Consider the following 125,924-nt stretch of genomic DNA (forward strand, 5'->3'; position numbering starts at 1 on the left):
CCAGAGCCTAGCAGCCATTTCTGCACAAGGATCTCGCATGCAAACTATACTTCAGGGAGAAGCCTGCACTGGACTGCCTATCTGCACTGTGTTCCTGCCATTTGAGCCAATCCTGTAAATGAGTTCTTGGAATCCTATTTCAACCAATCCTATTTCAATCCTATAGGACTGAGACTTTCTCCATCCAGTCAGAGCTGTGCAGCTATATTCCATCAGTTTCTTCACAGATCAATCAGAGCAGCTCCATTTGGACCAATCAGGACAGTGCCTTTTGGACCAATCAAATTGTGAGGATTTGGGATCCTCATTTGCATGAGGACAGGCCAATCAGGGACCAGGGCTGGGACTTCCGTCTATCTAAGGCAGCTCCCCTCTGGTTTCCGGAGTGCACTTTCCCATTCCACTGAAAATTGAAGACTTTGTCTTCCCAGCTGGAGCTGAAATACCAAACATATCTCTCAGAAGCAGAGCAGACCAGTGCAGGCCAGGGTAGAGCAGAGAGGAGCTGGGGAGACTGGCGCAGAGCTATCTAGCTGGACAGGGGCGTGACCACTGGGCCACCCAACTCCAGGGCCACCTCATAGCTGCACTGTTTTCACAGCTGTGCTGTGTCTCAGTTGAGCCTGTTTACACTCAATAGTTCCCTCCTTCACCTCGTCCCAAATTGGGGATTCCTGTTGGCATTGTGTTGACACCAATGACCATCAGTTGACAGAAGTTCTCACTTATTTATTCTCCCCCATCCCCTACAATGACTCTGTGAAGTAGATTTAAAGAAAAGAAATCTATATGGTGCAGATAAAGAAACATTCAGAGAGACTCACTAACTTGTCTAAGGTCTCCCACAGTAAAGATTTGCACCTAGATATACTTAACTCTAAAGCCCTGGCAGCACATTAAAATCAGCTGGGCCCTTTAAAAAAGATTTAAAAAGACCTTGCCTGGGTTGTACCCCAGACCAAACAAAATTCCAGTCTCCAAGGGTGGAGATGGGCAGCAGCATATTTTCAGTGTCCCAAGTGATTGTAATGTGCAGCCAGGGTTGAGAGCTGTGTTTCTGCTCTGAGAGACAGCGTCTTTCCCACTTTTCCCCTAAAAGAAGGGAAGAGGCATTTTCTGAACCAATGTGCCTTTTAAGTTCTCTCAGAGCACTTTTAGATCCACCCCACCGCTATTTCCTGCCCCTTACACAGGTTCTTATCATCTCTGGATAACTGTAAGCAAGCAGATAAAGTGGGGCCGGAGGTTATTATTGATGGTAGAGAAGTATGAATTGAATTGAGTTACATTGTCAAAGCACTATGTCAAATAGTGTCGAGAAAATTTGCCATTAGTTTCAAAATGTGCTGCCAGTTTTGTTTTTTGCGTATCCACACACCAACACCAAATAGTACTGACTTGGTATCTTGGTTTATGGTGGGGGTAGGGTGGGGAGAGGTGGGGAGGGGTGGTAGTTAAGAAGATGGGGGTTGGACCTTGGCTGGTGTGGCTCAGTGGGCTGAGCACTGCCCTGCGAACTAAACTGCAGGTTCAATTCCCAGTCAGGGCACATGCCTGGGTTTCAGGCCAGGTCCCTGGTAGGGGGCACACAAGAGGCAACCATACATTGATGTTTCTCTCCCTCTCTTTCTCCATCCCTCCCCCTCTATCTAAAAATAAAATAAATAAAATCTTTTAAAAAATGAAGAAGATAGGGGTTGGGTCTATTGCTGGTGGGAAAAAAAATCTATGAATTCCTAAGGTTAGATATTTTAATTGCCATATAATATATAACATTTTACTCCATGATTCTTGAAGTACTGTTATTTAAATGTCTATGGCATCCTTATCAATTATAAAATCCATACTTTACAGTCTTCTTTTAACCCTGAAAGAGACCATGAACATGAACAAGGACTTTTAAAAAATATCAAAAGGTCAAACATTTTGAACACTGTGTCAAAGATTTTAAAGAACATTTTAGTTCAAATATATTCAAATATAATAAAACTTGAATGGATAAATAAATGAATTCTTGGAATTGACAAAACATGTCATTTTTGTGTAATAGTTTCCCTGGGCATTTATTTTAAGATACATAGAACCAGAGTACCTCCTTTCATTAGTTTTATCAATAGACTTCTGTTTTAATGGAGAAATGATGTAGAGACCATAATGCTCGTCACGCCAGCTACCCAGCCCTGACCTCGTGAGGTAGAAACTACCATCACTATTCTGTCCAATTGTGTAATGCCTGCTTGGGTGCTGTTGGGTGTATAGAGAGTGCCTCATGTCATCAAACCACGCCATGGAAATTGCACACTGGACAGAAAACCACACTTTGGATACAGTCCTTTTGTTACTGAACTCAAGGGTTTCACTACTGAGGGTGTTCGCTTTAAGAATGACACATGGTTGTCCTTAGGTAGTTTTATTTACTTGCAGCAAGTAAAGGACATAGGGGGTTCACGTCCAAAACTTAGAGCAATGAATCTGCATCACATTTGGTGTTAAGCTTGAACATTCCTTCACAGAAACTATTTGGATGATTCAAAGGCTTCCGGGGATGATGCAGTGAGTGCAGTGCAAATAAAAGTGCAGCACGAATGCTTCAAAGATGGTCAAGAATCTGTTGAAACTGATCCATGTTCTGGAAGGCCTGCAATTAGCAGAACACCTGAGAATGTTGAACATGTACAGGCTGCAATCAACAAAGATCAGCAACTGACAGTGCGAGAACTAGAAGCTGATCTGGGGATTTTGATGCAGGATCTTGGCATTAAACGTGTCATGGCAAAATTTGTTCCGTGGCTTCTGCTACCAGGAGGAACAATGCTCCCAGAGCAGAAGAAACACTGTGCTGCAGTTGCCAAAGACTTGATTCAAACTGTTACCAATGGACCAGATTTCCTCAAGAGTGTTCCGAACAGTGGAAAAGATGCTGGGAGAACTGTGTGAGGTCCAAAGGGGCCTACTCTGAAGGGAATTGAGGTGTCACTGTCCTATATACAATGTTTCTTGTATCTTCTTCAATAAATGTCTCTATTTTTCACATTTACATAGCTGGATACTTTGTGGACAAACTTTGTATATGCGCAAAAGTAGGTTTACGGTATGTAAAACACAGTTTGTTTGTTTTTTAAGTCCTCACCCAAGGACGTTTTCTCCCCATTGTTTTTTAGAGAGAGGAAAGGAGAGAAACACTGATGAAAGAGAAGCATCAATTGGTTGCCTCCCATACACACCTGGACCAGGGATTGCAGGCACCCCAACTGGGGTTGTACATGGCAAGACAGGGGATCAAACCTGAAACCCAGGCCTATGCCCTGACAGGGGACGGAACCCGCAACCTTCCAGCTATGGGATGATGCTCCAATCAACTGAGCCACACTGGCCAGGGCCAGAGTTAACTCTTGTATTATTGTTTATTAATTACTGTATTATTTTCTGTACGAACAACTGTAAACCTACTTTTGCCAACACACACACATGCACAATAAATTACATGTTGATTTCTCTTTTGCACTTGGCTACACCTATGGGGGTTGGGGTTGGGTTCCTGTCAAGCTTATCCTGTTTACAGCTTTGTGTGCAACATACTGGATGTTTTACATTTTCACATTTAGTAAGAACCACCCAGACCTTGAGACTCTTGTCCTAGGTAACACTAGGACTCTTGTCCTAGTTAACTAGGTTAACCTAGTTAACCTAGTTCTGACTTTTTACATCTAATATTACATTCCATAAATAAATTTAAGAATGCCTTGCTCTGACTGGTGTGGCTCAGTGGGTTGAGTGTTGCCCTGAAGGCTGAAAGGTTGCCAGTTCAATTCCTGGTCAGGGCACAAGGCAGGGTTGCTGGCCAGTCCCTGGTTGGGGGCATGTGGGAGGTAACCGATCCATGTTTCTGTCACATGTCAATGTTTTCCTCCATCTCTCCCTCCCCTAAATAAATAAATAAATAAATCTTTAAAAAAAAGAAATTTAAGAACACCTTGATATTGCTGCCTGATTATTGTGCTATAGACAGCTTGCACAGTGAATATATTGTTCTGGTTTACATCAGTGTAACAGCTTTTTAGCTTTAACTAGTGTGTTGTTCAATTAACTTTATTTTCTTGTAAATGATCTCTAAATGAAATGGTCAGCCCATTTTGTGGTGGTCATCTTGCTGACTAGGGCAGTTTTTAAAGCTGAACCTTGCCATCCCCACTCCCAAGTATAATCCCTCACTGCCTTATATAATTGCTGCATACTGTCAGACAGTCTTCCACTTTTTATTAAAAAGATTTTATTTATTTATTTTTAGAGAGGGAAGGGAGAGAGAGAGAGAAAAACATCAATGTGTGGTTGCTGGGGGCCATGGGCTGCAACTCAGGCATATGCCCTGACTGGGAATCGAACCTGCGACACTTTGGTTTGCAGCTCGTGCTCAATCCACTGAGCTATGCCAGCCAGGGTAACCTTCCACTTTTTAACCTAAGATTCTTTTCAATTTTTTATTGCAGAAAATTGCAAGTGTACAAAGTGAATGGTAAATCAAATCCCCACATACCTGTTACCCAGTTTCGACAAAGATGACCTCGTCCCTAATCTTGTTTTAGCTGCACCTCATCTACGCCTTCTCTTTCTTAAACTAACCCCAGATGTCTTCTGTACATATTTCAGCATATGCTACCAAAAGAAAGGATTCTTGCACAGTAATAGACTCAATACTAATATCATGCCTTGAAAATGAATAGTTCTTAATATTATAAAAAATATCCCATCAACATTCAATTTTTTTCAATTGTCTCAGAGTTTCTTTCAAAATGGTTCGAATCAGAATTTAAGGTCCAGATTTTACATTGAGTTGGTATATCTTTTAAGTCCTCTTTAGTCACAGTTACCTCATGTTTTTCCTTCCTTGCAATTTATTTGCTTAAAAAACTGAGTTGTTTTATAGTGTTTCCTCTAGGCTCAATTTTACTGATTAAATTCCTATAGTGTCTTTTACCATAGTTTCCTGTGCCCTGCATCCTGTAAACGGGTGGTTGTGTCCAGAGGCCTGTTTTCTGGCAAGAAGACCTCCGTGGGGGGTGGCGTGCACTTCCATCAGAAGGCCTGCAATGAATAGCTGCACTTCCTTTCGTGACACACGCAGTCACTGGTTACTGTTTAGCGTCATTATTTGATTAGCGGCATGCACAATGGTGATACCCTAATGCTACCAATTTTATTCATTATCTGGAATATTTCAAGGAAATTTTCCCTCATCAACTATTTGGTTGCCTGTGGTATGTTTTGTGCAGCAAAGGCATGCTGAATGTTGCTGTTTCCCCCTTTTATTTACTTAAGAAAAATGAATTGGTTCTAAAGGTGAACAATGATTTATTTATAGCATCTTTAGGAACACCTGGGTGTTAACATCGCCGGAGTGTTTCAATCCATTTCAGTTATTATTTCTTATTGCTGCTCCAATTTTTACTGTTTGGGCTAGTTGGCTCCTGAGTCCTTTTGACACAACTCTGGCAGTTTTAGATAGTGTTCTTGCTTTCTGGTATGACAAAATATTCCAGTCTCATCTTTCATACTTCCTGCCTCCGTCTTGGAATCAGCCATTTTCCCAAAGAGCCTTGGTTTGTTTTAAGGGAAAACAGTATTTAGAGAGCACCGTCTTGTGCTGAGGTGGAAGGTAAATGAAGACCCACAGGGAACGGGAACATGAGCTGTGTGGGTATTTGGGAGAACAGCATTCCAGGCAGCAGGAACAGCAGCTGCAAAGACTCTGAGGCTGGGACAGAGGAAGCAAGGAAAGGAAAGTGGCAGGAAATAAAGTCAGAGAGGTGGAGGGGCCAGGCCAGTTGGAAGGGCTTTAGTTTGGCTTGGAATGAAATGGAAGCCACTGGAGGGTTCTGAACAGAGAAATTACATGATTTATTGTTTTGTTTTGTTTTGTTTTGTTTTAATTGAATCACTATGGGTTTGGGGTTAAGAACAGATTCAGCAGGGTTAAGAACAAAATCTGGAAGAAGGCTATCACAATAAACCAGGGAGCAGTGGAGGAAATGAGAAGAGGTCAGGTTCTGGAATATTCTGAAGATGGAAACCAAGGGGTTTACTAAAGAAGTAGACCTGGATTGTGACAAAAGAGAATTCAAATGTGACTCTATGGTTCGTGGTCTGAGCCATAAATGAAAATGTAACACATCATGGTAATATGACTGGCATCTCTCCGTGGTCAGTGCTATGTTTGTGGAGAAAGGGGGAAGGACGGAAGTGAGGTCAGGCGACTAGATAAACTGAACCATGAAGGATGTGTAGGAGGACCAGGTGAACAAGAGGGGAAAGGGCACTCTGAGCAGAAGGAGCAACTTGTATAAATGCAGAGTCATGAAAGCACTGTGGGTTGGAAATTATAATCCATTTTTAGGGAACAGGGACCTTTGACAGGTAATGAATCTCGACAGATAGAGAGAAAGACCTCATGTATCCCATGGTAGGAAACTGAATTTTATTTTATGAGTGATAAGGAGACTAGAATTTTAAAGCCCGAGAATGACATTATCAGGTATACACTGTAGAAAGACCATCTTGGCCCTGGCCAGATAACTCGGTTGGTGAGAGCGTCATCCTGACATGCCAAGGTTTCGGGTTTAATTTCCGGTCAGGGCACACACAAGAATCGGCAAATGAATGCATAAATACGTGGAACAACAAGTCAACCTCTCTCTCTCCCCCGCACTTCCTCTCTCTCTAAAATCAATAAAACAATAAATAAATAATAAGGAAGATCTGGGCAGCAGAGTGAGAAAGAATGAGGGTATGGAAAAAGTACAACTTGAATCATTCTAAGAATAATCAAAGACCATTTTATATTCAGAGATGAATATCGGCATCCCTTTTTAACAAGCCCTTTACCTCTGTGAGTGCAGCTTTTATTTTCTACTTCCTGTTACAAACAACAATAATAGAAAGAGCTATGACTTTTTTGTTGACATTTATTTTTCAAGATAAAATCTCAGGCCTTTAAAAAGATGCACAAAACCCCATCCCTTTTGTAATTATTCTTGAAGAAATGAGAAGTAATATTTACTTAACTATTGTGTTTTCGTGATGCCAAGGAGGGTGTGGACACCAGACAATATGATTAAATTGGAGCACAAAGCATATTACCATAAAAGCATTGAATGCCAAACAAAGGTTCATAGAATATGAGTTTGGGGCTAAAACTATTCTACTACTGTGTATTTAACTCTGATGAACTTTAAATTTGTATGAAGTGCTGATTATTATGATGACCTTTTACCTCTTCTGGCTGAACCAGAAGTTGGGTACTTTACTTGACAGCTTCTCTCTCTATGATGAAATGAAAAAAGATTGTGTCAATTGTTGAAGTGACCTTTAGTCAGTGATGTGATGATCAGGTAGATGATAGGAATCTTTGAATTTTAATTCTGTCTGAGACAGAGAACTGTTGCCTCGCAAAGTGGGGCTCTCCAGGACTGCTTGGGCGCCGGTCTGTCTGTTTTTTTCACCTACCTCGTCACTCGCTCTGGATCTTCCCCTCGATCATTGTTTTATTTTTAGCTTTGATGGTCTGTTTCCCATTCTGTCATTCACAGGATGCTCTATGGACACGCTCTTTTTCAAATTTTTCTCTAAAACAATGATGCAAGACAGTTATAAACCCATTATAAAAATTGTCGGTTTTCCCACATATCCCACTGTATTGGTTAAAAAACAATTTTATCACAATAGGACAAATATCAAACAATGTTCTTTATTAGAGATGGAGTCTAAACTGGCTCTGGAGGAGACATCCATTGTTTTTTTTTCCATTTACTATAATTAGTTGTTATTACAAATGAAAAACCCTGTGACTGTGAACCATGTAGTGAGATTAAGAGTCTTCTTGTACACACGCAGGTTAAAGCATCAAACATTTGTTGAGCATGTACTATGGGGCAGGCACTGTGCAAGGTCACAACAGAGATGCCCAAACGAAAAAGTCAGCCCTGCTCTTACTAAAAAATGAAAGCGACTGAAATACAGGCATGCACTAAATAATGACATTTTGGTCAACAGACTGCATGTACAAAGGTGGTCCCATAAGATTATAATGGAGCTAAAAAATTCCTACCCCTAGTGATAACATAACCACGGAAACAGCACAGTGCAACGCATTACTCAAGTGTCTGTGGCGATGCTGGTATAAACAAAGCGACTGCACTGCCAGCTGTGTCAAAGTGTAGCATGTACAATTACATACAGTGCGTAACACTTGATAATGATAATAAACAACTATGCTCCTGGTTTGTATATTTACCATACCGTGTTCTTATTGTTATGTTAGAGTGTACTCCCACTTACATAAAAAAAAGTTTGCTATAAAACGGTGTGCTGTGTCATGTGGGCAGCAGCCTCAAACATCTCGTGTTGAGGGTTTCTTGGTTGCATCATTTTGTCTTGCACTTGATGTAATCTGTTGTTTAGTATAGTAACGTGCTGCGCAGGCTTGTACCTAGAAAAAATGGTCTTTACCATAGAAGCCAGGTGTGTAGTAGGCTACCCCATCTAGATGTATGAAAAGGCACCCTGTCATGTTGGCACGAGGACAAAATTGCTTAACAGCACAATTCTCAGAACATAGCATGTGTCATTAAGTGGCACCTGACTATGTAGTTAAGAATATATTTTCTATATAGGAGTCAAATACAATCTTTGATGGTTAAAAATGCACTGGCTTACATGAAGAAAATGTCTTATGGTATATTTGGATTTAGAAAAAAATTCTCCTGCTGGAGAAGCAATGCAGAAAAAAAAAACATGAACTGGGAATTAGGAACAAGATCTAAATTCCTGCTTTGCTGCCATTCATTCAACCATTCATCAAATATTTACAACCATTCATCAAATGAGCCTGCGTGGTGGGAGAAACTGTATCAGGTTCTGGCGAGTGTGGTTGCAAATAGGAGAAACCAGCTGCCTGCTCTTTATCTTTGTGAACACGTGGCCTCACTGTTCCACGGCTCGAACCTTGGTTAGACTAGATGTCTGACGCTTCTCTCAAACATAAAAGGCTAAGGTTTCTGATGGCCTCTTCCAGGGAGAGGCTCCCCAGGCAGCCTTGGGACTTGAGGACTTACCTTTCTCTCAGAGCGATTAGCTTTTGTCCTGATTTCAAAATAACTTCACATACAGTTTTGAAAATCTTTTGGTCAGCGTCTTATCAGCTTTTGGGTCATCTTGGGAAAGCCTGGGGGAGGCAGTTCCTGCTCAGAAAACTTCAGAGGCAGGAGTCTTAGTTCGGAAGAAAAAAAAGTGTACAACTTGGGTCAGCACAGCGCTAGAGCTGTTCCCAGCAAGCAGACTCCTCGCAGTTTCACCAAGCCTTCCCTCCAATTACAGGACTTCTGCCTCAGCGTCCTGGTCCGTCGCTTGGGTGATCCATTGCTTCTCGGGTCTAATAAGCCTCGTAAAGGGCTTGCTCATCAGGAACCAGAAGTGCTCAGCTTGTTGGGGCGGGAAGAACTGTTCTTGCATCCCAATTTTCCCAGTGGGTATCAAGGTAACAAGTTTCTTGTTATCTGGCTTCAAAATTGCAATAAGTAAATAGCATTTTTGCTTGCAGCCAAGATACATTTTGCAAGGGGGTGGGGGAATGGGTTTCTGTAACAATGAGAGAGGAAGAGAGCGCGCGCGAGACATTTGAACACGAATACCAAAAGTTACAACCCTGGGAAGCGTTCTTGTAGCTTCACGGAAATGAGCAGCTGGGCTTTCCTCGCCACGGCCAATCTGTCGTTTCCAGTCAATGAAAATGACTGAGTTTGAGGTTCCTTCCTAAACGGGCCGATTTAGCCCCTCCCACGAGCCGGAGGGTCTGTTATATCTCTGTTCCTTGAGTACCTCTCTCACTGAGACCGACCACAGCAAGCAGAGACTGAAAAAAAAGAGCAAAGAGGAAGAAAACAAAAGCTGCCAATTATGGAAGATGTAAAGGGTAAGAGCAAAATTGATTTCATCCGAATCCTTAAGAACAAAAAAGAAAAAAAAAGAAAGAAAACAGAGGAAAAAATAAAAATCCAAAGCCCAGACCAAAAGCAAGTACTTGAAAAACCAAGAGGCAAAAAGCCCTAAATGAACTTTCCCACCCTCTCCTTCTGAGAGGAGGCAGAGAAAGAACTTTGGGAAACTTTAAGACTGCAAAGCCCCGCGGTTGTTGTCTAGAATGGCTCTTGAGGCTGCTGAAGGGGATCATGAATATTCATTACCACTTGTATTCAGATTTTTTTAAAGAGGTAAATGACTTCTTCCGTCCCCTTGCAGTTTAAGAGGCAGCTGCCTCATTAATAGTCCAGAGTCGTCTTGCTTCGGTCGGCGTACCTCAGCGTCTTTGCTTGAAGATGCTGGGCTCATTGTGCAGATTTGTTTTGTTCTCGAATTTCCTGTGTGCTTTCCTGTTGTGAAATTAGCAAAGGCTTCTCTGCAGGGAGTTAGAGAAGTTAATGTAGCAAGAGGCTGTCACAACAGGACCCCCGAGTATGTCTTGCAAAAGACTGAAGTTTCTTGGAAGGAGTCTGGGAGTGTGTACTTGTATGGAAGGGGAGGGGAGAGAAGGGATGCAGGGCAGGAGAACGGTTTTATCCTGAAAAAGCAAGGCATATTTGACTGCCTATATTTAGATTTTGTATAAAAACTACAACAGCAGCCTGCTTTGCACAAATGGGTGTGCAGTCTCTGTCTTTTACCTCTTTTGGTCATTTTCCGCGGGGACGGAAAGCTAGCTGCTTGCCGGTCTGTGGGAGCCAGGAGGAATCTCTGCAGCAGTGTGGGTGCGTGAGGTTGCAAAGCTTCTTCATCCTGTCTCATTTCTAGTATCCCCACACGTTTTATCACGTAGAATGTGGAGGAATGGGATGAGCAACCGGCAGACTTCTTAATAAGGATAATCATGATAGCTGTTAACATTTACTGAGTCTTTACTCTGTGCTGGGAGCTGTTCTAAGCGTGTTACACGTGTCATTTATTGCTTATGTTAACTTATGAAATGAGTGCTACATTACCATCCCCATTTTATAGATGATGGAGTTGAAGTAGTGGGAGAATAGCTGGCCTCCCTTGGGATCACACAGTAAGTGGCAAATTTGGATGCAGGTGGCGGGACACAGCATCTGCCCGCTGGCTTTTCTGTTCCCCCCACTCCCAAGGTTCTCACTACTACTGATCCCGTTGATTCCAGGTTTGCAAATCCTTGAAGCTACCGGTGTAATGTTACTGGTGAAATTGCATGTCTGTGAAGGAATTTGTGCTTTCCTATCAAGTTAACATACTTTTTTCTCATTTGGTATTCATGGTCCTTTTCTGTGGTAGAACCTAGGTATTGTCATAATTACCTTTGACAAAAGGGAGGCTGAAGCCAGGAAGGGTTAGATGACAAGAACCGCACAGCCAAGCTAGACCAGAAATCCCCGCCTCTGGCTTCCCCTCTGAGCAGCAAGCCCAGTCATCAGTGTATTTTTGTCCCCATCTGAGCCACTTTCAGTTCCCCAAAAGACCTTGCTCCTTTTCTCGCCCCCAGGCTGTTGCTAGAAACTTACCTCTTTCCTGAAGGCTTATCTGGCTCTCTCCTTCCCCTTTAGTCGGTAAAAATGAAGGGATAGAATATCTACCTCCTAGGGTTACTGTAAGGACTAAACGAGGGATTCATGCAGTGTTCTCTGAACAGGGTCTTCTGCCTGTAGTATATACTCAATACCTGTCAGCTGTTGCAGTCGCTCCTTCAAGCCTCATCTTGGTTGTTCCTTTCCTCTTTAAGCCTTCTCTAACCCTTCAAGCCTTGGATGAGGCTCTGCCTTGGGCATTTCTACAACACCTCTGAGTGCCTAAGGCGGCTGGTCACACTAGTCTACATTGCTGCCCTCTGCATGGCCTCCTCCCTCCCCCAACTATAATTCCTTTACTCACCTTTGGAGCTTCAGTATCTAGAGCAATGTTTAGCCTATAATGGGCACTCGATGAATATTTAGTAAACTAAGTATTATTTTAGTTGATGCTCATCCTAGAGTCAGGAGGCTTGTTAAAGAGGCGAACTTGAAGTTTGTTGTGGAGCTCCCGCTGGTACATACAGCTCCTGTGCAATTGATAAAGACAACCCTCTAAGTAAATGAATAACAAAATGTGTCCCTACTAGGCGGGTAACATTCAAAGCTGATGCGGCCCCATGCCAGGGCACCCAGTTTGGCCAGTCTTTCAGATTCCTCATAGAACAGCCTCACTCTCTGAATAGAACATCTGGTTCCAGAAATAATGCCTTTCCAGCCCCATTTTATAGCATAGTCTAAAACAATGGGCTCTGGTAATAGAAGAAAACAAACACTACCCAGGTTGGCCCTGGGTAAAATCATGAAGTACATTAAATTTGCTTCTAACGCCCTTTCTTTCCTCTTCTTGGCATACCTTCAAACCAATTTGACAAATATTATTGTGTCTACCATTTGTAAGTCGCTACGCCAGATGTGTGTGATATAAACAGTTTGCTCACAGTCTAGCGGGAAAGACAGACACATATACAACCAACTCTAATTAAAGCCAGACTTGGTAAAGTGCTAGTAATAATAGCTGACATTGATTCAATATTTATTATGTGCCAGGCACTGTAATTTTTAATGTATTGTCTCATGTAATCTTCAGAATATACCTATGGTACAGGGTTCTGCATCTGACAGCTGTGAAGGGAAGTTACATGGACAAGGTCACATAGCTAGTAACAGGCAGAGGAGGACTTTAGATCTATATAGTTAGGCTACAAAGCTGGGGGTGCTAATGCAGATGTTCTCCTACCTCCCTAATATCTGTAATACAAATCCAAAGAAAATGTCATGAGAAACAGAATAGGGAGTGATGATTTCTGGGAGAACTTCTTGAAGGATGACATTTCAGTTGGACCTAGAAAGATGAGTAGAATCTGGTGCCCAAAATAAGCCCCTTCTGAGTCTGAGCAAAATCACAGCCCAGATTTAAAAGTTAACAGCTCTTTTACCTTTTCCAAGTTCTGAGCAGGGAACCTATTTACATGTTCGTCCTGGAGATTTGGTGGCAGAAGTCCAAAGTTCAGCCCTGACTGTAAATTTGGGGATTACCAGGCCTTGACTAGTGTGGCTCACCGGACTGGGCACTGTCCTGAGAGCTGAAAGGGTGCTGGTTCCCTTCCTGATCAGGGCACGGGCCTGGGTTGCTGGCCAGGTCCCCATTTGGGGGTTGGGAGCATGTAAAAAGCTGCTGATTGATGTTTCTCTCACACAGCAATGTTTCTCTCCCTCTCTTTCTCCCACCCTTCCCCTCTCTCCAAAAATAAATAAAGTCTTAATAAATTTGGCATTACCAGTCATGTAATAAAATAAACCTTTACAAAGTAATCAGCTGCATATTAAATAATTTCCTTAATCATGATTATCTTGCATGGTCATCAGGCACGTGTGGCAAATAGCTTTTACAAATGCCAGTGATTAATTAGTCTTGCTTTTACTTGGCTAAACTGCATTTTAGGAGTATTTTCTCCCTTGCATTGTCTTTTGGGTTGCTTCTGCACTCTCTTTAACCAGTGAGTGATTGTGCCCAAGGGCATTAGCATGTAATCCCACTTTGAGGTGTGGTGCTGGACTCAGCCCCAAAGGGTGGTGAGACCTGGGACAAGCCACATAGGGTCTGTTCTGTTGTGAGGTCTGTTCCCTGCCACAGTTTGGAGCAAGGTCAACGTTGAAGGCAACCTGTGTGGGGAAGAATCATCAAACCTCTTGATGGTTTGATGGAAGTGTACGAGAACAGAAGTACTAGCTTTATCTTGGTGACCATGTGTGGGTTCTGAGGCAGTGTTTCTCAAACTTTAACCGGCATGTGTGTCCCTGGCGATCTTGTTAAAATGCAGATTCTGATCCGGTAGCTCTGGGGTGAGGCCTGAGGTTCTGCATTTCTAACAAACTTTCAAGTGGCGGTAATGCTGCCCCGCTATAGGCCACATTTTCACTAGCCATATTATAGGGTCCTTGCGTGCCTTAATCTCAGGGTTTATTTTGGTACCAAATGACCATCCAACCATCACTTTGAGTCGTTGATCAGCTATGTCATTGCAGGATAATGGGAAGCATCGTTCGTTCGTTCGTTTGTTCATTCATTCCTTTGTTCATTCATTAAGTTAATACACATTCAGAACAGGACATGGAGGCCCCCAAGTTGTTATGCAAGAAACAAGTCTGAATGTTCATCGCACAAAACTATTGTGTATCAAAAGTGTCTGCATTGGATTTTCTAAGTATCTCTCACTTTTTCTCCATAGCTCCAAGTTTTCCTAAACTAGTTTTATGACCTGCCTTGAACCTGAGAATCTCTGCAGCAGAACATTTTGCCTCCAGAACCCTTTGCTGGGTGATTGGAATGTCAGGGAACTGGGGTTAGCAGGGACTCGGGGCTCTGAGACTGGGAGCAGCGTCCCTGGGGCGTTATCTCCACCCTGCAGGAGTGAAGGCAGAAACATCCCAGGTGCAAAGGAGGGAAGAGAGAACTGACAGAATTTCCATAGGTTTGAAAAATTGAAGGAATCATCAGGAAAAAGAAACTGTCGGAGAAAAGAAGATGGGAGAATTTGTCTGACATGCCTTTATTCTGCAGTTTTTGTGCTAGAATATGAAAATGACTTTAGAGACCCAGGAACAATAGCAGTACATTCCCTACAGAGAGAGGTGTTTCCTTTCAATTTACAGGGATAATGTAGACAGTTCCAGGTCTGTAAGGGTGTAAGTAATATGGCACACGTCCATTAAAGGAAATGTGAAAACACACATTAGAGGAGAGAAGAAAATAATCACTTAGGACAATACGTTGGTGTATTTCCTTGCAAGTCCTTTTACTGAATACTATGCTTGGGTTGTTTCTCTCTTTCAGCAGTTACTTGACTAGGACCTTGGAAAATTAGGAGATGGCATTGCAATCATTAGGCTGCATGTATGTACAATTTGCAAGCTTGGCTTTTAGTGTAGCACAAAAGCACTTTCCATCTTATAGCATAGTCTTTGTTAGCATAATTTTCATAGTTAACATCATTTATGTAAATATTATGTGAATATTATGTAAATATTCTGCTGTTATCGAACATTTAGGTTGTGACCATTTCCTATAAACATCTTTGTGTGTGACATTGTTCAATATTTGGGTGGCACACTCAGGACAGAGTCCTAGAAGCAGAATTACTGGGTTAAAAGCTGTAGATGTGTTTTGAAGTTCTTGGTCACTTTTGCCAAGGTGCCATCCCTAAGAGTGGATCCTCCAGCCTCCCAAGGCAGTTCTTGTTTTGCTGCGTTTTTGACAGTTTTGGTGTTTTCATTCTTGTTTTTAAAATAGTCTTATCTACTTTTATGTTGTTTTAACCTGTAGCTCTTCAATTACTAGTAAATTTGATATATTTTTACATAAATTCTTTTTTTGGATTGTGTATGTTTAAGTCCTTTCTGTGTTTTTTTTTTTTGGATTTTATGTTTTTAAATTAATTTATGTGAGCTTTCTGTAAAATAAAGATATTCAAGTTTTTCTGCCGTATTTGAAATTGTTTCACTGAATCTTCTAGTGTTTTGTACAGAGACTTATAGCTAAGGATACATTCAATACATGTTTTATCTGTGGTGTAGTTTTCAAAGTAGCTTGATATTGTATTTTTAATGTCTCTTTAACCCATGATAATAAATTTTTAAGTTCCAAGTATATTGTTATTTTTGTTTAAACCATTGGTTTTAATTAATTTTTATTTTATTTCATAATAGAGAACTTGATTTTATAGTTTCTGAAGCTTCTTTGTACATAAGCATGTAGTGAATTTTTATAAATCTATGAACACTTGTGAATAAGATATAGTCTGTTTTTAAGATATAAAATTGGATATTTATAAATCTACACAGTCATTTCAATTACATGGCAGTCCTTTCCCAACCATGATTTTCTTCTATGAAAATTATAGTATATATGCATTTACTTTTGTATACTTTTATTGATACCTATGATAATTTCAGTTCTAGGAAAAAAATGAGATGTGAATCCTTTTTATAGCAGTTTATTAGAAAAGGAAGGGTAATGGAGAGTTGGGAATATAAAAGGAATGTAAAGTGATGCAGAAAGGAGTCTTACAAAATAAGGTTTTGGGAGAGATAAGAAAGGAAGATAAAGTTCTCAGATAGCATCTTAAGCAGGTGGGCCTTGAATAGTCACGTACCTTTAAAAGTATGGAATGTGTGTGTGTGGAAATTTCCAGTCCTTTTCCTCCCAGCTAACCATGGCAGACTCCAGGAGGTCAGAGTCAGGAGGTAGGTGTATTGGCAGGATTTGGGAGGTGGCGGTCAGAATTTCTGAACCATGAAATCGGAACAGTATTACTCAGTGGATACAGAATCAGACACTTGCACAAAAAGACATCTGAAGTAATGACGTGTCACCAGCAAAATAATTTTTTAGACATTGCACTGAAAAGACAGGGTAGGGAGGACCTGAAATGTTTCCAGGGAACAAGCGTTGGCAAATAGAAATTAATAGCGTGGTACTCATATTTTCTAATGTAAGCTATATAAAATGTTGATACTATATTTTGATTAATGCCCTTTTATTTCTTTGTTTTGCTAATCTTAGAAACAATCATAAAGACTTTTTTATATATTTCTCTTTCTTCTTTGTACATTTTTTAAAAATTGATTTTAGAGAGATAGAAAAAGGGGGCGAGAGAGTGAGAGCGAGAGAGAGAGAGAGAGAGGGAGAGATTTGTTGTTCCATGTATTTATGCATTCATTGGTTACTTGTATCTGCCCCGGCTGGGGACGGAACCTGCAATACTGGCGTATTGTGTTGATGCTCTAACCAACTGAGCGACTTAGCCAGTCCTTCATTTTCTTCTTTTTTGGGTTGATATAGTAACTGGTAGGCTGCAAAGATTATAGCTCCTAATCCCTAGATGTCTGAGTCTTACCCTTATATGGAAAAAGAAAAGGGTTTGGGATTTGATTCAATTAAGGACCTTGAATTGGGAGATTATCCTGGGTTATGCAGGTGGGCCCTAAATGCAGTCACAAATGTTCCTATAGTTGGGAGGAAGAGGGAGACTTTTTTAAAATTGAGTTTGTTGGGGTGACATTGGTAACAAAACCATACAGGTTTCAGGTGTACAACTCAACAAAACATCATCTACGCACTGCCAAAGGTGAAGTCTCTTACCACCCCCATTTATCCCTCCTTTGCCTATAAGTATGAGGGTTTATTTCTGGACTCTCAGTTCCCTTCCACAATCCACAGGTCTATCCTTGTGTCAGTTCTACACCGTCTTGATTACTATAACTTTGTTGTGCTTTGAAATCAAGAAATATGAGTCTTCCAATTATGTTTTCTTTTTTCAAGATTGTTTTGACTATTATGGATCCCTTGAATTTCCATATGAATTTTAGGATCAGCTTGTCGATTTCTACCAAAAGCTGTATCCTCTGTAAAATATTGGCTTTAAAATCCAATTTTATTCTCTGTTTTCATTGAAGAATTTAGCTCAGATTTACTTTGCTGGCCATTCTTGCTTTATTCTCCTTAGTGTTTAATGTTTTCTTGTATAGTGCTCTTTGCTATATAGACTCTGGACTTTTGTTTCTTTTTATATATATTTCTACAAAGCTGTGAATAACAGACATTTTATTTTTAGTCTTATCAATAGATATCTTAAATACTAAAAGAAAAACATTCCTGAACTCAAGTTTATCTTAATATCAAAATAATAAACAATAGTAGCTTTTGACTCTGTTATGAAAGATAAGAATTCAAGAACTTCTGTTTCCTGTGTTTTCCTTTCTTGTTTCATTTAAACTGATGTTATAAATTGCAATATTAAAAAATTTTTAATATATTCTATTGATCATGCTATTACAGTTGTTCCATTTTTCTCTCCCCTTTGTTCCCCTCAGCCCTGCACACCCCCGGCACCCCCTGCCCCCACCACCAGTATTCCTCCACCCTTACTTCATGTCCATGGGTCATACATATAAGTTCTTTGGCTTCTATGTTTCCTATACTATTCTCAACCTTCCCCTGTCTATTTTGTACCTACCATTTATGTTTCTTATTCCCTGTACCTTTTCCCCCATTCTTCCCTCTGCCACTCCCTGCTAACCCTCCACATGATCCCCATTTCTGTGATTCTGTTCCTGTTCCAGTCATTTACTTAGTTTGTTTTTGCTTTTGTTTTTAGGCTCAGCTGTTGATAGTTGTGAGTTTATTGTCATTTAAATGTTCATATTTTTGATCATGTTCTTTTTCTTAAGTACCTTTAACATTTCATATAATAAGGGCTTGTTGATGATGGACTCCTTTAACTTGACCTTATCTGGGAAGCACTTTATCTGCCCTTCTATTCTAAATGAAAGCTTTGCTGGATAGAGTAATCTTGGATGTAGGTCCTTGCTTTTCATGACTTTGAATACTTCTTTCCAGCCCCTTCTTACCTGTAAGGTTTCTTTGGAGAAGTCAGCTGATAGTCTTATGGGAACTCTTTTGTAGGTAACTGTCTCCTTTTCTCTTGCTACTTTTAAGATTCTCTCCTTATCTTTAATCTTGGGAAATGTAATTATGATGTGCCTTGGTGTGTGCATCCTTGGGTCTGACTTCTTTGGGACTCTCTGAGTTTCCTGGACTTCCAGGAAGTCTATTTCCTTTGCCAGATTCGGGAAGTCCTCCATTATTGTTGAAATAAGTTTTCAATTTGTTGCTCTTTCTCTTCTCCTTCTGGTACCCCTATGATTTGGATTTGGATGTTTGAATGTTTAAAGTTGTCCCAGAGGTTCCTAAACCTCTCCTCATTTTTTTCTGAATTCTTATTTCTTCATTCTGTTCTGGTTGAATGTTTATTTCTTCCTTTTGTTCCAAATTGTTGATTTGAGTCCCCGTTTCCTTTCCTTCTTCACTGTTGGTTCCCTGTGCATTTTCCTTTATTTCACTTTTCATAGCCTTCACTTTTCCCTCTATTTTGCAACCATACTCAACTAATTCTGTGAACATCCTGATTACCAGTGTTTTGAAATCTGCATCTGATAGTTTGGCTATTTCTTCATCACTTAGTTCTGTTTTTGGAGCTTTGATCTGTTCTTTCATTTGGGCCATATTTTTTTTGTCTCAGCATGCCTGTTATGTTGTAAGGGGCAGAGCCTTAGGTGTTCACCAGGGCAGAGCAACCCACATCACTGCATTGTGGTGCTATATGTGGGAGAAGGGTCTGGGAGGGAACAATGCTGCTTGTTCAGCTCTTGGCCAGCTTTCAGTCACTTTGCCCACTACCCACAAGCAAATTGGACCCTTCTGGTGCTAATTCCCAGGTGGGTGGGCTTGTGTTCTAGGACCCTGTGGATCTCTCCAACAAATTCTCCTGTGAATCTGGAAGTTTCTCCCACTGCTGAAAACCCCACAGCTTTTACAGCGAGGGGTTTTGAGGCTTTATTTCCCTGTGCTGGAACCCTGGGTCATGCAGTCTGTCTCTCTCCCCAGTTGTTTCTCTAAATTTATCTGCACTCAAATGTGGAACCACCTTGTCCACCAGCCACCCTCATGCTCGCCCTGGTCTGGCAGCTACTGCCTCACTCACCTGGTCCTCCAGCTGCAGCCTTGCCATGAGTCCTCTCCATCCAGGCTGCCCATCTCTGCCCCTCCTACCGGTCTGGATGAATGTTTCTTCTTCAGCTCCTTGGTTGTCAGACTTCCACACACTTTGATTTTCTGGCAGTACTGGTTATTTTTTGTTTTTAAATTTGTTGTTGTCCTTCTTTTGGTTGTGTGAGGAGGCAAAGTGTATCTACATGTGTCTCCATCTTGGCCAGAAGTCTGAAAATTCTATTAGTCATTTGTTTCACAGGGCTTTAACTTTTTATTTAGATATTAATAATCAAATTCACCACTCCATGCATTTAATTGATTTCAAAATAGTTCTTTTCTCACTATGCCTTTCCCCATTCTTGAGGTCTTAATTTTGGTTTCTTTCATAATGATCTGATAGGAATACCAAAGTAATTTTTAGAAAGGGTATCAATGTGATAAGAGAGTGACAACTCATCTAAATATAGAAATTTTATCTCCCTTAAGTAATTGGAGATAGTTCTCTATTGGCTTGAGAAATTTGATTCTTTGAGGACAGCTCTTTTTAACCTGAATATCTTTCTTCTTTCCACCCCTTCCTTTCCCTTCCTCCCTCCCTGCCTCCTTTCCTTCCTTCATTCCTCCCTCCCTCCCTCCTATCCTTCATTTATTTTTCTTTGTATCCTGAGAATATTTTCCCAAGATTGTACTCTACTTTACTAATTCAATTTTCCTTCATTATCTCCAGTATAAACTTTCATTCAATTACAATGTTTTTAGTTTCCATGAGATCTTTTATCTTAGTTTGCTCTGTTCTCACAGCAACATTCTCTTGCAGCTAACTAAAAAGTAAACAAAGAAAGATTTCCCATTCTTTCTTGCATCATATCTCTTTTGGAAGAAAGCTTTTCCTCTTTTATTCTTTCTACTTTGTTGCAAAATTTATCTAATCTCTGACCTCATCCTTGAAAGAAAAGAGATTATTTTTGTGTGTGCATATAAATGAATGTGTGTATTTTCATCTTATTCTAAAAGGATCTAAGGAAGCTCTATGGAGAGTCATTGACATCCAATGTTAGAGGGTTTGAATGCAGGGACTGCTCTTGGCTCCCTCAGATTCTGTTTGCATCCTAGAAGAATACAGTCACCAAGTGTGTTCATTCGCCTTCTGTTGAAAGACAATCTTCTAGTCAGAAAAGCTCATTCAGATGTAAGAAAGACAAAAGTCCTATCATCATATAGCCATGTTTCAGAGGATAGAGGGGCTAGTCAGAATTCTGTCAATATTGTTTTCCAGAGACAGAAATATGTTCAGAAAGGACCCTTCTCTGGTCCCATTTTCTTGCTTTTGCCCGTTCATCACTGAGAGCAAGCCTCTGTTGAGCTGGGGGGTGAGCTCCTGTTTCGTTTAGTACCTTGCGGTGGATACCAGCCAGCAGTATCCATCTCTGCTGTGGTGCTCATTGAAACACGAGAAAAACATACACAGAGACAACCAGGTCCTGTGGGGAAATAGGAATGGAATGGCCACTCTCTCTAGTGGGGAGCGCCTCGTCTCCGTTCCCAAGCAGATTTTTATTGAGAATACAGACTTAGTTTGTGGATTCACAGTCTGGCAGAAAAGATCAAAAGAAGTAGGTGACTTACAAAGGTGCAGACAGAACCCCCGCTGTGATTCTGGGCAGAGATTGGAGTTTTAATATTTGAAAGGAATAACAGGGCTCAAAGGGCCGTTTTGGTTCCCTGTCTGTGCCTTCAAATTCTAATCTAATAACATCCTCCAGCAAACAGATCTCACAGGACCTTGCATATTCTATGTCCCAGGCCTGATTACCCTGGGGGTCTGCCGTCTCTGGTCTGGGCTGCACCCTTCTTCTATTTCCACAGGCTTGAGTTGGGCAGAGGAGACAAAGGCAGCCAGGAGACTTGGATTTCTCACATCTAAGAACAAGGACTCAGGCTTTGACAAAGCTAAGTGGGCAGGGCTTGATGTCCATCACCCCTTCATTTCCACAGACCTGAGCCTCTTCCCTTAGGACATTCCCATGTGATCACGTCTGTCTTAGATTCATTCTTTTTCCCAGAGAATTGTTACCCGTTATTGACTGCCGATCATGCAAAGGGAGCCAGGCATTAGAACAGGCAGCGTTCATGCCAGGGGAATAAGTTTTGTCTCCTTAGTGGCTCCTGGTCCAGAGGTCTTTCACTCAGCCTAAGTCACGGGGGGTTACAGCTTCCTGAGACCAGGCAAAGCGGTTCCCAATAGTACCTTGCCCTAGTAATGCCTTTTGTTGGAGATCACTTGTAAAGTTTCTTTTTACTTATGGTAGACACATGGCTGCCAGTTTAGAGACAACAACCAATACCCAAACAAATAAAATAAAGACTAAACAACAAACCCAAGATTTCCCGAAGACTTCCCATTCCACTGTGCTGTTTTTTCCCATAATGGACTTTTGTTGTTCCCAAGTTAATGGGTATTGGAAGGGCCAACTAAGTCCTCTATTTACTTGGCCATCCTGTTCTGTCTCAGAAGAGGCGATACTGGCCATTAGTGCCATTTCTTAATTATAATGGGGAGAAAACCTATTTCTTTTAGGATACAGATGCATATTTTCACAACAATGTGGGAGAGTATGGCAAAGTATTTTCATTTATGCTATCATTATACATAAGATTTGGTCATAAGATTTGGCTTTGTGTGACTGGTGTTAATTTAGGGAATGAACCAAGAAGTTGGTGAGCAATGGGGAGAGACAAGTATTGGGCTCCTGCAATAGTCCAGTAGGTGAGAGATGATGGGGACCTGCACCTAAGGCATTAAATAGTGGATGGGTGGGAGGGGCGGGATTTAGACACTATTTCCAAAGTAGAGTCTGAGTTAGAGGGCTAGGTGGTTTGTTGGGAGGGGAAGAGAGGAAGATGTCAAGATGATCAAGTTTAGATTTGGATGGTTCGGTCAATAAATGTTTGTATGTAAGGCTGGGAATGGTGGAGGGGAGTAGACGTGAGCAGGGAGGAGGCAGAATAGTTCATCCTAGCACGTGCTAGATATGAGTGTTTATACATTAAGGAAGAGATCTTATGTTGATTGCTAGAAATTTGGGTCCAGAGCTTGGAGAGGTCTGGCAGAAGTTGAGAGATAATGGAAGTTGGGGTTGGAGCATGGAGTCAGTGGTTAAAAGTGTGGGTATTAGTAAGTCACCCTGGAAAGTGCAGAGAATGAAAACAAGGAGGATGAAGAATGGGACCTAAGGAAACACAATATTAATAAAGGGATGGGAAGAGAAATAATTTAAGAAAAGAGATTCAGAAGGAATGCATTAAAAGGTATTTTCTCGAGAAAGCCAAGGAGAGAGTCTGAATCTTGTAGTCAAGGGAGAGGGTGTTTTGAGAACCATACCAAGAAGTGCAAGAGTTGCAGAGTAGGCAAGAAAGAAAATGAGAATAGGTATTCATTTTCTCCTCTTCTAGCATACCTCCTGCTCTCTATCCCTGCCCCACAGTGTAATTAATGTGTTTGGGAATTGGAATGTATTTTATGTTTCCTACCCACAGTCTGTACTCTCCCCCGCAAATGAAAAAAACTTCTAATGGTACCTTTTACAGAGGAAGAAATACAGTGATTGGGTTTGAAAATTTGGTGCTTATAAGTGTCCTTGGTGAAAACAGATTTAGTCAAATATTTAGTAATATTAAGAGGTTTAAGAGCAGAAGTTAAGAGAACAGGAACAGTGAGTTGGTGGAGGGCAGGAGAGATCCGACTTGTGGGATGAGTTGGATCAAGGGAAAACTTAAAGCTGGAGTGAATTTGCATTTGTTTGATGGAGAAGAGCCAGCAGAATGGAGATAGACTCTTTCATTCAACAAATATTTGTTGAGCAAAGAGTATGTTGAGCACTTTTTGAGCCACTGAGGATACAGCAGGAGACAAAACAAAATCCTTAACCTCATGGAGCTTATGTACTGGGTGAAGGGGTGAGGGGAGACATACAATAAACCAAAAAAAAAGTAAAATGTGTGGTATATTATGTGATGATAAGTACTAAGGAGAAAATTAAAGCAGGGAAGGGGGAATAAGAAATGTTGGGAGATTACAATTTTAGATAGGATGGTAGGATAGAAGGTGCTTTTGAAGAAAGACCTTAAAGAGGGGATGAAGTGACTATCTCCAGGAAGAACATTCCAGGCAAGCAAGTACAAAGTCCCAAAGAGAAATTAGGTGTTTGAGGAACAGCAAAGAAGCCAGTGTGGCTGGGTGGGAGAGAGCAAGGAAGTACTAGCTGAGAGGTGGGTTTGGCCTAAACAGACCTTCCAGTGCCTTGCAGGCCATTGTTTAACCTTTGCTTTTACTTACAGTGAAATAGGAAATCACCCTGGGTTTTTGAGCAGAGGAGAAACTTGATCCAAGTCACATTTTGATAGGATTACTGGCTGCTGTATAAAGAACAAACTGAAAGGAGGCAAGGGCAGAATGGGAGAGACTAGTTGGGAGAGAACTTCTATAATAAAGGTGAGAGATGATTGTGTCCAGTTCTGGGTGGTAGCAGTAGGATTGGTGAGAAGTGATTGGATTTTGGATCTATTCTGAAGACAGAGCCAATAGTATTTTCTGATGAAATTTGGCTGGGAAACAAAGGGAAAAGGAAACCGACCCCAGAGTTTTGGGCCTCGCAGGAAACTAAAAGGGTGAAGTTGCCTTGAGCTGAGATCAAAGGCTGTAGGAGAAAGAGGTTTGCGTGGGAAGATCAGGATCTTGATTTGGATGTTTTAAGTTTGATAAGAAGTGTCTATTTGGTAAGAAATGCCTATTTGACATGGAGATTTTGAATTCAGCAGATGAATATGAATATACAAGTCTGGATGGAGTTCAGGGAAGAAGACTGGACTGGAGATACAAATTTTGGTCATCGGGTGGTGTTTAGACTCAGTGAGATTGGATTTCAATGTAATAAGACTGGATGAGAGCACCAAAGGAATGAGTGTACAGAGAGGAAAGAAGTTTCAAGGACTGAGCCTTGGTATGCTCACACTCTAAAGGCTGGGGACAAGAGGAGACACCATCCCGGAAGACTGAAAAAGTGTGTGTGTGTGTGTGTGTGTGTGTGTGTGTTGGAGTGAGGGGCAGGGAATAAACTAGGAGAGTATGGTGTTCTGGGAGCCAACCAAAGAGTATTTCACAAAGAGGAAGTGGTCATCTGAATCTATTGCTCAGATCATGGGTCAAATCAGTGAAACTGGCTATTGAATTTAGCACAGTGGAGGTCCATAGTGGTGCTGATTGGAGCATTTTTGGTGCAGTGCTGGGAGCAAAATTCTCACTGGAGTTAATCCTGTTGCTTCTGCTTCCCTCCATTTCCCACCTCTCTACCCCTTCCCTGAATTAAGGAGAAATAAGTGACATCTGAAGAACATGACTGAATGTGAGGTTCCTCAAAGGAAATTCAGAGTCATGGTACCAGAAAAAGGGGAAGTGGACTCTCGAACAGACAATGCAGCATATGTTCACTTCAGCTAGAAATAGCCTGTTTCTGTCCTGTGTATCCTTTTTACAGCCTCTACCATCAGCTATCTGTAAACTGTTTTAGGGATGGAAACTTTTATAGGAAGGTATGTAACCTGCTGCTGGAAGACCATCCAGATTGCAAACATTTTCTGTGAAAGAAAAGCCAGAGTCCCTAGGGCCAGGAAGTGTGGTTTTTACAAAAGTGTCTTTCCAGTGAGTCACTCCAGGATTCAGGTTGTGAAGACAGCTGCAAACTCCAGGCTCTACCTGCTGTTGCATTCCCCAGACTTGCCTTATAGTTTCAGAGGGTATATCCGTTTGCAAAACCCAATGATTTGGAAGACTTTGCACTTTAAGGGAGAACTTGAGTAAGCTAGGAGTAGGAAATGACAATTTAAATGTGGTCTAGGTATCCCTGCATTTGGCATTTCAAAAGGACTCAGTGCTGGAAGAAACTGGAGTCTTCTCAAATCCCTTCATTAAAATAAAATTAATTACATGTGCTACCTTAAAATTACATAAAGAATACAAGTTTATTGTGAAAATTTGGAGTATATAGAAAGCAAATAAGAAAAATAAAAAGCCTCTGTAAGTTCACTACTGACAATTCTTTGTTAGGTAACTTAATCCTTTGTTATGTAACCTCCCAACCTTTATCTTTTCTTCCTCCCTCTCCTCCTTTTTATTGTTTGTTGTTATTATTTAGATTCTTAAAATTTCGGGTCATGTTATGCATACCAGTTGCAATCATCTATTTTACTTTATCATTTGTCATGACAATCAAATGGCTTTTACCATATCATTTCTAATTGCTGCAGATAGTGCATCACTGGAACATATACAATATATTTAACTATTTCCTTTTGTGGGACATATAGGAAATTTCCAAATATTTTACTGTTATAAAGAACTGCCTATGGATTGATCTCCATGTACGTCTTTGAAGATTTCTTTAGGATAAATTCCTAAAAGTAGAATTCCCAAATTTCTCTCCAAATTACAGTAGTATATGAGTGACAGAAACACTGAAGTCTCGAGTTGGGAAGGAATGTGCCCCATTTGCCCAGCTGGTTGGTGGCTGCCTTTTAAAGGCCCCTTTTCTTTTTTTTTAATTTTATTTTAATCATTGTTCAAATACAGTTTTCTCCTTTTTACTTCCAATCCAGCCCCCCTCCCAACCCTCCCCACTTCCCTCCCATTGCCACCCTCCCTTTAGTTTATGACCATGTGTCCTTTAAGTTTGTTCCCGTGAACCCTTCCCACTGTCCCCTGAAATTCCCTCTACTCTCTTCTGTGGGCACTGTCAGCCTGGCCTCTATTTCAGTGTCTTTGGTTATATTTTGCTTGTTTCTTTGTTTTGTTATTTAGGTTCCTGTTAAAAGTGAGATCATATGGTATTTGTCTTTCACTGCCTGGCTTGTTTTGCTAAGCATAATGTTTTCTAGTTCCATCCACACTGTTGCAAAGGGTAGGAGCTCCTTCTTTCTTTCTGCTGCATAGTATTCCATTGTGTAAATGTACCATAGTTTTTTGATCCATTCATTTACTGATGGACATCTTGGTTGCTTCCAGCATCTAGCTATTATAAATTGTGCTGCTATGAACATTGGGATGCATAGGTTCTTTTGAATTGGTGTTTTAGTATTCTTAGGATAGAGTCCCAGCAGTGGAATTGCAGGGTCAAAAGGCAGATCCATTTTTAGTTTTCTGAGGAAGTTCCATACTGCTTTCCATAGTGGTTGTACCAGTCTGCAGTCCCACCAACAGTGCACTAGGGACCCCTTTTCTCCACAACCTCTCCAGCACTTATTGTTTGTTGCTTTGTTTATGATGGCCATTCTGTCTGGTGTGAAGTGGTATCTCATTGTGGTTTTAATTTGCATCTCTCTGATAGCTAGCGATATTGAACATCGTTTCATGTGTCTTTGGATTTTCTGTATGTCCTCCTTGGAGAAGTGTCTGTTCAAGTCCTTTGCCCACTTTTTAATTGGATTCCTTGTCTTCTTAGAGTGCAGTCTTGTAAGTTCTTTATATATTTTGGAGATTAAACCCTTGTCTGAGATATCATTGGCAAATATGTTTTCCCATACAGTTGGTTCTCTTTTAATTTTGATACAGTTTTCTTTAGCTGTGCAGAAGCTTTTAATTTTGATGAAGTCCCATTTGTTTATTCTTTCCTTTATTCCCTTGCTCTAGGGGACAAGTTAGTAAAATAGTTTCTGCGTGAAATATCTGAGATTTTCCTACCTACGTTCTCCTCTAGGACTTTAATGGTGTCACGTTTTATATTTAAGTCTTTTATCCACCTTGAATTTATTTTTGTATATGGTGTAAGTTGGTGCTCAAGTTTCATTTTTTTGCATGTGGCTGTCCAGTTCTCCCAACACCATTTGTTGAAGAGACTATTTTTATTCCATTTAATGTTGCATTAAATAACAGTCCCAAAGGAGAACAGACCTTGATAATCATAGTGGAATATTTCTTTTTTAAAAAGATCAATATTATCATTTACCAATGTGATACATGCATATACAGGGTGGGGCAAAAGTAGGTTTACAGTTGTGAGTACGTGAAACAGTTTATTGTATTATTATTTATTAATTATTGTATTTTCTATACAAACAACCATAAACCTACTTTTGCCCCACCCTGTAATTAAAAGTCGAGTTTCATAAATCATAACAAAGAACTGCCTTTGCCTATCCCATCACTTTCTGCCTTATGTCTATGCTTAAGTCTTATTCTCCAGAGTAGCCACTTTTAATCTTTTTAGGATTTCTTCTGGTATTTGTGCTTACATTGCTAATTTAGATGTTACTTGTTCCTTTCATATTGTCACAGCTGAGTACTTTTTAACATTCCCCCAGGGGTTGCCCTCTCCACACCATCCCTATATAGTGAGATCACAATTGTTAGTTAAATCAATACCCAGTGTTTGTTTACCTTAGCATGTCTTGGTAAGTATTGTTTGTGCCTTAGATTTCCTTTCCAGCGTGACTTTTTATTTTTACTGGCATTATTAATAAGGCCTCATTTCTTTCTCTGCTTAGTTTTCCATGTCTCTATCAGTAATTCTTTTTTTTGCAAATCATTCAGTGTAATTTCTTACATAATCAGTAATCTTTTCTTTTTCATCCCTCTTCTCATCTCTCTATTCTTTTTTAAAACTCCTCTCTAAATTTCTTGTCCTGTCCTGGCTGCGTTCCCGGTCTGCTGCACGGTGGGTCGTCTTCCTGGGCTTCCCTTGGTCTTTCTTCTGTGTTGGTTCTCAGTTTACATAACATCTCTTCCTCTTTCTAGGTTCACTACCTCATTTGGGTGGAACACATCCTCCAGTAACTTCCTGAGATCAGGTGCACTAGAGGAAAAATGAGCAGGCCTTTGTGTCTTCTAGAATTTGAAAGTCCAATGCTATGCTTAGTCCCAATTATTTTTTTTGTCACTCGTCTTTCCCGCCATACTGTTTCCAGGAAGCATTTAAGAATTTTTTTCTTTATCTGTTACTTACTAAAAATGTATGGTGATGTACTTTGGTTCATGTTTATTTTCATCTGTTTTGTTGAGTATTCTGTTCCTTGCATCTGGCGACAGATCTTTCAGTTTGGGGAAATTTTCTCATGTGGTTTCTTTGATAATTCCCTTTACCCCGGTTTTCTGTCCTCTCTTTCTGGAAGGGCTATTAGTCAAATGTTGTCCCTCTTATATTAAAATTTTAATTTATTTTGTTTTCTCTCCACACTCCCTGACAGTTGGCTCTGCCTTCTAGGATATTTCTTCAGCTTTACCTTTCAACTCATATGTTAAAATTTATTTCAGATATTATAGTTTAAATTTCTAGACACTTGTTTTTATTTTCTGATGTTTTCTTTAAATAGAATTGTAGACTCTCTTAGTCTCAGATGCAATATACTCTCATCTTTCTGAGAATAGTAATTGAGGTTTTCTTTACTGTTTTCTATGTTTCAGTGTTGTTTTCATTTCTGTCTTTCATGTTAAAGACTTTTTCACATTCTCTGATCTTCACACAATTCTGACAGGTCAATATTATTATTTTCCTCATTTTATAGTTAATGGGTTTTAGAGAGTATATTATTGTTTTATTTTATTTTTTTACTACAAAAGACTGAAGAAGTTATCATGGACCAGCCAAATCCATAGTCCAGCTTCTTGACCAAGTTGGATTCACTCCATAAAGTCTCTTCTTACCCTCCTATACTTTACCTCCCCTAACCCCCAGAGCCAATTGTCTTACTATCTTAAACAGCTCTGTTAAAAAGATCTGATCTTTTTAATGTTTAATTGAATTATTTCTGCTTCCCTGCATCTTCCCTCTGCCATCAGCACTACTAGTTCTGCCTTCTGGGCCATAGAGATGAACCAGATCTAAGTCCCCACAAGATAATTCCTCAGATGTTTGAAAGGACATTGTCACGACTCTTCCATATCTGCCATCCCCTAGCCTGAAGAGGACTAAGCTCTGTATTTCACTCTTTTGTCAAGCCCTACTTATTGAACATTTTGGAATGCTTAGAATGAGCTCCTCACTGTTAAGGTCTCACTAAGTGTGGTGTCTATAACTTAATACAGAGACCAGATATGCTTTGAAGACAGCCTTGAAGGGGATGCTGTCATTTTATTAATGTGTCTTGTGATTAGTTTACTTTTAACCTGGGAAGTTTCATGTGCTCTAACATCTTTCATAATTGGTGGTAGTTTTGATAAGTTTCTCACAAATTTTAATTTCTAGGACTGTGGGCTGCTTACTTCTGTTCACTGCCTTTTTAATTAGGGTTATAAGCACATTGTCTTTGCTGTTCACTGCTTCGTTTAATCTCCTCTCAGGACCACTTGCAGTTGACCTTAGCAACCCCAAATGGAGATGTTAAGGTGATATTGAAAGATAAAAAGATCTTGTTAATGAAATGTGCATAAATAAAAACATATGCATACTTGAAAAGGGAAATGCAATTAAACAAGGGTTTTCCAGGCACCATAATGAGTTTTTTGTACACATTACCTCATTTGAGATATGAACTACCGTTCTTCCCATTTTGGAGGTGAGGGAGTAAGGCCTAATGCCATATAACTAGGAGGCCAAAGGTGTGAAGATCTAGAAATGCCAGAGTCAAGACTTATAGAAGTGAAGCTCACACATTACATTTTGTGCTAATTAAGCTGATACTGTTGAATGTAATTATCTTATACAATTGACTCTTGAATAACACTGGGCTTAGAGGCACTGACCCCCTTGCCCTCTCACAAAACCAAAAATCCCTCACAAAGTCAAAAATCCCTCACAAGGTAACTTGTCCCTTGATATCTGTGAGGGATTGGTTCCAGGACCACGCCACTCCCTCCCCACCGTAGATATGAAATCTGAGCGTGCTCAAGTCCCTCACATAAAACGGCACAGAACAGTGCATACATATAATGTACTGAGGTGTGCTGCATCTTTCTCTTTTCTTTAACAGAGCATACCAGACATAAAAATTTCCACTTGCTTAGCCAAGGTGATGACATTGACATTTTGAATACTAATTTTTATGGTTCTTTAAGAGCAAGGGTTAGGTCTTATTCATATTTACATATCCAGTACCAGGCACATTCCAGGCAATCTGTGATTCAGATCAGTGCAGGCATGAATATATGAATGAGTACTGAATGAATGAATGAATGAAATTGTAAGACAGCAATGATTGCTAAAATTTTTAAGTCTATTAAAGTTATTAGACCTATTTACTCCTACACTAAATCCTCAATAGATTGTTTTGTTTTGTGAGCTCATATATCTGCTCTTTGTAATTTTTTCCCTTTCTCACTGTCAATGTTCTAAATGGAACATCTGTAGACATGAAATGTGCCTGAAGCTCTTTGCAGATGGGAGAGAGTAAAAGGAAGTTACCCTGGGTAGATCATCGTGGCCAAAGGAGAGGAATAAACTCATATTTGATCCAGGCCATGGCTGTATTCAAGGGCTTTGATCTGGGGTGTGGGTTCCAGCTGCCGGAGCATCTGGGGAATATATTCTTGCTCTCTGGCCAAGTCATTGGACAGGGAGGTTTGTCCTATGAGCACCCGGAAGACACTGGAAACACACTGGAAACAGACCAGATCCTACATGAAAGGAGTGGACTGAAACCAGTAGAGGGAGTCAGCCCCCTACCTATTTGGTCAACATTTGCAGCCAGGCTCTAGTGCTAGGGTGGAAATGAAATGAGAACCAGGACCTGGGTAGCTGGGCGGACTGTCACACACTCTGGGGTAGATTTAGCTAAGGAGGTTTGCCCAGATTCTCCTAAACAGTGGGTTAAATTCCTTCCAGGATACTTGCTCCCAGGCATGGGAGCAATCATGGGTTTTCTGATGCTCTCCTGAAACGTGCTCACCGGCCTGCAGTGATTGTGGAACGCTGCGGATGGCTTGTTGAAACATGAGAAAAACATACACAGAGACAACCAGGTCCTGTGGGGAAGTAGGGACAGAGCGGCCACTCTCTAGTGGGGAGCGCCCTGTTTCCATTCCCAAGCAGGTTTTTATTAAGAATACAGACTTAGTTTATGGATTCACAGTCTGGCAGAAAAGATCAAAAGAAATAGGTGACTTTCAAAGATGTTGACAGAACCTCCAGCTGTGATTTTGGGCATTTTGGAGTTTTATCATTTGGAAGAACTATAGGGCTCAAAGGGCTTTTGGTTTCCTGTCTGTGCCTTCAAATTCTAATCTAATCATCTCCAGGAAACAGGTCTCACAGGACCTTGCATATTCTATGTCCCAGGCCTGATTACCCCTGGGGTCCACCATCTCTGGTCTGGGCTGCACCCCTCTGCTATTTCCAGAGGCTTGAGTTGGGCAGAGGGAGACAAAAGGCAGCAGGAGACTTGGATTTCTCACATCTAAGAACCAAGGACTCAGGCCTTTGACAAAGCCAAGGGGGCAGGGGTTGATGTCCATCACCCCTTCATTTCCACAGCCCCAAATCTCTTCCCTGAGGCCTCCTTGTGATCATGCCCATTTTAGATGATTCCCTCTGTGGGAAATCTTACCCGTCATTGGCTAACTGATCAAGCCTAGGAGGCCAGGCATTAGAACCAGAGCCAGCAGTCATGGCAGGGGAATACGTTTTGTCTCCGTAGTGGCTCCTGGTCCGGCAGGTCTTTCACCTCAGCCTAAGTCATGGGGGGGTTACAGCTTCTGAGACCAGCAGGGCGGGGTCCCCAACACTCCTCCCACTAAGGATGAAGATGTTTTCCTAATAACACCTGAGAAATTAGGTTAAGGTTGATACCTTCAGGAGACAGATTCTATATGGCTTCATCCCAGGGCAGGACAATCTAGACAGGAGTTAAAAAAAAAAACAAAACAAATCAAAACAAAACAAAAAAACAAGCTGCTGAAGGAAATTCTGTGAATAGAAGCTTCCTTCTCTTCTTTAGACCTTCCACCCTCTAGTTTGTTAGTGTCTCTATCAAAACATACTGCTCTGAACTGAAGACAATACTGTAGAGATAGTGCTATAAAGGCACTGGTTTGCAGGGATCCATAAAGGACTTACGTTATGCCAAGCCCTGCGCTAAGTACTAGGCTTTCACAATGTCATTTACCCCTAAAACAACCCTGTTGACAAATCAACATATAGAGCATTTTCATCACCCCAAAAAGTTCCCTCATGATTCAGCACATATTCATTTATTTACTTTTTAGTCGATTTGTTGAATGAAAAACTGGAAATCACCTTATGGGTGGTACATTTTCTTCCTGCATTACATTGGAAGTGAGATTTTGACAAACTAGGTGGGTGAGTATGTCCAGAATGGGGAAATATTCAGGGAACATGTCAAATAAGGAACATGTGTCAAAGGAGATAGTGACATGAATGTGACTTGTACTAATACAACAGTTGGAAGAAAAAATCAGTTAAAATATTTTAAAGACTATTGAATATGTGTAGGAACAGGCCATTTGGAAAGTCCAGTCATGAGCAGGAAGGATGTGAAGGAGGAAGAGAGAGAATATTTTCTGTTCCCTTAGTGACTCTATCTTGCATTAGTTTGTCTCAGTTCTTCCTGTTTTGTTTTGGGTTTTTTTTTGCCAGTCTTGCCATTATTTTATCTATTTCTGAATTGATTGTCTGAAAGCTCTAAGACTGCTTTTTAAACTCCCAGTTTTCTGTATCACAAATCTTATTCGTTTCAGGATTCTTGGATGATAGAGGGGATGGTGGGGTGTCTAGGATAGAAAGACATGGGGTCAGAAGTGGAAGCCTTGGTTGAATTACATACCAGGCCACAAACAGGTTGGGCAAGTTCCCTTGCTCTTTAGTCTCAGTTTTCACTTACCTGCAAAATGGGATTATGTATGTGTGTGAGCATTTGTGTGTATGTAGCCTCTGTTGTCCTAAGCAGTTTCTCTGAGTCTCAAAAAGGAGAGTGGACATAAATGTGTTTGCAAACTAACTATTGTTGAGATTATCAAAATGCAAAGTTCTATGAGCAGCACTACCGCTATTGTGATTCAGCCATGTGCTAGCCTCCATGTAATTTGGAAGCTCCCTAATTTGCAATGATTTGTGTGGTGGAGTCATTACTGTGTTGGAGCCTTAAATGGAGACTTTATCCAGGATTGCTGAAAGGTCATCCACCCCACAGTCACATGAGAACAGAAAGTAAATCTTGTTTGCTAATTGGTTTCAAGTATTGTCAACTTCAAATGGAGGTCTCTGGGGGTCTTTGGCTGGCATATCAGGGGGCATTTCAAAGGAAAAAGGCTAAATCTTGACCTCAGAGCAGATGTGTACTCTTCTCTTTGCTACTCCTTTTCTAAAACAAAACAAAACAAAACAAAAATAGATTCTACTGTTAGGGTGCATGTGAGCCTATGTGTATCAGCTTGTTTTCATTCATTTTCCAAAAGCCCTCCTTTGCTTGTTTTATTTTAAAGATATAATAATCTAACACCCCAATTTTTATATTATCTTTTATTTTAAGACTTTCATGAAATTCCTAGAAATTTTGCTCAAGTAGTGTTATACTTTCTCTATTTCACAGGTATGCATGAAAAACCAATATCCATTTATATTCTTACTGGCATTTTGATGGCAGGAAAAAATATCTGAGCTTATTTTAGAAAAAAGTCACATGGCAGAAAGAATAACAAATATTTGTGGTTGCCTTGGGAACTCAGCTTCTAGATATTACTGATTACAGAAAGGAGGAACAAACTTGGGGATAACACAGTTTGGTGACTAAGTAGTAGAACAACAGGAGGCTCTGCAAAGAAGGGTGGAAAGAGAGAGAAAATCTATGTAAAAATATAGGTTCCTAGTCAAATGTTTTCTTTTTGTCTGTTTTTGATCACTATATCCTGACTTCCTAAGGAAATAATATGGTGGGATGCTTTACATAACTAAGTGATTTTTCTTGTTCAGCTTTTTTGTTGTTGTTTTAGTAAAGGTTGGGCTAGCCCTTTGACCATTTGCCAAATTAGCCATAAGATAGAAGGTGTCAAAGGGAAGAGACACCGAAGCCAGGAAACCTGCTCTCTATATCCCTGGATCTTTCTTGGAATAGCCCAGCCTCAGAATACACAGGCTTCATGGGAGCACCGAAAATGTCTTTGTGGCTTGCTGCTAGCATTTCCAGCAGACTCACCAGCAGCTCTTCGCTCTGGTCAACTTCAAAGATGTGGGGACTCCTATGAGCTCTGATATCTTGTTTAGAGATTGGGGCTAACTGCAGGTCTGGAAAAAGGTTCTGGCTTTGTTCCTAGTTACCCTAAGACCTTGGTCCAGACCTGGAACGTAGAAGTTCCGGAGGTCAACACTTCTATGGCCTGCTGAGATGCATGCTGCATCTGACTTGCTGGTCCCTCAGGGAATGTTTGGTGTACACACCCACAACTCTGTTGGAAAGCACCCCTAGGCCTCAGGGCTCCTTCCTCTGGGTCTGGCAGACAATAAAGAAGGAGTGAGAAAGTTACTTGTTGGAAGAGGAAGTAAAGCTGGAGGCTGGGGTTGGCAGTAGGATTTAAACATCAAGGTCTGTAAGGCTCCAAGGCTCTCACCAGTCCATTCCATCAGGACAAGATCATAATGGGGTGTGTTGAAGGGAGTTTGAACCTAAGGGAGTGTTTATATATGAGGCACAGATAACAATGACTGGGTTCAGTTTCCTGCGGTGATAAGGATTGCCAGGCCCACATGTAAAAGTGAGGAAACACAGGTAACAGCCTCTACTGCTGCGTATCAGCTGGAGCGGGAGGCCTTTCGTGAGGGCCTAATGTCAGATCACATGACTGGACAGCTGCTGTGGACATCCATCTGATCACCCTTCCATTGTAAATACTCGGCTCCTCTCCGACTCTGGACTCTGTCTGCATCTCCTGATGCAGTGGCTGGACAATTCTCCTCTGTTGTCACAGACTACATGCAAGAGGGTCCCTTGACTTCCCCCCAAAAGGGGGTACAGCAGAATGTTCAAGTGTTTGGATGAACCAACCTTCCGATCCTAGTTCTGCCTCTTACTAGCTGTACAGCCTCAGTCAGGTAACTTAACTTCTCTGAGTGTCAGTTTTCCCACCCTACAATGGGATTAATGTTTAGTACTTGGTTTACACCTTTGTAATGAGTATTAAATGAGATGATGTGAGTCCAACCCAGGCTTTGGTTGAAGCAGCAGTTGCTGGAATAATTGTGGCCAAGATCATAAGGTCACAGGACATGAAGGCCAGCCACAAAACCCAACCTATCAATTTATGAGGCAACTTTTCTCAGAAGATGGCTATGTAAACTGGTCACACTTGGCTGAAGGAAGTGGAATGGAGGCTAGGTTGAGGGTTAGGGGGGATAGAAGAGAGAAGAGTTAAAAATGAGTGTCAGTTCCTCTTAATCATTAAGAGAATAGAGTCCCCAGAGTCAGACAGGCTTGTGTTCCAGCTCTGCACTTTCTATGTGACCATGAGCATATTACTCAACTTTCTGATCCCTGGTTTCCTCAAGTGCAAATGGGTTAATGATAGCTACAGTGTTGTGAGGGTTTCATGAATAATGCATATCAAGTGCTTAGCACAGTGCCTGGTACCCAGCTGGCAAGAGAACAACAGATGATGATGATGATGATGAGGGTGATTGTGAGGATGACAGTTTTCCTGGTCTAGAGTCCTGCAATGCTGCTGTTTTCATCTGATGAGGTGGGAAGGAGGCGGGGTGAGTAACTACCCTGTTACTGAGCGCTGGTGCAGTGGATATGTTGTCCAGGGCCTCATTTCTGAGCTTCTCTTCTGCCTTTTGACTCTAGGTCCTTCTTCCCCGTTGCCCAGTGCCTGGGTGCTGCCTGAAGCCCTTTGCTGCCCAGCCATCCCAAGGGGTGGTTTGCCCCTTCCCTTCCTGTACTGCCTCCAAACTCCTGTTCTTTCTGTTTAGCTTTGTCACAGCCAGGTTTTGGGAACACAATCCATCTCAACAATTCACTCTAAGGTGTGAAGGACCACACAACTTGCTTTCACTTCTAAGGCCATCAGAGGTATTTCTTATTTAATTCCCTCAAATTGGAAATTAGTAGAGGGAGGAGCAATGGAGGATAGAGGGTACTTGGAGGCCAAGGACTTCCATATTGCCCTGAAAGGAACCTACCTGCAAGGCAAGCCTGGAGAAAGGGGCAGGATTAGCAGGGAAGGAAGAGGGTGTGAGTTTCTCCTGCCTTCTTGAGGCATCCCCTTTCTTTGCCTGAGAAAGTGAAACTGATTCTAGAATTTGAGGCTAATGTTGCTCCCCAGGGAAGAGGTCAATTTAGGATATTACCTACCAATCAAGCTTAGTCCTAGATTCGGGTTCTCCAATACCCACTGTCAGCAGCAAAAGCTGGCAAAGGTGACAGTGACAGGAATCTTTTCATCCACTCTAGAGTTTCTTATCAGGAGAAAAAGAGGAACCCTGGAAATCTGCAATGTAAAAAATTTTAATACCAATTACAAATGTATTCAAAAAGCTTCTGGTTACTGGGGTATTGCACATTTGCATACTTGATTTTATACATTGGTTACAAGTGAAGTTCAGACCTTATGAACTATAATCATCAGTATCATAAGCATCATAATCATTGAATTTATAGTTCATATGGCAGCTTCTTGTACATTTTTCAATTTAATTTAATCCTCTCAATGACACTATCAAGGAGGTATGACTGTTAATCCTCATTTTACAGCTGAGGAAACAAAGGCTGAGAATGTGACTTACTCAAGACCCTAGGTCTAGTAACCTGTCTGTAGCTTTTGTTTTGCTTTGGGTTTTTTATTTAGTTGCATCATCCAATGTGAAGCATAATCAGCTATTAATTTCCAGGAAAAGAACTGAGAGAGCAAAAAGGAAATCAAATCTGTGATTCACTGATACAACTTTTAGGGACATTTGATCAGTTTATAAGTACTTCAAGCTTTATTTTGACCATCTTCATTTTTTTCCAAATCAAAGTTTAACCTATTGAAATTGATACGCTGCTTCTACTCTACATAAACACGAAGCTCTACATGTCACAAAAGGCTTAGAAGGATGGGCCTCTAATAAATCAAGGGCAGTGAAGTCTATTTCTTATTCAAAGACATAGATGTTTTAGGAGAGGGAGGAAATATTAAAGATATTGTTTGTATAAATATGCAGAAGCATAAGATTGGCAGCTCCATGCAGGGCTTTGGGTCACATAATACAAAGGAAGGAGAGTGAAAAAGGACATTGTTGTATAAGATAAATTACTCCAGTGAAGTGGAGGCTTTGAGTGAAATATTTCTATTACAAATTACAAAGCCAGGAAGAAGCGAAATAAGACTATCAATGGAATATTACAACTAAGGGAGGGTTTTGCACACTTGATGTGCAAATTATTAGTATTTTGAAGATATCTTACCACCTTTGTCTTGGGAAAGTTGCTTAACCCATCTCATGTACATTTTTCTTATCTGTAAAACAGAGACTAAAACACTACTTAACTTACAGGACCTTTAAGAATGTTAAATGAAAAAATAATTATGTGAAGTGCCTAGCATAAAGAAGGTCACAATAAATGCTGGCAACACTTTTGTCCATTATCGCACACCCCAGCTCCTTTCACTTATGAAATTATGAAACACTGTACTTTATCTAAATAGGTATTGCAAATAGAATTTACCAAAAATAGAACATGTGAAAAATGTTTGATTTTCCTTGCAGATACTTTTTGCAAATTAGACAAAGATATTAGTACCCTTCTTCCTTGATTTAATTCTCACTCAAAAGAAAGTTGTGGTTAAGAAGGTAGTTTGCACCCTGGCTGGCGTAGCTCAGTGGATTGAGCGCGGGCTGGGAACCAAAGTGTCCCAGGTTCGATTCCCAGCCAGGGTACATTCCTGGGTTGCAGGCCATAACCCCCAGCAACCGCACATTGATGTTTCTCTCTCTCTCTCTCTCTCTCTCTCTCTCTCTCTCTCTCTCTCTCTATCTCCCTCCCTTCCCTCTCTAAAAATAAATAAATAAAATATTTAAAAAAAAAAAAGAAGGTAGTTTGCTTAGGCATCAATAATCCTGAAGAAGGAAAACGTAAGGCAACCAGACACACTGAGTCAATTTTTAGGCAGGTAGATTTAAATATATATATATATCAGAAAAGTGATACTTTTCATAAGATCTCATAGTCAGATTTATTAAAGAATATGATTCAAAAAAGATAAGAGTCTAGCCCGGGCTGGTACAGCTCAGTGAATTGAGCGTGGGCCTGCAAACCAAAGGGTTGTCAGTTGATTCCCAGTCAGGTCACATGCCTGAGTTGAGGGCCAGGTCCCCAATAGGGGGCATGTGAGAGGCAACCACACATTGATGTTTCTCTTCTTATCTTTCTCCCTCCCTTCCCCTCTGTCTATAAAAATAAATAAAATCTTTAAAAATTTTTTTAAAAAGATAAGAACCTAAAAATAAAATAACCAACTAAATGAGAAATTTGATTATGTAATCATAAGTAATCTCAATGGGTAAAAAATGAAAGGTATTTAAAATATTTCTTTCACCAGAGGAACTTTGATAAGAAGCTCAGAAATTGTGGGTGAATTTAATTTTCTTTTATATATTTATTTATTTTCTAAAAATTTCTATGATGATCATGACTTTTATAAATTAAAAATTTTTTCCCTAAGGATTTGTATAATAGAGAAAAAATGGCAAGTAATTGAGAAGAATGTTTAGACACTTGGAGATGAGACATGCAGGAAAAAATGCTAAAGATAACAAAAAAAGATGTTATTTTGGTTATGGTTCAGTGCTAGAACATGAACAGGAAAAGGGATGCACAATGAATTGGAACCTCTGAACTTATACTTTGCTTCAATTTAGAAAAATGTAGCTTGATCATTCAAAGAAAAACATGCATCATTAAGAACATGCATCATTGAAACAGGTGGGAAATTATTAAGAGCCCCTAGCTTTTCTAAATGACTATAAAGAATTTTACAAAGATGATGTTCTTTAAATTCTCAGTAGTCACTTAAATCATAAAATATGGGAAAGAAGGGATTCAGGAAACTCCATATGAAATTGACTCTTGGAAAAACCTTGAAATAAATATGGAAAATGTGTTAGCATCATTTGAAACTGGCATGGATTTGCTAAATTAAGGTATATGAAATTACCCCAAGTTGGAAGATGTGTAGGAAGGTGTTAGAGTTAATAAATTTTGCCAGTGTTTCAAATTTATAGGAACGGTGCATTGTATTTTAGCAAGAAGCTCACAAAATTTTTTATTTACAGAAAATTTCAAACAAAAACAAAGAATAGTATGACAAACCTCTATATACCCACTACCCATCTACAACAATTAGCAATATATTGAGATATTTGTTTCTTCTATTATTCTCCCCTCTACCAAATGTTTTTATTGTTGGTTCTGGAATATTTTAAAGCAAATCACAAATATTTTGTCATTTTACTTGTTAGTTCTTCAGTATGAAGAGATGTATAGTGAAGTCTTTTATGATATGCTTAAAGATGAGTTGGAGAAGTGCGGACTGGATAAGAATCAAATAAGAGAACTGGTATTAGTACGAATCATGACTAAGTCATGTTGACGAATGGTTTGAAATCCACCTTGAAGATAGATTATCAGGGGAATATACCACAGGGTTGTATCTGTTCCCCATTTTACCAGTGATTTGGAAGAAGGCATAGAAAGCATGTTTAGCAAATTTGCCAACAATACATAGCTTTTAGTGAGTGTGCAATGTATTAGATAAAAGAATCAAATATCATCAAGCTGGAAATGTGGGCTGGCAGCATAAGGTTGACATTTAAATGATACATACAGGGTGAGAATCCTAAATGGGACATAGTGTATGTGAAAAAGATCTCTAGGTTTTACTGGACCACAATTCTCAATATGAGTATCTGAAATAAATAGACATGTTAGGCTGTTCAATTAAAGTTTCCAAATCAAGGATGTCATCACTTTGCTGTATCTGTAGTATTATCCTCAGTTTAGAGGAGTGTGATTTGAGAGGGACATTAACAACCTGGAGAGAATGTAGTGGATGGTGCATGAATTAGGGTGCATGAGACCTGGCAAATGTGATATGTAAAAAATGGTAATGGAACTGGGGTTATTTGGCCCCAAGAAAGGGAAACTTGAGGATAGGATTTATATACTGGCTATCTTTGAGAATTTGAAAAACAATTTCATATTGAAGAAGTAAACATACTCTGTGTTGCTTCATAGCTTAGAGCTGGGATCAATGAGTGGAAGTTAAAATGAAACAAACTCTTGGGTCAAGAGAAGAGCTTCCAAGTAATTACAGATGTTTGGCAATGGCCCTGACTACATGGACATGCTCTTCTGGCCCCATTAGAAAAGTTTGTTGCGGAGGTTAAATATATAAGAATTCTGTAGTCATGGATTGGACACTTGGAAGACATTTGAAAGCTTGGTTGTACATTAGAATCACCTACAGGGCTTTAAAAACTGACCAGTGCCTGGGCCCTGTCCCCAGACATTATAATGCAATTGCTCTGGAAAAGGCTGGAAAAAATCCCAGCTGGATTATCCTGTGCAGTCAGGGCTGGGAACCTTGGAGTGGCTGAATTCTAAGAATCCTTTCAACTTTGAGACTGTTTTCATCTGAAAAGATATATCACTTTCATGGGGTATTTTAAAAGTTAGAATGGTAGAAAGCCTGAAGATGCCAATAAAGTCAGACAGAAAACAGCTCAGGGAAGAAAACATAATTGTTTGAGTGAGCTAAAATTGCCAGAGGTAACCAGTGTTGGCAATAGTTTGAACAGAACCCAGTATTAGTGGGGCCAGACTGGACCTTGATGCAGCAACCTCAGTACTTGGGTTCTCGCTAGAGAGGAATTAAGAGCCCACACTCAAACATAAGAACAGTTTATTGGAAATTTATGGAGGTAGAAGGAGTGAGTGGCAGAAGAACGAGCCAGGAAACAAGTACAAGGCAAAAAAAGTGTCCTTAGGGCCTAGGGGAGAGGAAGGTAAAGGTAGCATGCCTTGGGGGGAAGGAGAGGGGGAGGGAAAAGGCCCAGCTTGTTCCCAGTGGGAGCAGGCCCTGGGTCTTCTGTCCTAAGGGCTTTTAAGGGGAAGTCCCAGGGGAGCATTTCAGTAGACTATTCACCAGCTTTTCCAGGTGTGCCCTTTCAGGGTTGTGGTCACCACTGATTGGTCAGTGCCAGGGCAGGGGGTCATCAGTCAGTGCAGCTGGTCCTGGTTATCACCCTCCTGGTTTTTGTTGCCCATCTGGCCTGGAGCTGAAATACAGCTGAACTAGATGTTATCTCTAGGGAGAAAAGGTCAAGGTGTCCAAACCAAGGACAGAAATAAACTATGGGAGGAAGGATCACCCTGTGGGGGTAGGGGGGGGTGTTCTCCCCATTTTGCCCATTGCTAGGCACCCAGGACATTCACCCTGTGACCTTCTGTACCTGGCCCATTACCCTTGCTCTAACTGCCTAAGGACTGCAACTTGGAGGAGAGGGCACCTGTCGGGTTGCAAAGAAGGTAATAATGAGGTTGAGTGAGCATGGCATGACAGGGAAAAGGGTGACTGAAGAAGATGGGGGTCTGAAGGAACTGGTAAAAGCAGGGTGAACTGGGACAGTTGGTCACCCTAAGAGTGCCCCACTAGCTCCTAAATGAGGGGGCATAGGAAACCTTTTGTTATCCCAGGCACACCCCTTGTGGAGTGAAGATGTGTTGTGTATCCATCTCAATACATCACATTGGCATAGTGAGCAACTGCAAAGTTCAAAATTTGTGTTCACTAGCTGTTTATTCCAGGGGTAGTGTCTCGCTTGCTTGCCTAGCATCTTGCCAGAACGCTGGTGTTGGGCTCAGGGCATCCTTTGGGTGACTTGGAATTCCTTGCCCTACCCCTCCCTCCCAATCCCTGCTGAAGTGGTAACAGCAGGAGAATTGTAACCCACCCCACCATTCTTCTGACATTGTTTTTGTAAATGCTGACTCCCACTAATATATAGCTTGCAGATAAACAGCATGTTTGTTTAAGAATCCCAGGAACTAACTTCTAAAGATATTGCCTCTGACCTTCAGGCATCCCAGCTCCGAGAGATTTGCTCACCTCTAAACATAAAGCCAGAATGACTGAAGCCAGGATGACTAAATCAGGATGACGCACATGGGACCATCACTTCCCTTATTGGAATGGATTGTGCTCATCTGCACGTAGAGAACTTTTCAACCCCCTTCCCTTGATCTCTTTGTGATAAAAACGTCAGCCTGCACTGAGAGGTGGAGATGGGCTTTAAGAGATGAGTCCTCCAGCTTCCTAGGAAAATGAGCTTTGAGACATTAGTTCCCAGGAAGATGCGCTTTGAGATAAGAGTCCCTCCTCTTCAGGTGGCTGGCATCTGAATAAATTTTCCTTTACATCATCACCTGCCTCTTGAGTATTGGCTTGCAAGGCAGCAGGTAGCTAGACCTCCATTCAGGTACAAAATCTCCGAAGTGATTTTGAAGCTCGTTTCTTTGACGAGCTTCTTGGCAATTCCCTGGCTGCTGTTTCAATCTTCCTCCTACTCTTGTGTTAAACAATCCTGAAGGTGACTTCACAAAGTCAGCTGGCTTTACAGTGGCAAGAAGAATGGCTGAGGGAATTGCCCATTAGGAACTGACGGGAGGGGTGCTGCGCCCACACATCTTTGTGATCTCTTCCTTACAAAAAGAGAAAATCATAGGTGGGAAGGATATGTTGAGTTGTTCACAAAAAGAGCACAGAGAAAGTGCCTCTGAAATGACAGTAGAAAGGCTGATGATAGTGCTTTGAATGTAAAGAATAAACTGGGTGGCCTTCACGCATTATACCCCTAGAAGGCCTCACAACTGCTCTTCTATTTTTTAAAAATTATTAGTCATTAACTAGGGGGTAGCTACAGAGTCATGAGTCAAAGCGGTGGTTTTCAAAGTGTGGTCTGTGCAGCAGCAGTATTACCTAGCAACTTGTCAGATGCAAATTCTCTGGCCTCACCCCAGACAGACTGAATCAGAAACTCTGTGGTTGGCACCCAGCAGTTTTTGTATGAACAAGCCATCTAGGTGATTCTGAGCAGGTTTATGGCTGAGAACTGGGTTACAGAAACTCTGTCTTTAGAAGGTTCTCTGAACAGGAAAACTATGAGCCAAAGGAACTCTAGTCATAACCTCTAAACCAGGTTGGGAAGTGGGGTGGACAATTTCTTACTAAAATAAGTCAAGTTACAGGACAGAAAAACCTGCCATAGAGAAAGGTCAAATAATATCAGAATGAGGAAGCAGTGGCCCATCTAATTAACTCATGTCATTACAAATTTAGAAAGGCACTATTGAAGTGACCATGATTACTAATACATACCTACATAAAAAGAAATTGTATAATATGAGTTGAATTTCTTAATATGCTACATTTTATTCCACCTTGGAGGTGTAGTTTGTTGTGAAAACATTATGTCTAGTCTGTTCTAGCCAGTCCTTAATTGAAGCTCTATGTCAACAGGAAAATAGAAACTTGCCAAATTTTAAGATGATTTGCCTGTTACAATTTTATTTTCCTGTAATAACAGGTGCCAAAAATGTGAAAAAATGTTATGATCTCAATCATAACAAATTGACCATAACAACGACAACAACAACAATCATAACTACAGTTGCCATTTATTCGAATGCCTGCTGAAAGCCGACACTGCTTGTATTGGCTGTTGTGGATAAGCAGACATAGTCCATGACCTCTGAACCAGGGGTTCTCAACCTTGGCTGCACATTAAGTGCACCAGGAAACCATTAAAAAAGAGCAGCGCTGAGGCTCCACCTCAGTGATTCTAATTTAATAGTCTGGGGTGGAACTCTGGAGTTGGTATTTTCACAATGTTCTCCGGAATCTGATGTGCAGCCAGAATTGAGAATGACTGGTGTGGTGGGAACACTTAAGCCTGTAGGTAATTACAGTGGCCTTAAGTGATGTGAAGAATGAGTTATGGGTGATATGAGGAGTGCCAGCCAGTGTAGGGTTCATGAAAGGGTTCTCTGAGGCATCCTGCGGATGTGACTTTTTAGCTGACATCTGAAAGCTGAGTAGAAAGTAGCTACACAAAGGGAGTTGGGGAAACAATGTTCTAGGCAAAGTAAAAAAAAATGTTGTAGGCTCTGTGGCAGGGGAGGAATGGTGAAGTGAAGGCTGAAAGGAGGCCCTCCTTTAAAAAGATGACTTGGCTGCTACCACTTTATTTCTTGGGGTTATGGTAAAGAAATACAGATATCAAAAATGTGAAAAAACATGTGAAGTGTGTGAAAGAGTGAGGAAATGGCTGATAAGAGCTAGAAACAGGGAAGGGGCAGACATGTAGGGCCTATGGTTTACATAAGGATTTTGGTCTTTATTCTAAAGTAATGGGGAGCTATGAAATGCTTTAAGTAATTAGTGGGTGATGTGATCATATAGACACTTTGAAAAGACTTATCTGGCTGAAGTGTGGAAAGCAAATTGTCAAGAAGCAAGCATGGATCAGGGAGATGAGTTGAGGGCATGCCATGGGAGGTGGTGATGGTTGGCCTAAGAAAGGGGCAATGTGATAGAAGAGGATGTGTGGACATCAGAGTCTTTGGAAGGTAGAATCTCGGCACTTGACACAAGGTCTCAGTAACCATTTGCTGAATGAGTGCATTGCTTGGGTACGAAGGCCAGAGTGACCAAGGAATGGAGGATGATGCCATTTTTTCCTGGTGTCACAACTGGATGATTAGAAAGAGATGTTCACTGAGCTATGGATATTGAGATATGAAAAACTGTAGGGTAAACAGTTTGGGGGAAAGGGAGGAAGCATGAATTGTTTGGGCAGAATAGGTTGAGGTACCTATGAGTCATCCAAGCTAAAGGTCTAAGAGGCAGCTGAAAGGTCAAGAACACTTAAGTGTGAACTAAAGATAAGTTAAGAGTATTTCTCAAAAATGGACAGTAGTAACAGACCATGGGGCTGGTAGGCACTCTTTTCATACAGAGCTCTCTATGTCCTCACATCAATTTCCTAAAGTAAGTGATGGAATTTGGCCTAGAAAGTAAAGATTTAGAAAAGGTTAAGTAACTTGCCCAAGTCACATAGCTAGTAAGAGTCAGGGTTGAGATTCTGTCCCATTGGGTCATTACATAGTTATAGATAAGGAGATGCATTGTTTTTACCTACAGTGTACCAGCCTCTCTTTGATCAGAGCAATTCATTCTCTGAAACAATGCCAGAGTTACTATTCTTGCTTAGAAAGGACTCAATGTGTATTTCCTTCTATTATAACATATCACTTGACTCTGTTATTTCTGGTAATTCAGTGAGAAAATATTTCATGGAGTTCATGACTAAGCTCTGGGACCCAGGTTTGGGATTTACTGCCCCAACATCTGTCCTCTTGTTTCCTACAATACATGCAAACTGAAGTCGAGGTTGCCTGGCAGCTCACTAAAAATAGAAGCATGGAGTTGAGAAGTTAAAACACATTTATAATAATCAAACAGCAACCTCCCTTTTCTTGATAGAAACCATTGTGTGGTAAACATTCAAATCAATCTTATCCAGTCATTTATTCAACTAACATATGGAGTAGTGACATAGGCCAGACCTCTGATGATTTCTGGAGATCTAAAAGGTACACTCTGTTTCTCAAGGTGTTCTCCCAATTAGACTGACATGGGTGAAAGGCTATGTATAGTATTGTGGGAGGGGCGCTGAGACAGATGCAAGGGAGAGTATTTAATTCATCATTAGAGGAGGGCAAAAGACTTTAAGAAGACTTCCTGGAAGTGGTGACACGTAAACTGATGATCCTCAGCCTCAATTTCCTCATGAGTTGGAGTTAGCTAGATAAAGAAGAGAGGAAAGAAGAGTATTTTAAGGAGAGAAGAAAGAAAAAGGACATTGTACAAGGCCTGAGAATATGAAAAAGAAGGGCCAATTTAGAGACTAATACCTTGAACTATGCCTGGATTGTATGGGGACATGGCCTTAAACTTGTTGTTAAAGAGTTTGACTCTTATTTGAGACACGTGGGTATCATTGAAGAAGTTGACCCTGGTGGGTTGCATAATTGGGTCTGCATTGCTATATGGGTCATGTTAGCTTCAAAGTTGAGGATGGATTGGAAAAGGGAAGAGCTAGATGTGGGCAGGCCACTAAAGAAGCTGTTGTAGGAATCCTGACAAGAAATAAAGAATAAACAAATAGATTGAGAGATACTTAGTGGGTATAATCAACAAAGTGGGAATTTGATGGAGGAAAAGGAGTCTAGGGAAACTGGGGCATGGTAGGTGACCTTCACTGAGAAGATTATGCAGAAAATTAGAGCGAGAAAGAACATGGTGAGCTTGACTATGGAACATCAAAACAGAGATGTCCAGTGGGGAACTAGAATTATAGATTGGGAGTGAAGAGAAGTTCCTGGACTGGAGGGTACACATCAGGGAATCATTGCTGTAGAGATTAGGGAGTCATCCCCATAAAGATTAGGGAATCATCACCATTCAGTTGGGTGAATGTGTTTAAAATGAGATTAGCCAAGTTTCCAAGATGGAGCTCTGTGGTACATCCCTATTTACAGGAGAAAGAGGAGCTAGCAAAGTAGTCAGAGAAGTAGGAGGACTACTAGAAGAGCCCAGTGTTATAAGAGCCAAGAAAGAGAGAGTGTTTGTAGTGTCAAGAAATTCACTGTGTCAAGCCAGGCTGGGTGGCTCAGTTGGAGTGTCATCCTGTATATCAAAAGGTGTGGGTTTGATTCCCAGTTAGGGCACATACCTAGCTTGCAGGTTCGATCCCCTGGTCAGGGGTGTGTACAGGCAGCAACTGATCAATATTTCTCTCTCACATGGATGTCTCTCTCTCTCCACCTCCCTGCCTTCCTCTCTTTATAAAATCAATAAACATATCCTTGAGTGAGAATTAAAAAAAAGTTAACAGTATCAAATTCTACAGACAGTATAAATACGGGAAATTGTTCTTTGGATATTTGTGTGAATGGCTTGTCACACAAGGATGTCCAACATGAGGATGTCCCACAGGCCACCTGCAGCCCAGGTTAGCTATGAATTCGGCCCAAAACAAAATCATAAATTTACTTAAAATCTTTTTTTTTTGGCTCAGCAGTTTTCATTAGTGTTTGTGTATTTAATGTGTGGCCCAAAACAGTTCTTCCAGTGTGGCCAAGAGATGCCAAAATGTTGGACATGGCTGCTACAGGAATGGTGGGCAGAGTTCAGGAGTGGTGGATCAAAGAGTGAGTGAGTTGTGGGGAGGTGGAGTTTAGGAATGCACAGAGTACAAGGAGAACAAACAAACAAACAAAGAATTGGTGTGGCCTAGATCAGCTCCCTGGGAATGCATAGGAGAGAGACGTGAAGGTAAGAAAAGTGGAATGAAAATACCAAAGCTCTGAGAAGATAGGGAGTAGCTTTTCCCCCACTTAGTCCTAAGATAGTAGGTGGAGGGTGGGCCCCAACAGTGTCTTTGTAATTCAAGTCTTGTTCCTAAAGATGAGCCTACCAGTGCGTCATTCCCAGAGGTCGATTGTAGACAATGAAGACTTTCCCAGAAGGTGGAGTAAAATTTTCCTCTTCAAATCACGTACTCCCAGAGTCTTTGGGTTTGCAGATATTTCTAGGAAGAATTTAAAATATTTTATCCATCATCTCCAAGTACCATATTGTATGCTTCCTTTTGTGGGTATCCTGAGCTTTGCTGAGGTGAATACACTTTTTCCTCCACTTAAACATTGGAAATTCCAAAGAAGAAAAAACATACAGAATCACTCTTTTAATTTTTACAAAATTTAAATTTTATTTACGTAGTGTCAGAGAAAGGGAAGGGAGGGAAAAAAGAGGGGGAGAGAAATATGGATTGGCTGCCTCTAGCATGCCACCAAACAGGGACCTGACTCATAACACTGTTTGGGTATGAACCCAACAACCTTTAGGTTTGTGGGATGACACCCAACCCACTGAGCTGCATTTGCCAGGGTAGAATCATCTCTTATCTACTTTGACCTTCCAAGTTTGCTTCCTTGTCCTGCTGCATCCTTCCTACCTTGGTGAGGCTGAGCAAATTCGAAAAAGCAGACTGCCTGGCTGTGAGCAAGAAGTGCACAGATTGTGCTGTACTTGTGGTACCTGTGGTCTCTGCATTGCATCTGTGGGGAAAGACAATCTATTTTCCCTTATAGAATAAAAAGAATGAGAATCTTGTGAAACCAAACATGCAAAAGATAGACATACAAGATGGGCATACATACCCACTTATTGTTTAACAATGATCAGCTAATTTTTTTTTCCAAGCTATCATGGCAAGATAACTTGGTGAACGTCAAGTAATAGTGGGAGCTGTTAGTTTGATTACTGGTATTTTAGGAGGCTCATCTTTCACCACTATGAAGGAAGAACTTTCAGGAAAATGGCATACGTGAGTCATGGGCCCAAGCACCTTCTCATCCCAGACTTTACTGGAGACACACTACACTGACCAATTCTTTTAGTTGTTGCCTTTTCACTCCATGCAGATAACCTGAAATCACCATACTCACACATCCTTTCTTCATTTAGGGTACAAAACTGAGAAGGACACCACTTTCTTAACTGTACTCTGGATTTGAGGAAATACTCAGGTCAAAAGATTGAACATACTTTTTAAAGAGTGGCAGTTTTGGTAGGAGCTGCTGTCATCTGTCATGTATTGGTCTTTACCAGTTTTGCTTGAGGAGGACACTTCTTTCTCCAAGGTCCAGGGACCTTTCTCTAACCCTTCCTGCCTTCTGCCTTACTAAATGAATACAGAAAATATGCTTTAGAAAATCTGGGGCTCTTAGATTGCCCCTCCCAAATATCAGTTGTGTCTGTCACACCTTTGAAAAAACTAGATACTAATCAATTTAAGATTGAGTTTTCACATAAGTATCTGAAATGCCATTACTCAGTGTTGATGGCTGAAGAGAGGCAGCTGCTTAGATACCAGATGATCTGTGACAGAATTACCATGGACATTTAGAAACTTGATCATATCTTAACCAGAGAGCATTCCTTCTTGTACTAATATGTAACAGAAGAGGTGCCTAGGAGATAGTGCCAAATTTCCCTCAAGACAAAGCTTTATATATACCCCAAGTCCTACCAAGTGAGACCTGACAATTCTGCCTCAAATTATACAAAAGAGATGATATTGATCTGGAAAAAATGAATCAAAGGAGACCAAGAGATGGCTGCTGGACTAACCAGGTTAGTGAGTGGCTAGTAGGGTAGGTAAGTGGGCAGATAGCAACAAAGTCAACATTAAACCACCAGTGCACAACCTCCCGTTTCCCCAATGCCCATCACCCAGGCTCCTACCATCTTTGCCATTTACTCCAAACTGGAAACATTCTTCAACTCAAAGCCCATGAGTTATCAGGAAATTCTATTAAGAATTTTAAATTGTTTAGAGAATCAAGGAAGGAAGGAATAAAGGAAAGAAGATAGATAAGGGAGGGCCAGAGGAAAGAGAAGAGAGAAGGGAGGGGAAAAAAGGAGGGAGGGAGTAAGGAAGATCATGTGGTAAAATATTTTAAGAATTGTTCAGTGCAGAAGGGAATTAACATGCAGGCAGGAACTGCTATCCTTGGGGGACCTACTTGCAGGGTGGGCCCATGGCTAGTGTCTCGGATTTTGGATTTCAGGAATGTTCTCACCATTCTGAGAACTGATGGGGTTGGCTTGCTGTGCCTGGACTATTTGTGCAGGGCACCTGGTTTGTGCTGGGCATCTGCTTTCCTTTGGGGAATTTGTAATATTGGTGAATGCTAGACGGAAGGTGCCCATTGTACTGGCCTTCAATGAAAGCCTTGGGAACAGGGTCTCTGGTATGCTTCCCTGATAGATATTTCACAGTTGGGGGAATTATGTCCTGTGGACTCTACTGAGGGAAGACCCTTGGGACAATTGCATCTGGTTTTCCCCAGACTTTGTCCCATACTTTCTCTTTGCTGATTTTGCTTCATATCCTTTCACTATAATGAATCTTAGCTACAAGTATGAGTATATGCTGAGTCCTCTTAGTGAATCTATAACCTTCCAGAGTTGACTGTGCCTTTACCCAGTAAGAACATACTACACACATTATTCCATAGCTTACTTTTAACATATAAAATATTTGAAGACAGTTTGCATCAACATTCATGGATCTCAATCTTTTTCATGCCTGCATAGTATTATTTATAGCTGTACTAGAATTCATATAGCCAGATCTCAATTAATGGACCTTTAGTCATTTTTAGTCTTACGTTTACAAATAATGCTACATTGAACATCCTTATATGTGCAACTTTTTATACATTCATAAAAGTCATCAGCATATTAAATTTCTAGAAGTAGAATTCTTGGGTCAAAAGATATATGTAGTTTTTGATAATATTGCAAAATTTCCCCCCACCTAAGAGGTAATATGAATTTTTGCTCCCACCAACATATAAGAAGTGCCTGTTTTCCTACATCCTTGTTGATATATACAATTTCTCTATTGAATTTTTAGTTAAATTTACTCATTTCAGGTGTATAGTTCTATGAATTTTAATAAGTATATATAGTCTTCTAACTAAAAGTATTCTATTCCAAGAGTATTCTATCATCTCAAAAAGTTCCCTTGTGGCCCTTTGTAGTTGGTTTTCTGTCTCTGCACTTTTGCCCACTGATTTAATTTTTTGTCCTTAGTTTTGCCCCTTCCAGAATAGCATATAAATGAAATCATATAGTATATAGCCTTTTGAGTCTGCCTTCTGTCATTTAGCATAATGCTTTTGAGGTTCACCCATCTCATTGCATTTATCAGTAGTTTATGCTCTTGCCATTGCTGAGTAGAATTCCATCATATGGTTTTATTACAATTTTGGTACATTCACCAGTTGATGAGCATTTGGATTATTTTGAGTTTTTTTGATAATGAATAATGCCATTAGAAATATAGGTACAGTTTTTGTGGAGACAGGTTTTTGTCTTAATTTTTCTTGGGTAAATACTTACGAGTGGGATTGCTTGGTCATAGGGTAAGTATATGTTTACTTTGAAAAGTGTCTGTGCCATTTTACATTCTTAACAGCAATGTAAAAAAGTTCCAGTTGCCCTGCATACTTGTCAACATTTGGTAGTGTCGACATTTTTATTTTGGCTATTCCAATAAATATGAAATATTATTATATATTTATCAAACTTTTAAAATTTGCTATTCTGATAAGTGATAAAAGTATCTTATTTTTTTCATTTACATTTCTTTTTTTTCTGTTTTTTTTCTTTTTCTTTTTTTTTATTTCAATCATTGTTCAAGTACAGTTTTCTCCCCCCTACTCCCGTTCCAGCCCCTCCACCCACATTTCTTTAATTAAGTTTAATTAGAATACATTTAATATATTTTTGAATTGTCTATTCATATGCTTTGTCCATTTTTCTATTAGGTGGGTTGATCATTTTCTTAATGCGTTTTCTTTTAAGATTTTATTTATTTATTTTAGAGAGATGGGGAAGGGAGGGAGAAAGAGGGGGAGTAAAACATCAATGTGTGGTTGCCTCTAGCATACTCCATACTGGGGGTATGGCCTGCAACCCAGGCATGTGCCCTAACTGGGAATCAAACCAGCGATGCTTTGGTTCACAGACCTGCGCTCAATCTGCTAAGCTACACCAGCCAGGGCCTCTTAATGCATTTTAATGACTGTATATATTAAGGAAACCAGGTATTTCATGGTTGTAAACATTTTCCCCAGTTTGTCATTTTTTATTTTGTTTATGCCATATTTTGCTGCAGGAATATTTTTATGTTGCTTCTGACTTTTGTACCTTATGGATACAAAAACGGGCAGGTAGAAATGAGAGGACTTATGAATGTAAGATATGGAACACAGTGAACTGTAAGGCTAGGTGACCTGGGTGGGTCAGTTCACTCCCTCCACACCATGACCCCCACACCAGTGATATATGGTCAGTACAGACTTTCTCAGTCTTTCTCATTGGCTACAAATAACCAAGGCTTGTTGAGAAATGCAGCTGCTTTGAGAAATTGTAGAGTCCCCAGGGCATAATTCTTCAATTTCAGATGTGGAAGAGGATTCATTTAGTGGAAGCAATGTGCTTAACTGCAGAGACCATCAATACATGAGATTGTTACGCTTGTTGGCTGGGACACAGGGAATTCCTGTCTGCAGTCTTAGTGATATCACTTTGACGGAAACAACCCTCCTCCTTGCCAACCCTATATTTGAATATGGGATTCCACAATGCCCACAAAGACCTATTGTGCTCCATGCAATCTATGTCCAAAAGAATTAGGAGAGTCTGAAGGGTGTGGGTGAGGAGGTAGATGGTATGGTGGGAGGAAGTGAGGAGGAAAGCGAGGAAAGGGGACTCTTTTGCTTCCTTATTTCCCACATATAGAGCCCACGTTGGCATTTGATTTTTGCAGTCATTAACATTTTTAGAGTCAGTCACACCAAGTGCAAAGTCAGTTACTTGCTGCTAATCTGAGAGGATTGCAACCCACAAGAAGAAGAACTATGGGGGTGGGGAGCATGGGGTTGGCAGAATCTGATTGGCAGGAAGAGCTTGTTTTCCCACCCCCAAACCCCCTCTCCTGTTTCCACTTCCTGTGTGTCACTAACTGGGCTGTTCCCACACAAAGCTGAGCCTCTGAGGCATTCACCCAGGATCACCCAGGCTAGTTTAAGGTAAATGCACTCCTTTTCTTACCAAAGAGCTGTGAACCAAGAATAACCAGCTAATTAACATTTGAAAGAGTAGAAATAAAAGATCATAAGTAATGCAAGTAACTTCCTCTGAAGTCTGTGGTTCAAAAAATCAGTGAGATAGGACATGGATTATTTATTCAATTACCTGTCTTTCTAGTTCTCTTTTCATTTCCTTAAACATACATCTTTCTTCTGCTCTTATTCTCTGTCTTTCCTGTGTCCATCTTGTTTTTCCCTCCATCTCCTTTGACTTTTGCCCTTTAACTAACTGGTCATCACTGAGGCCTTGAAGTTCATTTTTAGCATTTGTATAGTTATTGACATTGCACTGGCTTCCTTGATTTAAAAACAGGCAGGTAAAAACCCCAACCAAATTAAACTGCTTTATCTTCAAACTTGACTCTGGATTTATTAATTGAGAAAAAATGGGGTTGGGGAATATATGAAATAGACTAAGATCTTCCCATTGCCATTTGGGTGAATTCTTTTGCATTGGGTCAACTGAAAAGGAATGAACCTGAGTAATTTCTACATGTCTCTAATGCAGGGCCATGGATGAAGCAGTGGAATGGAGAGACTAGGATCAAATCCTTGCACTACCATTTGCAAGAGTTATGACTTTGAGCAAGTCCTCAAACTCCCTGAGAATCATAATTTCCGTCTCGGCCATCTAGCTGTCAGCTTCTGAATCTCAGGGACCAATCACTCTTATATTTTTAAAGGTACAACATTGTCTGGTATCATTACTGACAACAGTCCCGACAGCCTCTCCAGCCAAATCATCAAAGCCAGTCACTTTTCTTTTCTGGGTGATGAGATTGACGCCCATATAGCATTAGTACCATGTACCAGGCACTGCAGTAAGCCACAGTTATATGGTATAGGGTAACACGGTGGTGAAACGCTTAGCCTCTGGACCCAGGATGCCTGTGTTTAATTCTGGATCCCAACATTTACATCTGTGTAATTTTGGGCAACTTAACCTCTCTGTGACTCTATTTCCTAACCTGTAAAGCAATAATAATGATTTATTTAGAAGTAGGGTCTCTGCAAATGTAATTAAGGATCTTAAAATGAGATAATTCTGGATTTAAGGTGGGCCCTAAATCCAATGACTGCTGTCCTGATAAGTCAAAGGAGAGGGAAAAAGGCCTTGTGAAAATGGAGGCAGAGACTGAAGTGAGATAGCCACAAGCTAAGGAGCTCCAGAAGCCAGCAGAAGGTAGAAGAGGCAAGAAAGGAATCTTCTCCAGAGCCTTTGGCCCTGTTAACACCTGGACTTCTGGCCTCCCAATTGTGAGAGAATAAATTTCTGTTAAGTCACCACCATGTTGGTGGTAATTTGTTGTGGCAGTCCTAGGAAACTGATATAGATAGTAGTACATTACCGCATAGGGTTGTAGTGAGGGTTATATTAGTTGCTACATTTAAAGTGCTGAGAGCAGGATTTGGAATACAGTGAAGGCTCGAAGCATAGGCTGTTATGTATTGTAAGCTCATTGAATGTGACTTAGCAACCCTATGATATAGCTACAATTAGGACTCCTGTTTTGCACATGAGACCTAGATTTAGCAAAGGTAAGCTTGTCTGGACTCTGCTTTCACTTGAGCCATCCCTCAGAAGTCTGTGGAGTCTGACTTTCTGTTGATGGATACTGATGACTGTTGACTTGGTAACTCCTCATGATAATGCTCACTCAGTCAGCGTTCTTTGGTCATGAGCTGCTAAGATCACAAGATATAGAGAAGACCTTCATGTGATGGTGTTCATTCCTTCTTGCTGTGTCTTCCCAGCCTTGGTCTCAGCACAAGCTCCACTCTAACAGAGCCAGGCCTTCTTCAAACTTGGCTGTGTGGTTGTCTCATGACCTGACCTCATTGAGATACATTTAGTACCTCCTCACAAGAGGCAGGGATGTGCTGTCTAAAAAGCCACGCCCTCCCTTCTCTAAGGACTTTAAAGTCCCCAATGCTCGTGCTGAGTGTGGATTATACAAATGACTAGAAATAAGTCATATTACTTTAGGTAAAGTAAAAACTCTCACTGGAACCTGCAAGGTCTGACAAGCAAGGCAACTAGCTACCCCCTTGACCATCTCTTACTATTCTCCCCTCATCACTTTTCTGGCCACATTGGACTCCTGGTCAGGCATTGTCCCATTTCAGGGCCTATGCACATGCAGTTCTGGTTGCCTTATATGCTCTTGCCCTAGAGGTATACATGCATTCTTCTTATACTCAATATCACCATCTCAGAGAGGCCTTTCCTAACCACCCTATCCACGCTTTTCACTTTTCCTTTCTTTCCTTCCTTAACAGTTACAATTATGTAACATACTATAAATTTTACTTATTTATCTTGTTCATTGTCTTTTCCCCCAAACCAGAATATAGCACTATGAAAATGGGGTAATTTATCTGTTTTGTTCACTGCTATAGCTCAGAGCCTAGGGCAGGTCTAGTGCATAATATAACATATCTAACAAATAAATGTTGAATAACTAATTTAAAGAGTAAATGAAGCCCTGGCTGGCGTAGCTCAGTGGATTGAGTGCGGGCTGTGAACCAAAGTGTCACAGGTTCGATTCCCAGTCAGGGTACATGCCTGGGTTGCAGGCCATGACCCCCAGCAACCACACATTGATGTTTCTCTCTCTCTTTATCTCCCTCCCTCCCCTCTCTAAAAATAAATAAATAAAATCTTTTAAAAAAAAGAGTAAATGAATCACAGCCCCTTCCCCAGCAACAGCTATAGTACTCCCAAACTGAAATGGGTCAATCCATTAAATATCTAGGGATAGCACAGGAAGAGATGACTACCAGAACAACTGAGCTCAAGCACACGGAGGGGAACACATCCTCCTATTGCCACTGATTTTGAAGGAGACGAGGAAAAGACTTGCGAAGAAAGAGGGACATTGGATTCCAAGTGAAGAAAATCTCAGAAATTTTTAAGGAAAAGTGAGAACCCAAAATTCATTTATTTATTCAACTGGGAATAAGCAATGAACAAGCCAGAAAAAAAAAGTCCCTTCACTCAGAGAACTTACATTCTACTGGTCATAATGTTAAGCATTATGATCTTTCAAACAAATACCTGTTTATTGGAATGATGAGATGGGAAGGGCTTAAATTTCCAAAGGGCTGAGAGATCTAGGTAGACCACTGTGGCTTTCATCTGGGAGTAAGAAGCTACCTTAAATTCTTGATCAGGAAGAGCTCTGGCAGTGCCAATTATGGAAGGTTTCTGCAGCCACACAAGGTATGAATTCTGATAGGGAAGGGAATTAGAAAGGGTGGGAGATATCGGAAAGGGCTGTTGTAGAAGAGGTGGAGACAGGAACGGGAGTGGATAGTATCATAGAAGATGCTAAGGCAGCTGAAATGAAGTAACTGAGAAAGACCTTAAAGCCCTAGTGTGAGAATAATTTAACTATGTCACCAAGAAGAACTCCTTGATGGAGAGGAAGGGAGATGGTAGAGATGGTGTGGAGACTTGGACTCTGGGAACTGGGGGAATAACAAGGCCAGTTTAGGACCAGTTTCCTGAGCTTTAGTGATGGTTCCATCAATGGGCTGTGTAAACATAGGAAGGTCCATAGCGCTGCACTGTTTATTCGCCAGTGCTTGTCTATGTTTGCTGTTTTGTTCTCTGTGTGACAAGCCAAGCTTAGTCTGGATGTGACCAGTCAGAAACTGGAAACAATTTGGATCCAATGAGTCACACTGGATCTGCAGAACTGGAAAAAGCAAAACTTTTGTTTTTGCTCAAGACCTACCACATCTGGCCAACACCCCAAATCTTATTATTAATGGAGTAAAATTTTAAGATATCTTTGGTATCATGAAGTTAAGATGCTGAGATTTCTCTGTACAGCAGAATTTTAACTGAGGACAAAATTAAATAATTCTGATCTTCACTCTAATATTATACTAACTTCACTGTAATAGGTTGTCATAATGACCATTTCTGCAAGAATCAAAAACCTATTTTTTTCTACCTCTGACATAGCTACTTGTCTTGAAATCAGTCTGTGTCTACTCAAAGCTTGGGTTTCCTTCAATTTTGTTTCTCTGTTAAATGAAGAGTTGAAACTTCTACCTATTCTCTTACTTTAAAGGGAAAATCCCTCTCATTAGTTACATAAAAAGAAAAAAAAATAGAAGGGAAGAGGTAGGCTAGAATTCTCTAGCATAATGAGACAATTAAAAGGAAAACAAAATTCTTTGCTATAAGATACTTTTGATAAAAATGATTCTTGAAATCATTTCCCATTGTATGATAGAAACCACATTTCTGTAATCCACAAGGCAAATGAAGGGCTTTTCAGGGGGAAGGTAGTCATTGTGAAATTTCCATAATAGAACTTGGCTGTAGCAGGCATGGCATTTGAAAGAGCACTGGGGGTCCAAGAAAAGGAGGTAGTCACCTGAGTGGTTCATTTTTCATGATAAGCCCACCTGGACCCCCATGTCTAGCATTATCTGCCATAGACCATAGAAAACAATATTTTAATTACTTCTCTCTGTGTAATCTAGTCAGTTACAAGAAAAACAAAGCTGACCATTATTTTTTGTTACTAAAACTTTTGAAAATTGTGTATGAAAAGTTCCTAAACTTTCTCTCTGATCCAAGTTTTTTATCAATTTCTTTAATAAGGAGAATTTAATGAAAGGCTTTAATATATTCTAATAATTTGGATATCATTGCAAAAGCAGGGCAAATGTGAAAATGTGAAAAACTATATTTTCAACTGTTCAGGGATAATAATGAATTAGTAAATATTCTTATTAGGAAAAGGAAGAAACACCCCAGTTGCCCACTTCAGAATGTTTGCTGTTGCTGTTCCCTCTTTCTGAATGTTCTTACTCTTTCTTGTAGCTGATGTTTAGTCATCATCTAAGTCTTGGCTCAAATGTCACCTCCTCAGAGAGGTGTTCCTGACCCTCAGTTGAATCCCTCCCTACAATTCAGCTGCAAGTTACTATATAACATTCCTTGGTTTTTAACTTCTTAGTGCTTATCATGACCTGAAGTCACTTATTTATGTACTACTTCCCTGGTTTATCTATGTCCCCAACTAGATTGTGAACTCCAAAGAATGGGAACCTTGTTGGTCTTTTTCATTGGGTGCTAAGATTAGTGCCCAGATAGATGCAGAAGGAAAATGAGATGGCAAAATTCTCATCCTTATGCAAACACAAGAATTAAAAAAGTAGACCTTTTTGAACAGTTGGAGGAGGGTAAAGCATTCAAAGTTCCAGTACAGTAGAAACACTGCTGCAGTATGCCGCCATCGGGTATTAGATTTGTAATTGTTCATCCAAAGTGTGTGCTTGCTATAAGCTGTTTGTCAGTATCACAACTTTGGGACCCTTGAGGTAGGTAGTACTTAAGGGGCTCTTTTCCGGATCCAGAGTCCTGGCATCAAACAGGACATTTCTGCCATACCAGTTGCATCAGGATGTTTTGACTTTAAGATATTAGAATCCTGACTTCAACTGGATCTAAGCATATGTTTTTTAAAACTATTTTATTGATTATGCTATTACAGTTGTCCCATTTTTCTCTCCTCTTTATTCCCCTCTGCCCTGCACCTCCCCTTCCCATCATCATTCCCCACCCCCTTAGTTCATGTCCATGGGTCATACATATAAGGTTTTTGGCTTCTCCATTTCCTATACTATTCTTAACCTTCCCCTGTCTATTTTGTACCTACCATTTATGGTTCTTATTCCCTGTACCTTTTCTCCCACCCTCTCCATCCCCCTCCCCACTGACAACCCTCCACATGGTCTCCATTTCTGTGATTCTGTTCCTGTTCTAATTGTTTGCTTAGTTTGTTTTTGTTTTTCTTTTTTTAGGTTTGGTTGTTGGTAGTTGTGACTTTGTTGTCATATTACTGTTCATATTTTTTATCTTATTTTTCTTGATAAGTTCCTTTAACATTTTATATAATAAGGGCTTGGTGATGATGAACTCCTTTAACTTGACCTTATCTGAGAAGCACTTTATCTACTCTTCCATTCTAAATGAGAGCTTTGCTGGATAGAGTAATCTTGGATGTAGGTCCTTGTCTTTCATGACTTTGAATACTTCTTTCTAGCCCTTTTTTGCCTCCAAGGTTTCTTTTGAGAAATCAGCTGATATTCTTGTGGGAACTCTTTTGTAGGTAACTGTCTCCTTTTCTCTTGCTGCTTTTAAGATTCTCTCCTTATCTTTAATTTTGGGTAATGTAATTATGATGTATCTTTGTGTGTGCTTCCTTGGGTCCAACTTCTTTGGGACTCTCTGAGCTTCCTGGACTTCCTGGAATTCTATTTCCTTTTCTGTATTAGGGAAGTTCTCCTTCGTTATTTTATTCAAAAAAGCATAAGTTTTATGGAAATGTTAGATCTGGGTTGGTTGTTTCAGGAGCTCAAAATGCCATCAAGGACTCATTCTCTTCACTTATGCTCCGCTATCATTCAATATCATCCCATACAGGTATGGCAGTGTCTGAGGAAGAAGAGAGAATGCTTCTTTTTCTTTCCTAGACTTGCCACAGCAGACTACCTCCAGAGTTTTATGGGCCATTTGGGGTACATACCCATTGTTGAACTAACCACTAGTGAGGGAGTGAGATTATGTAGATGAGTCTTATCCCTGAGTTGGGGGTTATCCCTTTCCCATGAGGTGTGTGGCTTGCTTGAAGGAGTAGCAGGGATCTGAACAAAACTGAGGTTCTTTGGGGAGTGGAAAAGGTGGGAAGTGTGGTATACTTCTTCTGTTGTTCTTTTGTTTGGAAGCAGCAGATAATGGTGTTGCTAAAACTTTCCCCCCTAAGTTTTTTTTAAAGATTTTATTTGTTTATTTTTAGAGGGGAAGGGAAGGAGATAGACAGAGAGAGAGAGAAACATCAATGTGCGGTTGCTGGGGGTTATGGCCTGCAACCCAGGCATGTACCCTGGCTGGGAATCGAACATGGGACACTTTGGTTCCCAGTCCGCGCTCAATCCACTGAGCTGCGCCAGCCAGGGCTCCCCCTAAGTTTCATACTGTTTTATCTGATGGGTAAGTAAGTACTGGTTCAAGATTCTAGAAGTTGACCTTGTGCCCTGTTGGTGGGATTGCAAATTGGTGTGGCCACCATGGAAAACAGTATGGAGGTTCTTCAAAATGTTAAAAATAGAACTATCTTACTGAGCCAGCAATTCTACTTCTGGGTACTTAAACAAAGAAATCCAAATCATTAATTCAGAAAGATATGTGGTCCCCTATGTTCATTGCAGCATTAGTTACAATAGCCAACTATGGAAGCAACTTAAGTGCCCATCAATAAATGACTAAATAAAAAAAAGATAGTACATACTACAATGGAATATTACTTGGCCATAAAAAGAATTAAATCTTATCATTTGTGGCAACATGGGTGGGCATAGAAGGTATTATGCTCAGTGAAATAAGTTAGAGACAAATACTGTATGATTGCACTTATTTGTGAAATCTAAAGAACAAACAAAATTGAAACAGAAGCATAGATATAAAGAACAAACTGATGGATGCCAGATAAAATGGGGGGGGTGGGGGCTGGGTGAAAAAGGTGAAGGGATTAAGAAGTACAAATTGCTAGTTAAAAAACAGTCACAGGGATGTAAAGTACAGCATAGGGTATATAGTCAATAATATTGTAATGACTATGTATGGTGCCATATGGGTACTTCAAATATTGGAGGGATCACTTTGTAAATTATATAGATGCCTGATGACTATGCTGCACACCTGAAACTAACATAAAATAATATTGAATGTCAATTGTAATTGAAAAAAATGGTTCTAGAGTTTGATGCAGATTGGATATCCTATAGTTACTATCATTTGTATTAAGTCCAAGCCTCTGCTCAAGGGCTTGAGGAGAAGCACCAGTCTCAGTGTACAGATGCTGCTGGTGACCAAGAGGGGACCAAGGTCACCTTTTTGACCTGTGGTGGAAATGACCAAGAAAAGGATGCTTGGGCTCCCTTTTTTAGCTGTTTTAATCCCATACCTTGTCCTTAGAGAAGTACAGTCTGTTCTGGAGAACCCATCTTATTTCCATGTGTCTTTATTTTAGCTTGCTTTCCCAAAGCCTAAAAAAAGTTTGGGGATAGTTTGGGAATCTAGAGAGGAAGAGAGTGAATTGTCAGAGTGGAGGGAATGGGGCAATGATTCTCCGTTCCCCTATACTACATGCTGTTTATTCTGATCAAAGTAACTTTTGCCTTTTATATATAATTCTCCTGCAGCTTTTCCTGTCCCACAACAAGGTGAGATTAAGAATAGAATAGATAAGATAACATGAATGATGAAACAATCAAAACCTCACAGCCTCTACATTATTATTAATTAATATATAAATGTGGTGGAAATGCAAGGGGCATGTCAAGCCACAAAATGTCATGTAGTTGTGGGACTTTGGTATTTGATGATGTATTCTGAATGCTTTCTCACATCTTAAACATTTTGTGGTAGATTTTAAAATGAGGAGTGCATCCTTGCTTTTTGTTATTTGTTATTTGTACCTTGATAGTCTTACATGACTTATTAAACAAACTGCCAACATGGAGTTCTTCTCTCTCCTCATTCCATACCTGATTACAGACCTAATTCTGCCCATTTTCCTTATGACAGCCATTAACTTAGTCTTGGCACTTGCCTCATCATGTTACAGACACAGCCCTTTGTTTTTGAATTATCACCCAATTACTTTGCAAGTGCCTCATGGATAAGGATTCTTTTATCCATCTTTGATGTCTCTAGGTATACTAGACCATATAGAATGGGGAGGAAAATCAATGTTGATTTCTTGTTGACATTTTCTGTTTTGCTTTTGGTTCTAGATTCTGGGCTGAAGGGATTTTGTTCCAGAAATATACTGATCATCCTTGGCTTCTCCTTTATCATGGCTGTCATAGCTCTGATCGCTGTGGGGCTAACCCAGAACAAAGCATTGCCAGAAAATGTTAAGGTAACTCAAATCTGTGTGTGTGTGTGTGTGTGTGTGTGTGTGTTTATGAGGAGGCATGAGCAGAGGGAAAAGGGAGGTTATGGTAAATCAGAGTACAGGAGGAGTTGAGGTTCTGGAAGCCCAGGAGCAAGTCACTATCTATTAGATTAAGGAAGTAAAATGGAAACGGATGCTCATCTGAAAGAGGGAATGCCTTGAATCAATTAACAATGGGAAGACAGCTGTCTTTACGATTGTTCAGCAAATTAATTAAATACATAACAGAAACAAAGGCTTTATTCACCACATCCATATCTGTGTTATACTGTGCTGATATTCTACTATCTGGTGCTATCTCTACTTCTTACTCTTTGTTTCACTGTGGATGTGTCACAACACTGTACTCTTTGTTCTTCTCACTCCATCATTATTACTATCACCAAAATAATTGGAAAGCTCTGAATGAAGCACTTTGGGAGTCAAAGATCGTGGGGAAGACTTGTTTCTCATCTCCAAAATATCAAGAGCACAGCAAAATCAATTTAAAAAAACACAGAGAAACAAGTATCAGCTATAGTAATTTGAAATGAATTCATGAATGGACAGATTTCTTGTGAAAGTTCCACATTTGAAGAGCCAGTTAATATTACTAAAAATAATTAGGGTCATTAACTCTGCTGTGATTTATTTCTCCTTCCTTTCAAACTCTTGAAGGTAAAATTTCAAAGACGTGTATCTCACAAGACCTTGTAATATGGTCAGTATTTTATTTAATCCATTAATTAGAAAGCATGTGGTAAATTTAAATTTATATTGTAAATATATAATTTTAACCTTTCATTGAAATTGCAGTAAATAAATCTACAACGATATATCCAGAATATACTGATATGTTATTGAGCACATATGTACATGTGGATGGTGATGTAGTCAGAAGTTAACTTGACTGTAGAGGCCCTGGGATACATGTGCAGACATATATTTTCTTGTATTTGAAGATAGTAAACTGTGAACCTGGAAATATAGATGCATATTCCAGGCTGCTGAAACTTTTACCACCCACCCAAATCACTTGCTCTGTAGCAGAAGCCTGGATGTTACACTGGCATCTGTTTGCCATACAAATTCAAGTCAACTGGGACTGTGCACAGCAGCTCCTTTGTCAGCACGGAAGGCTGACACCATCTCATTGGCAATGGCCTCTTGCCTTTTAATGTTGAGTGATGTCGGCTCTCTTGGCAAAACTTCACTCACAGTTGAAGCCTCATGACATCTCAGTTCTGTTATTTGTTTACCAGTTCCAAAAGTACATGATTGCTTTCCTGATTTGACCTTTTTACATGTTTATTATTGCATCATTGGAGGGGGGACTGCCTAGGAGGCAAAATCCATGACAGACTTGAGCTCTGTATTTCTAATTAATACTTGTCATGAATGACTGTCTTTCATTCTCAGTGGTCATCTTAAAGTCTATTGTGATTAATACTGTTGTGCTGGCCTCGAAAAATGGAACAGGGTCTTTGGCATTTTTTAAATAAAAGGTATGAGTATTGAAGAGCAGATGTTGGCATCTGAAGTGAATCTTTATAGCAATATCACTGGTTTATTTTACTCAAAGATCATTTTATATATGCAAACTAGCCACTTGTTGAGGTTATATGCTCATTTTACTAAGATCCTGGCATATATTGAGGACAAAAATATTTTAGGAAGTTGTTTTTGGTGATAGCTTTAAGGAATGTATGCTGTCTAATTTGATAGTCATTAGCCACATGCAGCTCATTCAATTGAATGTTCTTCACTTGCACTAGCCACTTTTCAAGTGCTCAATAGCCTCATGTGGCTGGTGGCTACTAAATTGGACAGTGCAGACATAGAACGTTTCCATTGCTGCACAAAGTTCTATTGCACATTGCTGCTTTAGAACTTACTCTATGACAATATCTCTGAAATCATTCAAAACTAAGTTTGATGAAGAGGTTACATGGTAAAACATGTTTAAAATCTAAAACTAGGACTTAAAGTCTAAAACCTAAAATCTAAAAGTAAATAAATGAGACTTTTTTCTTGCATGGTTTGTAAATTAATACCAAATATCATGAGCCACTAAATTATTTTGAGTAGTTTGTTGGAATAAATGTATTTCCTTCCAAAAAAACTCTGATTTAAAGATAACATATTTAGATATTTGTACCTGGTACATTTGTTTTAAAACACATCATTTCTTTATTACCATACCTCATTCATCATCTCTTTATTCATTTGTTCATAAATTTATATATCAATAATTATTATTTAAGTGTTTAAGTATCTATGTCAGGCCCCGGGCTACACAATTGGGAAGCCAGAATAGCTATAACTGAGCTTATCATCTGGGGAATGAAAAACATTTAATAGATGACACAAACTATTAATTATGATTGTGATGAGTGCCACCAAATGTAAGTTTTGGGGGCCAGGGAAGTTTTCCCTGGGAAAAAATGACATTAACAATAATATCTGAAGGATTATTAGGAGGTAGCTGGGAAAGAGATGGTTAAAGTATTCTAGGCAGAAGAAAAGCAAGTGCAAGAATCTCACAGCAGGAGATAGTTGGATACCTACCAGAAATTGGTTGGACAGCAAGAGTAGATCATATATTGGATAAAGATGATGAGAGAGGTGGTGTGAGCAGGCCCTTGCAAGTCAGGTTGAGGATTTTAGTTTTAATCCTAAACCAAAGGGAAGTCAATGACATGAGCATATTTGTGTTTTGAAAAGATCACTATGGCTGCAATGAATTAGTGGCAGGAAGGATAAGAGCAGATTTAGGAGATTAGGTTAGAGGCTATTACAGAAGTTTGGAAGGAGGAGAAGGTTTTGAGTTCAATTTCTGAAGAATTGTTTTGTAGGTATTGAATATGAAAAGGGAAGTGTCAAAGAAGCAGTTGGATATTGAGAGCTGGACCTCAGAGAAGAGAACTGTACTACCGAATAGAAATGTCACAAGTCACATTTCAATTTTTCTAGTAGCCACATTTTTAAAAAGTGGAAGAAGTTAGTTCAGTCTGTTCATTAGATCCCATATATGAGTGAAATCATGTGGTATTTGTCTTTCTCTGACTGGTTTATTTCATTTAGCATAATGTTCTCCAGGTCATCTACACTGTTACAAAGGGTACAGTTTTCTTCTTTTTCACAACTGAGCAGTATTCCATTGTGTAAATGTCTCATAGTTGTTTTATCCACACATCTAGTAGGGACACTTGGCTGCTTCCATATCTTGGTGATTGTAAATAACACTACATTGAATATAGGGATGGTTATGTTCTTTCGAATTAGTGTTTGGGTTCCTTTGGATATATTCCCAGAAGTGGAATTGCTGGATTGAAAGGCAGCTCCATTTTCAGAACTAGCAAGGAAAATGGGAACAGACTCATAGATGGGGAGCAGAATGACAGCTGGTGCAGGGGAAGGTTAGGGAGTGGAGGGATTGAGCAAAAAAGGAAAAAAGACTTATGGACATGGACAACATTGTGGTGATTGCTGAAGGGAGGGGGGTATAACAGGACTAAACAATAATGGAAAAAATATACAATAAAAATTAAATTTTAAAAAGTAGAAGATGTATATTAATTTTAGTAACATATTTTATGTAACCTGATATATCCAAAATACAGGAGTGGACAAAAGTAGGTAAGAACTCTGCCAAAGTGTGCTTGAATATAGCAAGTAGACTACAAGAATGTGTAAATAGTGAGGGCTGGCAATTTGAGCACTGAAGAGATTGTACCTAAGTGCACTGTGCCATTGTGCCATTCTTTTGAATTAATAAAGCTACTGTAATAATCATAACCTGCATGTCTTTTTCACATGAACAACTGTAAACCTACTTTGCCCACCCTGTATTATTATTTCAACATTTCATCACAATAGTTATTAATGAGATATTTTACATTCTTTTTTCTTTTTTTTAAATTGTTGTTCAAGTACAGTTGTTTTCATTTTTACCCTACCATGCCCCCCCACCCCACCCATTTCCACCCCCCACCCTCAAACCTACCCACTTTGGCTTTGTCCATGTGTCCTTTATATATGCTTATTAATGGCCCTCCCCCTATTATCCCTCTCCCCACTCCTCTCTGGTAACTGTCAGTCTGTTCTTTATTTCAGTATCTCTGGTTGTATTTTGTTTGTTTGTTTGGTTGGTTGATTAGGTTCCACTTATAGGTGAGACCATATGGTATTTGTCCGTCACTGCCTGACTTATTTCACTTAGCATAATGCTCTCCATTTCCATTCATGCTGTTGTGAAGGATAGGAGCTCCTCCTTTCTTTTACATTCTTTTTTTTCAGACTATCTTAAATGCCAGTGTGATTTTCCACTTACAGCACATCTCAGTTTCCACTAGTCACATTTCCAGTGCTCAATAGCCACATGTGGCTAGTGGCTACCTTATTTGATAGCATAGGTCTAGACTAAAGATATATCTCTAATGTCATTGATGTGTTGTAGCCTTAAGAATGGTTAAGATCATAGGAAGGGAGTAAAAAGTGAGAAAAGAAGAGGGTAAGGACAAAATTCTGAGGAATTCTATAATTTAGAGGGTGAGTAGTAAAGGAATTTCTCCTAAACCACAGTGATAACATTGCTTTATGTGGTGCTTAGTAGTTTATGAATTATTTCCACAGTCAGTTCAATTTTTCCTTCCCAGCAATGTTATGAAAAAATGAAAGATTATCCTCATTTTATACATAACAAAATGAGAGTCTTGAAAGTTCTTAAAGGTGGAGGTGGGCCTAAGTTTTCTGACCCAGAGATTGAAGTTCTTTCCATTTATCTTAGTTTTGCCAAACAGCACATCTTAAAAACAGGAATTGAATGCAGGATGTTTATATTGGGAAGTAATCCCCAGCAAACAGGGAAGGAGAGAAAGCTACCCAAAAAGGGTATTATGAGTGTATCACCACGTTGGGCCCCTGTGGCTTGATCCTACCAGGACCCTCAGAAGAGCTGCAGAGAAAGCATTTCAGAATCATCTGCCCTGAGGACTTATCCCCTGCTTCTCATCTTCTGTTGATTAAGGGTTGCCCCACTGAGTAACTCCCTGGCATTTCTGGGTTGGAACATGTATCAGTGGGGCTATATGGGTACCAGAGATGACCCACTAGGTGCAGGAGAGAAGACCTTGAGCAGAAATAGAGAGATGAGAGGTATAGTTGGGGATGGAATAAAAGGTTGGCCAAGAAGATGTGAAGTGTCCACAACAGGTATCCGAAGCATCATTACACCTATTGCTTTTTGTAGGGGAGAGAGCATTTGTACAAATAGTTTCAATACATTAGACACATATTAACATAGAGATAATAAGTATTCAGTGCTGTAGAAGCCTAGAGGAAGGAATACCAGTATGCCTGGTCCCGTGAAGATATCACAGAAGAGGTGACTTTGGGGCCAAGGAATAAGGAACTCTAAGGAGTCTGACAGAGGTGAGGTAGGGACCTCTTCCAGACAAAGGCCATACTGTGTGTTGCAGAGTGACAGCTTAAAATAGCAAGCAATCTCTAGGGAATCACCTGAAGTCCAGTGTGGTTGGAATACTGACCATGGGGGCAGGAAGGAATTGTGGGAGAGGAGAATTGAATCTGAGCTTAGTATGCTGGGCTCAGGAGTGGACATCTCATCCATTAAACCGCAGTAGTACTGAAGGTTGGCTCTGTGTGTAGAAGCACCTGGGGAGCTTTAAAAATATACTCATGTCTATTTCTCTTAGCAATATTCTGATGTATTTCCTTGTAAGGGAAACAAAAGAAAAAAATAAACAGATGAGACTACATCAAACTGAAAATTTTGCACAGCAAAGGAGAAACCATCAACACAATGAAAAAAAAGGTAGCCTACTGAATTGAAGGAGATCTTCACCAATGACACATTCAATAAGTGGGTAATGCCAAAAATTTATGAAGAATTCATACAACTCAACACCAAAAAGAACCCCAAACAATCCAGTTAAAAAATTAGCAGAGAACTTGAATAGACACTTCTCCAAAGAGGACACACAGATGGCCAATAGACCTATGAAAAGATGTTCAACATCACTAATCATCAGAGAAATACAAATTAAAACCACAATGAAACATTACCTCACACTTGTTAGAATGACTATCATCAATAAATCAACAAACAAGTGATAGAGAGGATGTAGAGAAAAGAGGGTCCTCATGCACTGTTGATGGGAATGCAGACTGGTGCAGCCATTGTAGAAAACAGTATGAACGTTTCTCAAAAAATTAAAAATGGAACTTCCTTAAGACCCAGCAATTCCAATTCTGGGAATATGTCCAAAGAAACCCAAAACACTATTTGAAAAAACATACGCACTCGTATGTTCATTGTAGCATTATTTACAATAGCCAAGGAATGAGGACAAACCTCTGCCATTCAGTAGGTGAGTGGATAAAGAGGTGGTGGTACATTTACACAATAGAATACTACTTGGCCGTAACAAAGAAGGAAATCTTACCTTTTGTGATGGCATGGATGGACCTAGAAGGTTTTAGGCTAAGTGAAATAAGTTAGTCAGAGGAAGACAAATACTATATGATTTCACTTTCATGTGGAATCTAAAGAAAATAAATGAACAAACAAAATTGAAACAGACTCATAGAGAGCAGCCTGATGGTTGCCAGAGGGGAGAGGAGTTGGGGGACAAGGTGAAAAAGGTGAAGGGATTAAGAAGTACAAATTGGTAGTTATAAAATAGTCATGAGGCTGTAAAGTACAGCATAGAGAATACAGTCAATAATATTGTATGGTGCTAGGTGGGTACCAGAAATATTAGGGGAACACTATGTAAAGTATAGGCTTATCTAACTGCTATGCTGAACACCTGAAATTAATACAAAATAATATTGAATGTTAACTATAATGGAAACACTAAAACATAAATAAATAAAATTTAAAAATACTCATGTCTGGGCCTCACCAGGTCAATTAAATCAGAATCTTTGGGGGTGAAGCCAGGCATTGGTGTGTTTTAAAAGCGTCCCAGGTGATTCTAGTGAGTACTCATGGTTGCAAACCACTGCTTTGAAGGTTTCAAGTAGGGAGGTGATGCCCAGATATTTGTTCCCAAGATTCCTGTTAACCAGAGAGCAGATTAGAGGAGGAGAGACCAGTTAGGATGCTCCTGTCATGGTCTAGTCAAGGTAGATGAGGCTAGACTTAAGGTACTGTCTATGGGGTGAGGGTATAATGTGAGAGACATTTAGGCTGACCAGATCTTAGTGATCCAATTCCTTAGAGGACCTTTTAAGATAAAAATGGAGCACCTTGAGACAGTAGTGTTGGGAACAACCTCTGTGTGCTTCTGTTTAAAGAGGGTGGTGGCCATAGCCTTCCTGGTGCAACTTTATACATGTCAAATCTTCACCTATCTCTCCAGCTCCTTCCTCTGATTCTTCATTCCTCTCCTCTTGCAGGTATAAGTTATTCTACCTGTCCAACGTGTGACACAACACAGACCGTGGGCTCACACTGCCTGGGTTTGAACCTTAGCTCTGCTCTTTCTAGTTGCAAGACTTAACCTTTTTGAGCATCAGTTTCTCCAACTGTAAGATGGAGCTGATAATTGATATCTCATAGATTACTGTAAGAATTAAGTGGGAGAAAGTAAGTGGAGTGCGAAGCAGGAAGTCTGGTCCACTGTGCATACTAATTGTTAATAATTCATGTGTTACCATCTTTGGCCTGTCTGCCTGGTGACAAACTGCCACTTATCTTTTTTTTTTTTTTTAATCATTGCTCAAGTACAGTTTTCTCCCTTTTACTCCCAATCCAGCCCCCCTGCTTATCTTTATCCCTGCTTCTTCGCATCTGACTTGCCCTTGTCTAACCCAGCTCAGGTCACCCTTCCAGTCCTAATGATCTAGTCTTGTCAACTTCTTGCCTAACCCAGTTTGGGTTAAGCCTTGCTGGGGAGGTAGTGGCCTCCTGTCTGGGCCACATTTGGCAAAACACAAGAACTCTTTAATGTAGTGATATGTTTACATACCAAACTACCTAAGTGGTAAGCACAATGAGGACAAGGACTGGGTTTCAGTTGTCTTTGCATATATTTTATTGTTTCATTCATTCATTCATTTAACAAATAGTCATGACTTTATTTTCAGCCCAGTGAACAAGACTGGCAAAACCTTACACTCATGGAGCTTATAGTCTAGAGGAATAGGTAATCATTAATCAAATAATCACAAAATAAATGTTAAATTGCAACCACCACAGCATCTGACTTGCGTGGTTGCCTCATAAAAGTTTGCTGACTCTATGAATATAGTGAACAGGTAAACCTGCTCCCTCCTTGGACGTGAAGAGCGTGTGAAGGACCAACCTGATAGCAGGTTTGTCAGTGTGGGAAGCAGTCTCCTTCCTCAGGATCCCCTAAAGATCCTAGTTCCCCAGAGCCTCCTCATTTCCAGCTTCCAGGTTGCAGGGCCTAGGAATCATCACTTTTAACAGGCATCCTGGGGCATTCTCATGCCATTGAAATCAGGAACCACTGTTCCTGTAGAAAAGTATGTAATGACCACTTCAAAAAAGAAACAACATAGGCCTTAATGAGGAATGATTAGTTGTACCAAAGTGTCCCCTGAGAAAGTTGCACAGCCCATGTGGAACTGAGAAACTGCTTTTGTCATGGTGAACCTGGGTGGGGAGATAACGGGGAGGTCTGCTTGGTTCACCACTTCCTTAAGTGCCTGCTCCTCATTGAACCCTGGCAGTTAATGAGTTGCCAGACATTCCCTTTAGCGTGAACATTCCATATTCTGGCACACACAGAAGCCCACAGGGTGCTCTCAAAGGCACCAGACTGACCCAATACCAAACCACATGCCTTCATTAGAAGCTGGTCATTTCTATGGAATGCTGGCTCAGGGACCAAATGGCTTTGATTTCAATCCCAGATCTGCTGCTTTCTAGCTATGAGACTTTGGGCAAGTAAATTCCTCTCTATAGCTCAGTTTTCTTGTGTGTAAAATGGAGATGGTACCTACTTTGAGGATGGTTGTGAGGAATAGTACCAGAAACTCACTTATCAGGGTGCCCAGCACATCAGAAGCCTTCAGTGGAGAGTACCTGTCAACGCTGCTTTGAGGGAGATGAGTTCTAGGCAAGACCCTCACCTGTTAGTGTGTTATGGTCACAGAGCCAGGATTTTCAGAATGTCCAGCTGCTGTTCAAATGTAGTGGCCTGTCCCCATGCATCTACTTTTTTTTTTCACAAGGAACTAAAGTACTGTTTTTAATAAGTGTTTGTAATTTTATCTTTTTATGGAAAATTTGTAAGGATTTGCTCTAATTTTTAACCTTAAATACTCGTGGACAATAGCTATATTATTTTTACTCTACTGGCTATTAATGTTTCATTTAAAAAACAATACCTGGAGATGGGTGGTGATGATGGTTTAACAAGAATATAAATGTACTTAATACCACAGAAATGTACACTTAAAATGGTTAAAATGGTCAATTTTATGTTCTGTGGATTTTACTACATTTAAAAACATAAAATAAAAACAAACAACAAAACTGTGGTTTGTATAGAAGGTCTAGCAACTCCAGTTAAAGAAAAAAGAAAGGAAGAAAATGGTCTCTAATCATTTATAGGCCCTGCCAGCATTGCTGTAGCTAATGGAGACCTGATCTGTTTATAGAGTACTAGAGTTACACTCAAAAGGATAAGCTTTGTTTATTCAAAAAAACTCACAGAGATGGACTGATGAGATTGCTGAAGTATCTGTTAAAGCTACAAAATCTTTTAAGAAAGATACTGAAGAACCAATTATGTCTGAAGGGACCAAGAGAAGTTAGTTATCACACTGCTGTCTGTGTCACCTGGCTTATGGTTTTTTTGGGGAGTGGTGGTGGTGGAACTCAACCCTAATAGCTCTGCTTTTTATTAGACTGTGAATACTAACCTCTTTTAAGGCTGAAGAAGTTTACGAGCCATAAAGTTCTGTTCCCCCTCAATCATTCATTTGATTGAACAATTATCTGTTGAATTCCTTCTTTGTGTCCAACACGTAGTAGAGCACACCATGGTGGATGTTGCCCATAGCATGGTAAGCAAAACAGACCTGCCCTAATGTAACTTACAGTCTGATAAGAAAGACAGACATCAATCAAGCAGCCACATAAACATATAGTTACACATTGTGGTAAGTTCTGTCTTTACAGAAATACTACAGGCACTCTGAACACATGGACTAGAAGGGTACAATCTAATCTTAGATGGTCAGAGAAGGCTGGGACTTCAGATGCAGGGCTTTCTGGGTAAAGGCTCTGGAAGAGAAGCTGACCGGCCCATGTGGAACTGAGAGCAGATCAGTGTGAGGGTAGGTGTTTTCTGAATGAGCAGACTCAGAGGAGGGGGTTAAATATCCCACTTCTGCAAAGCCAGGAATAGAAGTAGGTTATCTGATGCTCCAGTTTTCTCTTCTCTTCCACATCTAGGGAGATGTACCCAAAGGCCTGGGCCTATAACATTTGCATAGGTAGAATTATTTCCATACTAAGGAGGAGTCAGCCCCACCTCCACATGGCCCCCATTCTCTGTGAGCTCAGGGTCTGCTGCCACCCACCTCTCCAAGTCTTTATCAAGGCCCCTACATTAGTGTCTCTATGAACCAAGGAAGGACATTTTGACATTTCCCCCTGCCCTGCTAGGCCACTCCTTCTGTTCATTCAACATACCTCATGAAGATCAGTTACTATGGCTAATATTATGTTCCTGACCAAAAACTAGCTTAGGACAAAATTTTCTGCATAGTAAGATTACAACTCTATAAAAATCACCATGGGTTTTAAAAAGCTTGGAAGGAATAAATAAAAATAACATTGATGTCTAGTTGGCAGGATATTAAATGTCTTTTTCCCTTTAACTTAATTTTCTAGGTGCTATTTGGTAAACTTTTGTATTCTTAAAATAACAACTTTAATAATAATATTAAAGAAATGTCAGACCTCTTCCTCACTACTCAAACCTTAGGTTTTTCTTCAATGTGAAGAACATACTCATGGAAGCTTTTAGAGATGTTTTAAATATGAGCTATAGAGAAACACTGGGTAAGGGTGATAGCATGGCAAGGCACAGCACTTCTCAAAACATTTCTGTAGGGTAGAGCTTATGTTTAAAACAGAATTCTGTGGTCACTGACCCTGAGGACGCTTGCTTACATAAGGTTAAGCAGGTTTCTCCACTGTCGGACTTCCCTGAAGTGTTCGCTACCTCTCAGGCTCCTGAGCCAAGGCAGGGGACAGAGCACACAGCATTCTCCAAACTTCTGGGAAGGTTTATTTGCCCAGATCCTTGCAGGCTTCGTACTCTCTGGGATACTCACTGGGAAATACTGGCGTGGCGAAAGAGAACAAAAAGTGGTGGCTACCTGGGTTCTCGATGGATCTGTTAAGGCATTAATTATTTGCATCTATTAGGCAAGCCCTTGAATAGTTCTGGACACAGTGTATCGTCTTTAAAATAAGATTAGATGGAATGAACATCTAGCTCTTAAGTGGACCAGATATGAAATTGAGTATATATGCCGACAGTTTTGTTATAATGAGAGGCTCTTAACTCTTAAAATGCTCAAACAGCATTCTCAGTCCAGCTTTATCTGTCCTACAAGCAGCAAGCATATCAGTTTTATTCTGCAAACCATTTTAGAAAACAAACACATTTGGCACAGTTCAACAGGTTAGCATTCAGTCTACTGTAGACACAAGGTGAAATGTCCTTAATTCCTGCATTAAAAAATGTGCTTTCCCTGGCCAGGTGACTCAGTTCATTGGGGAGTGTCGTCCTGTACTCCAAAAGGTTGCAGGTTCAATTCCTGGTCAGGACACATACCGAGGTTGTGGGTTTGATCCCTGGTCGGGGCACATATGGGAAGCAAGTGATAGATATTTCTCCTGTTGATGTTTCTCTTTCTTTTTCTCTCTTTTTTCTCTCTCAAACATCCTCAGGTGAGGATTAAGAAAAGGTGGGGTGAGTTTGCTTTACCCTCTTTTCAAACACTTGCCAAATGAGTAGTAAAAGCTTTCATTTCTCAACCACCTCACTGTGTAAGGCCTTGGAGAAACAGCCTGATAGAAGCAATGCTAGTTCTTTTGTTCCACTGGAAGAGTGACTTTCATGTCAACAAAGACAGAATGTCCTGATTCCAGATAAAGGCTGCTTGCTGTTTCTGCCTCACTAACTTTGATCATTTGTTGCTGTGGTTGGAACATTTTCTGGCAGGAAGAATCCAGGGCCCTGCTAGGGAACAACAGCATTTTGTCCTGTTTCTCACGGATCCAAAGGCTTCAGACAGCTCAGTCAGACCTCTCTCAGCCCACAACAGTCACCACCTAAGTTAATTCTTGGTTTCCTCTTGCTGCAAGCCTAGCTGCAGAGGAATCTGTCTAGCTTGCTTTCCTTGCCATGCCCAGAGCAAGTACTATAAAAGCCCTTTCTTTATAAGGGCGTAATGCTAATTACTACAGGGAATCCTCTGCTATGTGTACAAGGCAGAGAACACTGTGGAAGTCATGGAGGTCAAGGATCCTCACACTGCACAGTGATGATACTCCCAGGTCTGTGGTTAAATAAAGTAAGACTTGACACCTCAAAAGACTTCATTTTTCCCGGTGGTCCAGGGAGGTCTCTTCAATTCTCACTCTTGTCTTTTTTCTCCCTGGAAGTTCTTAGGTTTTTTTGTTGTTGTTGTTAAAAAATATAATTGACATACATACACATCCCAGACAGGAATTAACAAAGTGTTAATACTGTACTAGTTAATGTCTACAGAGTTAGCATTTCAAGTCAAAGGAGCGTTGATGGATAGTTTTATTTATTATCTTACTAAACTTTTTTGCATTTTCTAAATTTTCTATAATATACTTGTATTATCTTTATAATAGGAAAATAATGTTATTTTTAAAAACACCCCATATGCTCCTAAAGACTAAGTCCAAAATGTTTATTCTTATTAATTTTCATCTTTACTGTCAAAAGAAAGGAGGCTACCATTTTTGATTTGCTTTTGTGAGTTCTTTTTAACTGAGTCCTGCTTATTTATTTATCTTCGTTTGTCTTGTTCTTTTTTGAGCTTGCTGTTAAACCTGAGTATTTTTCATCTGAGGAACACTTGACTGGTTTTCAATGGGTGATTCTTTCATTGACTGAAGCTGGTTCTTCATCTGCTTTGGGAGCCTTTATTTCTGCTTTAATTTCATGACTTCTTCAGCTGACAGATCTCCTTTTTTTAAAACTGCCACTTGAGGCTGTTTATCTTCTTTGTCACTGTGATCACCATCTTCATCTGGGAGCTGAGGCTGGATTGTCTTAGTCTCCACGGTGGGCCCTTCCCTGTAGCTGACCTGTTCCTTAAAGCAGGACAGGAGAGCTAGCTTGGCTGGCTGCATGTGACACCTGGTTCCATTTGGTGGTTGCTCAGGGTAAGACTGGTTCCCCGTGTTGCCTTGAGGCTGTGGAAGTTCTTAGGTTCATAAGACTATATATATATATATATATATGTGTGTGTGTGTGTGTGTGTGTGTGTGTGTGTGTGTGTATACACACTGCTGACTCAAGCATAATGGTTTTGTGTGCGTGTGTCTGTGTGTCACCCGGATACCTTAGGGATTCCAGGCTAAGTGGAAAGCACAGGAAGTACAAGTTTATATAGAACAAAAATGCCCAACCTTAATATTTAAAGAGCTTCCTATGAAAGTCCTTTATTTAAAGATTTATAATCTTTAAAGAATGACATCAAGCACAGTGAAGGTGAAAGAAAAAGGGAAGTTGAGATACTACAAGGTAATTTGCAACTGTCATAATTCCCTTCTCGGTATGACTCTTACTTAGGACTCCACAGAATTAATGTTACCATAAAGTAACTAGATCTGGAGTGGGTCTTCCTTGGGCCAGTCTATAGTGTGTAGGTTCTTCATGCAGGAAAGATCTCACAAGTCCAGGTGAGTTTGAGAATATGTTTATTAAAGCTGAGCCTAGGATAGAAGAAGCAACAGGAGAGAACCTAGGTAGGTTTGCTTTGGTTCTCTAGAAATGTTATAAGACAGAAATGAGCCTAGGCAGGTTACTTTGCCTCCATGGAAAGTCAGAGAAAAGGGGGCCTTGAAGACATGTTCAGGGGGTTAGCTTGGGACAAGCTGCCACTGCCCATTGCTCCCCTGGTTGCAAGTCTCATGGAGACCCTTTGAGTTCAGGAGATGGACACCTGTGGAGGAAAGAAGAGGGGGAATGGAAAGGCACAGGTGTGCTCCTGGGAGGGAGAGCACTGAATTAAGCATCATCAACGGCAGACCACACTTGGAGGTAGACAGTTCAAATGATCCACAAAATGTGATGAGAGTAGTTAGCTCACACTTTAGAAGTGCAACCTCTGCTTTTCCTTTTGCTCCCCCATTTACTTTCCTCCATTTTTGTCTCCAGTATAGGGATGATAAATAAAAAGTATATGTGCCCCTCACAAGCCCATAGCAGATATTATTATTCAATCATGGCATTTTGTTCCTGATTAAACCCAGGGGCATAATCAAAGATGAATATTAATTGGTCAATGTGGGCATTCTTTAGTCTACTCCTGAGTAAATACCCCAGAGAAATGAGGGCTCATGTCCACAAAATGAAATGTATGAGAATGTTCCTGGAAGCTATATTCTTAATAGTTCCAATCTGGAAACAACCCAAATGTCCATCAAGGACTTGATGAACTTGATTAATGTCCATCAAGAGTAGAGTGCATAAAAATATGCATATAATATATGAAAATAATGAAATACTCTACAGAAATGAAAAGGGATCAACTACTGATACACGCAGTTTGAATGCATCTTAGAGAGATAATGTAGAATGAAAGAAATTAGACATTGTAGAGTAAGTGGAGGCAGTCTGGCTTCCTCTTCCAGGTGTCTGGGTAACTAAGGGGAGCAATGTTCCCATAGCCTTGGAGGGGCCTGATAACTAGTGTTCTCAAAGCCTTTACCGGGTCTAACTGTTCCCATAACATGAAGTGAGCTCACATGTGCAGAATTATGTTACGTCATGTAATGTTCTGGCAGTTTTCCAGGTTTGTTCCCCTCTAATACTTAAACAGGTAGGGACTCCCTGCTGGGGGCGATGATGATGAGAGACACACAAGGGGACAAGTGCCATGATGGGTGCCACGCTGGGGATCAGGGGCCATGACATGAGACATGCAGATAGACATGCAGCTTGCAGCATGTGTGGCTTGCCTGCCTATGAATAAAGGCACGCCAGACATCCCAATGGCTCTGTGAATATTTTTCTTGTCTGCACAAATACCGTGAGCCTTCCTGGCCTTGAAGGGTGGCAATACAGACATAAAGGAGGCCAATTATGTCACTCCATTTACTGTAGTTCAAAAAATAGGCAAAACTCATCCATGGTGATGGAAGTCCAGGCCGTAGTTACTCATGAGGGAAACTAAGAGGGGCACCAGGGAGCCCTCTGGAGACTAGAAGATGTTCTGTATCTCCACCTTGGTGATGATTTATATGGATGTCCACATGGGCAAAAATTCATTGGGATGCACAGCTAAGATCTGCATATTTTGCTGTAGGTCTCTTTCATTAAAAGTTCTTAAAAGGGGGCACCAAGTCACTTCTGGTCAAGACAGTGGCATAAGCATGGCTTGGCTCCTTCCACAACCACATCAAAATTACAACTAAAATACAGAACAACCATCACTCAGGACTGTCAGAAACTGAGTTGAATGGAAGTCTGACAACTACAGAATTATAGAAACCACATCTATCCAGACCGGTAGGAGAGGTGCAGATGCCGAACCAGGTGGTCTCTCACTCATGTGTGGTGTATAAAAATTAGGGAGGGATATCTCAGGAGCGAGGAGTCCCAGCCCCATACCAGGCCTCCCCCGGCCAGGGTTCCAGTGCCAGATAGACAAGTCCCACAACGTCTGGCTGCAAAACCTAGCTGGGATTGAGTTGGTGGAAGAAACTTCTGGAGCTCTAAGCAGTTCTTCTTACAGAACCCACACATGGACTCACCTACTCAGGCTCACTTCCTCTGAGCTCCAGTACTGGTGCAGCCACTTGAAAGGCACCAGTGGCATACAGGGAGAAACTGAGGTGCCTTGCAGCAGAGGCCATTGTCCCTTTTCTAAACCCTCCCCCCACAGAGCCAGCAAGCTGGGGCCATATCTGAGACCCCATCAACCTGGCTAACACTGTTTGACCTGCCTTGGAAATCCTCAGAGATTCCACCCCACCCAAACCTAGTGGCCCACCTAAGCTGCTTTTCCATATGAATGGCTGGTCTGGGCTCATGCTTCACAACTTCCTAAATCCTATCAAACTAACAATAGCTGGCCTCACTGAGCCCCAGGCACAGCACAACAGCAGCTAGCCTAGATTCACAGCTTGGCTTCATCTGGGAATCTCCAAGCCCAGTACAAGTAGCAGTCACCTCAGATTGCTTTATAGCTCAGGCAGGGTGACCTGGGGAAGAACACAGGTGGGGGCTTACCTTAGCCTTCACCACCTGAGAAACCCTTGGGCCATTGCACCCAGTGGACAGACCATATTGTAGCACCCTACCTTGTCCCTGCACAGCTAATCCTCCATGGAGGGTGGAGGTTGGTGGTCAGTGGTCAGAGCCAATCCTTGCAGCTGACTGGCCTGGGTAAATCCCTTTCATTGATCTACCAACAGCAACCAAGGCTAAAGTACAAGAGAAGGGTGTGTACTCAACCCATACAAAGGGCATACCTTGAGTACCCAGCTTGGGTGTAGGGGAGGCTGTGCCACTGGATCCTACAGGACACCTACATCATTAGGCCACACTACCAAGACACGGAGTCAAAGCAGCTCTCCCTAATATGTAGAAACAAACATGGAGAGGCTGTGGAATGAGGAGACAAAGAAACCTGGCCCAAATGAAAGGACAGATCAAAACTCCAGAAAAAGAGCTAAATGAAATAGGCATAAGCACTTTATCAAATGCAGAGTTCAAAACACAGGTTATGAGAATGCTCAAGGAACTTAGTGAGGACCTCAACAGCATAAAAAGATCCAGTCAGAAATGAGGGATATACTAATTGAAATAAATAACAATTTATAGGGAAACAACAGTAGAGTGGATGAAGCCAAGAATCAAATCAATGATTCGAAACATAAAGAAGCAAAAACAACCAAACAGAACAAGAAGAAGAAAAAAGAATCGAAAAAAAATGAGGAAAGTAAAAGCAGCCTCTGGGACAGCTTCAAGAGGTCCAACATTCCCATCATACACAGAGGTGCTGGAAGGAGAAAAGAAAGAGCCAGAAATTGGAAACCTATTGGAAAAAATAATGAAAGAAAAATTCCCTAATTTGATGAAGGAAATAGATATGCAAGTTCAGGAAACACAGAATCCCAAAGAAGATGGATGCAAAGAGGCCCACACCAAGACACATCATAATTAAAATGCCAAAGGTTAAAAATAAAGAGAGAATCTTAAAAACAGCAAGAGAAAAAGCAGTTAGTTACCTACAGGGTAGTTCCCATAAGACTGTCAGCTGATTTCTCAAAACAAACTTTGCAGGCTAGAAGGGATTGGCAAGAAATATTCAAAATCATGAAAAGCAAGGACCTATAGACAAGATTGCTCTACATAGCAAAACTATTAATTAGAATCAAAGAGCAGATGAAGAGCTTCCAGACAAAAAAAACTAAAGGAGTTCATCATCATTAAACCATTATTATATGAAATGTTAAAGGGACCTATTTAAGAAAAAGAAGATCAAAACTATGAAAAATAAAATGGCAATAAATACATATCTATCAACATTTGAATCTAAAAGGAAATTAAGCAAACAAGAACAGAGACAGAATCATGAATACAAAGAGCATTTTTATGGTTGTCAGGTGGGAGGGGTGTGTGGGGGGAATGGGTGAAGAGGTGAGGGGATTAAGAACTACAAATAGCAGTTACAGAATAGCCATGGGGATTGTAAAATACAGTGTAGGAAATGGAGTAGCAAAGGATTATATGCATGATCCATGGACATGAACAATGGTGTGGGGATTGCTTCAGGGAGTGGGGGGTGCTGTGTGGAGGGGGGCAAAAAGGGAAAATCAGGGCAACTGTAAACATAATCAATAAAATATCATTTAAAAAACATAGAAAGTCTAATTTAAAAGGGGGGCACCAATATGAAAACTATTATCTAGTCCTTGGTCCTATATTTCTCTATATAAGGATCATAAGTTCTTAAGTCTGATTTAAATCCAAGTTCTGTCACCAATTAGCTGTGTCTGTTGAGTAAATTACATAACCTTTTGTGCTTTAATTTCTTGCCTATGCAGAGGGGATAAAAATAATTCCTAATTTATAGCACTGTTCTGAGGGTTAAATTGGGTAATTCTTATAAAATACTTCATAACACACCTGCCTGGTACACTTAATATACTCACGAAACGTGAGCTGGGGACTTTGTTTTTCTCCTATTCTCTGACCATATAGTTCTAACTGTCTTCCCCCACCCCAACATTCTTTCTTCCTTTCATCACCCCCTACTCTTCTTAAGAGCCCCAAACATGAAGTTCAAGTTCATATCTCTTAAAATTTATTGGGCACAATTTATAGTTACACTTATAATAAAAAAGAATGCAAGTATTTTTCATGTCTCTCTTCCAAAGCCCAAACCACATAACAGACCAATTAAATTATACATCTGTGTGGTGGCAGATAGGCATCAGTAGCCTTTGAAGCTCTCCAGGTAATTCTAATGATTTTTATGTGGATACAGTTTGGGAACTACTAAATTAATGACTCTCTATTCCCTCCATATTGTCTCAACCACTTCAGCTCATGGTTCAGAAACTAGCTGCTCATGAGAACCACCAAGAAGCTTCTAAACAAAACTGATGCTCAGGCCCCACCCTTGCAAGGTCTGGATATTTCTAATGTGCGGCCAATATTGAGAGCAACTATGCTAGAGTGGGTGGGAGTTCTGGACTTCTGGTGGGTCTTGTGACCAGGGCAACTCTAGGCAGCCTGCCCTACCCCTGCCTTCCATGTTCCTCTTGAATTAAAATAGTTTCTCCTCATATTTTTGAAAACTTTTGTCTTTATCTTTTTTTCTCTTGCAAGCTGAATATGGAGAAGAACAATGTAATGCTGATAAGTTCTTGGTTTGTTTTGCCCTCAGTATGGGATTGTGCTGGATGCAGGCTCTTCTCACACAACTTTGTACATCTATAAGTGGCCAGCAGAAAAGGAGAATGACACAGGGGTGGTGAATCAGATACACGAGTGCAAGGTAAAAGGTAAGATGAAGGAAACGGGAAGAGGGGGACAGTGGGACGTGACACGCATATGGCAAGTGGAGCACACGAAGGAAAGCAACTCGAGAGAAGTACATTGTGGAGCTGCTATTGTTATTTTGTTATCATTATAAAAATAATTTGAAATCATTAAATGATTGAGCCCTTGAAGCATAAACTTAAAAATAACTGAGTAATAGTACCTCCCATCAACAGGACACTTCTGTGTGCTGTGCACCAACCTAAAGCACTAAAAATGTTATTTCATCTTCATGATCTCCCTCTGAGGTATGTATTATTATAGCCATTATTTAAAATGAGGGCACTGTGGTTGAGAGATGTTATGCCACTTGTTTCAGCTTGCTTGAGCTAGTAAGTGATAGGACAGGGATGCAAAGGGAGATCTGCCCAACTTCAAACTCATGTCTTAGCCAGTGGTTCTCAAGTTTGAACCCTTTGGAGGGCTTGTTAAAGCACAGCGGCTGGGCCCCACCCATGTTGAAGGCCAGACATTTTAAATTAAAACAATTAGTTGATAACTTTGAGCTGATTTTCTCATTACTGTTAAGTAACCAGGTTGTTTAAAAACCTGTGAATGATAAGGATAACGTATCCGGATAATTATCTTTAAACCAAATTATCACTATAAAGCACTCGACGGTGTGGATGTTCATTTTAAAGTGAACTGAAATTGTTAAGTGTTAACTTCAAAAGCTTAAGGAATCTTGGCTCTAATCCTTTCCATAGCAACAATTAGTTTTGCTCTAATACTGGGAAAACAGTATTACTAGGGAGGTAGGTCATCAGAGTGGAAAAATCACTGAGGGGACATGGAAGAAACTGCTTCAGAAGTGTTAGGGGTCCAGCTATGATCACATAGCTAGTTAGTTGCAGTTCCTATCTTTTCAGTAAAAGCCAATGTGCCTGGTCCTTATTTTAAGTTGTGTGTTTAAATGTCATTTCCATCCATTTAGATCTTCTAGGAATTAGTGTGGTTAATTATAGTTTTGTGGAAGAAACATCAAAAAGTAGCTTCATGGAGTAGTTACCTATAAAATTCCATTAATATCTGAACCTGTTAGAAAGGTTATGCAATTGCATGTGAAAATTGCGCCATCCAGTGGCAATATTATTGAACAGCGAACAGACCCAGCCTGAGGTCTGAAAGTAAGTCCCCTACTAAGGCAACGTTGGTTCAGTAAGTTACCCTCTAAGTGAACAAACTAATGCATAATCACATTAAGAAATTGTCTTCTTGAAGTTTATTAGAAAACACCAGTCTTTTGCTGTAATATGGTCACAGTGTATTCTATACTTAAAAAAATATATTGTCATCTGCTTCTACATCTTTTTCTAGGTCCTGGAATCTCACAATATGCTCACAAAACAAGTGACTTGGACATTTATCTGACTGCATGCATGGAAAAAGCCAGGAAAGTGATTCCAATATCCCAGCACCACGAGACACCTGTTTACCTGGGAGCTACTGCGGGCATGCGGTTGCTGAGGTATAGCAACATGTAGGGAGAGTGCCACAGTTCCCTAACACCTACAATTCTAAATATCCCGAATCTCAGTAAGTGGGTAAAACTCCCAAATTCAGTATGTGTAACTTGGGAGTTTAAGTATGTTTTTAAAAAATTCCCACTTGCCCTTCTCCCCCAGGAACTTCAAGGGAGCGAGGGCACAAAGAGAGAAAGATCAAGCCTATGCGAGGCCTGTCCAGAAAGTATCCAGACATGTAATATGAAAAATAGGGACATTTATTGAAGAAGATAAAGATACAAGAAACATTGTGCATAGGACATCGATGCCCCAGTCCCCTTCAAAGTAGGCACCTTGGGACCTCACAGTTTTCTCAGTGTCTCTTCCATTCTTCAAATCACTCTGCAAAATCCTTTGTTGGAATCTCCATCAGCTGCCCCATCGTATTTTCCTGAATCTCACTGACAGTCTGAAATCTCTTCCCTTTCAAAGGTGATTTTAGTTTTGGGAAAAGCCAGAAGTTGTAGGGTGTCAAATCTGAGATGTAGGGGGGCTGAGTCACCCTGAGTGATTGGATGTTTCACCAAAAAACTCTGTACAAGATGCGATGCATGAGTGGGTGCATTGTTGTGCATTGCATTGTCCCCAAAAGCCTTCTGAACCATCTGAATAGTGTCTGTGGAGGAATGGTCAAGCTTAATGGAAAATTTGAGGCAGATTCGTTGCTCTACTCACTCAGTCATTTTGAATGGGATGGCCACACTGTACCCATGTTCACTCAACAGCATCTACTGCCCCCACTGACTAGTACAGCGAAGTGGTCATTGTTCAGGCATGCTCATTGCAGTCCACTCTCTGTGGCTGCCAGGTTACATCAGTGTCATGCAAACCATTCTCATTATATTAATAATGGCTAGACTTTTTCCGGACAGACCTCATATACTCTGGGATTTGGGGCTACAGATTTAGCCGTTCAATCTCTGAAAGAGGTATGACCGAAGGAGAGTCACAGATGTCCCAAGACACAAATATTCACAACTAGCACATCTTTATTAGTCACCACTTAGCATTTGTGTTCACTATGATTCATTCATTCATTTGCTTTTTTGTTCATTCATTCATGCTGCATGTGCTGCACCATGACTGACCACCCTGTCTGAGGATATGGAAGTAGGTATTCAATTGGCAAAAAAGTTCATTTGGTTTTTCTTCCATAAGATGGCTCTAGTAATGCTTAGCTGTCTTTAACATCATCCAAAGCAATTTTGTTAGATTGTATTGTGACAGCTGTCATATCAGCACACATTTAAAAAAAAAAACATCAAAATTGGTAAATTTTTGCATGGTCATTTTAATATTGAAGATGGAAGAAAATATGCAACATTATTGGCATACTATGCTTTATTATTTCAAGAAAGGTAAAAATGCAACTGAAACACACAAAAAAGATTTGTACAGTGTATGGAGAAGGTGCTGTGACTGATCGAACGTGTCAAAGGTGGTTTGTGAAGTTTTGTGCTAGAGATTTCTCACTGGACAATGCTCCATGGTTGGGTAGACCAGTTGAAGTTGATAGAAATCAAATCAAGACACGAAATGAGAACAATCAATGTTATACCGGACAATGTCCTGTTATACAGGACAATGTGGGAGAGAGCTGACATACTCAAAATATCCAAACCAATAAAGTTATCAGTGAAAGTGAAAAATGTCTTTTATTTTATGGGAAAAACTAAACAAAATTTTTGACCAACCCAATTATTTCAGTCCTCAAGGAGGTCAAAGTTTCAAGACAGGGTGATCAATGTTTTAATAGCAGGCTGCTCAGAGTTGCTGCAGGAGCACACTTTGCCCTGCCCAGAATGGGAGGAGGTCAGGAGGATTCTCCAGAGGAGGGGACATGTGAGCTGAGTCCTGAAGGAGGAGTTGAAGGGTAGGCAAGGGCATCACAGGCAGAGCAGACATTGTGCATTCTATGTTTTTTGGGCAACTGTTATGTTTCAGGCACTGTTCTTAGTGCTGGGGATACAGTGAAGAGGACAAAGTCCCTGCCTTCCTGGAGCTTACATTCTAATAGAAATGCAAAGGCAGGAATATGCGAGATACCAGGACTGTAGTTCAGGGGACTATAGATAGAACATAGGGTGCAGATAGTAAAAATAATAATAGTAGTAGTAATAATATTAGCAGCTTGTATTTGTTGAGCCATTACTATGTTCTTTTGACTATGCTTTAATCATACTAACTCTATGGAGTAAGAGGCATTATTAACTATCATTAACCAGGTAGAGAAGCTGTGACTTACAAATGTTAAATAAGTTACCCAGGGTCATGCCTGGTAAGTGGTAAAGTCAGGATTCTGAGTGAGATTCTGAGAAGGCAGGTTCTAGATCACACAGTGCCTTGTAGGGCATGCTAGGGATTTTGGAGTTTATCTGGAGATAATAAGAAGCCATTAAGTGGTGTTACACAACTGGTGCCACTAGCAGAGAAGGTGAGCTAGAGAGAAGGAAAACTAGGGATAAGGGGGCCAGTTTGTAGGGTATGGAATTCATACAGATGAGAGATTACAGGAGTCTAATGCCAGTTGGAAGGTAGTATCCTATCACCCTGAGGCTCTCAGTGTTGAGTACTCTGTATCTTGGAGACAACTGCATCCCATTTTCATTATGACAATTCTAGAAGATTCTTCCTTTATGTCTCAAGGTCTTAGACATACCCGAGAACTGAGGCACAATATGAGGAAGATTTTTTCCAAGTCTAGCACCAATGGGCATTGCACATCTATCCTAGGACATTTGCCACCTGGTGTCTATGATAGACCTAATTAAGAACCTCAAGCAGAGCCTGGATATGTAACCAGCTAGTAGTCACTAGCAATAGCTTGTGACATACTGCATTTTTAGGACCATAAGATGCACCTAGGTTTTAGAGGAGGAAAATAGGAAAATAATTTTTGAAGCAAAAAATGTGGTAAAATATTTAATAACCTGTGACCCTGCTCCACTGCCATTCCCCCTCCCCCCACAGCAAGCCATGTAAGCTACATTCAGGCTATAAGATGCACCCCCATTTTACTCCCAAATTGGGGAGGTATATCTTATAGTCAGAAAAAATACAGTATTAGTTCTAAGTGTGGTGATCAGAAAATACCCATCTATGACCACCACAGTAATTAAAAGTACCTGGATAAGTTTTTGGAGCCAGGAAACAACAACGAAATGTTATTTTAGGAAGACAAACCTATTTAAAGATTGGAAGGATTTGGATTTGGAGAGAGGGGGACAAAAAAAATAGTTGTGCCTCACCTAAAAGGAGGGCCCCTCAGGCACCCATGGGTGGGTAGCTCCATTATTCTGTTTATTCCAGTGAGTTATGATTCACTTCCTAGGAGAACTGACTAGAAGCTGTGGCTGAAATACATAAGTGCATTTATTGAAAACAAACCAGTAACCTCAGCTCTTCCCTTTGTGTAGACTTGAAAACGAATGGGTGGCGGACAATGTCCTGGCTGTGATAAGAGATGTCCTCGACAGCTACCCCTTTGACTTCAGGGGTGCCAGAATCATCTCTGGTGGAGAGGAAGGTGCCTATGGCTGGATCACTGTCAACTATCTGCTGGGAAAATTCACTAAGGTGATTGATTATTTTACAGCACCCCTGGAGTGGCTCCCTTGGAGCCAATGCCATTGCTATCTCAGGCAGTACTTGGTTTGCTAGCCAGAGTGAGTGATGGATAAGTGAACAAATTAATTTCCCCCCACATTTGCAAGGATCATCAGAGGCATAACTCTCTTAAAAGAACTTTTACTATTGGAGAATAAGGAAGCCATGTCTTTATTTTAGAGAGACATAAAAAAATCTATCATTAAAAATTACAATAGCTAATATTTGCCTAGTGCTATGTGTCTTGTGCTATACTAAGCATTTTCCATGTACTGTATAATTTAGTCTTCAGAACAACCATATGAGGTGTTTTCTCATTTTAGAGTCCCAAATTGAGGCCTAGAGAAGGTTAATTATTCTGCTCAAGTTTACATGGCTAATGAGCAAATGAATGAGGATCTGAACTTGAGTTTTCCAGCCCCAAATCCTGTATTCATCAACACTGTACAGCTTCTATATGGCTGCAGTCTGAGCTCTGTGTTTGAGGCCCCTCTTTTCTTCCTGTTGATCTGATGTGGATTCAGGAACCTCTCGTGAGCTTTGTGTCACCCTCAAGACTCGGCTCCTTCACATTAGGAGGTTCCTGAGTCCAGGAAACAGTTTAAGACACAAGGTGTCCAGAGACTTCTACCTGGACAGTGTACTCACCAGTAACTGTACTCTCTTTCAGAAACTGAGGTGGCTCAACCTGATGTCATATGGCAATGAGAGTCAGGAAACTTATGGAGCTTTAGACCTTGGGGGAGCCTCTACGCAAATCACTTTTGTGCCCCAAAACCAGGCAACTGAGTCTCCACAAAATGCTCTGTACTTTCGTCTGTATGGCAAGGACTACAATGTATACACACACAGTTTCTTGTGCTACGGAAAGGATCAAGCACTCCTGCAGAAAATAGCCAAAGACATTCAGGCAAGTATAACTGAATCCAGACCCACCCTGCACACATCTGGGCCACCAGCCCCCACATCCTGTTGTTTTCTTTTTATACTTCAGTAATTGACCTGAAGTTGGTTACTGTACTTTCCAAACTTTTTCAGGCAGCATATCTAAGTACATCTGGTAAACCCTTATGAATTGTTCTCTCCAGACATCACCCACTATATTTGTTTACTGCACTATCTCCAAGAACACAACTTAGATCCTTTCTTGGGAAATAATTTCTCACCCCCAGTCTTGGGGTTGACAATGAAAATTACATGCAAGGGTATTGTTACAAGGAAGGGTGTGTGCAATTTATAACCTCTTTACCACTTCTTAATCTCCATCTCCTACAAACTGCAGAAAACAGGGTTGTTGAAAACAACCTGGAGAGGAGGAGAGAAAAAAAGGCTGCAGGGAATACACCAAGTTTATGGATCAATACTTCAAATCTTGTCCCTAGATGCTTTCTGCATTTTGAAAGCAAGAAAGGTTAAACATACTTGCAATTATGTATCAGCCACACCCTGATAAACAAATGCAGAGCAAGGATGTCATATCCAGCTGTTTCTTGTCTCCACTAAAAGGACAACCAATTCTCTGCTCTCCTTCAAAGCTCACCCTCTGGTTCTCAGAAGCACTATCCCTACGATGACTTCCACTGGAGTGGGAGCTACTGAGAGAGATGCCTGCTGAGCACCAAGGCTCCATTAAGCCTCTAAGCTATAGCATTCCCTTTTCTTCGCTTGGACATACTGGGTTGTGGGCTGAAAACCGTTTTGATATTGGTTTAAATATTCTAAAGCACTTCCAGCTCTTGGAGCTTCTGACTTTTAGCTTGGAGGTGGAGGTGGGGGCATAGATCCAACTCCTGCAGAACTACTTCAGGCTCAGAATTTTAAGAATCTTTCTGGTTTTTTGTGAATCTGCTTCTAAACAGGTGATTAGAACTAACCACTAGGAAACATTCCGAACCAATGGCATTTCTCTGCCCAGCTTGAGCTGTATTAGCTTTCTATGACTGGAGAAAATTTATTTATATCTGATACCATTTCTAGTGCCTGTTATACAAATCTGACTATTCCCAAGGCTGAAAAAGGCAGGACGGAGGTATACTGATGCCAATGCTGAGTGCTGGGAGGTGGTACAATTCTGACACATTAATGAAGTCAGGCTGGTGCTTTTGTACCCAAAGCATTTTCACATGACCCTTTCAAGTGATTTTTCCATGCAGGCTACAAATAGAACCATCCAGGACCCATGTTTCAACCATGGATATAGCAGGGTAATGAATGTAAATGACCTTTACAACAGCACCTGCACCTGGAAATTTAAGAAGCCTCTTCCATTCAATCAATTAGAAATCCTGGGCACTGGAAACTTTGAAGAATGCCAGAAAAGTGTCATTGCACTCTTCAACACCAGTCAATGCCCTTACTCCCGCTGTGCCTTCAATGAGATTTTCTTGCCGCAACTTCAAGGACAATTTGGGGTAAGTTTGTGAAATGATAAGGTATATTGGTTAGGATGGTTTTTGGCTGCAAATTATAAATATGTGCCTACAAAGAGTTTAACTAATAGGATTTATTTTGCTCTCATATAATGATAAACCTTGAGGTAGATAATTTAGGGTTAGTTATTTGGCTTAATAATATAAGGACAGAAGATCTGCTTTTCCAATATCTTTTTGTGGTGCTAAGATGGCAGCCATTGCTCTCAGCATTATGTCTTCACATGCAAAGCCAAAGCAGGCAAGAAGGAAAGTTTCTCTTGCATACATCTTCAATTTTGCAGAAGTGCCAACAAATATCTTTATAGATACCATTGGCTAGAATTTAGTGAAATGTACACCTCTAAACCAATCTAAGATAAGGGGAATGTATTACCATGGTTGATTTAGACTAATCATTGTTCATCCTCTGGAAGTGGAGAGTCTTCCCTGAGAACATTGCTTTCTCCTACCTGAGTAAAATCAGGAATCTGTAAGTGAGAAGAAGGAGGCTGGCTGTTTGGCAGGAACCCATTAGGATCTGCCATAGGTACCTTCTCAGTTATCAGAAAAGGAGAAGCAGCAGTTAGATGTCTTAGCTAAGACTTTCCTCTATGAAGACATTTAGGAAGTAGAAATTGAGAAAACCCCAAGGGAACACTGAAGATAGATTAATTTTCATGACACTTTGAAGAGTTGCAGGGCTATTTGAATCCCAACTCCAAATTCCTTTTCTTAATTGCTCCAAAATAAGATAAAATATTTGAGCAGAGGTAGAACAGGTGCTCCTTGATCTATTCATTATTCAAATTTCATATTCTCGTTCTGGAGACCAAGTGTTAGCTTAATCATAGTATAGCAGCATATTGCAAAATTAGCTACCATCAGTCAAGTGCCAGTTATTGACTAAGCACTATATATGCATTATCACTTAAGACATTCAAAGAATCAGGGGCTTTTGTCTGCTTTCACCCTTTTTCTCCCTTTTTCAGAAAACAGATCAGCATGAGAGGAGGAAGTTTTAACTCTCCTCCAGGACTCTGGCAGGAGAATTTCTCCCCGGGTCTCTGGGCCCAGCCTAATGTCACAGAAAGAGCTCCTTGGACACAGCACAGGCCCTATAGTAATCACACCTGGTTTTAATCCTGGCTTTGCCACTTGTGAACTCTGTAAACTCTTCATCCCTTGGTCTCTGGGAAAACAACATTGGGCAAGGTCATCTGTGCTTACTTTAACCATGGCCCAAACCACAGTTTCCCCTCCTCTCAAGGTTTCTGAGGCAAATACATAACAGAACAATGAGTGGAAGAATAAAACTTGGTTTTTAATTGGCTCCAAACCCAAATTCAGAACAAACTAGAACCTCACTTGGTTGCCCTATCGCTGAGCTAGCACAGGCTGCCCATGTTGGTTTTTTTTTTTTAGGGCAAGGTCCTTGCCTTGGATCCAACTACTAGAAGAGAGGATGGTGCCATGAATGGGAGGGAGGGAGGTGGCTAGGGATGCTGGGGACCTCCCATTCCATTCCAGTCACTGCTAGGAAGTACATATGAAGAAAAAGGAATCTACTCTTGTCTGTTGACTTTTTAATTTTTCAGAAAGCTTTGAGCCCTGGGAAACATGCAACCAATTCTTGCTTTCAAGCTTAAATGCTTCCTTCTGGGGCGGGTGTTGGGGAGGAATGGTGGTGGTGGTTGCAGCAGAATTTCCTGCTGTTGAATGTGATGCCTCCAACCAAGGTAGGGAGAGGTGAAATTGAAAAAGGGTGGAAGAGCCTTGAATGTCCCCTGGAGGCTTTTTTGTTTTGTCCCTTAGTCTCTCATTGAAACAATCCTCACAGCCTTCTGAACCTCAATTTGGCAATATCTGTAGATTGCCTTCCTCTGAATAGGGCCCGTCTTCTCTGAATATAGCCCTTAGGGTGAGTACTCTACCTATTCCTGTTTTGGCAGGGCTTTTTTTTTTTTTTCGGAAATTTTTTTTGGTGCCCTTTGTGATTTCTCCCTAAATCCTAAAGATTCTTAAAATCTGTTTTCTCCTTTATACAATGAAGACAGAGATATCTTATCTCATCGCTGCTGTGAGTGATAAGCCAGACAAACAGAAGTGAAGTGATGAATGTCTTACAACCAACTCTCTGGAGATGGAGGGGCTAATTTAAAGAATTTGCCAATTTTCATGGTGTAAATATTCCCACCATGGCCTATTTTAAATTATCAATCTGACATCAGCTGACTCAAAAAACTCCTGAAATTTTTAACAATTAGCTCTCATGAATGGGTAAGAGCCAGCTCCAGTATATCCCTGCAAAGAACGAAAAGTTAACATGCCATAGCACCAGGTGGAGTTAGTTCTTTCTCCAAACAGACCTCATTCTAGGCCTTCACTCCTGCAGATAGTTACCACTGTGAAGTCCTGCATCTTGAGGCATAATTATTAGCAATACAAAAATGTAATTGTATTTTAATTATTTCCAAAACCAGTTAGCCTGGGTATTCTCAAATCACAGAGACTTTTCAGTTTGGTAATTTTTGTCACAATTGCATTTAGCACTGATGATCTAATTCTTAAATTGTAAATTGAGTCCAATTTGTAAGCAAATAAAAAATATCAAAAAGGAAGAATGAACATCTGTAGAGAATTATTTATTTGGTGATTTAGGAATTTTCAGAAAGATTATGTTGTACCATTTATATAAACAAAAAGGGTATAAACAAATTCAGTAGGGAACTGGAATTGAAGGACATTAAAATATTTGTTTGTTTGTTTACATATGTATGTATTTGTGTGTATATTTAGCTCTGAGTTTCATAGTAGCCAAGGGGAAAAATAAGACATAATCAGATACGTAATTTTCATTATATCCAACATATCCAGTCCTAGGCCAAAGCAGAGTTATTCCAAAATTGAATCCCAAGGATATTTTATAAAGGATTTTGCTAGACAATGTCTTTGATCATACTCATTAATAGCAATTTTAAATTTTTTATAGTAACTTTAACCCAGAGGCATAATATTATAAGCTAACTTAGTGACGGCAATTTTGTCATGGACTGAGGCAATATAGATTTTTGATTCTCATCTTGATGGAAGAATTGAGTAGTTGGGAGAGGGGATTGACATATGTTCTTCAAATAATCTTCCACAAATTTTGATTATCTAAGCTAGCAAATGAAAGATGAGGAGCTGACTTTTTGAGGCAATGTTCTCTGATGATGTCCTAGAATGTTTCTGTTCTGAGTTGCTGCCTAAATATGGACCCACAGGTTATAGAAACCAATCAAGTAAAAGTTTACAAAGTAAGGTTGGCTCCTACTGTGCTAATTAGGGAGCTAATCACAGAGTTTGATCTCAGTGGGAGGGCATCCCACCTGTACCTAAAGGCAAAGTCAGGAATTCCTAAAGCCAAGTCAGCATTTCCCTCCAGAGTTGCCTTGGGGCCCACTCTGGAAAAGGAACATCTGACGGATTGAATCTTGAAAGCCCTACCCCAAGAGTAGGATCAGGATTGTCTTTTTCTTAAAAACATTTAAAGAGTGACCTCCCATAGCGACAGGAGGAAACTTGAACCATCTGATTTTGAGCCGTGTATCTTGCTTGGGTACTGAAAGAAGAAGATGGTTTTGTCATTCAATTTAATTATTGGGATTAAAAATGAAGCATTATGAGTAAGATTAAGGGTTTATTTTGCATTATATAATATGTATAAATCAAGGGAAAAAACTCACCCTAAACTCTACCACTCCATTCCATTGACACTTTATTTTTTGGGGTTGAATTCCAATGCATGTTGGTATAAGCAATATTCCACTCTAGAAGAGACTTTTCTAAGGGTTTTAAGAGGCCCTCTTAGATAGTAAACCCAATAAAGTGAATTTCTGAAGAACATATACAGACAGGAAAACTACCATCTAGGCCCTGACACAAGGAAGACTTTCAAAAAAGATAGACAGGTAGATAGAGTGAATAAAGTGAATATAATATGAATAAACTAGTCCTGGAATTGGGGAGGAGAAATACATGGCCTTATTCTGGAGCATAGCTGTTTAAAAAAGAGACTAATAGATACTTTCCCAGTTCAGACAGCAGGGTTTGCACTTGAATCTCATTCTAAGTCTTGGTTTCTGCTGTGCTACCAAGAGAAATGTGTATGTATGTGTGTGCATGTAGAAAGTAACATGATTATCTTAGAAATTTTTAAAAAATATAAAGGACAGGGTTATAACTTCAATTTTGATTCAGGTGTTTATAATAGGAGGCCATGTTCATTTTATTTTCGATTTCTTATATAATAGTATTGCATAATTGCATACTGCTTAATTGATTCTATTTTAAGAGAGAACTCTAAATCACAACCTTTAAAGTCAAGACGACAGCTAAAAGCAAAATATTGAGGCTGTCAAGACCAATCATTCTTTTTGCATGTGTGGTAAAATACTCATTTACATAATAGAAAAGTACCATTTCAACTACTTTTAGGTATAGAGGTCTATGAAATTAAGTACATTTACCTTATTGTGCAACCATCACCATGATCTATCTCCAGAACTTTTTCATCTTCCAAAACAGAAACTCCACCCATTAAACTAAGTACTAACTCCCTGGTCCTCTTTCCCCTCAGCCCCTGGCAACCACCATTCTACTTTCTGTTGCTATGAATTTGACTATTTCAGTTACCTCATATAAATGGAATCATATAATATTTTGTCCTTTTATGACTGGCTTTTTCCACTTCACATAATGTCTTCAATAAACTGTTCATTCTTAACTCTTTAAGGGATCAGCAGACTCTCTGAAGAATGTGATAAAAACTAAACATCTTCTAAGCAAAAAAATGGACATATAAATGTATGCCAAAATCTTTGCATACAATTTTAAAGTTATCATTATCCCTTGAAGTGGTCCTATGAATTCCACATTAGAGCCCTTAATCTTAAAACAAAAAGTACATGAAAACTAGAGATTAAAGTAGAACCATGAGCCTACACAGGGCAGTGGCTGGGAGTGAATGCCACACAAGTGTCAGAGGTCAAGTCTGTTTAGAAGTATGGAAAGCAAATACAGATACATATGGAAGAGACAAATAGCCCTGCAACTGATGCTACTTCTGCCTCTGAAATGCTTCCTGCCAGGGCAGAGCCAACCTAATATCTAGTAATACAATTTAGAATGAGTAGTGAAGTTAAAATGGGGGGCTGGGGAACAAGTCAAGCATTTAGTTTGGAGCAGAACCTTGAGACTAGACTGTAATGCCTGTTCTTTCTATTATTACAATGCTTCATTTTATCTTTTTTTTTCCCCCAGAGTACTATCAGTATGTTTTTGATTGGATTTTTGGAAAATAATTTAAGATACCCTTTTTCTTCCTTTATGGGAAAATTTGGCTTTAGATTATTGTTCTGGATTTGTTTCCCTGGAAACCTGGTAAAGGTGGAATGTCAGTTACATTACCAGGCAGCGGTTCTCATGATAAAATGACCCCTGAAATAAGTTGCATCAGGTTTGAAAGGAATTAGAAATGAACTATGCCTATTCTGTGGGTTTCTCTAATCTGCACAGAGGCGCTATAGAGAAGTGAGCAAATGTAGGTTTACAGTTGGTGTACCCAGCAGGTGGATATGTTGACGAGCCAATGGCATGGCTACTACAATCACCAGACCTCCCACCCCAGTGGACTTCTTTGGAGGTGTTGTCAAAGATAAAGCCTCTTCACAGAAACCACGTACTGTGGATATGTACATGATTCACTGCATAAGAGGGGGATGCCAAGAAACTGATGACAATAAAGAACTCTATGCCAAAGAGTATAGCAAGTAGACTACAAGAATGTGTAAATAATGAGGGCTGGCAACTTGAGCACTGAAGAGATTGTATCTAAGTGCACTGTGGCATTGTGACATTCTTTTGAGTTAATAAAGTTACTGTAAAAATCGTAACTTGCATGTCTTTTTCCAAACAACTGTAAACTTCCTTTTGCCCACCCCTGTATATGTGGGCTTTGTTTTTATAGCACTTGTTACCATCCATCATACTACCTGTTATTTGTTGGAGTTCTGCTGCCTTCCACTAGAGGACAGGGATTTTCATCTGTTTTGGTCACTGCTTAGAATATAGTTGGTAATCAGTAAATATTGAACAAATGAATGAATGATATGCAGCCAAAAATCAAGAAAGAGGTGGAATGAAAAAAAAAGACTATTGATTTTGGCAGTTAGGAGGTTCCTGGTGATTTTAATGAGCACTGTTTCAGAAGCCATGTCAGAGTGGACAAAAGGCACTCTGAGAGATTCTTTGAAGTTGGGGGAGCAGGGAGGGAGGTGGGTAATTGATATCATAAAAACAAGAAAAAACTTGGAGAGAGGATAGACTGCTGTACTTAAACCAGCTCAATTAAACTGAACAGGAATGGATTGCATCTCTATGTAGGTTAAAACTGCATCAATTTGGCTGATGTGAATGTGTTTGTCTTTATAGTTGACTTGTCCGTTTTCCCATATGCCCTGAGGCTCTGGAAGGCAGAGATGGTGTACATTTTCACTTTTTCATTTGGGGACCTGACAGAGTGCCTGGAATGTTGTGTATTCACAGGAAGAACACCGGTGTTCGGGATATTGTAGGGAGAAGACCAGCATGCACAGTTTGGCAATGGGAAAGAGTAAAGTGTGTTCAGAGACCTGAAAGTAGTTTGGTGGGTTCCCATGTGGACGGGGCAGGATGCTTGCCTCTGGTATTCTCGAAGCTTTTTTCCAAGCTTAAAGATCATCTTTTAAAAAAATCTTTACATGCCTTTGAGATTTATGGTCCATAAACTCATATTTCTATAGTACAGGAAAACGGTGATGATTTTAGGAAGATTGAGGATGCAGGCATGGTTCAGGAGTTTGGAAAGAAAATACTTCCAGGCTTTGGAAGTAATGAATAACCCTGTTTAGATGGGCATATAAAGGACCACTACTGGGACTCATAGAAAATAGAACATACTTTAAGCTCTGGGGTAAAAAAAAATTATCTCTTACACCTGTAAAGGGATCCAACCTTATTGAAAGAGAATCTGACAAGATATGTATGGATATTTAAAATGTGCTCACCTCCATTTTTAAAATTGAAATCTAGCATACCTGCAAAAAATGTGCATATTTTAAGGCCAGAGTTTGATAGTTTTTAAGGGATACACCTATGAGCTCTTCATCTAGATGAAAGTACAGAACATTCCCAGCACCCTAAAAATCTCCCTTGTCCACTCTCCCAGTTGATAACTATCCTCTCAAATGACAACACTCCTTCTACATCTATCACCATAGATTAGTGTTGCCAGTTTTTGCGATTGGTGTGTGTCCTTTTTTTTTCTGACTTCTTTCACAGTATTATCTGAGATTTATCTATGTTGTTGCATGTAACAGTAGTTCATTCTTTCATTGCAATGCAGCATTCCTTTGCATGAATACACTGACATTTATCTAGCCCTTCTATAGTTAATGGACATTTGAGTTGTTTCCAATTTGGGGCTATTATGAACTGCTATATGAACATTTTCCTGTCTTTTAGAGTATATCTCCACTCATAAAATATATTTGCCTTCTCACCAAACATTTTACCCCAAGAAAGTTATCCCAAGGCAAGAAAGAGTACAAAGATGCAAGTACACTATAACATATTTACAACAGTGAAATATTAGAAAGCCTAAATACTCATGAATATGTGATTGTTTAAGTAAGTTATGACATATCCATATATAGTACCCTTTTGTAGTCACTTAAATGGATAAAATAAATCTGCATAGGAACTTGTCCATGGCGTATTATTATCAAGTGAAACAAAGGATTATAAAACATTATGTCTAGTATGATCACATTTATGTAAAATATATACATATATTTTGATATTTTACATATATATGCTGCAGGTATTAAACAAAATTATAAAGTGTATTTTTTCTAGGGGATGGTTAGATTAAGGAGAGACTTTCACTTTTTACTTGTAGTAATTCTATATAATAAACATGTTACCTATTTTGTTTTTGTTTTTGTTTTCAAGGATTTTATTTACTTATTTTTAGACAGAGGAGAAGGGAGGGATAAAGAGAGGAAGAAAAATATCAATGTGTGGTTGCTTCTCATGTGCCCCCTACTGGGGACCTGACCCACAACCCAGGCATGTGCCCTGACTGGGAATTGAACTGGACACCCTTTGGTTCACAGGCTGGTACTCAATCCACTGAGCCACACCAGCCAGGGCCTTGTGTTACCTATTTTGATAGAAAAACAATGAAGAGGGCACCTTTTATATTTTCAGAAATGAATAAGAGTAGGATCCTGAGATGCTAAAGGGAGGCTTCTGAAAATTTTGGGGAGAAAATTTTCAAGAGCCCATGGCACGCAGAGCTTTGGGGGTAGGAGGTGGCACGGACCAGGAGACCCTAATGACTTGATTGCTGTGTATTGCACTGAAGGCTCAATGTTTTACTAAATTCACCTATAGAAAGTTTCTGTTTGTTCATATTTTTAAAATATTTTTTACTTATTTATAAAGCAAATGGCAAGAGTAAGAGAATTTCTTAATTCTTCAATGAGGAGGAACCCTTGTACAGTGTTTGTGGGAATGCAAAATGGTGTAGCTACTGTGGAAAACACTATGGAGGTTCCTCAAAAATTAAAAAAAAACAACTACCATATGATACAGCACTCTCACTTTGGGGTTTTTATCGAGAAGAATTGAAATTAGGACCTGGAAGAGATATTAGCACTCTAATGCTCATTACAGCACAAGATGTGGAAATAACCTAAGAAGTCTACTGATGGATGAATGGATAAAGAAAATGTGGTATATACTTACAGTAGAATATTATTCAGCCTTAAAATGAAGAAAATCCTGTGATATGTGACAAAAATGAGTCTTGAAGACATTATGCCAGGTAAATTAGCCAGTCACAAAAGGACAAATATAAAAGGACTCCACTTATATTAGGTTATCTAAAATAATCAAACTCATAGAATCAGAGAGTAGAAGGGTGGTTGCCAGGGGCTAGGGAGAGGAGGACATGGGAAATTGCTATTAACAGGCATGAAGTTTCCGTTATACATGATGAGTAAGTGCTAGAGATGTGCTGTATAACATTGTTCTAATAGTTCACAATGCTGTATCAGACACCTAAAATTTTTTAAAGGTTCTTGCACTATAAAAATTTTAAAAGTAAAATAGAAAAATCTTCCCCTCTCTCTTGCTCCACAATCAGTTAACTCTTAACACATGTAGTTTTAATAAATAAGAGGGAACTTCTCCAGACATTAGCTGTGTACAACATAGCTATCCAGTCTCAGAATTAATCCAATTTCTCAGTCAACAGAGATTCAGTGTCTCTTTAAATTTTAAAAAAAATATTTCAGTTACCGTTTACATTCAATATTATTTTGTATCAGCTTCTGGTGTATAGCACATGGTAAGGCAGTCATATACTTTACTGTTTCCCCCGATATTTCCAGTACCCATCTGGCACCATACATAGTTATTACAATATTACTGGCTATATTCCCTATGCTGTGCTTTACATCCCCATGCCTATTTTGTAACTACCAATTTGTACTTCTTTTTTAAATCTTCACTCAAGGGTATGTTTATTGATTTTTAGAGAGAGAGGAAGAGAGACAGAGAGGGAGAAAGAGAAACATCAATTGATTGCCTCCTGTGTGTACCCCGACTGGGGATCAAACCCACAACCTAGGTATGTGCCCTGACAGGGAATAGAAACTGCAGTCTTTTGGTGTACGGAAGGATGCTCCAACCAACTGAGCCACCTGGCCAGGGCCCCATTTGTACTTTTTAATCCCTTCACCTTTTTCTCACCCAGACCCTCAATCCCCTTCCCCTCTGGGAACCATCAGTCTATTCTCTGTATCAATGAGTCTGTTTCAGTTTTGTTTGTTCATTTATTTTGTTCTTTAGAACCCACATGTAAGTGAAATCACATGGTATTTGTCTCCTATGACTGGCTTATTTCAGTTAGTATAATACTCTGTAGGCCCATCCATGCCATCACAAATGGTAAGATTTCATTCTTTTTATGATTGAGCAATATTCCATTGTATATATGTACCACCACTTTTTTTATCCACTCGTCTACTGATGGGTATTGGGTTGCTTTAATATTTTGGCTATTGAAAATAATACTACATATGTTCTTTCGAATCAGTATTTTGGGTTTCTTTAGATAAGTGGTCAGAAGTGAAATCACTGGGTCATAAGGCAATTTCACTTTTAATTTTCTGAGGAAACTCCATACTGCTTTCCAACAATGCATGAGGGTTCTTTTTTCTCTATATCTCCACCAACACTTGTTTGTTGATTTATTTATTATAGCCATCTAACAGGTGTGAGGTGATATTTGATTGTGGTTTGAATGTGCATTTCTCTAATGATTAGTGATGTTGAGCATCTTTTCCTACGCCTATTGGCTATCTGTATGTCCTCTTATGAGAAGTGTCTGTTCAGATCCTTTGCCCATTTTTTAATTGGATTATTTATTTTTCTGGCATTGAGTTGTATGAGTCCTTTGTACATTTTGGATTTAACCCCTTATTGAATCACTGGAAAAATACCTTCTTCCATTTAGGGGTTATCTTTTCATTTTGTTGATGGTTTCCTTTTCTATACAAAATATTTTAATTTGATGTAGTCCCATTTTTAAATTTTTTTCTTTTGTTTCCCTTGCCTGAGAAGATATATAAAAAATATTGTTGAATGGAATGTCTGAGATTTTATTGCCTATGTTTTATTCTAGGATTTTTATGGTTTTGAGTCTAATATATATCTTTAATCCATTTTGAGTTTATTCTTGTGTGTGGTGTAAGAAGGTAGTCTAGTTTCATTTTTTTTTATTTATCTGTCCAATTTTCCCACCACCATTTATTGAATAGACTGTCGTTAACCCATTGTATGTTCTTGCTTCCTTTGTCAAATATTAATTGACCATGTAGCCATGGGTTTATTTCTGGGCTCTCTATTGTGTTCCATTGATCTATGTGTCTGTTTTTATGCCAGTACCATGCTGTTTTGATTACTGTAGCCCTGTAGTATAGTTTGATATATCAGGTAGTATGATACCTCTAAGTCTGTTCTTTTTCAAGATTGCTGTGGCTGTTCAGGGTCTTTTGTAGTCCCACATACATTTTTAATTTATTTGTTGTAGTTCTATGAAAAATGCCATTGGTGTTTTGATAGGAATTGTGTTGAATCTATAGACTGCTTTGGGTAGTATCTCTTACATTCTAGGCAGTGCTCTAGGAACTAGAGGGAAAGCAGTTTTGTGCCACTTGAACATTTATAGAGCTCTTCCATGTGCCAAGTGCCATGTCAGTGCAGTTGAGAATAAGACAGATACGGTCTTGCCATTCTAGATGCAGGTAGATAAGAGACTAGAAACACAATGAACAAAAGCAAATCAGACTGTGGTAATTGCTGGGAAGAAAGAGATGGAGTCCTTTGAAAGGGAATAACAGAGGGTACTAGTCTAGATAGATGACTAGAAAATCTTTCTGAGGAAGAGGCATGGAAGTCAAGGGAAGTCCAGCAGAGGGAATAGCAAGTATGCAATCCCAGAGGAAAAAAAAAAACTTGGCAGAGATTGAAGGCCAAGGTGGCTAAGGTATGGTGGGCAAGGTGGGAAAGAATATGAGATGCTATTAGCAAGGTGGGAAGGTTTAGAACATACCTGTCCTTGTGAGACTTGGTAGATTCTGGACTTTAGTCTAGGTATAATCAGGAATTACTGAAGGCTCTAGGCAGAGGAGTGATATTATCAAATTTGTTTCTAAAAGATTTCTGCAACTGCCATGTGCAGGATGGATTAGAATAGCACTAGAAAGCTAACATAGAGATCAAATAAGAGGCCATTGCAGTGTCCACATAAGAGATGATGGTATCTTGGGTTAAGATGGTAGAAAGAGGACCATACCAAGATCTTGTTCTGCAACCAGCATCTGATATTTAGAGTGTTGGAATTCCCAAGTTCCAGGGATGTGGAAGCTGTTTTTCCAAGCTCCTACAGAGCTCCATTTTCCCAAAGGAATGAGCATACAAATTCAGAGGCTAAGAGTGCAGGAGAATTTATAGCAGCATTGCTCATAGGCAAAAATGCTGGAATTTAAGGAATGCCCACCAGGAGGGGGTTGTTGAAAAATTATGATACATTTACACCATGGACTCTTATGTAGACTTTAGAGTGTCTCCAGGTGACTTGGGAGTGTTCCACAAAATATTGTTGAGTAAGAAAAACAAGATACAGAATGTTTAAAATTTCATATAACAAGCAAATCCTTATATATGTATGTTTGTATATGATTATACAAGCAATAGAAGGAAAATGGAAGGCTTCATATTAAGTTGTTAATGTGGCTTCTGTTGGAACTAGAAATGGAGGAGAAAATCAAACCAAAAAAAATGAAAAAGAAAACTTATTACAAAGGACAAATACATACACACTCATGTTTTAAAATAAGATGTTATATATGTATAAGAATTTTTTTAAATAATGCAATTGTTAAGGAGCTGGCATTAGGCTTATTTTGGCTGGACTTGAAGCATAAGACCTACTGCAGCAGGAACTTGTCTGACAGAGGAGAGTTGTCCCGTTCTCTGAGTTAGAACTGAGCCCCCAGTAGGATCCCTGATAACTCCTGTTCTTTGCCCTCCTGTATTTTTGCCCATGAAAATTACATCAGAATGCACTTGGCTTGATTGAAAATCACATCTCCTTTCAACAATCATTTCTAGTTTAGTAATTTTACAGAAGACAAAATATAATCCCTAATCTAGATACTTCTAGCACAGGGAAATCCCTTTACTCCCTTCCAATAATCTCAGTAGACTCTGTGGTTCAGCCCAGTGCCTGGCATACACAGTTTAGGGTGTTTGGTAAATAAGCAGATGGCATGCTTTTATGACCTCCAAAATGATTTCCCCTGAAAATTGACATCCTTAGGGCAAGAAAGAGAAAAAGCACTAGAGCTGGGGTTTCAGTTGCCTCATCTAGCAAGCTCTGTTCAATTAGTTTTTCCTCTCTAAAAACATACCATGGATATAACAAAAGGAAGTTACAGGGTGGTATAAAGTGTGATAAAAATTAGATATATTATTAGAATGGAGGTAAAATCTAGTTTTTTTCTATATCATATGTAATATTAGTTGTCTCTAAGTGATAAAATTTAGGTTATGTTAATCAAATGTCTCATTTTTTACTCATTTGTACTTTTAACTTTTTCTATAGTTCTCATTTATGTTATAATAATGATTTTTTAAACACCTTTCAGTTGTACCTAATTCATGATAGATCTGCAATAAATATTTGTTAAATAAAGATTGACTATTTAAAGAAAGCAGTACAAAAACACCTCATAATTGCTACTCAGATATAACTTTTAATACCCCAGTATAGAATTTTCCAGTTTTTATTTGATAAAAAATTTACATAAAACACATAGTTTTTTTGAAGATGGGATTTTAGTAACCTCTTCCTCTTTTTTGTCTTCTCTTTTACCCATCTTTCTCCCTGACTCTCCCATTAACATTATTGAGAAAATTAGCTACCAGCTGGCTCAGAAATGCGTGTCAGAAGCAAAGTGATCCATCTTGCTAGGGTCTGAAGTATCAAAAATCCTGTGAATTGACTCAACAGAGATTTCCAGGAACCTTCATGAGGGGTACGACATCCTGGAGAGTCAGTGTCCCTATGTGCCGGACACTGCAAAACTCTGCATTTCTCTCTTGCAGGCATTTTCAGCATATTACTATGTGATGAAGTTTTTAAACCTTACATCAGAGGAAACCCTCTCTCAGGAAAAGATGATTGACACAATAAAAAATTTCTGCTCTCGGCCTTGGAAAGAGGTGAGTGACTACAGACAGCAGCTATTACCATTGTTCCGTGCCCTTAACAACACAGAGGATGTGAATCTGCCCTTCAAGTTGCACTAATTTGACCAAGATACGGTAAACATGTTAGGGAAGCCCAAATGGGGAGATCAGAAATGAGTTCATCGACATTTTCTTTGGTATTCAATGGCTTACACAAAAAAGGTCTCACGTTCCTCACCTAATGCGAAGTCTGGCAGTAGGCAGCTGCTGGCGTGGGGTCAACAGCAGCTTGACTCTATCTCAGCCATTACTTCTGTTTTGTTGTTATGCCTATTTTTTCATGGACACAAGATCTAGCTTCAGGGATCACAGCCACGTTCAAGGTCAGAAGAAGGCTAGAACCAGACATCTATTACATCTATTCCTTTTTACAGGAAGGCAAAAACAATCCCAGAAGCTCCTTAGCAGTTTCTCTTATATTTCATTGGCCAGGACTGGATGGGAGAACAGTGTACAGGATTTTAAGATTGGCTGAGAGCCTCAGACCATCATGAGCTGCTTCCTGGATCTGGGCATATTGTCACCCACTCCCCTCCCCAAACACCCAAATTAAAGTTTTATTAGCAAGAAAGATGGGCAATTCACAGAACCTTCTACAGACATCATTGTATTAAGATCCTTTCTCCACTTACAAGGTCCAAGATATCGCTTACTTATAAATTTGAAGCACAAATGTTTTTCTTATCTGAGGCACTGAGTCACTCAAGATTTGGTGCTATTTGATGAAAGTTTCCAAGAAAAAAAGAGCTATGGGGTCTACTCTCAGTTAAAAAGACAGATCATCTAGGCCCCTAGATTCTAGGAATAGCGCAAAACAGCAGCTGTTTTAAATTGACACTGTTGCAAAAGTGAATGGTGCTTTCATTCTGAAAAAATGCAATTAATGAAAAATGGATGTGTTCTCATCAGCAATGACAAAGGGAGAAGGGAGGTTGTGCAAGATCCTGGAGGTTTGGAATTTTCCCTAAGTATTTTGAGTTAAAACAGGAAGGAAGGGTATTTAGGGCTTTTCTTTTTTTTTTTTAACTTTAAAAAAAAGATTTTATTTATTTTTTTTAGAGAGGGGAAGAGGAGAGAGGGAGAGAAGCATCTGTGGTTGCCTCTCCCATGTTCCCTACTGGGGACCTGGCCCACAACCCAGGCATGTGCCCTGACTGAGAATCGAACTGGTGACTCTTTGATTCACAGCTCATGCTCAATCAATCCACTGAGCTACACCAGCTAGGGCTCTTTTTTTCTTTTTAATTTTTTATGTATTGATTGATTTTGAGAGAGAGGAAGACAGAGAAACATCAGTTGGTTGTCCCACTCATTTATGCATTCACTTGTTGCTTCTTGTATGTGCCCTAACCAGGGATAGAATGCACAACCTTGGTATATCAGGGACAATGCTCCAACCAACTGAGCTACCCCACCAGGGCTCAGAACTTTTCCAAAGAGCTGTTCAAATATGGCCCAGCACCTTACAGTTTGCAAAACACTTAGGGGAGGCATTTTGCAGTTGGTGGTGGTCTGTGGAGGAAGATGAACATCTTGGAGTTGAGGAAACTTGACATCAGGTGTATGTATGGCTGCCAAGGAGGTAGATAGAGGCTGCACTTTGAAAAAGATTACTTCTTGTTCAGAGTGAAAACTCATGTCAGGTTTTCTCTCTTTACCCTCATCTACTTCCTATTTCATCAGATTACATTAAGTTGGGAATCTTACAGTATGTGGACCTGCAGGTCTGCTCAGGTAAGTCACGTGAGGAATTGCTCAGGAGCTGAGGCCCTGGAAGCAAGGTCAGAAAGGCCTGCATTTGGAAGAAATTCTGAAACATTTGGTGGGGCGGGAATATGGGGTGGATGAGGAATGGAGCTGACCAGAACTTAGAATGTTGAGATGGGTTTTATTGACCCGTGTTCATTTTTTTCTAATTGCACTGTTCATCTGTATGGAGAGAACAGTTTGGGGGTGTGTTTTTTTTGTCAAATGTTATGTTATAGGCTAACTCTTTTCTTCTTTTCTTGCTATCCTCAACATGAGGAAGAACTGCTATCTCAGTGTGACTTTAGTCTGGGAATGAACCTTCTAAACACCTCTGCCAGACAGAGACCTAACAATTGTTAAGCATATCTTATGTGCCAAAAAGTGGACTAGATGCTTTATACCTACTGTAATAGTGCTGCCTGTCCCTGCTCTGGCAGGGGAAATAAAACACAAAGGAGGGTGAATTCTCATCCCATTTGCAGAGCACATAGTTTTGAATCCATAAGCATTAACATGATCAATTCTGGGGTGTAAAAGGTGAAGGGATTAGAAATACAAATTGTCTTAACGTAAAGTACAGCATGGTAATACAGTCAAAAATATTATAATTAAGTATAGTGTCAGTGAGTACTTGATTTATTGGGGTGATCACTTTGTACATTACGTAGATGTCTAATCACTATGTTGTACACCTGAAACTAATACAGTATTCTGTGTCAACTGGAATTGGAAAAAAAAACACAATCAAGTCTGGATTGATGTACTAGGTAGATGCCTTGGGCTTCTACATTGTTGGCTAATATCATAAATAATCCTCAACAGGCTAGACTGCATAGCCAATATACAGTTTCCCAGAAGGAGGAGGGGCATAAGAATGTTGAAGAGTTCAAGGAAATTAGGCCAAAAATGGCATTCCTCCAAGGGATAGGCAAGCCTTCAAGAACCTATGGGGTTGTTGGCAGTGGATTCTTGAAATTTGTATCCCGTAGGGGTTTTTTGTTTGACACACCTGCCAAGACTACATCAAATGGGAGAGGAGGTCTTTTAGCAAAGGAAAACCAGAGTGCAGAAAGAAAGAGGTAGGGACCTAGTCAGGCAAAGTCAACTGATGTCACACCAAGGTCTCAGGAGAACATCCTATACAAAGGAGGTGATCAAAGAGTAATTTCAAGGACTGTGATAAAAAGTTTCCAAGCTGGGTCATTTGAAGAATTCCATCAGAGCAGGACAATTCAGGCTAGGTGTGGGATTAGTTTTCCAGAGATTGAGAGCTGGCCGGAGCCAAGTGAGAGACTCCAGCTAGCAGTTAAAGGTTAGAGATGGGGTGACATCTTTCCTTGTAAGGGGAGAGAAATCTTGGCAAACAGGGGGTAGGCAGGTAACCAGGAAGCCCTACACATGAAACATCTGGCATAACTCCTAGTACATGCTTAACAAATGCTAGCTCTCTCACGTCCTAAGGTGTATAGGAGGGAATGCCTATCTTAAGGGCTGAGGAATAGGGCAGTAGAAAGAACTCTGAGCTGAACTAGAGATGTCCTGGCCTGTTGTTCTTGAGGGGAGAAGAAGAGCAGAGCCAGCTGTGGGCATCTGGCATATATTCACAACAACTAGGCAAAGTAAAGGCAAGGGTTGGCAGGTAGCTATTAATTCCTTCATTCAGGAGCAGGGTAAACACATGAAGGACCCAAAAAGACCCCTTTGCATGACTTACACGTAAAAAAAAAAAAGTAAGGACAGAGAACAGAAGGTAAGATGTTGGTAATTTTAGCAATCCTAAGCAAAACGCTTCCTAAACCGTGTTCCAGAGCTGTTTCTCAAACTTGACTATATATGTGATTACACTCTTGTGTTGGCTGTTCCGCACGAGGACTACCAAGCTCCTATGGGATGCTGATGCTGCTAGTTTAGGGATTAAATTGAGTGGCTCTTTATAACACTATTTCCTTAAGATGCTTATAGAGGCTCTGAACCAAAGACTCTGGTCAAGAGCATATAGGAAACTGGTTGTACAAAAATGGGTTTCTTTCATGTAAAAGTTTTCACACCTTTAACATGCTAATCTGTGAAACTCAAGTTTCACCAGGGATGAAAGTTTCTGACCTACTAGATAATAGAAATTACTTTTTTCCTGGAGCACTTATTACCATCTCATAGAATCTTAGAGGAGAAGTTCCCTAAACATATTCTGTAAGCCCTGGCATCCACTGAAGGAGCACAGCACCATTCCCAAAACCTGCTGGAGAGGTGAACTTTCAGGTCCATGTGAGCTGGGGCTTCCCTCTCTCTTGATCAACTGAAAAAGAGATCTTGGAGAGTTGCCCATTATACAAGTATGATATTTCCCTCACTTCATTTTCAGCTGAAGATGAATTTTGGTGATGTGAAGGAGAAGTACCTGAGTGAATACTGCTTTTCTGGAACTTACATCATCTCTCTTCTTCAGGAGGGCTATCATTTCACACCTGATAACTGGAAGACTATTCATTTCATGGGCCAGGTACTTATTGGGTTGCGGGGAGGTTGGGTTGTTGTGATTGAAGCAGCTTTGGGCTTGAAAGAGGCAGGAGTCAACCTGATTTAAGTTTTGGCCTGATGTCCTATTCTACCACTTCACCTCTAACGCACACTGGCATTTTGTGCCAAACCCTTGTGGGTTTGTTGACCATCCAGTTGTGGATATCTTATCTAAGGAGAGCTTCCTGCATTCTCAGACTCTCCTTTATGCTTACATAACAGTGACGAATTCCTCATAAAACAAAAAAAGTGAGAAGTTACAGTAGTGTTACAGTATTTTAGTAGCCACAGTGATTCTGTGTGCTAACTTCAACTTCCATCCTGAAGACCCCTTCCATGAATCAGGAAAGGATGATCATGGTTTCTCATAAGGGGTGAAGGTTTTGTTGGTTGTACCTTTAAGGTTGACCAATCTGAAAACTCAGTGTGAAGAAAGCGATGAGTGGCAGTGAATGATGGTCTTTGCTTAGAGAAGCCAGGCTCTGCAGGAGCCTTAAAGGGGAAACTTCATTTCTATGCTTTATCATAGCGCCACCTGCAGGTATCTAAACAAAGAGAAACATTTACACCTGCAGCATGGCTCATGTACAGGCAACTCATACTTGAAAAATATCAAGAACAGTATTTCTCTACATTTTATGCCTATACCCAATAATGGCAAAAAGTCTACCCCTTTTTTAAATTTGGTGATTTCAAGCAAAAAGAAAACAATTGAGGCAGGGGACTTGTAGCAGCCTTGGATAATTCAAATGCAAATCTTTCCTTGTTTTAATATCCCAATCTTCCTTCTGTCCCATCAGAGTTTATTTTGTCTATTTGAGAGACATATCTATATCAAATTTACAAGTGATTTATTTATTTTTTAAAAATATTTTACTTATTTATTTTTAGAGAGGGAAGGGAGGGAGATAGAAACATCAATGTGCCATTGCTGGGGGTCATGACCTGCAACCCAGGCATGTACCCTGACTGGGAATCAAACCTGCGACACTTTGGTTCGCAGACCGCACTCAATCCACTGAGCTATGCCAGCCAGGGCTACAAGTGATTTATACTACTTGAACTCCAATGAATAATCCAGTATTTCTAAACCCTGGATGATAACTCTAGTCCTGGAGCTTTCTTTGACATACCACCGTCAGATAAGTTTCTTCTCCTCCATAAAAGGAAATAGGCTTTTAAGAGATTAATTCCAGTATTGGTAATGGGTTGAGAGGAAGATTTCCATATGGTATTGGCTGGAAGGTAAATTGGCACAACCTTTGGGGAGACTGTATTAGCAATATATGCTAAGAGCTCTAAAATATGCACCTTACTCTATCCACTTACTCCATTTCTGGGATTTATAAATAATGGATAAGGTGAATAAAAATGACATAAGGCAGTTCATGCCAGTGATGATGTTATTGAAATCCCTTAAAAACATGGGATATTGCTTACAAAGTATTGTTAAGTAAGTGATTTTACATACAATTTAATTCCATTTTTTGTTAAGAAAAAAAACTTCACAGAGAGGACTGGAAGGATATATCACAAAATAATAGCAGCAACTTCTGAGTGTAGATGTATAGGTGGTTTTCTTTTTTTAGGATTATGTATACTTTCTAACTTTTCTACCATGCCCATGTATAACTCATGTAATAAAAGTATTTCCAAAATTATTTATTATTCATAGACTATATACTCCAATAAGTGGTAAGGCAACTTGAAAATGTTCCTAGGAACAAGGCAGGGTCAGAGCAGATTTTAATCATTTAATAAGAATGCTTTCTCATGCATATGCTGTCTTCCAACTGCCATAAAGACTAAATTTGCTGGGATTATTCTCCAATTTTCACTAGTTGAATCGTAAAGAAGTTCTGGTTTTATATGGATGAGATTCCAGCCCTCACAAAGATCATTATCCCTAATGTTTTGCCTGCTTTCTGTCACCTCCCACCTCCCTTCCCCACCCTGACCCCCAACATTCACACACACAATGAAAGAGGAATGCAATTCTCCAAAAGCCTAAGTTCTTTTTAAATTCCGTGGGAGAATTGGGAAATCTGTCACAAAGATCCTCTCTAGATTTTGAGAATATAGTAGTGAGGCTCCAAATTCTCCATAATCACTCGCTCCTGCTCCATTTTTCCTCACAACTAAATTCCCAGTTTAGAACACAGAAGTAATCTCTGTAGAGAACTGAATGCGGTGCTCTCTATCATCTGGCTGGTTAAGTGTTATGAATGGGGTTGCATGAAAACTCACCAGAAACAACAGATTTTCTTCACTGTTTGCAGATCCGGGACACTGATGTGGGATGGACTTTGGGCTACATGCTGAACCTGACCAACATGATCCCAGCTGAGCAGCCAATGTCTACACCTCTCCCCTATTCCACCTATGTCTTCCTCATGGTTCTCTTCTCTCTGATCCTGATTGCAGTGGTTCTCATTGGCTTGATTATCTTTCACAAGCCTTCATGTTTCTGGAAAGACATGGTATAGCAGGAGCAGCTGAAATCTGCTGGCTGGAGTGAGAAAAAAACTTGTCCAGGGAGAACTTTCCTCCACAGTGGTGTACAAGGTCATCATCCTTCCTTGTTCACGAAGGCCAGTCTTGACCAGTATAAAGCTTCTTTGGTTTTGCTGAATGAAGCCTTTCCCTGGAAGGTAATCACCACCTTCTGCCTCAAGGACTTCCTGGTGGATATTGTCTCTTTTGTGAGTCTTTCCCAGCTGTAGCCCCTCCGTCCTTTTTTGTACTCTGTGCTCATGTAGGTCTTAAAAACCTGCCACTTTTCATGATCTTTGCTTTATAAAAGAACAATATTGGCTTCGTCCAGAAGAACAGAGTTCTGACTCCTGTGCTAAGAAATTGTGCTGGCTAAAAAAAGAATCTCAGCTGCATTCTTACAGACCCTCTCTCTCTTATTTCCCATTTATTAAGCCATACAGTGCCTTTGGAGAGGACAGACACACATTCCACTCCCAGCCTGCCTTTGCATGGGAGAATTTTCTAGACTAGACAAATATGTCTAGGACCAAAGAGTCTTGCAAGGGAATTTATGTGCTTGTGCCAGTTAATACTATACTTAATCCAAGCCAAAACAAGGATGGGTCACACATTCTGGGGTGATGCCAAAATGCTCCTGAGTTGAACACCCAGACCAGATTTCTAAAAAGCTGATGTATATATAGGCATTCAGATATCAGGGTATATATTACATGATAGATGTCTACATACTGGGAAGAAAAATATAGTTGGGTTGGGAAGTGCATCTTCCACTGCATTTATTGAAGGTTTTGTTTTTATTGTAGTAAAATACATATAACATAAAATTCACCATTTTAACATGTACAATTCCATGGCACTGCACTCACAGTGTTGTGCAACCATCACCACCACCTAACTGCAGAATATTTTCATCACCAAGAAATTGGCTAGAGACAAGACCACTCCTGGGGAAGCTCAAACCACCAACCTTTCAGTTAATAGGCAAGTATACTAAGTGCACCACGAAGACACTATTGAATTTGAATGCCATGCCATATCTTACTGTCCCGGGTTTACTTGAGGGAGAAAGTTGCATTAATGTAGTGTGTCGTACCTTTTTGCTGTTATGATATTTATACATCAAAATGTGCCAGGAATCAGATCTGAAAGTGTTGATGCTACTCCTGTCACACAGGCATGGGTTCTATTTACTTATTCCATGGAATATTTTGTGAGAGAAGCGGCAGCTATGGGCCTTGTCACGGAACTATGAGGAGACCTTGTACCCCCTTCCTTTAAGGATTGCTGTTAAGAGTTACCTTTTGAGCAGGATGGAGTGACAATATGTTACTCTGACCTTGCCCCAGGCTCTCCATCTCTAGATCTGGGGAGTGACTATTGAGCTGATGTGGGGCAGGGTGCAGGGGAGAAGGAAAACTAGAAGGAAATTTGGCTCTCCCACAAACTAGAAGCCAAATATCCCTACATTTCTTGAATAACCAAGTCATTTTTTACAATATCCAGATGAATATAAGTGTAATAGAGCTTTGGACAGGAACATTTTCTTCTCTGATACCTACAACTGAACTTATTGTACCTTGATAAGGAATAAGAAGCCAAATTAGGATATGTTTAACCTTTTTCTAATAGTAGTTAGCTATATTGTTATAGCTAGTATTTATTGAGCATTTGTTGTGTACTATGCTCTGTGACCAAGTGCATTACATTCATTTTCTCATTTAATCCTCACAATAATATGAAGGTAGGTACTATCATTCCACTTCATAGGAGCAGCAGGTGTGGCTAAGAAAGGTCAAGTTACTTGCTCAAATGGCTGAGCTAAAGCCTGGCATGCATTTAACCATTATTTTCTCTCCCAAATACCCTACTAGACAGTCTCCTTATAACTTCAAAGCATGCACTTAAATATGCATGAATATAGGGCATGGTGGAAAGGGAAATAGACACATGACCTATTTCCTAATGGACTTGGAATTTAACATTGCTTTAAGTTCACAAAGGCTGTCATGTCAACGCTGATATTCTGTTCATATACTTTGCATGGTAACGTATATGATGTATGATGCTTATCAATGATTCCCAAACTCCTGGTTCCTTAATTATATGGCTTGCTCACTGAACAGCAGAATCAAATCAAATCAAATAATCAAAATCAGAATCAAGTAAATAGTAGTTGATGATAATGATGGAAATAAAACATCATAAAAATACAGCCAATAGCAGCAGCTCCTTTCTTACTTATGTCTGCATATAGAAAGCACTGTCAGGCACATTATCTATTCTGGTCCTAAAAAACCCACGAGAATATAATTTTCATTTTACAAGCAGAGGTCACACAAACTTGTACATGGCAGAACTGATACTGAAACTCAAGTCTTTGCCCCAAGTTTATGGCTTTTTGTTTTCTAAACGCTGTCCCTCCACAAACTGAAATTAGAATTCACAAGTTTCCTTTTATAAATACTGAAATCTTTTGCTATTTCCTTTCTGTCTTATTGCCTGGACTCTCCCCTCCTTCCCCCTACCAAAATCTTAAAGGTATTTGGGAGCCAAACTCCACTTACAAATCTCAAATCATCAGCAGGCACAACTTAATCTGTTATAGGGAGAGAGAGTTTTGAGGCAGATCAAGGAAACTGCTATTGGCCATTCTGGATGAGGAAGGCCAAATAAAATAGATTACTATCAAATAATTTTAATATTGGATTTCCCACTGGTCATAAATAATTACCATTCCTTCTTGGACTTTCACCCAAACTTGATTCTGGTGACCCCATTCCTTTAGAAAGGGGGAAACTTTCTATGTCTATGAAACCACAGGGATTAAAATTAGAAGTGGTTATTTTTCTGTAGATAAAAAAAATTGAAGTTAATTAGGGTGTGCATGTGTGTGTATGAGACAGAGAGAAATATAAAAGTTTCACCTGAATAAGAAAATAAAATATGATATAAATAAAAGTTTTTAAAAAGAATACTTCATTTTAATATTGTATCAATCAAGACCTCTGTAAGAAAAATATGGCACAATCAAACTGGGTTACTATGGAGAGTTTAATAAAGTGACTATATGCAAAATATGAACACTTTAATGTAGTTATAAATATTAATGAGATGTTTATTTTTTTTCACATTAAGCTTTTGAAACCTATTATGTGTATATTATACTTACTGCACATCTTAATCAGGACTACTAGATTTCAAATACTCAAGGCCATATGTTACCAGGGGCTACTATACTGAATAGCACAGTAGTCTAAAAACTATAAAGCCAAAAGGATACAGGCAATAGTCTTTTGTCTTTCTCTTGAGGGAAGACTTTTTAAAAAACAGGTACAGATGCTATAACCTTCTTGATATTATTTATTACATATGGAATTTAACATTATTCTTAAACAAGTTTTTAAGATTTCAGCTGTGTATTTCACTTTATTCCTCAGGTTTTGTTGCCTTTTTTTTTGTGAAGGCAGAGATGCTTGTTATTCAAGCAGACATGCCCAACCTTTGGAAAATTCAATCTGGATTCAAAAATAATACAAGTAATTTTGATGCTTATATTTTTTATAGTCAAAATGTATATTTGAATATTAAAATAAAGATAAGCCTCTTAATAGCTCACAAAATTTATCATAAAATCATAAAATCACTATTAAAGTATGTTCTTTTTATTGTCAGTTTAAAAGATAAGCCGAATTTCATCCACACTGGTCTGGTCCCTCTCTGATTCAGGTTCTAATCATTGGTATCTTGTTTGAACATGATAGTTGTTCCTAGTCAACTATGCTCATTACTGATATGCCTCAGGTTTTTTTTTTAATTAATGATAACAACCTCAAAGTTTCAGTGGCTTACCATACCAAACACTGATTTTCTTGTTCATGGGTCTGCAGTTCAGCTGGATAGCTCTGCTTCAGGTAGTAAGTTCAAGCCTGCTGTATGTGTCTCACATTATCCTTGTGTGGTGGTTTCCTGAGTCATGTTCTCATGCTGAATGGCAGGGGCCCAAGAGAGTGAGAGGAAACATAGAGTACCTGGCCATAAGACAATGGCCAGGGCAGCCTGTCCCTTCCATCTACATTCTATTGACCAAAACTTCAAGTCATATGACCAAGCTCCATATTAGCAAGTTGGAAAAACACTGCGAAGAATGGCAAAGTCATACGGCAAAGGACATGAATGATTAATTCTAACAGAGGAGTGAAGCATTAGGCCCAGGTTTCAATGAACTAAAATGTAAAGTATGTTTTTCTGTAAATTACAATCTACTTATCTTTCCATGGAATCTTCTTTTAAAAACATGTCATTACTTCCAAGATGTCATCAATCTGCAACTTCTTTCCACAGCCTTAACCAGGGTGCTCTGGAAGCTCCCAAATTAGCCTCCCATTCTAAACTGGTAGATTTTCTAAGAGACCATGCATCTATTTATTGTCCTTATTTTATCTGCTTAGGACCATGTATAGTTAACTACCTAAGTTTTTATTTGTACAAGTCTAATAAACTGAACACAACCTGTTTTATCACAGTTATAATGGATTTTTTAATAATGAGGAAAGAAGTGTCTCCACAAACCTTCTTTTTAGAAAAGTGGCATTTAAGACTGTACATGTGATAAAATCATTGCTATATCTTTTGCATTTTTTATTTTAAATACATTTCTAAATTTAAATTTATGATACACTCATGACATCATGAACACCTGAGTTGACTTTTTGTTTTTAGGTCCCTTTTGTGTGTTTGTTGAATAGCAAAGCTCACCAGCGAATGATTAGTCATTCACGAGTGAGATCCAGTCACCTAAGAAACAATCTAACTCCTAACAATGTGAAAGGGAGGAAAGTCTTGGGAGTTAGACAGGGAATAGAGTATATTTAGGATCACCTAAACTGAACTCTACTTTCCTCCTAAATCTGTCCCTCTTCCTGCATTTTATCATGATTAATAGCATCATTGCCTTAAGTAACCAAGATCAGAACCAATGTCGTCAATAGGACCTGCCCATTTTGCCTTTGCAACATTTTTAATTTTGATTCCCCTTTCCAATCTTATTGTTACCACCCCAGTAGAGACCTGATACCAGGAATGATGGTCTTGTCACCAATCTATTACTGCCAGATTAATCTCTATAAAAAACAGGCCCAATCACATTGTTCCCCAACTGAAACTGTTGGTGGCTTTCTGTTGCCTACAAATAAGGTGAAACTCTCCAACAGACATTTAAGTCTTTCGATCCATGCCTGATTCTTCACCTGACACTGTTCAGTTTATTTGCTCAACTTGGAATACCTTTGTCCCCACTCTACCTTCAGAGATCAGTTTAAATGCTCCTTCATAGAAGTGTTCTCCAAATCTCCAACTCTGAATAAGCTGCTTTTTTCCTTTGTTACTACAGCCCTTTACCTGTATCTTTAGTAGGACACTCAGACCATTCTACTCAGTGTCTGGGTTATGCTCCTTGAGGATAAGATATGTGACCTATTTCATTCTGAAAAGTTGGACTCAGGGCATTTTAGGAGGAACCAGGTAAAAGTCCTAGTTAATCTCCCTGTCCACTGCCAGAGGGCTGGTCCATACCACTGCTTCTGCTTTAATATCCTTATTTAAATTTTCTCTTGATGTGTCCATCCTCTTCCTCCAGCTTTTAAGGACCAGCTCAACTCCTGATTCCTCAACGAAGCCTTTGATTACCCACATTGAATTTTCCTTCTTGGACCATACGTTTAGTTTCTGTATGGCTAACCACTCAGCTCTTGATTATACATATTAAAGTAGAATTTTAAGGATCAGAACACACCTTAGTAAGTCACCCTAATCAATATTTAACATGTATAGGACTTACCCAGGGATCTCATTGAAATAAAAAGTATTAAATTTTAATTAATAAAAAATGGTTTAGTAGGTCTGGCATGAAGCTGAGGTCTACATTTCTAACTGCCAGGTAATGCCAGTATTGCCATTCAGGGATCTTTGGGCGTCAAAGATCTCAACTACTGTACCATTCCAGGTAAGTGGTCATATACTCCCTGCTGTGCTTGTTTTGGCAACCCATTCCACTGTGGGCCAGCTCAAATGCCACTTAACAAAGCTTACTCCTTCTCTTATACAACAATCCTCAAGTGTTTCTTCTTTTGTCAGTTTTCTGTACGTCCTAAGATTTGTCTGCCCTGTCTTCTGCCTTTGGGACACTACTGCCTCACACTCAGTGGACACATGGGAGGCCTCAAAGGGATTTCACCCAGCTTTCCTGCCCCGCCCCTACTCTTCAGCTGCTTTCTTTTTTCTGTCTGTGATGAATCTGTCCTTCTGTCACTCTCTCAGGGGTAAAAGAGCTAGTATTCTTCAGGAACTTAGTATTTATTTAGGTTTTAAAACACTACGATTTTGCAGTTTAACCAAACAAGTTGAAGCTCAAGTTCCTGCTATATGTACACAATTATTTGTAAGAAAAGTAAATGAATAATAGAAAATTAGTTTTTTACAAAGTTTGCAACCAGAAATGCAACCATTAGCATATAAAACTAAAAATAGAGCCTTGATAAATAAATGTCTAGTGTTTAAAGCAACAATTATATATACTCCACATTGTTAGTTTCCTTATATTTATAAATACTCTCACAAAAAATGGAAAGATGTAGATGGCTGATTTTGTAATAACACGAGTTACCTTTTGACACATGACTGAATTTTTTATTATGAAATGATTTTTATCCAGCAATTGCAAAAACAAGGGCAGATATAAATAAATAGTGGGCAGTTTTTAAAGTGAACTACTCAGCACTAATTGCAGTCTTTTCTTGACAGTAAATTATAATGTTCTCTTTCTGTTCAGCTCTGCTACCTATAGGCATACCATAATTGTAATCAGTAGTTTAAAAATAGGACTGTTTGTAATGTTCCATATCTCTAGAATTTTTACCTCTATAGTAGTCAACTAAACCATCTCCTTGAAATACACATGTAGAAGAAAGTCCCTGTGAAGAATATGCTGTGAATCTGCTCTGTCTCCTTCAGTTAAATCCACTTGAAGGATGTATTCTTCAACTATCTTCTGGACAGACCAGTCTAATAATACAAAAGAAACAAGTTATTTTTAACTTTTTTATTATTAGAATCTTCAAATATAACCAAATGTAGAGTAATAGAATACACATCCATGTGCCCATTACCGAACTTAATGATCATCATTTTGCCAATTTTGCAGAAATGTATTAATTATAATCACAGATAGAAAAGGATTTAGAGAAATCTCTACCGTGGGCATTGTGCAAAAGAAGTAAATGTACTCTTACCAACTGTCAAATAGTGAAGGTGGGCAGAATGATTGTATGATGCAACATGGTAAAAGTGGTAAAAGTAAACAGGTAAGGTATTTAATCGTACAGAAGGATGCACCTTGCATGAAAGGAAGTAGGATATATTTTATAGGACCCTCTTCATCCTGCCAGGAGAATAGGTTACCTTTACATATAATGAGGTAAAAAGCACATGGCTAAACTGAACTAGAGTAGAAAGTATCCTGGATGAAAGTGGGAGAAAGACAAGGCAAGTAAATTTGGGATACTGGTGTGCGTGAATGAACCAAGCAGTGTGGCTAGACAAGGAAAAAAGTTAATCTAGGTGGAGGCTTCTGCTGATGAAATGGTAGTCAAGGGACAGGGTTTTATAAGTATTGAAAAATAAGGAAGAGGGAGAGATGAAGGAACAGTAGGATGTGAAAAGAATGCTAGAATTTAGCATATTAATATGGAACAGCCTTAGGAATTATGGTCCTGCAGACAGTCAGTCATGGCATTGAGGGAATTTGGGGTGCCGGGCCTGTGAGGCATGACTGCTTTAGTGCCACCATGGTCTTGCAGGAACTGAATAATAAAGACTGAGTTGGGTGCTAAATTCCTCAATGAATGTGAGGGAGTGACCAGGAAGCTGATAAATGACAGTGAAGAGAAAAGATAAAAGGCATAATTAGAGAAGAATTTCTATTAGGTTTTACAAGGGTGGAATGGTGTGGCCTACCAAAGGCAATGAGATGGACAATGCTGATGCCACCTGTGGTATGTGGGGCATCACTTTCTGTGGTGAGCTGCTGGGAACACAGCGTACTTAAGAGAGAGCCAGGTTCCAAACATCACAAGGAGAAATGTTCTGAGAGGAGAAGAAGATATAAAGGAGTTTTATTTACATCACATATGGGGGAGTCCAGAGAAAAAGTCTCTGGAAGGCTGGTCATGAGATGATCAACAGATGAAGAAAGTGTGGGGATGAGGCTCTGTGAAATTATTTGGGTGGTTACCAAGTATGATAGAAACTACAGACAGGGTGGGATGTATTTATCTCTGGATCTTAAGTGAAGCTCACATGATACTGTTCCAGTGCCAAGCTATCAGAGACTTTGGGACTTTATTTGGTTATTGAGGTTAAACATCAGTGTTAGTTTTGGTAATTATACTATTAAAAAAATAAAACAATCCTAAAAAACTCTGGCAATTAATGAATCTCAGAATAAAAAGATAAATGATGTTTATACTCTTCTGTCATTAATAGGTACTTTCAGAAAATAAAATTAAAGCTTAAAATCTTGAGAGATTCATGTAAGGTAATTAAATTTCAAAGGAGAACTAAAGGGTACCCTTGACCCTGACCGGCATGGCTCAGTTGGTCGAGTGTTGTTCTGCAAAGCAAAGGGTCACCTGTTTGATTCCTGGTCAGGGCACAGGCCTAGGTTGCAGCTGGTCCCCAGTTAGGGTGTGTGCAAGAGGCAACCAATCGACGTTTCTCCCTCACACCGGTGTTTCTCTTTTTCTTTCTCCCTCCCTTCCCCTCTCTCTAAAAATAAGTATAATCTTAAAAAAAAGAATTTAGAACATAAGGCAGTATTTTAATCTCCAGATAGTATGTTTATAGAATACTGTTCAGAAATATAAACAGCTCTGAATATTTATTAGAAAGCCAGGCCCCAGTTTAAATTTATCCAACGTTTGGCAAGAATCAGGATTCAGGGACTTTCCCCTCACCCCTATGCACAGCTTCAGCTGGCCTTCCCGAGGCAGACTCTGGCTTTGTGACAGAAAAGCTCTGTCATTGTCCCTCCATTCCTATACCAGAAGAGCCCTATAAAATGAACATGGGAAACCCAGCAAGAATTTTATTGAGAATGATGATCTGGCCAAATGATTTCCAGCTTGGATACATTTACATTTAATGGTCTGCAATTATTTCAGATGATAAGGTAGAACTTCTGAGTTCTATTTCTACTAATGCCATAATGTACCCACATGATCTGGAACATTACTATATTTTTGCAGCAATTTCTTCACACAATTTCTTCCACAGCTCCCCTTTTCCAAATGCACAGGATTGTTAGAAGTTTTAAACATACTGTAAGTTTCTCTAGAATTGAAACGCGAAGCACAACGCCTGACGCATACACACACACACACACACACACACCCCGTTAACAAACATCTATCAAATGTGTGAATGAATGAAAACATCCGTCACACTCCTTTGCTGCTTTCCACACTTCAAGTTAACCGAACTTCATCCCTGCTCGAGTTTCTCAGGACAAGTTTCAAACCACAAAACATTTATCTACCTCAGGGCAAGTCACTGGGAAAATAAACAAATGTGAGCAGTTTCGTTTATAAAACAAAGATGACATGACACGAGCAAGCAGATCTGGCATTCCCTTTTTTAAAACTTGGAAAGTATTGAATTGTTTACCCGAATAGTAAGCTCCGGAAAGAAAAGAAAAAAGAAAAAAAAAATGCCCTAGCATATCTAGGGCGCTCTTGGGGAGGCCACGTGCTGCACCGCACTTGAAATCAAATGACCCCGCTGTTCCTTGCCGGGAGATAGGTGGCAGGTGGCCACCCACGCCACCAGCGCCTCCGAGCCCGGCCCCTGCTCGGCCCCCGGAGGCTACCGAGCGCACGTCGACCGCGCGAGCGAAGACCGCTTGCACACAGCGGGCTCGGAAGCGTCCTCCCTCGGGAATGCCGGCTCAGCCGGGGGCTCCGGTTGTAGCCGGGGCTCCGCCTCCGGCCGGGGAGCTCACGGCCAGTACTCACCCTTTGGGGACACTATTCTTCTTCACCAGGACGCGAGAGATGCGGGGCTCCCCAGACCTAGGCCACACCCCTCTCTGACAGTTTCCAGAACAGGCTTCGGGACAGCTGTAGCCACTAGGGCACACACCGAGGTGGCGGCGAACAATGCCGAGGCTCCCCCACAGGCGCGTAGCGTTGAGGCGATGATAGCAGTGACAGACTCTGGCGCTTCAATTCCAGTTACAAACCCACGTAGCGTGTGAACACACGTAGCGCACAGATTTGTTAAGACGGACGCTCGGGACGGGGTTGGCTGACAGTCCGCATCGCGCATGCTCCTTGGCCGCTGGATGTCAGGCCGAGAGCCCCCGGCACGAAGCGGGCAGCGGGGCGTAGGAAGAGCTGGTCCGGAGCGGTGCGGGACGGTTGGTGACTTCTAGAGTGCGGTAAATGGTGTGGTCTGTCGTCGCAAAAGTGCAGTTCGTCCAGGTGGAAGTCGTACTGCCGGTCAAAGGCCCCCAACCCTTTTCTGTCAGACTTTCCAGAATTTTGTCTGGAGTCCAGTTCTGTGAACAAACAACCAACCAAACCAGCGGGGGTCCAGTCAATGGGGGCCAGACCCGCACGGGCCTCTGGGACTTGTAGTCTCCAGGTCCTGGCTGTTCGATTGCATCAAATCCTGGGCCATTTTATTTTAATTTAACTTTTATTTTATTTTGCTTTTTTCTTTATTTTTATTGTTGACAGTAATACAGATGTCCCCATTTCTTCCCTTTGCCTGCCTCCACCCACTCCTCCACCCCATCCCTCCACCCCATCCCTCTTGTCACCACACTGTTGTCTGCATCTATGAGTTACGCATATGTGTTCTTTGGCTTATCCCTTTATCTTCTTTCTTCCATTCCCCACTACCCCCTCAGACAGCTGTCAGTCTGTTCCACGTGTCCATGCCTCTGATTCTATTTTGTTCGTCAGTTTATTTGTTCGTTAGATTATACATATGTGAGATTATATCTGAACCATTTTACTTACCGTCTACTCTGCGTTGAACACCTTGCCAGGGTTGGTGGAGGGTAGGTGAGTGTTCACTCCAGCTGTCTTCCTCACTTTAGGGTAAGCAGAAAGATGGACTTGCAAGATGAGATGTAATGAACAAAAATTAAGAATTAGAAGTGCGCCCTGGCTGGCGTAGCTCAGTGGATTGAGCGCGGGTTGGGAACCAAAGTGTCCCAGGTTCGATTCCCAGCCAGGGTACATTCCTGGGTTGCAGGCCATAACCCCCAGCAACCGCACATTGATGTTTCTCTCTCTCTCTCTCTCTCTTTCTCTCTCTCTCTCTCCCCCTCTCCCTCCCTCCCTCCCCTCCCTTCCCTCTCTAAAAATAAATAAATAAAAAATCTTAAAAAAAAAAAAAAAGAATTAGAAGTGCTATTGGAGGTCACAGAAGAGCCAAAATTGGGATGGGTGGGTGGGACTTCCTGGAACACATGGGAGTTGAATTGTATAATGCTGTCTGTTAGGAGATAGTTGGGAAAAATCAAAGGGTGGAGGCAGTAAAGGTGTATGAAGAAGAATTTGATCTGGCTGTAATCGAAAGTTTATGTTGGAGAGTGATGAAGAGGGCTTGCTTAGGTGGTGCAGTGGACATGAAGGCTTCCTAAGGCCTCGCTTTCAGCAAGGGCCTTCGTTTTGAGTTTCTCTCTAATGGAGATTATAAGTACAGGCCCAGACATACATCTTCAAGTTTAAATAAAAAGCAACATTATAGAACTTAATTGTGTCCAGTTTCTGGACCTCATGGCTGCTGTTGCTCTATGAATTAGTAGTTTTATATATCCAGTCATGGTAGGTAACAAAATTACATTGCATTTGTGTGTTAGAGGTAAACTTTGAAAAGATACTGTGGTTTTTGTAAACTGTTTTGGCATTTATTTATTTTTATGTACCTGAAGTCTCAAGGGAAGTGGATCCAAATCTTTCTTGACCTGTAGGAGTGAGTTGTGATGGTTTGGGGGCTTAGTACTGACCACAGTGGATTGTTTAGTTTTACTGCCTTTAGTTTTCCATTTAGTTTAAATTGACTTACATATAAATTAACACATCAGCAAATCCGTTGTCAGGCCACTTGTCCCTAGTTTTTTTCATTTTAGACAATAAGATCACAGTTAATGAAAAGGTATTATTTTTTAAACTTGTCAGGTAATGGAACACCTGGAAATAATGATGCTTTTTGTAGAACACTCTGAAATAATGCTGTGTCACACTTAACTAGAATTTTTTTTGTTAAATTTCATATTTTCCACACCCTAGTACCAGTAAAAGGTAACTGATGCCATGTATTTAATACATTTTGATTTTGACAGAGGGGTATTCATTACCTTAATTTTAGCATAACTTTGTGTGAGACTCTCAGTTTTTGCATCCCAGTTCAAATAAAAGAAGTCTGGAAAGAGCATGATTTGAGAGGCACTACGTAAGGGAGTTCAGAAAGGATTCATAAAATTGGATTTTGGACAATTCAGTTCTACTAAGGAAGGAAAGTGGGTTAATACACTTGGAAAGAGTTCCATCATCTGGGGAAAAACAGATTTCTAGTTAGCTGATAATTAACCAAAGAGATAGTACTATATACCAGAATGTGCATTTTGTGACCATTTCATACTCTAGAGATTTTTCCATGACTTTATTTTGCTAACATTCCTGAAACCAAATGGCATCTGACTGAAGTAATTAAGGTAACTGAATACTAAATTTACACACAAAATAAAATAGGCTTTAGGAATTTTCATTTGACGAATATCCATAATGATAAAGGCACTGCTGGATTAATTTTCAGAATCCAGAGATTTCTAAATGTTAAGCAAGAAAGCACTGAATGAACTACTTGACTTTTAATTCTCAGGCTCTCACTGTGGACTTTCAGGTCCTTTGATACAAAAACAGCTAATCCTCAACTTCCTTATCTTTTAGACAACGTTTTAAATACAAGAATTGTAAATTAGCAATAGCCTTAAAGATAAAATTAGATTTAACTTTTGGAGTGAGTTTTTTAACACAAAGTTGAATTGCTGTAAGAAGGTGAAAGTGTGAGTTACAATTTTTCCTTACTTCCACATGAGATTTTTTTCAATAGAGCAAGTGCAATTTTCATCTACATCTTCAGTTTTATCTAATATTTTGTTTATAATCATTTATCTTTTATCATTTGTGGAATGATAAATGAACAAGGCTAGAAACATCTCCAGGTATGTAAAAAAATTTTGTTAATAATTTCTGCTACAATAAGGTTTTTATTTGAAAATTTATCATAATGTAACTATTGGATTACCACTGCTAATGTTTTTTGTAGTTTAGCAGATGAAATTTATAGGTGTAGGCATCAGTAAGCCAGGTATTGATTTTAAGTTTCTTTTTGACATTCTCACAGAATGGAAAGTAAATTCAAAATTCTCTTTTCTTAGCATCCTATTCTTATTGTGTCTAAGCTTTGTATATTGGTAGGAAAAATCTTAAAAAGGGTTGATTCTTTTAAAGAGTCATTAAATCAATCTCTTAAATGCCTTTTTTTAACAGACTAAACAAAGAATTTAGCTAACTTAGACATGATTCTTTTCTGTTCTGTATTTTTAACCACCTTCTGGATCTCTCACCTGAACATCTCATAAGCACTCATAAGCAACACTGGAAAACTGAAGTCATTATTCCTACCCAACTACCTTTATACTTTGACAATATTGAAATGAGGTTACCTCTCAGTTACCCAATCCAAAAAACTAGGAGTCTTTGATTCTTCCCCTACTTTATTCTACATGCGTAATTACTCACTAAATCCTGTGAATTCTGCCTCCTTTTTTCTTCTGTAATTTAAGAAATTATAAAATTAATGCATTAAAAATAGATTAATAGGATAAGTGGATTATAAAATATAACATGATTATCTGTTTAAAAATTTTTAATTTAAGTATTGTTGGTATGCAATATTATACTAGTTATATTAGTTTCAGGTGAACAGTATAGTGATTTGACATTTTAATACCTTACAATGTGAGATATAAATTCTAATTCTAGTAATAAATGAGTCTTTCTCTACCCTCCATTTCCATTTCCATTTTTTGATTGAGATCTTCAGCGTCTCTTGTCAGGAATGTTAAGATAGCCTCTTAACCAGTCTCCTGGCCTTCCGGGATTATGTTTTAATTAGATCTTGAGTAGGTGCCACATATTTTAATTGAAGTTATTCCTTGGTATTTTTTCTGTTAGCATATGGGGAAGCTATTAACTTTGACATATATTCTTTTATTCTGCCATTTAACAACTTTTTAATTATGTCTAAGTTTTTTTCTCTGAGTATGTTGGGTTTTCTATATATAAAAACTTTTTTTAACATTTTTTCATTGTTGTTCGAGTACAGTGTTCTACCTTTTCCCCATCCCTCCCCACTACCCCAGCCCTCCCCACCTCCCTCCCCACCTCCCTCCCCCTTCTCCACCCCATCTTGTTATCGTCCAGGTGTCCTTTATAATTGCTCCTGCAAACCCCTCACTCCTTTCCCCCTTTATCCCCTCCCCGCACCCTTCTGGTCACTGTCTGCCTGCTCTCAACTTCAGTGTCTTTGGTTATATTTTGCTTCCTTGTTCATTTTGTTGATTAGGTTCCTGGTAAAGGTGAGATCATATGGTATTTGTCTTTCGCCACCTGGCTTATTCCACTTAGCATAATGCTCTCCAGTTCCATCCATGCTGTTGTAAAGGGTAGGAGCGCCTCCTTTCTTCCTGTTGAATAGAATTCCATTGTATAAATGTACTATAGTTAAAAATTTATTTTCTATAGACAAGAATTTTTGTCTTCTCCTTTCCAATAGTTATACCTCTTCTTTTACATGTTTTATTGCATTAGTCAGAATTTCTAATAAGTATTAAAGGTGATCAACTACTGTATACTAAAGATGAGAGCATATTTACTTAATTTGCAGTTAAATTAAAAAATTTAAATAACACTTTTATCTCAAATATCATAATAGTTGTTTTCTGTCAGTAATATGCTATATCATTCTTAAGACTATTTTTTATGTATTTAGAAAGTGGAAATGAAAGAACCACCATGAAAAAAATCTCAAAGAAAAAAGAAGATATTAAAAACAAAGTAAGGTATTAATGGAGCTTATAAGGATTTTGATTATACTAAATAGCCTAGATATCAATGTAGTATAATCCTGAAAACTGTGATATATTTGAATATACTTTATATGTTAAAAAAATAAACAAGACATATTAAGGATAAATTGTTTGGTCTATTTGTTATATAATAAAGAGCCTTAGAGGTGAGTTATTTATGTATTTACTTACTTACTTGTTTCCTTCCTTAAATTTTAATTTATCTGTTCTCAGCCAGTCAGCAATCCATTTCCTGCTTTGCTCAAAATAAAATGTTTTTCTTTTTTTAGAGAGTGAAACATATATAGAACTGATATCTACATGTCTTTTAAAGTAACTCCAATTAATATTCCTATTTTACCCCTGTCTTATAGATGGGGAGAGGGAGTTATAAATTCTGGGAATGCTGGGTGAGATTATTCGAAATTAAAGGGAGACGTCTATCAATCATTTGCCAGGGTATATGTCCCCATCATACCTTTAAGGGTTACTGTCATGGGAGGGAGACGGCGGGGGATCAGTGGGTGGGCTGGAATGGGAGTAACAGACAGAAAAATGTACTTGAACAATGATTAAAATTAAAAAAAGGGTTACTGTCCCTTGGTCAAGAGGAGAATTAGGTATTTTTAATTGTGTTGAGAAACATACTGAAGGTTTAATAAGAACAGAACATCTTAGGTCATGTTGGCTTTATACAGTAATTTTTAAGAATGGTCTAGTAACCCCTAGTGGATTTTGAAGTTCTTTGGAAAGTGTATAGACAAGGCTCTTTTGTGATAATAACGTCCTTACTGGGATTGTGTCAATACCCTGCTTCAGCATTTGACACAAATCCATGTCTTTACTGTGGTGGGAAACCTGATGAGTGT

At 39.8% G+C, this 125,924-nt stretch overlaps 1 protein-coding gene and 1 pseudogene across 4 annotated transcripts; one reads left to right on the forward strand and one right to left on the reverse strand.

Moving 5' to 3' along the window:
* Positions 1-9,832: 9,832 nt before the first annotated feature.
* On the forward strand, positions 9,833-112,940 carry ENTPD1 (ectonucleoside triphosphate diphosphohydrolase 1). Of its 4 annotated transcripts, none has more exons than XM_028513331.2 (10): positions 9,833-9,964; positions 62,200-62,327; positions 81,519-81,636; positions 82,991-83,141; positions 86,595-86,754; positions 87,455-87,694; positions 88,938-89,195; positions 102,954-103,070; positions 107,209-107,346; positions 109,643-112,703. In XM_028513331.2, exons 1-10 carry the CDS (start codon positions 9,949-9,951, stop codon positions 109,847-109,849), a joined length of 1,533 nt encoding a protein of 510 aa, XP_028369132.1. In that variant the 5' UTR covers positions 9,833-9,948; the 3' UTR covers positions 109,850-112,703. The 4 variants fall into 4 exon arrangements, with proteins under 4 accessions (XP_028369132.1, XP_035882964.1, XP_035882962.1 ...); XM_036027069.1 differs by lacking the exon at positions 9,833-9,964 and adding an exon at positions 36,200-36,302 and having other exon boundaries at positions 109,643-112,940; XM_036027070.1 differs by lacking the exon at positions 9,833-9,964 and adding an exon at positions 62,100-62,119 and having other exon boundaries at positions 109,643-112,940.
* Positions 75,048-75,829, reverse strand: LOC114497535 (annotated as a pseudogene).
* Positions 112,941-125,924: the final 12,984 nt, after the last annotated feature.

Source organism: Phyllostomus discolor, chromosome 5, assembly GCF_004126475.2.
Source record: "Phyllostomus discolor isolate MPI-MPIP mPhyDis1 chromosome 5, mPhyDis1.pri.v3, whole genome shotgun sequence".
In the NCBI taxonomy this organism is placed as follows: domain Eukaryota; kingdom Metazoa; phylum Chordata; class Mammalia; order Chiroptera; family Phyllostomidae; genus Phyllostomus; species Phyllostomus discolor.

Coding starts and splice junctions, on each gene's coding strand:
- ENTPD1 (XM_036027069.1), top strand. CDS start 36,263: ATGCTGCTGTTTTCATCTGATGAGGTGGGAAGGAGGCGGG. Junction 36,303..62,199: donor TGAGGTGGGAAGGAGGCGGG/GTGAGTAACTAC, acceptor TTTTGGTTCTAG/ATTCTGGGCTGAAGGGATTT. Junction 62,328..81,518: donor CATTGCCAGAAAATGTTAAG/GTAACTCAAATC, acceptor TTTTGCCCTCAG/TATGGGATTGTGCTGGATGC.